Below are 139,040 nucleotides of genomic sequence, written 5' to 3'. Positions count from 1 at the left end.
GCTCCTGGGGCTCCCCTCCCCGGGCCAGGGGGCTGGGGGCGCGCTGAGAGCGCGGGTCTAGCCTCGGCCCGGGGTCCGCTGGAAGGAGGAGGCTCGGCGCCGCTGTCCCCCCGGCCCAGGTTCTGTGATACACTCCGACTCGGGCTCTGGAGCAGTCAGTGCATGACAGAACTTGGGCCCGGACGGACCTTCTGCACCCAATGGGCACAGCGCCCACCCGGGGCCTGCAGTGGAACATCCGCCCGGGAGTGGAGCAGGCACTGGAGTTGGCCTGTGTAGCCCAGGGTTGGGCCAGACCCGGCTGTGGACCTTTCGGGTCGCTGGACCTTGAGGATGGACTCCTGAGGCCAGCAGATGCCATAGAGCCAAGGGCAGGTGTCTGCCTTGGGTCAGGAGCCAACGGAGCTCTCCCCTGGTGTCAGTTGCAGGAACCTTCCCTCTACACCATCAAGGCTGTTTTCATCCTAGATAATGATGGACACCGCCTCCTGGCCAAGGTAACCTCCCACCCTCCCTGGAAGGCCCCTGAGGACACTGTGCCACAGCCCCAGGAACAGGAGTCCCCACCCAGCTGAACCTTCCATCCCAGGAGAGACCCTACTGTGGGCTCTGTGACTCAGAGCAACTCAGACCCTTCCAAAGGTCCTTCTGTCCATCCTCCTGCCTTGTGAGACAGCTGGCCTCTGGAGTGGGGAGTGTGGCTCCTCTGTTTCTACTCACATTCCCTGAAATGGCTTCTCATCATTCTTTCCACTGGCCAGCTGGACCTTGAGCATGGAAGGGGCCCCCTGAGAGGTCAAGGGAGTGTTGAGCCTGGAACCCAGGAGTCCTGGCCCTCACATGCTATATGAGCAATGTTCACTTTTCTTCTGCAGTTTGGGAAACACTAAGGATTAATCTGAGGAGCCTGAGAATTTAGAACCAGACACGGTCTTAGAGACTATACAATCTGACTCTCTCATTTCACAAATGAAGAAAAATGTGGCCTAGAGAAGCCAAATGAGTTGTCCGAGGTCACAGGTATTACTAGCAGAACGCAGATCTAAACTCAGGTATTTTGACTTGAAGCTCAGGAGGCTGATTTTCACTGCACCAACTTTTCAGTTCTCTGGTGTCTGTGCCACATAGCCTGGGTAAACCAAACTAAAATAATCCAAAAATAAATGTCTATCATCAACATAGTTAACTACAGTAGGGCTATGGCACTTAAACTAGCTATGAAATGCATTATAGACTTGTTTGTTCGTTTGGGACTGAAACTTTTTGTTTTCCTGATACTCAAGTGAGCTCGTTCACCACAGCAGCAGTCAGCAGGGAGGCTACTCATTTGCCTGCAGATGGGGTACTAAGTGGCAAAATCCACATCCAGAAAATTGAAAGCTGAGCCAGTCACACTTTGCTCCTACAGATGATCAGAGGTGGATAGCCATGCCAAAGGCTCTGGGGCCTTCTCCTCGCAGGACCCATCCATGTTCAGTTTAAGAAACTGAGTCAGAGAAAGAGGTTCACCAAACCCAAACGAAAAAACATCAATCTAGTTATGCAGTGAGTGCTAGACACTTTCCCTTAGATATTTGGTCTTCACCACAACCCTGTCTAAAGTTAGACCATCCTTGGCTCTGCACCTTACAAATGTGAGACCTCGGGGAAGTTACCTGACTTCTTCCCACCTCTGTGCCCCCATCAACAGAATGGGGATAATGGAGTAGCTGCTATGATTGTCATTGCTGTGATAAGGGGCCCTCGGCTCTGCCATCTTTCCTGGGGACTCGGGTTTCTGTAGCAATAGGGTGACCCACTGACCACCCCCATCCTCAGCACACCAAACATCAGCCAAATGTACAAAAGCTTCCGGGAAATCAGGAGGGGACTCCAAATACAGAGCTTAAAATTCCTCTATATTTTATGACTTTCTTTGCTTAAAATGTGTGTCTGCAGTGAAAACAGTGAGCACAGAGGCCTAGAAGGCAACAGACAGGAGATGGGGCTCTGTTTGGCCAGCACCGACCATGCTCTGCCTCCCACCCATGGAGGAGCCAGGCTCAGTGGAAAAGCTATCACCCCTTCTCCTTCCCTTTCTCATAGTATTATGATGATACATTCCCCTCCTTGAAAGAGCAGATGGCCTTCGAGAAAAATGTCTTCAACAAGACCAGCCGGACTGACAGTAAGTGTCCGCCTCTTCCTTGCCCAGAACTCTCAGATGCACATCGCCATCCCCTCCATCTGGACACATCTGTCCCTGTCGGCCATACATACCCACAGGCCATCCCCTTTCCTTATAGGTTCTTTTTCCTCTCCCTCTCAGCTGTTCTCCTCTCCCTCCCTTTGGGGAGCCTTCACTCCCCATCCCTCTCCAACCCCCACCACACTCCACCCCCAACATACCCAGACCTCTCTTTCCGCAGAAGGTGCCAACTACCTGTATGTCCCCCACCAGCCTGGAGCTGGAACAAGGTGTTGTACGTGGTGGGAGGGGGAACCGAAGGTTGCCCCTGCACTGGATTTGTGGACTACTCAGAATGAGACAATCACCAGAAGTAGAGTAGGGGTTGGGGGAAAGGACACCAAGTAGCCTAATGGTGGTATCCTTAGTGCTAGTCTTTTCAAAGTTTCCTTGGAAAGTGAAGAAGGAGAAAGGGGGAGAGAAGCAGGGCTGGAGATCAGGAAGAGGGGTCCGGCAGAGGTGGCCCGACCTGAAAGCCCCCTCCACTTCTAGGTGAGATTGCATTTTTCGGAGGCATGACCATCGTCTACAAGAGCAGCATTGACCTCTTCCTGTATGTGGTGGGCTCCTCCAACGAGAATGAGGTAAATTCAGGAGGTTGGGGTGACAGAGAGGGTCTGTCCAGAGCTTGGATTTGGGGGTAGAAGCTGGGTTCTGAAGGCTTATCATTAGGTACCCCTCCTTCTGGGGGCTGGGGAGCAGCTGGAATGATTCTTTCTAGAATGGTACATTTCCATGTTGCCTCTTAGGTTCCTTGGGAGCCAGAAATGAAGTCCTGGGCAGGGAGCCTTTGTCTCTTCTTTAAATATCACTAGGGAGGGATACACTCAGTGTCCCACAGTGGGGCACTCCAGGGTGTCTCAGCCCATGTACGGGAGGGCACCCCTGAGGTCAAGCTGCAGTTGCCAGCTCCATCCTCTCTGAAAAGGGACAACTAGCTAAACAGGTAGGCTCTGAATTCTCCTTTTGGCCTTCTCAACCACAAGCTCTCTTGTTCTCCTCCTCCCATATGCACCCATCCTCAGCTGATGCTCATGTCTGTTCTCACCTGTCTGTTTGAGTCCCTGAGCCACGTGTTAAGGTAAGTGAGGTCCTCTGCCCTCCAAGGCCCTCACCCCCCCTTGCTACATCACAGAGGCAGGACTCTTCCTCTGCTTTCCTCCTGAAGTCCTCAAAAGACTAAGACTGGAGCCAGAGCATCTTCCTCCAAGGCCCCCTGCCCTTTAGTGGACTACCTTGATGTCCCCAGAGCAGAGCTATGTGAGGGTATGGCCAGAAAATGAGGTCCAGAGAAGTGAGGTGATCTGCCTGGGGTTACAGTCTGTTTATATCAGAACAGAGATTCAAGCTCAGGTTTTTTGACTTGAAGCTCAGGATGGTTTTCACTGCACTCCCATTCAGATACCTGGTATCTGTCTGTCCCAGTGAACATGGCCTAGGTAAACTGAGCCAACATAATGCAAAAATAAATGTCTACAGTCGAAACAATTAACTATCGTACAGCTATAGCATCTGACCTAGCCATGAAATGCATTAGGGGTAACTTGGTGGTGCAGTGTCAGTGCCCCGCATGTGAGAGTTTGGGCAAAGGAGGGCTAAGGAATCCCTTGCATAGGTATCACCCTCACTGTCCTGTACATTCTCCTTCCCCGTGCTCCTCAGGGATAAGGGTGGGGGAAGGGGTGGAGAGAGAGGGTCTGCCTCACTTAGGCAGAAACCCAGGTCCTCCTGGCCATGGAGAGGTCCAGGAACTGTGTCTGCCTCCAGGAAGAATGTGGAAAAGCGCTGGTTGCTGGAGAACATGGACGGAGCCTTCTTGGTGCTGGACGAGATTGTGGATGGCGGGTGAGGAGAGGTCTCAGAGAAGAGGGCCTGCTCAGGGACACTCACCGTGGGAAGTGCCTTTGGGGGTCATCTGCTCTAGATTGTACCAAGCACATTGTTGGCTCTCTGGCCAAGTCCTCCCTCCCTTCCCCCACCCCGCTCATGAGGATGGAAGCTGATCTCAGTGTTAGCCAAAGCCAAGCAAACAAGAAAGCAACCTCATGTCCAACTATGGCCAACTGTTGAATAGGCGGGGTCTGGGGAAATGGTTTGCTCTCTGGTGCCCAGGAAAAAAGGGGTAGCACAGGCCTCTGCGCCTCCCTGGGAGATCTCCATTCAGCCCCCTGCTGCCTCCACACCTCCCCTCTTAGAGCTCCATCCCAGCCTCAGCTAGACCATGACCGGACTGGTTGCTTTTACTCCCTCAGCCTTCCTTTCCCCATCTTTCCAGTGTGGATAAGATAACTACCCAGAGGATATGGGGATTACTTGAGGTGAGGCAGGTGGAGCTCACGGCTCTCTTCCCAGGAACATCACCTCCTACTGCTCTGCTGTGATATTCCTGGGAAGCCAGGAGCCCTTTTGAGAAGGGCCGGTTAGTCTATTTCCATCGCGGGTGATGTGGGGCAGAAAAAGAAGTTCTGGCTCTGGGGGAAGGATAAGAGAAACCAATCACCGTAAATACGTGCCGCTTTCATAACATCCAGTTTATAGATGAGGAAGCTGAGGCTCAGAGATTCAAGCGACCTGCCCAGCATCCCATGGCAAGGGAGCAGCAGGGCCAAGATCAGACACCATGTGCATAATTCCAGAGACTGTGCTCTTTCTACGAGGACACTGTACACTCAGGGAGGTGGGGTACTGTGCAGCCCTCTCTCCTTCCCTCCTCCTTCCCTCTCCATCCACTGCCTGTTGCGGCAAGGCCTCGTGCTAATTGGCAGAAACCCAAAATGAGTGGGACCAGAAGTATATACAATTTTGTGGAACCTCTTTAAGGAACACACACACACACACACACACACACATTTTATATTTATAAATACAAAATGAGGGCCTTGGAAGAGCCTGTGTGAGGGAGGATATAAGCTTTATATGCCTCTAGGCCTGTGCCCCAGAAGGCCTAGTCTCTGCCCCCCACCCAGGAGCTCAGTTTCCCTCTAAGGAAAACCAGGGACGTGAGACAGTGCCTGAACTGGAGCCTTGGCTGGGGAGGTCTCTGTCTTTATGGATGAAAGGATCTCTGGTGAAGGGGTGCCCGGTGTCCCAGTGATGAGGCCTGAAAGAGGCTCTCAAGATATATCTGTTCACTTCCTTGGGATTGATGTGAAAGAAAAACTCAGCTTCTGCCCTAGAGGAGCCTCACTGGGTGAAGAGGAACATTCAGTCAACCCCCCCTCCATCCCACCCATGGTGACCAGCCCTCCCACGGGCACCCTTGCCCATACCCACAAAGCTCCCCTATGCCCCCACTGCATGGTGAAAGACTGCTTGCTGGCCAAGAAAAGCCTTGATACTTGGATCTATCAAAAGGGAAGATAGATTCTGGTTTTAAAGGTTTTACTCGGGCAACCTGGGTGGCTCAGCGGTTTGGCGCCGCCTTCAGCCCAGGGCGTAATCCTGGAGACCCGGGATTGAGTCTCACGTCAGGCTCCCTGCATGGAGCCTGCTCCTCCCTCTGCCCGTGTCTCTGCCTCTCTCTCTCTCTCTCAAGAATAAATAAATAAAATCTTAAAAAAATATAAAGGTTTTACTCATTTATTCATGAGAGAGAGAGAGAGAGGCAGAGACACGGGCAGAGGGAGAATCAGGTTCTCTGTGGGGAACTTGATGCGGGACTCAATCCCCAGACTCCGGGAACAAGACCTGAGCCAAAGACAGATGCTTAACCATTAAGCCACCCAGGTGCCCAGATCCTGGTTTTAAGTGTTCTATTTCTTGTATGGCATGACCCCATGGCACAGAATCCTAGTGAAACAGGTGGGGTCCCCAGGCACCCTCCCTTCCTTCACAACATCTGAATCCATCTCCCTAGATCCAGAACGTGAAGTGAACTTTCAAGAGCTCAAAGTTTGTTGGTCTCTTGCTTTTGACTCTGTGATCATTCTAGACTGGACTGCCCTCACCCTATTCCAGAGCTTGTAACCATGACCACCAAGTGTGTGACCACCAGGTTTGAAGTGTAGAGGAATCAAAGCTGAGGGCTGTCCATAGGGAGGGAGAGCTCTGGCTGAGGAGTATCAGTGGGAAGGTGCCTTGGAGGGGATGCCTGCAGCATATGGTAAGGGAGGGAAGGGGCTCAGCCGGGAAAGGCCACAGAGGGCAGAGTCATAGCACTGATTTTCTCCTCTTGGTTCCTCTCTCATCTTGTAGCGTGATTCTGGAGAGTGATGCTCAGCAAGTGATCCAGAAAGTGAATTTTAGGGTAAGAGTCTTCCTGCATGTCCCTCACTCCCACCCCATCCTCACCCCTGCCCGGGCTGCCCTTCCCACACTTCCAGCCTCCGGTCCTCCCCCTACAAGCATTGTCAGAGCCAGGATGCTAGGGACCCACATTCCTCTAGCAGAAGCAGCTCCTGGATTGATGCATATGTGGGGGTGGCAGTGAATAAGAGAGATCTCTTGCCCTCTCCCTCTGTAGAATCACCAAGTACCTCACTCTCCATCCTCCCAGTGGGAAGCACAGAGTGGGGAAAGGAAGAAATTCTCAAAGGGCTACCAGGTGGCTGCCTTGGCCTTGAGTGTGGAGAATTGGGGTGCAGACAGACCCTCTCCCTGCCTAGTTTGGCATTTATTGTCTGGATGAAGTCTTTTCTCCCATCTTTATTTGCCTTCATGCCCTTGCTGTCCATGCCTCACAGGCCCCAGGGGCCTGGCTCCCCAGGTGGCAGGCTCCAGGGCTTCCACTCACTGGTGATACCAGTGTGGTTCTGGGTCCCCTAACCACTGCCTCACCTCACCACCACCCCCAAAGACTCTTTCTTCACTCTGTCCCCTCCCCTGGCCTGACCACCCTCTGACACTGCTTCCCTGCAGGCCGATGACAGCAGCCTGACTGAACAGAGTGTGGCCCAGGTAGGCCCCCTGCGTCTGCCATGGCCAGAAATAGGCTAGAGGGAGGAGAGCAGAGCCTCCCAGGGGGACCGGGGCAGGAGCTATTGAGGCTGAGAAGTCAGGGGTGCAGGAGGGAAAGGATGGGGCTGTCTCTTGGAGAGCCACTGGAGGCTTCCGGGAACACCAAGATGGGACAGAGCTGGGGATTCATAAACAACGCATACCTCACCAGTGGTCTGCCTCACTTCCTGGCTTGGCAGCTTTGCATGGAAACCCCAGGCTGAGCTACCACTCTGGAGATGACAGGGTCACTTGTCCCCCAAAGCATTCTGGGAACTGAGGCCCCTGGTGCTCCCCCAAACCCAGAAAGGATACCAAATGGGAGTTTTTCCTTTAACCCCCCCTCACCCCATGCAGTTTAGGGTTCCTGCTGGAGTTGTTAAGAAACCGACCACTCACCAGTTGCCCCCTTGGCCCCCCGAATGACCTGGCCATGGAAAAGTCCATCCCCGCCCGACTTCTGCATGGTCCTGTCTGGGGTGCAAGTATGGCAGGGGGCAGACTCCTGGATCTGTGGCATGACTGGTTCCACAGCTGTGCAAACTTCCTGCTTGTCAGGCCCACTGCTTGACCTCCATTCTGTCTGCCCACAGGTCTCTCTGCCCAGACTAATCCTGCTTTTCTGGAACTTCCTGCCCAGGGCACTAACTACCTCCTGCTGTGACAGCTAAGGCAGGGATGGAGCCAAGCCATCCTGCATGGAGCCCCAGGTGTCATGCCCCCATCCTTTACTGCCCCTGCCGCTTGCTCTGCCTCTCCCTCCTCCCAATTTCCTATGTGTCCTCACACCTTGCTGGAATGAAGGCAGCCACATGGCAGTTTTCAGGTCAGAAAGAGGTTGGAGAGCACTGAGCAGAGCCGTTAAGAACACAGGTGCAGGTGTGAGTCATCCCAGGATGGATGTTCCAGCCTCCCACCTGCAAGCTGGGTGACCTCCAGCAAGTTACTCAACCTCTCTGGGCCTCACACAATCATGGGACACTCCTGAGAGAGTTGTTACGAGAATTAGAAGAGCTAATGCAGGGAAAGCTTTTAGCTCAGCTCCTATTTTTTCCAAAGTGGGAGAGAATGAAGACACAGCACTTTAATGGAATTCTTGAGTAAGAACCACGGAAGATGTAGGTAGTGACTGGGAGAGGACATGAGGGGACAGTTCGTTTCTGGCTAGGAGAAGCAGGAGAAACCCAGGGCCAGGCTGCCCCTGAGAGAGGAGGGACACTGTGCAGGAGGAAGAGATGTACAGCGTGGCATGGGACTTCTTCAGAGGGGAATGAGGCTTGATGGCTGCAAAGATGATCTGAGGGACAAACCTGGGGTCCCCACCATGTTGGCATTGTGTTCGTGTACACTTGAATGGGTTTGTCTAAGTCCCTGACCAGGCTGTTTCCTCCCCAGGATGTGAGAATGAACGCATCTGAATGCAGGTGTCCCGTGGCAGCACTAGGCCAGCCCCCCTTTGCCAGCTGTGCCACATCAGCAGGGAGTTGGGGTGGGGTGTTGAGGATACACTGCCAGCCCAGGCCAGAGCTAGGGGGTTGCCTAGCTGTCTGGGCACAGGAAGTATCTGGTCTGGGCCTAGTCTCTGCCGAGACGTGGCACTGTGGGCGGGCGCTGGAATGACACGGCCTGGGGGAGACCAGGCCTGCTGCCACACCCCTGGCTGCAGACTTGGGGACTGTGCAAGGCCAGGCAGGCTCAGGCCTGAGCCGGGAGCCGGCTGCAGCCAGTTTGGACTGCTCTGTTTTGCTGGCCTGGTCTCACTAAAGCGGGCACAGATGACGTGCTGCCACCTAGTGACAGAGGATTGCAGGGACACTTAGAGCAGGCTTGTAGACCACCCCCCCCCCGCCCCCCAGCGTTAAGGCACTTGATATTCCCCACCCAATTCTTTCTCTCAGCTGTATTCCCTATCCCCCAGGTTCTTCAGTCTGCCAAGGAACAAATTAAATGGTCGTTACTGAAGTGAAGGCTGTGCATTCAGGGCTCCCTGCCCCCAGAGCATTTCCCCGATCCTGGCAAAATCTCAAAGATCCAGGGAACAGGAGAGACCCATCTGTATCCCTAGGCCCTCCCAGAACTGACTCCTGAGGTCTCTGGCCAGGGACTCTGAGATGCAAAGATTTGGCTTCAGTACTGACTCACCCCTTCTCACTGCCCTGGCCTGCCCCTCCAGCCACGAGAACCAGCTGAGCTGCCTTAACTCAGACCTTAGGCATTCCTCGCCCCAGAGCCCTAATAAACCTGCTTTGTCTCCTGCCAATGGTCTCCTCTCTTGGCCTGAGAAATGTGCATAAGTTCTTATAAGAGCTCCTGCACTGCCTGCGACTCATCTTTAGGACGCCCAGTACCAGGGTGTCCAGGATTTATCCCCGTGGCCATGTGTTGGGGAGGGGGCCAAGAGAAAGGGATGATTTATCATAGTGGGGTGTGTGATACTGATACCAAGGGTCCCCATATGCGATGGGAAGGTCTAGGTACGATTGTGTAGCAGAATAAAAAAAAAAAAGTAATAATGGTGCAATAGGGCACATTTGGGGAAAAGGAGACAAAAGATGATACTCCTAAATGTATACTCCCCAAACCTCCGGGAAAAAGGGAGCAAAAGATGGTAAACACATGGTGATCCTGTTGGGGGTTCTTTGAGTCACTTTATCCATTCTCAGCTTCCAAAAAGGAAGGGCGTCAGGCTTCCTCTAGACAAACTGAGGAACAGCACGCCCGTTTTTCTTGGCATGCCGGGGGCCGCGGAATGCCTACACCAGCAGACGTCCTGGGCACTAGAGCCCTGCGAGCTTGCCATGGCTGGGCCCGGTGCTGGCCGCGAGGAAGCGCCCGCCAGCCCCCACTGTGCATGTGTGTCCAGAGCACCCAGGGCGTCCCAGGGGGTGGCTGAAGACTGGAGGCCCGGAGGGTGAGGAGACAGGGCAGGGGATGATGCGGGGGGGCCAACCGGAAGGATGGAGCGACTTCCTAGGCGACATAACTCCACTTCTTTCTCCCTGTCCCAGAACCTCCCGTTTCTCTCTCTTTTTTTTTAAGTTTTTATTTATCCATGAGAGACACCGAGAGAGGCAGAGACATAGGCAGAGGGTTAAGCAGGCTCCCCGCGGGGAGCCCGTGCGGGGGACTCAGTCGGGACCCGCATCACGACCTGAGCCAAAGGCAGACGCTCAACCACTGAGCCACCCAGATGCCCCTCATTTCGCCCTTTCTTTCTCTGACGCGTACACTTTCTGCGTCCCTGTACATAAGTCCCCTAGAAAGTCTAACGGTCCCACCCGGGACAGCTCATCTCCCTCCGCACGTTCCTAACAGCGGCGGCAGGTTCACGCCCCACCCTGGCCCCGCCCCTCGTTGGCACGATTCGCCGCGGGGAGCCCCGCCCCAGGGCCGCATCCGCGATCCTACAGCGCCACCTGGAGGGAAAAGTGGGAAACGCGCTCCCTCCAGGTCCTGCTCCCCTGATTAACTCCGCCTCCAGGGCGGGACCAAACCCGGCTCCCGGGGTCCTCCCGGCCTCCCACGCTGACAACAGGGCGTTGCCCTAGCAACCAGCATGCTTGACCCGCAGTGCGAGTTCCGCGCCAGCGTGGGCACACGAATTTCTGCCGGCAGCTACAGTAAGAAAGCAGCGAACCTTGGAGGTTAATAGAGGCTGTCCCTGCGGGTTATCACGTTTACATTATAAAACTCTTAAGATTGGATATTTATAATGGGCACGACTACTTCTGTAATTAGAGAAAATGATAAGGATATAGCTATGTACACAAATAGATTGTAAGCACTGTGTACATAACCCGTCCCAGTAAATAACGCAAAAAGGCAACTCCGAAAGGGGGGGAAAAAGAGTATGTAATTAAATGCTGTAGAGTTCGAGGGCCAGTGTAGAGACGGGAAATGAGAGGTTCTCCAGGAATACTTCGGCAAATATGCGGCCTCATCTGGTGCCCGGCTCCATCCACTGCCTCTAAACGACCACAAGGTCGGAAGGGGCAACTTCGCTTCCTTAGCAACCCGGTGGTGCCTGGCGAGCCCCTGCAATTCCAGTGATGCAGGGACTGGAATGGGAAGGCCCATCGCTTCGCACAAACCGGTTCGCCGAATTCCTGCGGACTATGCGATGCTCTCCTCGCTTTACCGAGGTTGCACACCGAGGCTCTGAAAGTTAAACTGTTTGCAGCAGTTTCTGCTAAGCCGGCGGGGGAAGGAGAACTGCTGGAGAGAGGTGGCCTTCCCGCGCCCCCTGACCTAGGGCCACACAGGGCCTGTACGGGGTTAAGAGGAATGAGCGGAGGGGGCATAGTAACGCAGAGAGGCGACAAGAAGGGTGTCCTCGTCCGCTGTGGCTAAAGGACTACGGGGAAAGGCTTTACAGAAACGCAGCCGCCCCCACCCCCACCCCCAGGGGGAGGACAGCGCAGAGAGGACAGTGGACGCCGGGCGGGCGTCTTCCCGGGGATCCCAGGCTTGCTGGCCCGGCTCTGTGGGCGCCGAGGCGGAGGCTCTGCTGCGTCCCCGGGCCTCTGGCAGTCTGCCTGGAGCCCTGGCCGCTGGCTCCTTCCCCGCAGACTGCCTCATTAGCGTGGCCCCAGGCGGGAGCCCGCGGGCGCAGAGCGGAGCGCGCAGCACCCGGCAGGCGGGGGCGCAGTCGGCCCGGGACTGGGTTTCGGGAAGAGCAGCCGGCGGTTTAGGGAGTGGGGGGCGGCGGCCGAGGCCTCGCCTTCCAGTCTGTGCTCGTCCCCTGGGCCCCTCCCCGTCTTTCTAACATCCCCCCTCCCCTCGCCCTCGTGGGCGACCCAGCGGGTCTCGGGTAGGTGTAGACAAGGGGACTTCAGGGCGCCTCCTTCTCCCCTGTAGAATGGGCACCAGGGCAGGTCAGAAGCCGAGAGCCCACGGGCTTGCGTCCAGGCGGAGGGGGCACACTGAAGCACTGGCCCCGGGTCTCCACGAGCAGGAGGGCCACTGGCTTCGGCTAGGCCGGGCTGGGGACACAGTCGCACGACCAGGCCCTCGGACCCCCTTTATAGCACTCGGAGCAGGTCGTTCCCACTCGCGCCCCGCGCCCCCTGCGTCCTGGCCGTTGGCTGGCGGGAAGGCTGAGCTGGTCGGATTGCCTGGCCTCCGGACAGGGATGGATGGCTCCCCGCTGGCAGGATGTCCTAGCTGCGAGGCACAGTTTGGCCAAGGCAGAGCCAGCAGGCCTGGGGAGCGGCAGGGGATGCGCGGGAGACCCGCCTAAACTCAAATTTTCTGTGCCCTAAGTCTACCTTTGAAACTCTATAGATGGGGCAGTCCCGGTGGCGCAGCGGTTTAGCGCCGCCTGCAGCCCAGGGCGTGATCCTGGAGACCTTGGATCGAGTCCCACGTCAGGCTCTGTATGCAGAGGTAAAAAAAAAATCTTACCTCTGAATTTCCAGTAAATACCCTTTAATTCCAGAACCTGATATAGGCAAAATTGAAGCATTTGCCCAAAGCAGGTTTGGCACAACCCTACAAGCCTCCCTTTCCTTCCAAACTGGGTCTCTTCATTTAACAATATTTGTACATTATATTCATTCATTCAATCATTCAAGTATTTGAGTGTTTGCCATGAGCCAGAACTAAGGTAGACTTATTTGCAAGTGACTGACTTTAGACTTGCAGTGGGGTAGGTTTGGGGGATATTTAAAGGTAGAAATACATTCATTGTAAAATCAAATCTTCTTCTTCTTCTTCTTCTTCTTCTTCTTCTTCTTCTTCTTCTTCTTCTTCTTCTTCTCCTCCTCCTCCTCCTCCTCCTCCTCCTCTTCTTCCTTCTCCTTCTCCTTCTCCTTCTCCTTCTCCTTCTCCTTCTCCTTCTTCTTTTTCTTGTAGGCTCCACACCCAGTGTGGAGCTGAACTCACCATCCTGAGATCAAGACCTGAGCTGGGGATCCCTGGGTGGCGCAGCAGTTTAGCGCCTGCCTTTGGCCCAGGGCGCGATCCTGGAGACCCGGGATCGAATCCCACATCGGGCTCCCGGTGCATGGAGCCTGCTTCTCCCTCTGCCTGGGTCTCTGCCTCTCTCTCTCTCTCTGTGTGACTATCATAAATAAATAAAAATTAAAAAAAAAAAAAAAAGACCTGAGCTGAAATCAAAAGTCAGGGGCTTAACTGACTCAGCCACCCGGATGCCCCTAAAATGAAAAGATGTTCTATATCTTGATCTGAGTGGTGGCAAAAAAGCAAAGATTACACTTAAGATTTGTCTCAAATTAAAAAAAAAAAAGATGTGTGTCATACTTCACTGAAAAAGAAAAAGAAATTAATCGAATGGCTGCCAAATTTTACTCTATCATCAACATTTGTATGGTCCGCCCCTGTTTCCTAAGCTCTTCCTCATCTCTGCCAACTAAAACTGGAAAACATCTTAGATGAGGATCCAAAGAACTGAGAGCCATTGTGAAGCACACATGAACTTTATCCTGCACATTTAGATGAATGCTTTCCCCCGAAGTGGATCCTTTGGTAAGAAAAGCAGTATTGATAAAATAATAATAATAGTAATGCCAGTAAAATTCACTTTCATTTGGAGTGAATTTTTAAAAATATTTTTTTTATTTATTAATTTAATTTAAGAGAGAGCATGAGAGAGAAAGACAGAGCAGGAGCAGGGGGACCGGCAGAGAGACAGGAAGAAAGCAGGCTCTCCTCTGAGCAGGGAGCCCAATGTGGGGCTCCATCCCAGGATCCTCGGACCATGACTTGAGCCAAAGACAGATGCCTAACCGACTGAACCGTCCAGGTGCCCCTGGAGTGAATTCTTTTAGCAGATTTTACTGTCTGTTCTGAGCCAGTCACCTTGCTGAGAGTGGTGGGAGCATCTAAGATGACCTGGAAGACACAGTTCCTGATTTGACTGGGAACAAAGTAGCATATGCAGAAATTATAAATATTGACAGAGGAGATGGTGTGTTACACAGTGTGTGCAAGAATGGAGCAGCAGTATCAGCATAGCAAAAGGAGGAGAATCTCTGTTTAAAGAACTGCAGGTGGGCAAAGATAGCTGGAATGGGGAATGCGTGTCTCTGTGGGGCAGGCTGGGCTACGTTGAGACAGGAGGCTTCTCCCTAAACAGGTGGCTCTTGGATGGGGGTGAATGTTGAATGGCATGCCAAGGAATAACAGCCATGTACTGAGTTTACTACTCTTAGACCTTAGAAACATGATTGTTCTCAAAACAACCTCACAAGGTAGATGTTGTTAGCCTTGTTTGTACAGCTGAGGGACTCCGCGGGTTTGGATAATTTGCCTCAAGGCACAGAGGTAAGACTTAAGCCCTTGCTGGTCTGACTCCATGGACCGTTGCTGTTTGCCCCAGCCACAGAGCTGAGGAGCTTGGCTTACATTCTGTAGGCTATAGGGAGCCACTGAAGATTTTTGAGCAGTTAAGTGATATCAACTCTGTATTTTGAGCAAGGAACTCTGGCAGCAATGTGGAACGTGGATTGAAGAGGAGAAGGAGAACCTAGGGTCAGTGTATGACCCACAGAAGGCAATCGCTTTCATTATACTTCTCATCCTCTCTCTAAAACAATGCCACCCAGCCTGACTGAGGATTGTGTCACCAAATAGCCTACAAAACTCAAGCTCCATTCAGAGTTTGAATTGCTGCTTTTGAATCCCTTCAGGTAATTCCAGGCAATCATTCCAAAGAGGGCTTCCAAAGGGACCACTTTGTTAGGGACAATGACTTGGATATATAGGTCCTTAAAAAAAAAGTATGTTAAAGAGTAATAAGTTCACATTGTATCTTATATATTTATTACCCTCTTATCACCCTCACCTACCCCCAGCCTGAAAACACACACACACACACACACACACACACACACACACACACACACTCACAACCAAAGAAAAAGAAGTAGTCAGACAATCTGATCCCATTTGACCAGACCCACAACTTCTCTTTATCCAGACACCTGATTTTTAAGACATTGAAAAAATATATCTTGGGGTGCCTGGTTGGCTTAGTTGGTTAAGTGTCTGCCTTCAGTTCAGGATATGATCCCAGGATCCTGAGTCTGCTTCTCCCTCTGTTGCTTCCCCTGCTTATAGTCTCTGTGAGCCAAATAACTAAATAAAACTTTTAAAAAAGAAGGAGAAAGTGTATCTTATTCTCCTGGCTACAATGAGTCCTCATCCAGGAAAACTTGAGGATAGAAGAAAACTCTGAAAATCATGGAGGCCATGCTCCTACCTCTAGATCCAGTGGATGAGGGACCATCCCTACCACTCTGAAGGGTCCAGTCCTGTGTTCCAAAGGTTGGAGGTCTCCTGGAACATTCTCTCCTAAGACACAGCTAGGAAAGTCCAGAATTCAGAGTGTGCTTATGGGGAAGCAGATGAGATTTTCAAAACTTCTGAGACCAAAAATTTTCTCCACCTTTTCTGAATGGCTGCAAGTATCGCCTCTCACAGGTCTGCCCAGAAGATGGTGCTGTAAGACAAGCCCCACATCCATCCTTCCTTGCCTGGCTGGGATCAGGATGGGGCAGTGGAAAGCCTGCAGGAACCGGCAGCAGTTATCCCACAGTGCTGAGCACTGGAGTCCCTTCCTAGAGATCCCTAGATGACTGAACAGAACCTTGGGGGTGGGGGCATCCCCTGAGAGAGGCCTGAGCATCTTGATGGAAAGGATGAGATGAGGGACCTAGGAACCAGGAACAATTATGCTAAGGAAAGAGGGCCCCTGATAAATACACTGTCAAGAAAACCAGATATCCCTTTCAACACTTGAGACTTGATCCCATTCCCCAGGATAGCTGAAGACCGGGGATGAGGGCTGAGAGGCCCAGGGCCCTGAACACAGTTTATATTCTGAGGTAGAAAAAGGACATTGGTGGTTGTGGGAGAGCAAGCCAGAGACCCTCAGATGAGGAAAGTGAACCTCCAGGGATGACTTTGTCAATGTCACAGAGCTAACAAATGACAGCTGGGCTAGGAATGAGGGTTTCTTGAAACCCCACTCACCTTCCTCTGACCCCATTGTCCCCTGCATTCTGCAGAACGTCAGAACCTAACATTCATAAACAGAATTTCCACAAGGACTGCCTTCCTGGGCAATTGAAAAAGATAGGGCTCTTGACTCAGAATACCAATTCACATTTTTCTTTGACGTTTCCAATCAGATTTATTGAGGTATGATTTACACACATTACAATTCATCCATTTTAAGACTACATTTTAAAAAAACTTTTTTTAAGTGGGCTCCATGCTGGGGGTGGAGCCCACTGTGGGGCTTGAACTCATGACCCTGAGATCAAGACCTGAGCTGAGATCAAAACTCAGGGGCTTGTGGTACCTGGCTGGTTCAGTTGGTAGAGCATGTGACTCTTGATCTCAGTGCTTCGAGTTCGAGCCCATGTTGGGTGTGGAGATTGCTTAAAAATAAAATCCTTAAGGGACGCCTGGGTGGCTCAGTTGGTTAAGCATCTGCCTTTAGCTCAGGTCATGATTCCCCACATCCTGGGATTGAGTCCCACACGGGGCTCCTTGCTCAGCAAAGGGCCTGCTTCTCTCTCTGCTTGCTGTTCCCGCAGCTTATGTTCTCACTCTTTCACATAAATAAAATCTTAAAAATAAATAAATAAATAAAGGGAATCCCTGGGTGGCTCAGTGGTTTAGCGCCTGCCTTTGCCCTACAGTGTGGTCCTAGAGACCTGGGATCCCCCATCGGGCTCCCTGCATGAAGCCTGCTTCTCCCTCTGCCTGTGTCTCTGTCTCTTTCTCTCTGTGTGTGTGTCTCTCATGAATAAATAAAATCTTTAAAATAAATAAATAAATAAATAAATAAATAAATAAAATTTTTAAGACAAAAATCGAGGGCTTAATCAAGTGAGCCGCTGAGGCGCCCCTTAAGAATACATTTTAATTGACAACATATATAGGTAGTTTGTACGGTTTCCAGGTACACCAGCTCCAATAGTGATTTTCAAATAATGAAATTAAGAAATGAGTACCGGGGATCCCTGGGTGGCGCAGCGATTTGGCGCCTGCCTTTGGCCCAGGGCGCCATCCTGGAGACCCGGGATCGAATCGCATGTCGGGCTCCCGGTATATGGAGCCTGCTTCTCCATCTGCCTATGTCTCTGCCTCTCTCTCTTTCCCTCTGTGACTATCATAAATTAAAAAAAAAAAAAAAGAAATTAGTACCATCAGCTGCATTTATACAGAGGAAGGAGAATATATCTACACAGGACAAAACAGTTTCTTGCGTAGCTTTCTTTAACAAGACTTAAATAACTCACATTTGCCATGTTCCGTAACAGAATTCTGTTTCCTCCACATACATAATTTTCTTTGCACTCCCTGAGCTGTGAGGTAAACAGGGACTGTCATCCCCACTTGACAGCTGGGGAAATGGAAGCTACTCTCGTCCTGGGAAGCATAGGCAGTGAGGTCTGAACCCAGGTGTGGGCTTCACGTTGAAGAAAGATCTCTCTTCCTGGAAGCAGTGGGCCTGCCCTTCCTACCTGTTCCCCATGAAACCAGAACGTTTGCTGGAGCCAGCGAGATGGAGCATCATGATTAACAAAATGACTGGGGTTGGCTAGTGGGTCAATAGGTGGGTAGGTGGGTATGTGAGCGGAGGAGGGAGATGGAGAATCAGACACACTCCCCTGGGGTCCACTAGAAACTTTTGGGGCAATCTTGAAATGAATCAGAGGAGAACCCTGGAACACTGCACCCCACCCCATCCCCCAACAAGGATTAGGATGCAGGAAGACTGCTTTTGTGCAGCAAGGATGAAACAAGTGTTTACAAAGGCTGGAGAAGCATGCCAGGATGCCAGTCCAGGCACAGAATGAATTTGCAGGATGTGAGATTAATACCACTCCCTCCTGAAAAACTAAAAGAAAAAAAAGTGTGGGTCTCTAGCTCTGTACCTCTTTTGTTCTGAAGGAGCACATTGGGGGGCTCCTTTAAGCTCTACCTGGATACAATGAGGGGAGCTAAGGTGCAGCAGGTAGGAAGGAAACCAAAGGGAGCTGGGAAGGTAGGGAGTGAAAGCAGGGGAGAGACCAGGAGGCTGGGCTGAGAGAAAGCCCAGGGCTTGGGAGGGCTCCTGCCTGCCCCACCGTGTGTGCATGTTCACAAGCACCCCCTCCAAGATGGGGCCCTCCAGGGGGTGCTCCACTTAGAGCTCAGAGGCTGGGCAGCAACAGGAAGGAGGGAATTGGGGTATCCCTGGGCAGATGGGCTCAAGGGATCTATTTGTAGAGTCAGAGGCCCAGAGGCTGCCGTGTGCAAGCTGCTTTGGGCTCTCTAGGTCACCAGAGAAATAAGGAGCTTCTCTGCTGGCAGCCTTTTTCCTTCTCCTCTTCCTGACTCACCTCTTCCTTCCACTCTCCTTAAACCTGCTGAATCCCTTAGGCAGCTGGGATCAACATAAGCTAGAGGCTGATCCGTGTACAAGGGAAATAGGGGAGCCTGGAAACAGCAGAACCTGGGAGAGGTATCCGTGTACAGGCCAAATGAGGGGAGCCTGAAAACAGCTGAATCTGGGGAGATGGAACTGCCTAGTGAGAGAGCAAGGGGGTTCTGGAAACTGCCGAACCCAGGGAGGCCAATTTGTATACTGGGGAAACATGGGGGAACCTGGAAACAGCAGGATCTGGGGAGACAGTTCGTGTACAGGGGGGCAGAGAGTGAGAAGCCTGAAAACTGTTGAGGCTGGGGAGGTGGATTCGTGTGCAGGGGGAGCAAGAGGAGCCTGGAAACCGCATAATCTGGGGAGATGTGCAGTATACAGTAGAAGCTGGGGCAGCCTGAAAACAGGGACTCTCAGGGGATGGATTTTGTAGGGTTGCAGCAGGGGGACAGGGGAGCCTGGGGAATCTGATGAGACGGGCGAGGCAGGGAGACAGACAAACACAGGCATGGAGACAGAGAGGTGGCTAAGTGGAATGGGGGTACAATGAACCCCCTTCCTAAGAGATTTGAGCTGGCCTTCCCAACGCCTTCTTCCAGACAGAGCAGGGTAAGCAAGTAGATACCCAATGGCGATGCAAGATTTAATGGGGAGCCCAATGGAACCCCGTTCCTAAGAGATTTGAGTTAGACTCCTTTGCAGGAGTCTTACCCTTCTTCGAGACAGCACAGGGTAAAGGAGTAGATCTCCACTGGCCACCCAAGACTTCACATGGCAAGAAGAGAAGGGTCTTTGTGGACAGTTGCTACCCAGATCCTAAAATGCGCAAAGGCTGGAATTCCCTAGGGGAGCTGAGGAGTTGGGAGGGGGGGGGGGTGAAGAGGTTGAAGAAGCGGCACCCTCCCCCTGCCTTCTTCCCCACCCCCTCAGTGCAGGGACAGGCCTCTTTCTCTTTTTCCACCAACCAGCCTGACCTCTCCCCCCTAGCGGTTCACTTCTGAGTGACAGACGGACAAAGACAGAGCTGCAGACAATCGAAGGAGGGAGGCCCCACAAAAGCTCCTTCCCCACCCCGCCACCCCTCCCCTAGAGAGGCCTTAGGCCGGCCAGGGCCAACGGGAGCTGTCACTCCAGTGGCGCTGCCTTCAGGTGACAGGTCTTCTGGAGACAGAGTGACGACCGGCTTAAAAAGGCCTGAAATTTTTGGGACTCTGTCTGTGCCTCTTGGAAACCAGTCTCCCCACCAGTCAGTTGCCTTCAAGAGGGGAGAGGGAGGGGCACCAGCGGCCACCGTGGCAGAGGGCAAAAGCAAGGTCCCACTATTCCCTAGGTGTGGGATCTTGAGCCAGTTACGGTCCATCTCCGAGTCTCCGATGGCTTCTTTTGCCCACCTTCTGGAAAATGAGGGATTGGCTTCCATTTCGAGAGGCCCTTGCAGCTCCAACATGAGAATTCCTAGCAGACTCGGGAGAAGGGGCCCGGAGTGTGTAGCATTTCTTCTCATTGGCTGGCACAGCTCGGGACTTTGCAGGCAAATATTGGAGGAGGCTGGCATTTTGGATGTCCTGGGAGTTCAGTTTAAGCGTTCCCTGGTTGCTGAGGAGAACTTCTCCACTTCTTATCACTCCGAGGGGATCCCTCCCTTTAAACAAAATTATTTTTTTGCTCCAACCACCTTGGACTTCCTGGCTTGTGAATCAGCCTGGAATGCGGGTCCGCACCCAGTCTCATATCCCTCGCCCACGTGTTTTGCTCTGCTTCCAGGCTGGCCTCACCCCCAGCCCCTCTGTCCTCTTTTGCTGGTGGCTCTGTTATTACTCTGTTTCTCCTGAAGCCAGAGATGTTTGGAAAGGAATGTCTGGGTCTTGTAATGAAGCTTCAGAGTCTAAAGGGAAAGATTCTCCTCTTTCAGCAGAAAGACCTCAGGTTACCCCAAGGCCCTGAGGCCTTACAACTGTGTCTTGGCCACTACCAAGCCCGGAGAGGGGACACAGTACAATCACTTGCAAGACTGCCTGCTGGGAGTGCAGGGGAGATCACCTATAAACAAGACCTCTCAGCCCCAGAGCACGAGAAAGCTTACTGTGTGTGTTGGCCAAGGGGGTGAACCTATTCTTGGGCCAAACTCAGGCCAGGCCGCCTCATTTGAGTATCAGACCTGTGTCTCTCCCCTCCTCTCTTAGTCTGAGAAAACACTGGGTTCAGCCCCAGGAGCATAGCTTGGAGGAAGGTGCTAATGGCTCCAGGGGCCCACCTCCCCTCCAGGCCATGCAGAAGCAATTTCTAGCATTTTCAGAATCAGAAGGGAAGAATCCTGCCCAGGTGGAAGGGGAACTAGAGTTGCCTGCCTTCCTTCTCTTGCGGACCTCAGGTGACCTGCCTCAACATGACCAAGAAGGGGGAGGAAGAGTCTCCAGGGGACCCTACTGGGAACTGGACTGCCCGCTGGGGGGATGAGGGTGGGAGAAATGGCGGGGGGCGGGGGGGGGGGGGACGTCCAGGGCCACCAATGATGGCTTCAGGTGCACGGAACCCCATTCCAACCCGGCCGCGTCATTCCCAAAGACGCGGGCGCGGGGCATCTCTGCCGCTCGGCCGTCCTCGGGGGCCGTGGGAGCCGGAGGGGCGGCGCGCGGGGCGGCGGAGGGCGGGCTGCGGGGCCTCCGGGAGCGGGGGAGGGGAGGGGATCTGATTAGGAGCCCGGCCGTATGGCGAACGCCGCCGAGATGGAGGTAATCACTGAGCGGGCGAGACAGCGTGCTCGGCGACAGCAGGCGGCCCGGCCGTCGCCATGGCAACCGCGGCCTCCGGGGCGCGCGGCTCGGCGCAGCTCCGCGTCCGCGGCGGAACATCTGCTTTGCACGGGGCTGCTGGGAGCCGGGGGGCGCGGGCGCGGCTGCTCCCCCCACCCCGCAAAAAAGAAACAAATTAGGCCAACTGTCCAATGAGGGGCCGCAAATGTATTTATTAATGCGAGGGAAAGGTTGTTCCGGAGCGCAGTTTGATTAATGTTTGAGTCTTCAGCTTGTCAGTCTGGTTTTGTCTCCCGCGAAAGGGGGAAGGGGAGGGGGTGGGTGGGGGCTGGAAGGGGAGTGGGGAGGAGAGAGACAACAAAGCGGGAGGGGATGTTAATAGCCAAATAGGCTCTTTTTCATGTTTCCCTCAGCCTGCCACCCTTGATGGATGGCTCAGACAGAGACCGGAGCGCATCGGGGAGACGCGAGCCCCTCCAGAGAGCTGGGGGTGGGGGGCGGATGGAGGAGAGGGGGTGGCTGGAGCCTGGCTGGGGTCTGCGGGGAGGGAGCTCCCCGAGGGCGGCGGGGAAAGGAATGGCCCCCGGGAGGCCGGCGGCTCCCCGGGAAAGCGGAGGAGAATTGCACAAACTGTTCGCAAGCCTCCCCTGTCTGCGACCTCTGGGCCCGGAGACAGCACCGGCAGTCGGAGGGTGAGGGTCTGTGTCCCCTCTGGATGACAGGGAGGGGCAAGAGGCCCTCCCCCCTGGGGTTAGGGATGAGGGAAGGGAGGTGGGCATAGGACGATGGCTTCCAATTGTCCCTCTTTCTGTCCTCCACTATTCCCTTTGCTCTCACCCCTCTGCCCTATTCCCCATCTTCACTCTTTGCTCCTCTTCCCTCCCTTCTCTTTGTCTTTTCTTCCATTGTTTCTTTCCTCCATCTTCCTCTCCTCTCTTGGTGACATCAGCTGGCTGTGCTAGGGTCTGCCTTGCTGAGATGTCTTCTGTGAACACAGGCTGAACACATGTAATGCTTCCTATTTTCGGTGTCTTCTTTTCTGGACTCATGGGAAATTGAGGGCTCCACTGGAACCCCAAACTTGACCTCCATGAGGAGAAAACACAACCTTACCCCTTTTCCACCATCCTCACCAAATTCGCCTAAGCCTCGAATAATGAGGAATTGGGAGAGGTGGTTGGTGGAGGCTGAAAATGATAGATTTCTGGCCAGGCCTGGGATTCAGGAACACAGGAGAGGGTCTGTAAACTTAAACTGTTCGGAGGTTAGAGTCTTTCTCATTACTATCCCCTGTCAAAACACAAAGTAAAAAAGAAGAAAGTAGCCCTTTAAAGACCAGGCAAAATTCTAATGTTACTTTGCAGCTCATTTTATCTTCTCAAACAAAAAAAGATCGAATTTATAATTCCAAAGAGCTTTGTGAGAGCGAAGTCATTAAACACTGGATAAGCCACTTGAACAAATCAGAGCCCTACTTTCCTCGGAAAAATTTTATTTATTATCATCAGCATCACAATTATTATTATTTAAACTCCTGGGGGTGGGAGGATTGTCCTCTCCATTGGCATTTGGTTAAGAGTAGGGGCTCTGGAATCAGACCATTTGGGTGGAATCCTGGTTTTTCGCCTCACTAGCTGGCTGATCATGGGCAAATTCCTTAGCCTTCCTGAGCCTCAGTTTCCTCATCAGTAAAATGGGGATTAAAATTATCCCTAGATCACTGGGTTGTGGGAGGAGCAAATGATATAGTCCACATAAAGTGTATGGCATTGTGTCTAATGACGTGTTATGTGCTCAATACATGTTGTCTGTTATTGTTTTTCAGTTATAAACCCTTTTCAAAGAAATCCCATGGTCAGCAGCACTGGATGTGCATTGTGCTCCAACTCTATAAATGGCATTACATTAATATAAGATGGGAAGAGATACGAACATGATATCTGCTCTTGAAGGATTTATAGTCTTTCTTACAAGAAAGACTAGATACATTAACATTACAAATTATCTAAGGAATCATGCGCCAAGTGCCAAATAAGTAGTAGAGATGTCAAATGCTTTCAACATTTGGGCTGCAGGACTTGGAGCTACGAGTCCCCCCAGAAGGAGCCCTGGGAACCAGATCTCTAAGGTAGTGAGAGATGGAGTGGGGTGGACAGGGGAAGGGTTAGGGCAAGAGCAAAGGCCCAGAAGGTGCCTTGCTTATGGATGAGTGAGTGTGGCTGGATCTAAAATGGAAACTTAAGGAGAATATCAAACACAGACATGGAGAGAGTAGATAGCTAGATATAGATATTTTTATTTTATTTTATTTTTTTATTTTTTATTTATTTATGATAGTCACAGAGAGAGAGAGAGAGGCAGAGACACAGGCAGAGGGAGAAGCAGGCTCCATGCACCGGGAGCCCGACGTGGGATTCGATCCCGGGTCTCCAGGATCGCGCCCTGGGCCAAAGACAGGCGCTAAACCGCTGCGCCACCCAGGGATCCCGATATAGATATTTTTAAAGGGAAACTTAATCTAGTGGTAGTACATAGAATGACTTGATAGAAGAGAGACCAGAGACCAGGGAGACAGTAAAGTAGGACGTGGACCAGAAAGGCAAGGAAAGAATAAGGGTGAGAAACATGAAAAGGTTTGGTGACTCACGGATGTCAGGAAGAGGGAGAAAGGAGAGCAGTTAAGTACTGAGCACTAATCTAAGGCTTGGAACCTGGGGAGAGGAACGAGATCTACAGAAACATTGTTTGGTCATCACTTACTTGAGTTCTGGCTGGAGCCTGCATTGAGCAGATCGCTGCACAGCCTGCTGCCATGTGCTTGCTGATGTGTTTTCGTGTTTTTTGTGTGTCCATAATGGAGTGAGTATGGTGGGAAGTCAATGTTATCCATCTTCCATCAGCCTGACGTGTGCTGTGAGTTGTGGGAAACTTCTTGCCTTGTACATCTTCTCTTGCCCACCTCCCTCCCTCATGACTGATCTTAGAGGGGAAGGGTTCATTCTCTGGCAAGTAAGAATAGCCCTTGTGGGGGGCTAACCCTGGGGCTTAGTTCCAGCAGCCCAATACCTCAACAAACGAACTGAGAGTGATGCACCCGTCATACGGGCCCTGTTTTCCAGAAGCTGAAACTCTAAGATGGTGTGCAGTTTGATCATGATGAAATGAGGCAAATTTATAAGCTAATGCCCTAGGAGTCCTAGTTCTCTTTGAAGATATTCCCTCCACAGTGATCTCATCAGGCGGCAGCACTTGTTCTAGATGTTTCCATGGCTCAAAACATTGGCAAAAAGCTTCACAGAAAGTACCAACAGAGTCTGCACCACATTTTGTTTTATTGTTCTCAGAGGTACTGGATCTTCATCCTTGGAAGGTGCAATGGTTTCACCATTTTTCATAGGTTGGTGTTCTTCAAAAAAGTTTCCAAACTACTTTTAAGCCAAGTGTTGAAATAAAGCCATAACCTCCTACTAAAGAGCTTGACTACTGAATGCCGTGCATGATTCTGGATCAGAGCCCGGATCAGGGGCAGTGGGGAGTGGAGGGAGATGAGGATGGGAACAGCTATAAAGGACTTTCCTGGGAAAGTTGATGGAATTTGAACATGGACCATGAGGTACATAGTGATCTTACAGCAACATTAATTTGCTGGATTTTGATCATCATGCTGAGATTGTTTGTGTAAAAGAATGCCTTTGTTGTTTTTAGGAACTAAATACTAAAGGGACATTAGGTCTCCAACTTTCAGAAAGTTCAGGGAAAAAAATACATATGTAAACATGTGGACAGAGAAGAATAAAGCAAATGGAGCTAACTGTAAACAGTGGATAAATTTGGGTAAAAGGCACATGGGAGTTCGTTGTACTGTTTTTGATATTCTTCTGTTAGAAATTTACCAAAATCAAAAGTTATTTAAAAACCCAACTATGGCCTCCATTTGAAGGAGAGAGACTCATTTAGACCTCAATTCTTACAAAATAGTCCTCTCAGGAGTACACAGTACCCTTCAACACCTTATGAGTGGTTGGATGAGGGCATCAGACCTGGGGATGGAACAGAGCTGGTTCATATTTGGGTGACGGGCTCAGGATCTAAGACCTTGGTAGGATGGGCACATTGGCCCAAATCAGACACGGCAAAACATACTGACGCTATATCAGTGTTAGTTAACTTGAGTTGAGCGAGATGAAATTGAAAAGAGTTAAATTATATGTTTGATATTTAGCATTAAAAGCATTAACTCAGAAACACAGGACCTAAAGGTGGCATATTCCCAAATAAGTTTGGTTGACTGTAACCTCAATGTGCCAATATATATAGAAGCTACTGTGATCTATGGTTGCCATAGAACAATGATAGATTCTGAGCTGCATTAATACAGATACAGTCTCTAGAACAGGGGAGGTGATAGTCTTTCTCTGTCCTCTACCCATCAGACTTAATCTAAAGCATTCATTTTAGGCCTGGGCAGTATTAACAAAGAAAGACATTGCTAATGAAAAGAGGCACAAAAAAGAGAATAGTGAGATTTTGAAATGAGAGCATTTGAGGAATGGCCGAAGGAACTAGGGATGGTTCAACTCTCCGGGATTCCTATTGGCCACCGTCTAGACACTGGATTCACCTCTAAAACTAGAGAAAAGGTTTATACATTCTTCATCACTTCACAAGGTGAAAATAGGACAGAAGGATGGGAATTACAGGGAGATGATACGAGAAATAATTTTCTAATTATTAAACCAGTCTTAAAATAAAAAGGGGATACCTAGTGAGTTCCCTGTCACTGGAAGAATTCAAAGAAGGATATTTTCAAGGCTACTGTAATAAGAATTCTTGCGTAAGAAAGACCCTGGGTTGAATAGACCTCGCTGGTCCCTTGAACTCTGAAGTTCTAGGCAATCATGTGTCTGCTCGGAAAAAAACAACCCGCCAGCCTCATTACTCTGTGGTCCTTATTATGTCATGTTTACAGAAACTTTCCACAAACCCGCTGCTTTCATAAGGCTTGGGAAGCCTGAACCAGGAACCTCCTTTTGAGTATCCCCTGCTTCTCTGCCTTGCCCCTATTCCAATCTCCCATCTGGCTCTTGGTTGCCTCTGCTCAGAACTTTCTGCATATACCTGCAGGGTGGGATTCCTCTTGAGAGATTTCTGAGGATGAAAATTCTAGGTGATGTACTAGTCTTTCTATCCAGGCTGACTCGAGCCCGTATTTGGAATTTCTTAAAAAAAAAAAAACACACATTTTAAAAAAAGATTTTATTTATTTATTCATGAGAAACAGAGAGGCAGAGAGACAGAGACACAGGCAGAGGGAGAAGCAGGCTCCATGCAGGGAGCTGGACGTGGGACTCTACCCTGAGCCTCCAGGATCACGCTAAACCGCTCAGCCACCCAGGCTGCCCCGTATTTGGAATTTCTTTCGGAGCACTACCTGCATTGGAGGAATTTAGCTGGGATCCCGGCATTCCAGCTGAAGCTGGCAGAAAGCAGGGTGGAGGTGGAGGGTGGGTGCTACCCCAAGTGAAACAAACCTCTGAGGAAGGACCACAAATCTTAAGTGCAAAGGAAGATAGAAAACAGAGATAAGAAATGGGCTCCCCTTCTTTGCTATAGTCTTCCCCCCAATTCTTTTCTGTTTTAATCACAGAAGAATGATTAGTCAGCCGAGGACGGACGGGGGAAGAAAGCAGATGAGTTTTATCTGGCTGGGGTCCGCCTGAACCGCAGCCATGTGACTACCTGGCTGACCTGGGGTCTCCATCATGTTCCTGCCTGTCCACAAGACGGATCAGGCTGCCCTTCTCCCCGCCCTCCCCCTCTCATTCCAGGGGAGGGTTGCTGGGATAATTATAGCCTACTTGTTTCTCTCCTTCTCTCCTACTCCTTGGGGTCCTATTTTTTTGTCCTTTTTTTTAACTGACTCAGTGGACAGAGGAACTTCTTCAACACTCTTGCAAAGTAGAATCTGGAAGTTTCCCTCCAGCAGAAATAGGGAGGTTAGATTCTCAAAAATCATCCTGGATTTCCATCCCCTGTTAACTGGGGACCTATTGCTTTGCGCTGCATCTCAGCAATGCAGGGCCTTTCCCCAAACACTCAGGCCCTCTCTAGTATCTGCAGAGCTGCTCCCATCCTGTGATCTCACGCACGGTGCGGAATCTCTCAAAGTGTCAGTTATTCCACTTGGAAGATGGGGAGAATTATACCTACATCCCAGAATTTTGGTAAAGATTCAACAAAATAAAATGCGTGAAGTTCTTGGCCAGTGGCTGGCAAAGACAGGCTCAAAACGTGGCAGCTGTTATTTCCTTGGGCTCCCATTTGTCTGTATCTTGTGGATGAAACTAAAGGAGATGATGAAAGTTAGGGAGAGACAGCAGAGACTCAGAGGGCAGCCCCGGTGGCCCAGCGGTTTAGCGCCGCCTTCAGCCCAGGGTGTGATCCTGGGGACCAGGTTTCGAGTCCTGCGTCAGGCTCCCTGCATGGAGCCCGCTTCTCCCTCTGCCTGTGTCTCTGCCTCTCTGTGTGTGTGTCTCTCATGAATGGATAAATAAAAAATCTTTTAAAAAAGAAAAAAAGAGGAGACTCAGAGAAGACGGTTGAAGGGGTATGTTTGGTTAAATGCAGAAGGGATGCATAGGGGTGCCTGGGGTGGGGGCTCAGTCGGTGGAGCATCCAACTCTTGGTTTTGGCTCAGGTCCTGATCTCAGGGTCAGGAAATTGAGCCTCATGTTGGGGCTCTGAGCTAGGTATGGAGGCTGCTTAGGATTCTCCCTCTCTCCTTCTCTAAAAGAAAGAAAGAAAGAAGGGCAGGAGGGATGCAGAGCAAGAGAAAGAAGACTGGAGGAAGAAGGGGAACAGGTGCACTCCTTGGAGACCAGCCTGCAAAAAGGACAGAGGCTGAAATGGACGGACGGAGCCAGAGCCAGGGCAAAGGGACAGACAGACAGCAGATGGGAAAGGAAGGTGGGATGGCAGAGCCAGGGGCAACCCCAGCTGGTGTGAGACAGACAAGAGGTGCTGGAGAAGACAGGCAGGAGGGAAAGAACAAAGTGATGGGGCGGGGTGGGGTGGTCAAAACCGGAGGGGGGGGCAGGGTGGGACGGACAGACTGACAGGGAGCGGAGAAAGCATAGACGGACAGACAGATGGCAGGGACAAGAGGGTGCCCTGGGTTGCCTGCATTCTGCTGTGTTTACCAGCTAATTGAGTTAAATTGTTGTCAGAGATGTAATTAAAGGGTAGAGAGAGCTCTCTGGCAGGCCCGAAACAGATGGAGGGGGCTTTAATTGGTAATTAAATTCTTCCCTGGCAGCTGAGGAAGGAGCTCGTGCTTCAGCCTCACAAGGCCACGGGTGGCCTTCCCCCCTCTCTTGGCCCCTCTCAGGGGCTCTTTGGGGAGGGGGCTGGGCTCTGCGCACCAGCAGCCTGGCAGGCGGGGAGGCCTGGTAACTGCAGGAGAATGCCAAAGCAACCCTTCCTCCCGCCTGGCTGGCTCAGCTCCCATGGGCTGATCCGAGCAAACCCACCCCCACCCCCGTGCCTGCCCCTTCCTGACCTCCCCGCTCCCACCCACCCCGCTAGCATTGACCAGTGAATTCCTTCGTGGACCTTATTACGTCACTTGGGATCCCAGGGAAGAATAATGGTTCCTGCCCCCCACCCCCACCCCACGGGTTGGCTGGGGAAGGGTTAGCTGGTTTAGTCAGGGACCCAGGCAGACCCATCTGTTGGCATGGCTCCCATGGGCCCCTCAGCATCTGCACCCTCCCCGCCGCCCTCCCCTCCAGGAGCCACTGTGCGCAGATTCCATTCTGCCTGGCCCATCACTGTCTGGCGCTGACTCTGCACTCGTCCTCGCCGCCCCCCGCCCCCCAGCAGCGAATAAGACAGGATGGGATCAGCAGCCTTGATGGGCAGATTAGTTAGACTCCTCTAAGATGTGAGCATTTACACTCATCAGCTTTCAACTCCAAATCTCGGTTTGACCTGCATTTCATTGCAGAAGGACCCCGGGGACAGCAGATTTCCCCGAAACCCGCACATTCTCCACTTGTTCCACTTCAGAAGGAGATAAGCACAAAGACAGCAAAGAGGCAAGGCTTTTAAAAAGAAAGCTGAAAGGGAAGTTAGGCAGAAATAAAATCCAAGACAGACGTTGTGGAATTATTGTCAAATGCACGGCCGCCTGTGAGCCAGTAATCCGGTGCTGCCCTCACAACAGCAAACTCCACGCTGGATGCATGAATAAGAGTCCCGGGGATCATTCTCTCATTATAGCTCAGCTGATCAGACAAAAGTTCTTTGTCTTGCTGTGGGCTCCATGGGGCCCAGAGAGTCATGGAGGCGCTTAGAGGGGTTTCTGGGAAGGGCCATAGGGATGATAGAAAGGTTCAGGAGGGACAATGGTCGGCTGTATGGATTTTTCTTCCTCTTGGTTCTTGGAGGTCCGCTCTGCTGTTTCACTTCAGCCCCACATATGCTGTTCTCTCTCCCAGAGACTGAGATCCCTGCCCTCCCATCCTCCTTCCCCAGACTGTCCTGAGGCCACAGGCATGTCCTTCCTCCTCTCTTCAGGACGCTAACCCTCCCCCCACAGCCCCTGTCCCAGCATGCCCGGGTTGCTAGGTGAATTCTGACCCCCTCTCCTTCAGAGGCCAAGGACGTGTGCACTTCACTCACCACTGTCTCCCCAACACCTAATGTAGGACCTGGCAATTCGTAGGTCCCGAGTTCATATTTGTGACTGAAGTAATAAAACCCAAAACACTCAGCATGGAGGCCAACTCTGAAAGCCATCAATAAAGTTATGCAGATGAGACGGTTAGAAATGCAGCAGGGATTGGGGTTAGCTGCAGGGAAGAACTTCAAAAAATTTTTCTATATTTGCTAAGGGAGAAGGAGAAAATCTCTTTTAGAAATAGAAGACAGGGTAGCCTGGGTGGCTCAGCACTTTAGCGCCGCCTTCAGCCCGGGGTGTGATCCTGGAGACCTGGGATCGAGTCCCATGTCAGGCTCCCTGCATGGAGCCTGCTTCTTACTCTGCCTGTGTCTCTGCCTCTCTCTCTCTCTCTCCCTCTCTGTATCTCTCATGAATAAATAAAATCTTAAAAAAAAAAAAATAGAAGACAAAGTCAGTGCAACTCTTGATCTTGGGGTTGTGAATTTGAGCCCTCTGCTGGGCATGGAGATGACTTAAAAAAAGAGAAAAATAATTTAAAAAAATTTTTTGAAAGGAAGAAGACAAAGTCGAATTAATGGCCCCCATGTCCACTGCGGGCAGCCCGGAGAGTGAATTTCATGGCTCCCAAACACCAGAACCCCTCCCCCACTGGAGATTTTTAAATACGTAAATGTAGGGGCAGGGGCAAGAAATTGTATTTTTAAAATCCTCCTAGTGATCCTAAGGATTGGCAGATTTAGAAACCACTAGATTAAATGTCAGGATTCTCTCAGCTACAAACGTTTGTTTTTCTTTTCTTTTGCTTGGTGCACCACCTCCTCTCCACCCCTGCAAGAATGAATCAGTCTGGCTGATTCTAATAAACCTGAAAGCAAGCAAGCTTCGGGAATATTGACTTCTGTATTCTTCAGAGAACCTGGGCAAATGTAGGCGTGAAACATGCTTTGCTGAGTGGGTTTTTTCAACCCAAGCTGAAGAGGTTATGATCCCTGGTGACCATACTCTACTTTCCCTGTTAAAAAGACCAAATTGAAAATGAATATCATTTTGGGACGCCTGGGTGGCTCAGTGGTTGAGTGTCTGCCTTTGGCCCAGGGCATGATGCCGGGGTCCCAGGATCAAGTCCCACATCAGGCTCCCTGCACTGAGCCTGCTTCTCTCTCTGCCTGTGTCTCTACCTCTCTCTCTCTGTGTGTCTCTCATGAATAAATAAGTAAAATCTTAAAAAAAAAAGAAAGAAAAGAAAAGAAAATGAATACGATTTTAACCCTGGTTTAGCAGCCCCATCCCACAAAACATTACTGAAATACAAAAATTGTCAAGGTCAGAGGGCACCTGGATGGCTCAGTCAGAGCAACACACAACTCTTGATCTTGATGTTGTGAGTTGGAGCCTCATATTGACTATAGAGCTTACTTAACTAACTAACTAACTAACTAACTAAATAAATAAATAAATAAATAAACAAAATTGTCCAGACGCCTGGGTAGCTCAGTCGGTGGGGTGTCCAAAACTCTTGATCTCAGCTTGGGTCATGATCTCGGGGTCATAGGATCAAGCCCTGCATTGGGCTCTGAGCTCTGCGAGGTGTCTGCTTGACGATTCTTTCTCTCTCTCTCCTGCTGCCCCTCAACCTTTCTAAAATAAATAAATAAATCTTAAAAAAAATAAAATTAAAACAAAACAAAACAGAAATTGTCAAGGTCATGGAGTACTGAAGCTGAAGGCTGAGTCCTGCATTTGATTTCTGGTATCTGCTTCTCCTATTTGGTATCTGCCCCACTACAGATGGATGAAGTCCACTGGGCTTCCCCCAGATGGCTCCAGCTCTCTCTCTGCCCAAGTCACATCCTTCACCCAGGAGGTCGGGGGACAGTTGTGGGTGGGGAGGCCAGGAGAGGAGATGAGTAGCATTCCTCTCCCCCAGCCCCCCACCCAGCAGCCCTGAGCAAGCTCATCCTCCTCCTGCCTCTCAGTGGAGAGCCCTCCTGATGTGAGCCTGCTCGAGGACTCTGCCTTCAGAGGCCACCGCAAGGCCCTGGGGCCTGCAGGGTTAAGCAACTGTCCTGGCTCATCAGAGCTGACTTGCTGCAAGACTAGGCTGAAAACAGTGGTAAAACCCAAGCCTCTTCACTGCTCTGTTTCCTTTCTTGTGGCCTGTGATTGAGACTCGCAGAATTTAGAGCTGGAACAAATCTCAGCCTTCTTCTGCTATGACAGTTTCCAAGTCCTGGATTTGGACAAAGCTTGGTGGTGTGGTGGGGGCACTCCTGCTTCAACCAAAGCAGTTCTGCTTTTTTCTGTGTGTGTGTGTGTGTGTTTTTAGGATTTATTTATTTATTTGAGAGAGGGGGTGGGGGAGGGGCAGAGAGAGGGAGAGTCTTATTTTTTTTTTTTTTTTATTTTATTCATGAGAGACACAGAGAGAGAGAATGAGAGAGACAGAGAGAGAGAAAGGCAGAGACACAGGCAGAGGGAGAAGCAGGCTCCACGCAGGGAGCCTGATGTGGGACTCAATCCCAGGACTCCAGGATCATGCCCTGGGCTGAAGGCAGCGCTAAAGGGCTGAGCCACCCAGGGATCCCCAAGGGAGAGAGAGTCCTTTTTTTTTTTTTTTTTTTTAAGGCAGAGAGAGTCTTAAGCAGACTCCACTGAGCGCAGAGCCCCACAAGGGGTTGGATCTCACAACCCATGAGATCATGACCTGAGCTGAAACCAAGAGTCAGATGCTTAAAAAAAAGTATGAAGAAGGGTGCCTGGCTGGCTCAGTCAGTAGAACATGCAACTCTTGATCTTGGTGTCATGTGTTTGAGCCCCATGTTGGGCATAAAGTTTACTTTAGATAAAAGAAGTGTGAAGACCATCGTTGAGCACTGCTTTTAAATATAAGGCAATTGGGGCACCTGGGTGGCTCAGATGGGGAAGCATCTGCCTTCGGCTCAGGTTATGATCCCAGGGTCCTGGGAGGGATTGAGCCCCATATTGGGCTCCATTCTCCATGGGGAACCTGCTTCTCCCTCTCCCCCCTGCTTATTCTCTTTCTCTTTCTCTCAAATTAAAAAAAAATGTATATTTTTAATAAAACAAACAAATAAATAGATAAATATAAGGCAACTGTGAGCCACCTGGGTGGCTCAGTCGGTTGAGCTGCTGACTCTTGATTTTGGCTTGGGTCAGGATCTCAGGGTCGTGGGATCGAGCCCCATGTTGAGCCCCTGGGGGCCCAGCGTGGAGTCTGTCTCCCTCTTCCTCTGCCTCTGCAAGCACATTCTCTCTCTTAAACAAACAAACAAACTTAAATATAAGGTAACTGAGGCCCTGAAAGTTTAAAAGAATGGCTGAGGGTCACATAGCTAACCAGGACCAGAATCCTTCTGACCCCCCAACCTCTAGACACCACACTATGAATCCTCCTCAGCCTGCCCCAGGCAGCTGGGGGAGAAGGGAAACCAGAAATCATCACTGGGAGAGAGCCAAGGCCACAGCTCTGGGGATGGACTGGCAGTGGATAATGTCCAAATAAAGCATCACAGGGTCTTGCACCCAACCTTTGCTGGGCACCCACTTGGTGCTTATCCTTACTCTTCATGGAAGAAAAAGAAAAAACAAATCATAAAACTTCAAACTCAAACTCAAAGAGCCCTGTTTTCAACCAACCTCATTCACATGGTCAGGAGAGTGATGGTTCCTCAGTCCTAGCCCTATAGCTAGGATCTCATGAGCCCCCTCTCCTGCCCTCCCCTAGTCTGTCTCCCAGACCTGGTGGAAGCCCTGGCAAATGCACTCTTCCGTGGAGGGAGGCAGGAAGGAGGTGGGGAAGAAGAGCCCTTTCCGATGGAGTCCAAGAACAATGATTTCAGCAGTTGTTATATTTTCTTCCTGGATAAGAAGCAAGAAGAGCCAAGTAAATGAGCTTGATCTTCTAGGACCCTGGATCCTGGCTCTGGCTCTGCCACTAATTGGGTGGGCCTCTTCCCCTCCCCAGGCATCAGTTTCTCCATCTGGACAATGAAAGATTAGAATTGATGCTTTCCAGCATCTCTTCCTTTTAAAAGTCCACGGATCACCAAGACAGAACGTGTAGGTGACCATCCAATAACGTTTTTCCCTCACTCCTGCATCTCACTCTTTTTCCTGCTTCAAACGGACCCTTCCCTTGCTCTTCTGAAGATGCTCCCCACTCTACGGACCACACCCCACAACCCCCTCCCCTGATTTCTCTGCACATGGAGAGGAGATGCGAAGTCTCCCGGGACTACCTTGAGGCTGCCCCTGGCCAGACAGTGGTTCCCTCCTTCCTAGTGATTCTTTGTGTCTATATTTCTTCCCAAGGAGCTGGGGTCACAGTGCCAAGGAGAAGGAATGAAAGGTGGTGGTGGGGGTCATCTTTTTTCCCCTCGCCTCTGCCCATCTCTCCCTGCTCCAGTCTGGTTTGTCAGTAAAGGGGAGGGAGGATGGATGGAGGTGGTCCCCGAGCCTGTCCCACAGCTCCCCACTCCACTGTCTGCCCCTCCACAGAAGCAAAATGGGTCACGCTCAACAAGGGCCGTTATTGCCAACCTGGCCCTGCTGCTGCCTGGGAGAGCCCAGCCCTCCCCCGCCAGATCTCATTAAGGGGTCGCCACTTATGCTTCCCAGCCGCCCCCCATCCATCTTTGGCCACGGATGACAGACTGGGCCCGGGGGCTGATGTCCGGCAGGTGACAGGGTTAATGGCAGAAGAGGGCAGAGGGCAGAGGCCAGCCAACTCACAGTGGCGGGAGGGCAGCCTGGGGAGGCCCCGGGTCCATTCCAGCTGGGCAGCGCCTCAAATTATAGCACCTGGGGGAGGGATGAGTCCTGGACCCATCCATCCCCAGGGAAGTAAGGTGGGCAATATCGGTCATCTTGGGAGCAGATGGTAGGATGTTAGCCTGGGAAGAAGAGGAGAGAAGACGCTCCGGGGGGTGGGGAGGAGTGGTGCACAGGCTGAAAAGAGAAGAGAAAAAAAATCCCTAGAGTATAAAGTATAAAGTATATAGTATATAAAAAGCCACTATGTATGTGGGCTCAGGGAAAACAATTACCTCTGGGATCCCCGGATGCTCTTTGGCAAGAAACACATATCTTGCTGATGTGTAGGAAGCCAGGTGAGTGTGTGCCCGTCAGTCACTCCTTTTGTTTTCCCTTCCAGCTGCCTGTTAACTGTGGCCTCGCACTGTGGTTAGGAGTAAGGGTCTAGAGTCAAACAGTGTGGGTCCAGATCCTGTTCAGATCCTCCCTGTGTGAGCCCAGGGAACTTACTTAACCTCTCTGAGCCTGATTTTCTCCCTCTGTGCAATAGAACTCTAGAAGCACTGGCTCCCAGGAGGTTGCAATTACACGATGCGTGGACACAGGTCTGCTGTGTGCATGCAGTAAAAGCTAGGAGCTCCTGGGAGGAGCAGCATTGTTGCACTATTGCATCACCTTTGCTGCTTCCCAACTAGCCCCAGGCTTTTCCCAGGCTTTCTGCCTCAGGACCTCCCCTCGTTTGACCTCCTACATGCTTATGATCACCTCCAGCCTGCTCTGCTCACTCCCAGGAAGCTGCTGAATGCTGCTTTGGGGGCAGCTGCCCCTCTCACTGCTCCAGAGAGGAGGCCCCACAGTGGCAAGGGTTAGTCCCTCTGGGCCTTTGAAGCCTGGAAAGGGGAGGGGCTGCCCTGTGCTCCTGACCTGGGGGGACCAGGCTCAGCCCCCCACCTCCCACCGTGGGAGGAGAGCCAGGAACAATGGGCAGTGGAGGGCTGGCTCTACCGCTGGCCAGCTGGCAGTCAGGCGAGGGGGTGGGGTGGAGGTGGGAGCATGTCTTCTCTGAAGCCAGTAGGAAGTCCTTGTGAGAGCGGATAGTGGCTGGGGTCTGACCATGGGGGCCCCAGATATTGAGGGTATCCTATGGAGAGGAAGAGAGAGAACCTTACGAAGTCGCCCAGAGGCCTCCCAGAGGGGTTGCAGGGAGCCACCTCTTTGGTCCCAAGGACCCCCCCTCAAAGTGCACCCTGATCTCAGGATAGGTAAAGGAGGCAACTAGCACTACCCTGCCCTCCCTCCCTGCCTGGTTGGAGTGGTTCCCCCGGGTGCTGATCACCTCCATTAGGTCCTCAATCTTGCGAGGATAATGCATGGCCCAGGCTGGGCTAAGGGAGGAGGCCCCATCGGCAGGGAGCCGGGAGGCAGGACACAGGGGCCTGAGCAGAATACCAAGCAGCCGGCCTGGGCCTGAGGCTGCCCCTTGTGCCCAGCAAATCTGGGCCAGGCCAGAAAAGACATGGGGAGCCTGTCCCCACCATCCACAACTCCTGCCCACCTCTGTGCCCTCTTGCCAACTCTACCACTCCCTACTGTGGCTGAGCTTGGAAGGTCTCCCCTCCCCAAGGGCATCAGCCCAGTGTGGTGCCAGGGTTCTGGGTAGCAGGAAAAAGCAGTATCTGATCTACCCAATTGGACCAAAGAGCCTCTGAGGATGACCCAGCAAGACCAAAAAAACAAAAACAAAAAAAAAAAAAAACAAAAAAAACCTTTGGTGGGGGTGGAAAGACCCAGAACATAAGAATGTTCTCCCTTTCATTGTCTGTCCACAAATGTCAAATGAAATCAACTATAATGCGTTCTTCCAAAGTGAGTATTGCTATGATGTAGCCATGCTCATCGCTAAATCCAGTCCCCTTGGGGAGGTTGCTGTCTTTGGCAGCTCTGATCTCAGTTCACCCCAGCCCAACCTCTTCTTTTGCCTTCTGCTGGGAAAGCCTTTTTACACCATGTGTGTGAGCGCCCTGCGTGGTTGACAGAGCCCCTGCACTCCTGTGGGCACATCTGACTGCCCCCACCCTGCCAGGTAGGAAGACAGGTGTTACTGCCCCTGGAAGGCAGTGTAGCCTAACAGCTGTGGGCTTGGACCCTGGAGTCAGACAAATCCAACATCCCTGCCTACCAGCTGTGTGACCTTGGGCAAGCTTCTAAATTTCTGGCCTGAGTTTCCTTATCTATTAAGTGGAAATTAAACTAGTAGTATCATATACATTACTTAGGAGACTTTGTTAAATGAGAAAAGCATTTAGCACAATGCCTGGCACTTCATAAATACAAAAATGGCAGAGGGGAAAAGAATTCTTAAAAATTTCTATTTTGGGGATCGCTGGGTGGGCAGCAGTTTGGCGCCTGCCTTTGGCCCAGGACGCAATCCTGGAGACCCGGGATCGAATCCCACGTCGGGCTCCCGGTGCATGGAGCCTGCTTCTCCCTCTGCCTGTGTCTCTGCCTCTCTCTCTGTGTGTGTGTGACTATCATAAAAAAAAAAAAAAATTTCTATTTCGTAAGAGAAAAAAATGAGCTCCTGGAAGGTAAGAGGTTGGGCTGGGTTATGGAACTAGAGGCATGATCTAGCTCTTTCTCCACCAACACACCTGACGGGCAACCCCCTGCCCCACCTTCACTGGTTCTTTCTCACTCTCCTGCCTCATCTGCCAGCCTTGCCCCCCAGAGCTGGGGTAGCTGCCGGGGCTCCAGTCTCTGAGTTCCCCTGGAATGTGAAAGGCTGGTTCTCTCTTCCTGTCAGGACCGGGCAGAGATGTTTTCAGTAATGGGAGCAGCAATCAGAATTCAAAGTTCATAACTCACCAGTGATCAGATAGATGTAGGGGAGGTGCTGGGACAGTAATATTAATAACTGTACCATTAAAAACTAGTAAGTGGGGACACCTGGGTGGCTCAGGGGTTGAGTATCTGCCTTTGGTCCAGGGCATGATCCTGGAGCCCCGGGATCAAGTACCGCATCGGGCTCCCTGCACGGAGCCTGCTTCTCCGTCTGCCTATGTCTCTGCCCCTCTCTCTGTGTCTCTCATGAATAAATAGATAATATCTTTAAACAAAACTAGTAAGTGATGTCTTCATAAAGCATGTGTTGTTTGGGGTGCTTGGGTTTGTTTATTTATTTTTCCCTTCAGGAGCACATAGGGCCACAGAGGGAGAACATTAAATTATCTCTTGAAATGATTCCTGTAATAAGTTGGGCAGGTTAGGAGAGCTGTTGGCAGCTCCTGCCAGACCTCCCTCGACCTTTCTGAACTCCTATCTTTCACTTGGCCCTGTTTTAGAAGAGGGCAATTACTCCCTTCTGGGTTAGCTGTGTCCCTTGTTTAGAGCTGCTGTCTATATGGACAAAATGTGCGGTTTTTCATCAGCCAACCAAGTAAGAGTGATCATATATTATTCCTTGCCAGAAATCAGAATGTGCTGCATGACGTGGAAGAGAGGGGGCCTGTAGGAACAAAGCCTTTGAATATTTGAAATATGCCCTATTCTGGAAACCAGGCCCACAGAGCCCCAACCACCATGACATCGATAATAATCACAACTGTTTATGTCATGTGGACAACAAGCCAGGTTCCCTTCTGAGCACTTCACATGTGTTAACATACGAGATCTTCATAAGAACCTTTGCAGTGGATACTATCATCGTTCCCATTGTAGGTGGGAGGAAAGGGAGGTGTCATAGCCGGTAGGTGGTGAAGCTGGGATTGAGTCCCAGCCATTCTGACTTTCCAGTCTGGGTTCCCACCAGCTACCCTGCCTTGAATATTCTTCACTGGGGGTGGTGCCTTCCCCGTCTTTAACTCTGAGATAGGGATGACCTGGCCTGAGCTAAGGAGCTGATTCCTGATGCCTGGGAATTCCCTCCTGCTAAAATGGTCACAGTTATGCTATCCTGAGTACTTTCCAGGAGCCAGGCGCTATGCGAAGAAACACGTTGCGTGCATGATCTCACTTGCTATGTTCCCCACCCGTGAGTTGGGTGCTATTATCATTCCCACTCTGCGGATGAGCATAGCAAGGCCCGGAGGTGTCTAGAAGCCGACTGCAGCAAGCAAGTTACTGGAGTCTCAAAACCAGGGCTGACTCTGCCTGCCCTGCTGCCCTACAACAGCTTCTCCCACTTCCCACGCCAGGATTTTTTGTGATTCTAATACTCTGGGATCAGGTTTGAGTGAGCCCCATTGCCAATTTAACCCATTTCTAAGACGCCCAGATTTCCAAGGGGGTCCGAGGCCAGGCGACCCTGCGGGGAGACTCGCACAGACAGGAAGGCACAGGGAGTCTTTCAATTTTACATTAAAAGAGAAAGTCCCCTCCTCCGCCCCCCTCCCCCCTCCCCCTGCTGCAGCAACCTTCCAATCGCATCAGAGACCCGAGAAGGGGCTTGACCTCTGTCCCTGGGGGAGGTCAGCCGGGGTGACCCTGCCTGTGCGCAGGATCCCGTGAGAGAGGCCCAGCTGCAGGCCCCGGAGGGCTGGAAGCGCACCCGGAAGCGGGCCCGGGGTCACGGAGGGCGGCCGGGCGGAGGGAGGGGCTTCCCTGGCCTTTTGTGAGCTGATGGGCAGAGGGAGATTAGTTCCACAGGCAGCCCCTGTGTCTCCAGAGAAAGGGGCTATTGTGGAGCGACTCAAAATACGGGGCACAGCCCACCCCACCTCCCCTTTTATCGCCATGGTGATGGGAGGGGGCGGTTGAGGGAGCAAAGGAGGGAGGGAAAATGCGGGGCAGGTGAAGGGTGGGGGGAGTGGGCAGGAGGGGGTGGCAGTGGAAGCCAGCCAGAGCAAGAGGGGGAGAGGAGAGCTCTGCGCCTTTCTCACCCAGAGGGGCTCTCGGCTTCATCTCTCTCCTCCTCTCTGCGTCCTGCCCGCCCGAGGGCTCCCAGAGCGAAGAAGGGCTGGCCCACTCCCCTGCAGCTGGCCCTGTGACCTCGGAGGGTGAGGGGTCTGACCATCTGGGAATAAACTGCAAGATGGCCACATGGAAGGCAGCTGGTGAACAGCTGCTAGGCCTTGTCCTGCTTCTGGATATACCAAGTGCCCCAAACCATTGAATCTCAGGGTCACGGACCCAATCTCCCAACCTCGGCAGCGGCCCCCCTAGATACTGATCCAGTGTCAGCCCGAGGTCCTCAGTGATGGTGACTTTCTCACCTGGGCCCTCTGGGGACCTCTAGTTGTCAGAAAGGGCTTCCTTATACTAGGTAGAAACCTGTCTTCCTCTTACCTCCACACACAGGCCTATTAGTTCTGCTCTCTGGGGCTGTACCACGAAATAAGGTAGGCTTTTAATAAATAGTGGGGCGGCGGGTGGAATAACAATCTGACACTTCTTGACTTGAGATATTTGGAGAAAGCTGTCAAGAAGGTAATTCTGTTGGAAAGAACACAGTCCATAGTTCAAAAGGTACTCAAAGCTAAGTGGAAGAACTGGATGGGAAGCAATTCTGGCCATTGCACGCTGTCTGGGAGACAGGACATCTCAAGATGCAAAGGTCCTGGGCGCCACCTTGATGCCAACAGAGGAGGTCACAGACAAGGCCTTCGGCGTGTTTCAGCAAACTACCCAGCCCAGCAGACAGAGGCCAGAGTCAGAATTTGCCAGGGGAATGTGCCTGGTCCTGGTGTGTATGGCTCTGCTGCAAGCTAGAGAAACTCCCATCATCAAACAGGATTCTCTTGAGGGGAAGGGTCCAGTCATGTGTTCTTATCAAATATAGAGAGAGGAAGAGGGGGCTAGCCCCCATAGTTTGGGGAGACTCAAGGGTTCAGGGCTGACTGGGCTCCTCCAATTAGCAAGGTTACAAGTTCCAGCCTACATTCTGGGAAGGCCACCAGGAAGGCCTCAGGGCTGCTTCTGGCCTCCCAGCATAGCTCTTCTTACCAAGGTGGGTCAGCCCCAAGGTTTCATAGGACAGGAAAGGTAAGAGAGGGGTGGGAAGCAAACTCTACCATGGAGGAAGGAGGTTGAATTTAGGGCTCCCTTGCTACGCTGTTGTTCCTCCCACCACCACCCCGCCTGGGGAGGCCCAGGGGGCAGGCTGCTTGGGCAGGCACTTCGAACAGGTGCGGTTTAAGCACACCAGGCCCCAGAGATAAGCGGAGGCTTGCGGTCATGCTAATGAAGGCCACATCCTACGCTCAAGAGCAGTTGTTTCAAAATGCTGGGGCCCTGGCGAGTGTTGAAGAGGGCCTTGCTTCTTGTGTGGGAGAGAAAAGGGAGATTAGTCCAAGGCTCCCTGTTTGAACGGTGCCAAAGCCTCAGCTGTCAGGGAAGGCAGGCATACCTGCTGTTGTCTCTTCCCATTCAGCACCAGGGCTCCTGCCCAAATGCTCATGTCCAGATTGTATTTATGACTGTTTTAAGAAGGAGTGACAGAGCCTTTTAATATCCCTGACAGCCTAGGATGTTTTAATAGATGGTGGAGCTGGGCTACAGGAGGTAAGGAAAAGGAGCCGAGTCACTGAGCGAGCTGTCAGGCCTGGTTTCTATGACAGACCCGCTGATCCACTCTCCGACAAAATAAAATACGGGGCTGCGTCTCTCCTCGGCCCCGTCAAGTTGACAGACAGTCTGTCACTATTGTATGTCATCTTTCACCTTCTAATCACTTGGGCTTAGGGGACCTGCATTTAACGGGGAGTCCCTACAGGATTTCCAACCCACCCTGCCTCTGGAGCATCAAGGCCTCTGCTTCAACTGCCCCAGAGTTCCAGCTGGGGTTCTCCAATATTTTTCAATATCGAGCACTACTTCCCTATCTTCAGAGTTCCGCTTCACTTGTTGCTGGTTGTTAGAGGTGATTATAGGTCTTACAGAAAGGCTCAATCACCTGTAAAAACAGATGGGGTAGGTGGTAGGGATGATTGCACAACAATGTGGAAGTATTTAATGCCGATGAATTGTATGCTCAGAAAGGGTTAAAGTGGTCAACTGTGTGTTATGAGCTGGGTCACATTATCTTTTTTTTTTTTTTTTAAGAATTTATTTATTCATAGACAGAAAGAGAGAGAGAGGCAGAGACACAGGCAGAGGGAGAAGCAGGCCCAACGCAGAGAGCCCGATGTGGAACTCGATCCTGGGACTTCAGGATCACTCCCTGGGCCACAGGCAGGAGCCAAACCCCTGAGCCACCCAGGGATCCCCACATTATCTTAACCACACACAGAGTAAGAAACAGATACTTTGGGGGCGCCTAGGTGGTTCAGTGGTTGAGTGTCTGACTTTGGTTCAGGGTGTGATTCCAGGATCCTGGGGTCAAGTCCTGCATCAAGCTCCCCGCCAGGGAGCCTGCTTCTCCCTCTGCCTGTGTGTCTGCCTGTGTGTCTCTCATGAATAAATAAATAAAATCTTAAAAAAAAAAAAAAACAGATACTGTCAATCTCTGATGCCTTCTAATGTGGGTGTCCCACAGTGTATGCCTATAACCTGTATAACCTGTTGTCTGACTATTCCCAAGTTTCTATTCCCATGAAAATGCTCTGCCCCCACCTCCTGCTTCTTTACCTCTTCCCCCATTCTCTAGGGCTAATCAGCCTCAAGGTCAGTTTTGGAGTTGAACATCTGGAGGCTCCTTTTACATGCTTTTCTGGGACTAGGTTTGTGGCTAAAGCCTCTTTGGTCCTAAGAGTATATCCTGACAGGTGAGGCCTAAGGGATTCTCACGCCTTTTTTTTTTTTTTTGGTGGTGGTGGTGGGGAAAGGACAGCAAATCTCAGTGTCACCACCTGTTCTTTCTGGAGTGGCTGAAAAAAAAACCCCAGAGGGACCACGAAGTCCTCCTTCCTCACATATCATCTGCTCCCCCTCATCAGGGCTTCATCCTTCCGACCCCACCGACAAATGCCCACTGTGCGGAATGTTAAGGGGCAGCATTCCTGCTCCACTGTCCCAGTCCTGAGGGCTGCAGCTACAGAGCAGAGCCTCCCTCCAGCCTTGCCAGTCCCCGGCTCTGCGTTCGAGTCCTCTGCCAGGAGAGAGTTAAGGGCTTGGGTTTAATTTGCCCGTTAATCACAGTTAAAAGAAGTAATGAGCGTCTCCCCAAAGCCTGGGTGTTTCTCTGCAGATTAAGCAGCAATTTGCATAGCCCCTTTATTCATTCCCACCTTCCCCTGTGGGGCGGCTTGTCCTTTCAGACACAGCCAAGCGCAGCCCGCGGCGGGAGCGCTGTGACAAATGGCTTTGCTGCACGTGGTTTGGGCGAGAGGGAGGGAGGGGCAGGCTGGGAGGAGAGGGCAGCTCCCGACAGTAATGGATAGCTGGGCCGTTAAATAGTGCAGAACTTTTTATTAGACACACAGGAGAAGTTTAAATATTCAAACCGGTTTTCTTTGAAGCCTGGGGAATGAGGGGAGGGTGGCAGGCAGGATAAGTAAGAGTTTACTCAGGGCCAATTTACCCAGGGAGGCCGGGCTCATCAGCGCAGAGGAAGGGCACCTGGAGGACAGGCGTGGGTCTGCGGTCAGCTGGCACCCAGCCTCCGTGGCCCCGGAGTGGCCCTGACCCCCTCCCGATAGGCTGCGGGATCCTCCAGGCTGGACGGCAACCTGGGGCCTGACCCCACAGCACGCAGAGCAGTCTGCTTGGAGCCCAGCATCGGAGTGGCATTCCATCGTGGGGACTGACCTCAGCTTCAGAGCAGAAGCAACGGTGTCTCCCAAAGGATGGGACAACAGCCCTACTCCTCTGCTCTCCAGGAGAGCCCTTCACTAAACAGGGAGAGAGGACGGAGGGAGCCCGGGACACGTACAGGGCAGGTGCTCCCACTGGAAAGCACGTAGAAAGGATTTCAGGTTGACCACCGGTCCATCGTAAAAGCCTAGTTAAACCCAATTTCCTTCCCAACTTCCCATGTTTGCGGGATTCTTCAATTTTGCTAACTCATGGGCCCCACGACAGTAATATTTTAGAGGTCAAAGTCACTTTAGAGATCATTAAGACAACTGAAGTTTGGAGAAGTTAATTTTGAGATTCCAAAGGGCACACAAAAGTGAGCGAGAGCCAGTTCCTATCCTCAGGCAGCTCAGGGTGGAGCACAGGTGCCAGGATTGCACTGTGACGCCGTGACAGAGAGGTGAAGGGCATCTCCACATGGCTTCGGGATGCTGCTGAGGAAGAGGGGCTCATCCTGTCGGGGCCTGGAAATGTCCACAGAGATGTATTTGGGCCTTGTCTGAGGTGGGGCAGGAAGGCTAGGAGGGGGCCAAGAAGTGGGTTGGGGCTTGAGGACACATGTGGGTTTGGTGTCGTGGGTGGATGCCCAGGCTGGAAAGGAGATAGAGATCCAATTACCAAGGCTGGCCTGATACTCTAGGAGCTTAGGGAGCTAAGGGGGCGTCAGAGTGTCTAAGCAGGGGAATGATGAAGGTGAGAAAGCAGGGGCCGGGAGCCTGCTGCTTGACCTATAGAAAATATCAGATAGGGATGAAGAGTGGAATGGAGAAAGCTATGGGTTTGGTTCAGAATATTTAGGGATACCTGGGACATACAGAGCTGACACCCAAACACAAGTTTCTGACTTTAAGTCCAGGTTCTTTTGGGTCCATCCCCTCTCACAACAGCTGACTGTGGAGTCTAACTGGGCCAGTGGCCATCTAGGCACTGTACGCTCTTGCCATGGCTCCCTACCCTGAGGCCAGCAGTATCATTTTATACGGGAAGGAAAGAAGGCCCAGAGAGGTCCAGGGACTTGCCCAAGATCACATGGTGGCAAGAACAGAGCCAGGATTTGACCCAGGCGGTCCAGATCTAGAGAATGTGCTAATTATCATGATGCTTTGCCTGTTTCCTTCCTAACCTACTACAATTATCAGGTTTCATATGAGCGTGTACAGGAATGTGGAGAGAATGGGTGGCAATTAAATGAAATAAAAATTAGTGACAAGACAAGCAGATGCAGATGAGGAGTCAGGGAAGAGCCACAGGACCTGTGTTTCTAGGGGGGAGACTGAAGCAACATCTGGGAATTAAGGAGAGAGACAGAAAGGGGAGCAGGGAGGTACATGTGAGGGAACAAGCAGGACTGCAGCCCCCACCCCGGCATGGTGGGGGTGCTTTGCTTTGGTCCTTGGCTCTAGGCCATTCTCTCAGTGAGAATTCCCTTCTGCATGACAGAGAGAATCCCTGCCCACACTGGCCATGGGGAGCTAGTTCTAGATGGGTAGGACCCGATCTCCTCGGCAAGCCCTTAGTGGGCAGCCAGAAGCCAGATGAACAGCTGTCAGCACTCCGCTTAGCTCCTGGTCGTGGCCACCATCACAAGCTGCGGTGCAAAGGAATCCTACTTCTGTGGACTCTGACTAGAGCAGCACTTGGAGAAGATGTGGGAAGAAAGGCTTCACGTGAGCAGAGAGACGGTAATGGGGCTTGGGCAGCTGGATTTAGCAGGGAGAGAGGATCTAGGAAAACTGACTCTGCCCCATTGTCTGAAGGAAGGTGACAAGTGAGCTGAGTGGTGAGAGAGACTGAAATCTTCCCTGGAAAAAGGTGGCATAAAAGTGAACAGGAGGGCAGGTAGCTCAGCGATTTAGCACCACCTTTGGCCCAGGGCGTGATCCTAGGGACCCGGGATTGGGTCCCATGTCGGGCTCCCTGCCTGGAGTCTGCTTCTCCCTCTGCCTGTGTCTCTGCCTCTGTGTGTGTGTGTGTGTGTGTGTGTGTGTGTCTTTCATGAATAAATACATAAAATCTTAAAAAAAAAAAAAGTGAACGTGAAGGTAGGGTGTGCACTTGGCAATACGATTCACACCAAACTAAGGATAAATCTTGGTCCACCTCCTCCTCCTCTCCCAGAACATTTTCTCGAAGCCCCAGAATCTGACTGCTCAGAACTTGGTCTTCAAGCTCCACAAAGAACCTCCCACCATTCCCTTCCTGGAAGGCAAGTTAGACCGGGATGAAGAGTCCCTAACCACTGTTTCACAAACCAAAACTAAGAGCTCACATTTGTCCAGGAGTGCTTTCTCTGTGCCAGACAGCATTCTGAGAACTCTGTGTGTGTTAACTCGTTTAATCCTCACAATGAATTGTCAGGCAATTCAGAGAAAAGCAAGCGGGGACCCAACTGCAATCAGAGCAATGCTAAGGGGAATCTGGGAGCAGATCTGCAAGACACAGTGCTGTTCTCCCATGGGGTAAAGGAGCCGGGTGGGATCTCCAATGTCTCAGCGTGGCTGGGAAAGTGGGTTCCAGGAAGTGAAGCCCAGGCCAAAAGGCTAGGAGCTAAAGGTTCTGGACAAGACTAATGTTATAGGGTTAGAGACTTTTAAGAGACAATTGACATTGGGGTGCCTGGGTGCCTCAGTCGGTTGGGCACGTACCTTCAGCTCATGTCATGATCTTGGGGTCCTGGGATCGAGCCCCGTGTCGGGGCTCCCTGTTTGCTTCTCCCCCCACCCCGCCCTGCTCATGCATTCTCTTTTTCAGATGAATAAATATAATCTTTAAAAAACAAAACAAAACAAACCCAATTGACATCAGTGTAGGGTAGGCCTTCATTTTACCAGCTAAGCAGTGGATGAGGTCTGATCCCTGTGAGAACAGTCCCCTAACCACACCACTTAACAAGGTGCCCCAAATCTGCTGAGAGAAGCCTATCTAAACCCACTTCCCCTCCTGTGAAGATGGCCACACCTCAGCCTGTATGACTTCCTGCCATCAACCTCAGGCAGAGCAGAGCAGGCAGGCAGGCAAGGTGCTCCTCCGGCAGGGCAGGAGCAGGAAATTTTAAGGCCTGAAACTGGTCCACCGTTGTCACATGGTTCACAGGGCTTCTCCCTGCAGCTAGGTTCCTGGAAGCGACAGCATCCATCCATGTAGCAGCTGGTGATTGGACGAGGGACACTGACCAGGCGAGGGTAGCAATGCCTTGGTGAGTGGATGGCTGCTGCAAGAGGCAGGCCAGAAGGCCGGTGGAACCAGCAGCCGAACAGGTGGGGCAGGAGGTAGCAGCCACCCTCTCAGAGGGAAAGGGCCTAAGAGACTCAGCTTCCTAGGCCGCACATGTCCACAAAGACGGAGGGCAGGGTACAGCCCACCCGGTCCCTGTTACATCCTTCGATTCTAAGGACAGCTTTACCTCGACATTCCGCACGGGTTGTTTTTCCTTTTCCAATTCCTAGAGTAATTTCAGCCCCCGATACCTCCAAAAGGAGGTGAACACGCAAAGATTGGGGGGAAGCGATGGGCTGACATTAATTGATAGGAGCGGCTCTGAGCAGTTCATGCTGCCTTATCTCTCTCTCCTTTGGATAGCGTGTGTCCGCCGGAGTCCGCGGGGTCGGTGATTAATAGGGGCCATCACTCACTGTCCAGGACGGCTGAAAGGCAGCAGGGAGGGGGCGGCCCTCCCCAGAACTGAGATAACAAGCAGCAGGAATAATGAGTGGTGTCACTCCACTTTTCATTTTGATGGAAAGTCATTACGGGAGTCAACGCCAGCGACAAAGAGCCATGAATCAACTGCTCTGCTATGAAATTAAAATCGAATTGCTGGCCACCCCCAACCCCTACCCTTCCTGGGAAATGGGGATGGGTAGGTGGCTGGGGAGAGGGGTGCTATCCTGGGGTGGCCTCTACCCAATCACGGTGCTGGCAGTTATGGGGAGGAAGTGAACAGGCAGCTAGCTAGCAAAGGTGACAACTCCTGTCTCCACCTTGTTTATCAGACCCTTCCTCCCAAACCACATCTTCCCTCTGCCTGGAGGTAAGCTGTGATTAAAAGGAAAATACAGCTTTGCTTGGCTCCAACAAGGCTGCCACTTGACTACTACCCTTGGGCTTCTGGCCTGAGCAGGGCAGTCTAGCCTGGCCATGGACAGGAAAAGGGGCCCAGCCAATGGAGATCCCCAAGAGCCCCCTGCGGAACCACTTGTAGATACTAATCTAGGGCCCTGCCTGTCACAAGAAAGGGGGGGAAGTCCCTCCCCCCTTGGGGCTCTGTAGGAACAGCTGGTGGCCTTGGCAGCCCACTGGATCAAGAGCCCAAACAGGTGCAAAGCCTTGATTCAAGGGCCAGAGAAGCACAAACTCTCAGTAGTGAAGCAAGAGCCTCTTCCTTTTTTATTAAGTCCAACTAGATGATGAGAAGCCCCAGAAACTGTGGTCTCAGACTGAGGGTCGTAGGGCCAATCAAGATAGCTTCTTGCCAGAGAGTATAGCAAGTGTCAAAGGTCACCATCGAGGAGATGGCTCCTTCACGTGGCTTTCCATCCTCCAATCCCCTGGTCTCTGGCTAGGAAGGGCCCTGCCACTTCAGCCCAGGCTGTCTTCCCCTCCTGCCAGAAGGCTGGGAAGACGGGCAGGTGGACCTGTGGAGGCTGTCACAGAGAAGTTCCCATCAGGTTCACGGGGCGCCCACCGTACCTCTTGGAAATGTCAGCTTCGATCTGAAAGACAGTGATACCAAGTGGGTAGAAGCAGAGAGGCAAAGGTGCCTCGTTCTGTATAATCTGGGGGTCCTCCCCCTGGGCAGGTTTGCCTTTCCTGTCTTACCAGCTTCTGAAGCTCCTTGGTCTTCTCTAGCAGTAGATCTAGCTTGGGCTCCAGGGCTGCCTGCTCCTGAAGTGCTTCCTGCTGCTTCTGCACCATCAGCTCTTTCTTCAAAGCCAGCAGCTGGGACTGCTTCAGCTTTTGCTGGAGAAACCCCGTCACTCGATCCACATACCTGTGCGGGGCACTCGGGTTAAGCGTCTGAGGCAGCTGAGTAGCCTGAGTATCCCCATTCATCTGCTGGGAAAGGCAAAGGCAACCAAATCCCTGCCCAGCGACTTGGCCTCCACCCCCTTCATTCCCTTCCTGCAAGGTTTATGGCTCCCACTTCTCCTGTCTTACTTGGGAAGCAGAGCCTGCCTGCATGTCAAACCACCCCATCCTGCCCCAAGAGAACCCTGGATCCCAGCTGTGACAGAGCTGCCATGGGAGGCAGAGAAGAGCTCTGAGGAGTCATGGAGAAGGGGAACGCAAAGAGTCAGGGCTGCTCAAGATGGCGGCACGCCACATCACGCTCCGGAAGAGCCCAGTGTCAATAGGAAAGCCAGACCTTGGGGAGGCCAGGATCATAAACAGGTGTTGCATTCGAAGACTGGTGAGCCGGCCAATCAGGTCCTGTAGTGTCGACACCATGGTAACCATCTTCTCCTTGGTCTGGCCCTGCAGGATGGCTGGAGCTAGTTGGAACTGGCTCACAGACAAAATGTCTGCCTCCTCACTCATCTCCACGGCTCTCTGGGACAAGAAGATCTCGAGCTGAGGGCAGAAGAGGATCTGGTTGACATCAAGAAGAGAATTCAGAGGCTAAGCCCTCAGACTGCTCATAATGCAAGAATGAGATGTGAGGGCTAGACTCCTGGTGAGGAGGGATTATTTCTTCTGAACACTTTAATTGCTAGAAACTTACCAACTATGACGTGAGAGCCTGAAGCAGCCTCCACCGCTAATCTCCCGCCCCTCCTGCTATCTCACTCCCCACCACCCCCAGCCCTGGACACCTCTCCTTCTTCCCAACATGTGGCTCAGATAACTATAAACACAGAGATTTGACGGGTTCTCTCTGTCCCAGTGAAGGTATTTTCTCTCTGTGAGAGGAATGAGATTCAGGGAACTGGAATCCATATTTGAGAAGCCTGGACTAAGAAAGGGCTGGGAAGAATCTGAGAACCAGCCACATATCTTATCACTCTTATTCTAACCAGAGAAACTCCATCCTTTTGTCCTCCTTTGCCCTGGAGTCTAAGAGGAGCCTCTCTGAGCAAAAAGAAAAGGGAACAGGTGAGGACTATGAACGCAGATGAGGCCCTCACCAGCCACCAGGCCACTGGGAGGGGAACAGATGGAGATGAACACAAGCGGGAAGGGTCCATCCACAGAGGATGAAGGTACCTCCATGAGCTCATCGATGAACTGATTCCGGGTCTCGGGGTATTCGAGAAGTGTCAGGGCGTCTGGGCCCCTAGCAACACCTTCTGGAGCTGCCAGGAAGAGAGTCAGACAAATGATAAAGTCGCTGGGGACCAGAGAAAAAGACCCTCAACTTTGAGAAGTTCTGGTGGGCTAATATGGACAAAAACTCATTGCAGAAGCTACTTGATGTCTCACCCCAGGGTGAGGGGAAGGATTACCTTTTCCCATTGTCTTAACTCGAATCACACACTACTTCCAACTGCCAATCTGGGAGGAGGACCACAGAGCTGGCTTTAGGGCCTGGAAAGGGCCCCTCAGCTCTGTCGGCCACGAAGTTTCATCCTGCACCGCCCTCTAGTGGCTTCATCAGGGAGCCTGCTTCTCCTTCTGTCTGTCTGTCTCTCTCGGTCTCTCATGAATAAATAAATAAAATCTTTAAAATACTTTTTTTAGAACTTCCGTTACTCTACTCTCACATCATCATCATGATTTTGAGAAAACAGTTAGATGTGTGAGCAGCCCAATCTTGGCAGTGCATTTTTTTTGTTTCCAGAGACACAGGGACCTTTGAGCATCCACTCCTGCCAAAGCTACAGGGAGGAGGGCACTTACCCTGGGTTCCGGCTTCCAGCACTGTGATCTGCAAAGCGGCGTCGTCTCCCCAGTCAATCCCATCACCTCCAGCTTCCTGGGTGGAAAGCAAAGAAGCTCAGCAGGGTTGCAAGAATCTTCCCCAGCAAAGGGAGACAGAATAAACCAAAACCAAACCCTTGATAAGCTCAGTATGCCTGCACATTTCAACTGTATGAAGGACTTGCAGCCACATATGTTGCTACCCTCATCCCTGCTTAGAGTTACCACCTGCCAAGACCCCCACATACCAGGAGAAAAGGGGTCAAATGCCCCCCCTTGGACTATACCTCGCCTGAGGTCTACGGGCAACATCTTTTTGTTTTTTAAGTTTTTTTTGTTTAACTTGAGAGGCGGGGGGTTGGGCGGGGGGCGCAGCGGAGGGAGAAGTAGGCTTCCTTCAGGGAGCCTAACATGGGACTCGATCCCGGGTCTCCAGGATCACACCCTGGGCTGAAGGCGGAACTAAACTGCTAAGCCACCGGGGCTGCACACTTCAGGTAACATCTTTAAAGACAGACAACACTTCTCTCGACACCAAAGCAGAGATCACACAGCAAGTCCTCAGAGAGATGGGCTAAGAGGGCTTCCTAACCTTTGAGTCTGATTCCAGGGAGATGCCCCAGTCAATTCCAGCAGCCTGGGCAGAGATGCCAGAATCGGTCCCTTCGGCAGTCACTTCCACTCCAAAGTCGCCCCAGTCAATCTAGCAGGGGAAAAAAGTGTTAGCTTAGAGAAAGTGGGTGAAAAGAAAGGGGTGTGCCTCCCCAGAGGTCTCAGCTGCCCCTCTAGGGGGCGCCAGCACACTGTTGAAGGGCAATGGCTTGGGGGCTCCCTGAAGGACAGCACATCTTCAGAGAGTTCACAGGACAGGATTCCTAGTTCAAGGTCAACCAGCTTGCTGAGTCTCTACAACACTCATCTCTGCTCTGGCCTCAAGAAGCCTGTAAAAATAAAGGAGGGCCTTCTGGGCCCTTCCAGCTAGGGTCTCTCGCACCCAAATCCTACTTTCTTCCTTCTGGGACTCTGCACTCAGGTAGAGGTGGAGCTGTGGGGCATGAGGACATGGCTCTCGCCAGGTTTGTCTTACCATGTCTTCTTCCACCTGCTCAGGCAGCTCCTCGAGGTGGGGCCGCTCCACCACAGAGGGTTCTGTCCCCATTCTCCATTCGTACACCGTGGAGTTCCCCCGCCTCTGCACGAACCGCAGCATTGGCAGCACCTGCTCTGTAGGACTGCAACAGAGCACTGCCTGACGCTCCTGCTGCACACACGTGAAGCCCACGCGGGGCTCCGGCCTGCGCCCCCAGGCCAGGTGGGGGAGCTCCCACAGGCTCACGTGTGTAAACCAAAACTCAAAACGTGAGGTGGGAAAAGCACAAGTAGAGGAGACAGAACAGCCAAGGAAAATAGGTCAGGTCAACTGTCCCCCCGCGCTGGAGAGAAACTAAGGTCCTTTACCTTTCACACACAAACCCCACACAGGCCTGGTACAGATCGATGGCTTCACCCAGGGCCTGAGCCCCTGCCCCAATCTCAGCCAGCTGACTCGGCAGGTCTTTCACCAGGGCCAGCAGTTCTCTTCGGACGTTGTCTCCCTAGAGAGGATGGGAGAAGAGGGCTAAGACAGGAGCAGTGGGAAGCACAGTGCAGCGAGCTAAAAAGAACACCCAAAGATTGCAGATGGGTGAGACACTGGCTAAGAAGGGCACAACTGGCCGAGAAGGGAGCCTCTCCCAAAAGCGAAGGGGCTGGGTTCAGGCCAACAGAGGCGCCAGGTGCCCTCCAGCTCACCGTGATGCCATACTGCTTGCACGAGTGGTAGAACTGCTCCCGCATCTCCGCAGCCCCCGCCTGGCCCTCCTCCTCCTTGCGACTATATTCTTGCTGCAGCTGCTGGCACTTGGCGATCCGCTTCTTCAGTGAGGGGATCTCATAGTTGACATTCCGAACCAGGAGGCTGGAGAGTTCCACTGAAAGGAGCCCAGGAAATTTACCCCAGATGCCCACACCCCGAGGCAAACATGCCCCTGTGACATGTGCAAATACACCCCATGGCAGCAGAGAGCGTGGCTTGGCCTCCCAGCTCCCCCCTCCCAGCCATGGAACCTCACACATTCAACCTCACCAATCCAATCCTGTTCTGTAACATAGGGACAATCATATTTACCATGAGGATTAAGAGAGAGAATCCACATAAAACATGAGTATAATTCCTTGCATTTAGTAGGTGCTTGGTAAGTATGAGCTATTATTATTAAGACTTTGAGGAAACATACCCCAAAGTACCATAAGCCCTGTAATTATGCTCTCAGGCACCCAATGTGGCCCCTCTTCTTCCCAGTGGAGACTAGGGGTGCAGAGGAGGTGGGTCAGTCACCAAGAGGTCAGTAATGAGGACCTACACATACCTGCCAGGCCCGGCCTGGCCAATACCTACTACCTGCCTGGTCTTCCTCCTCCTCCCAATACTCTTTGGGGAACTTCTTTGCCCACCTGGTAAACATCTATACCCCAGCTTCTTCCCCCACAAGGACTGTGCCTCCTAGAAGCCTAGAGTCTCAGAACTCTTGGGAGTGGGCCGCCCCATGGACACCAGGTTTCCCAGGCTAGGCTACTTTACCTAGGTAGGTGTTGTCCTTCTCATACAGGGCTACAATCTCCTGCCAGTCCTGGGTGAGGATAGAAATAGGAAGTGAGCTGGAATGGCGCTCAGCAGCCACATACCAGCTCAAGCCCCAGGGGGGACGCTCCCCAGCCCTCATATCACATCAGACACAGACCTCTTCTTCATAACACTGGCTGGACACCCCCACACACTTCCTTTTAAGAATGTGGCATCAACAAGTGCTCCCCAAAGCAGTAGGACTGAAAACGTAAACCCAGGCATAGGATCTACTTTGGAATAAACTTTGGGGGCAAAGAGAAAGCTCAGGAAACAGTCTACATAGGCATCTCCACTGGACCCTTAGCGAGACCAGAGACTCTGACCCTGCAGCTTTGCCCACACTTGCCTTCATTCGCTGTGAAGAGTACCGGCCAAAAATATTTTTTGTGGAGGCTTCAGTGCCTTTGAGAAGGTCCACAATCCTTAGGCAGTGGAAGTAGTGAATGTCTAAAAAGCAACGAAAAACAAAGACTTTGGGAATTATAGTATTTTCCCCACCTACTCTGAGCACATGGCTAACTGATGAATATGCTGAGAACTTTAGCATGTATAGCTCTCCCTCTCAGCATTCTGTGTTGGAAGAAACTGGCATCTGTACCCCAAAAATAAATCTCTCTCTAGGGGTCAGCCCTACAGCTAAACAACAAGGGGGCGGCTCAGCTGATATCCAGTGCTCCAGGAAAGAGGGGCTCTGGTAATGTAGCCCAGAAGCACTCACAGGATCCAGAGAGCAGCTGGGCGATCTCCTCGCTCTCTGGCATGTCCTGGATGGCAGCATTGATCTTCTCTCGGATGGTCAACACCAGACTCTGCCATTTCAGACTGCAGTGCCTTCTGTCCACCAGCCAGTCTGTGTGAGAAGCACCCACATCACAGCATTCCCACTGACACAGCCAGAAGCCCACCACTAATTCAGGTGAAATATGCTAAGACACTGGCTAAAAGTTATATGTATATTGGTTAAGGTGCAAGCATCATGGGAATAAAGAGAGGCTCTGGAACGCCTGGGTGGCTCAGTGGTTGAGAGTCTGCCTTCGGCTCAGGATGTGATCCCGAGGTCCTGGGATTGAGTCCAGCATCAGGCTCCCGGCAGGGAGCCTACTTCTCCCTCTACCTGTGTCTCTGCCTCTTTCTTGGTCTCATAAATGAATAAATAAAAAAAAAAAAAAAAAGAGAGAGAGAGGCTCAAAGGGACCCCTGGGGTTAAACAGACCCCACCGCAGCATGACCCCAAGATCATGACCCGAGCCGAAGACAGATATGAGCCACCCAGGCGCCCCATTGTATGACTTTTATAGAGCAACTGCCTCCACGCAGGGATAAAGAAAAACTTTAAATTGGTCCTGACATCAAAGTGCCACTTTTGACCACTCTAAATTCTCCATAATATTTTTGCTTCCATGGGTAATTATATCTTTCTTACTGACAGAGGATGCTTTCAACTTCCACTTCCTCAGGGCTGGGATTAACCATGACAATGGAAAATACAAGATGATTATGCCAAGTACCGGATGAATGAACAACTGTAAAGCCCCTAATACCTGCAGCGCCCTAAGGACTAGGTAACACTGGTACTCTCAACAGTGAAGAACTGCCTGGCACCACAAGAACACCAACGTGACTGACCTCCTGGACTCTGGGCCCAGATCTGTTTTTAGGAGAGGGTGTGGGTGGATGAGAGCCATGCATGTTTCCTCAGTAGGAGACAGCTAAGAGCTAGTCAGATGGTCCTGGCTTCTAATTATTAACCCCCCCCCCCTTTTTAAGATTGATTTATTTATTTGAGAGAAAGAGAGAGCATGTGAGCGTGGGGGGGGGGTAGAAGGAGAGAGAACCTTAGGCAGACTCCCCACTGAGCACAGAGCCCAACATGGGGCTTAATCCCACAACCCAGAGACCATGACCTGAGCCGAAATCAAGACCCTTAACTGAGCCACCGAGGTGCCCCTAATTATCAACTTTAAGTCTCTCAACCATTCTGTGCGTCAAGTTTCCCCACATATAAAATGTAGATAAGATATTGAACACAAGAGAGAATGGAATACTGTGCCTGGCATATGACAAGGACTCAATAAATCCAAGTAAAATATGCTCATTTTTACAATGTCAAGTGCCTAAAACAGCACCTGGTAGAGCAAAGACTCAACGAATGGTTGTTGTTTTCCTGGTCCTTCCATAGCCAATGACAAGTTCATGCACCAAGAGTGCACAAGTGCTGAAGAACTGGGACAAATCTGAATTTGTCTCCGTTATGGGGACACCTGGGTGGCTCAGTGGTTGAGCATCTGCCTTTGGCTCAGGGCCTGATCCCGGGGTCCTGGGATTGCCTGCATCAGGCTTCCCATGAGGAGACTGCCTCTCTCTCTCTCTTGAATACATACATAAATAAAAATATATTTTAAAAAAGAAGCTCCAGGGCAGCCTGGGTGGCTCAGCGGTTTAGCTCCTGCCTTTGGCTCAGGGCATGATCCTGGAATCCCGGGATTGAGTCCGAAGTCGGGCTCCCTGCATGGAGCTTACTTCTCCCTCTGCCTGTGTCTTTGCCTCTCTCTCTCTCTCTCTCTGTGTGTCTCTCATGAATAAGTAAATCTTTTTAAAAAATTAAAAAAAAAGAAGCTCTATTACGTGGCCACTGCATAGAACTCACTAAATAGTCCACAGTAGTGAACTGAGAACCCTGCCCTTATTAACATACCTGCCAACTGATCGAACACTGTGCTCTCACACTAGTTTTCAGCTATATCCCCTCTGCTGTATTCCTCTGAAACCTTCAGAAAGAAAAACTCTGTAGATACAATAGAACTAGAAGGGGATGAGGTAGTCAGACGTCATTTTTTTTTTAAGGATTTTATTTATTCATGAGAGACAGAGAGGCAGAGACACAGGCAGAGGGAGAAGTAGGCTCCATGCAGGGATCGCGACATGGGACTCGACGTGGGACTCGACCCCGGGGTCTCCAGGATCAGGCCCTGGGCTGAAGGCGGCGCTAAACCTCCGAGCCACCCGGGCTGTCCTAGTCAGATGTCATCTTAATGACAAAACTGACATCAAATCCATTAATGCAATTAGCATTTTACAATCCAGGAGTAGTGCACTTGCCTGGAAGGGTCATATATGAGGAGGTCCTTCCCTGGCTCTGAACTGAGGAGGTATGTATGTATGTATGTATTTATTTATTTATTCTTTTTAAAGATTTTATTTATTCACGAGAGACAAGAGAGAGGCAGAGAACCTCTCTCTTGTCTCCCGTGAATAATGAGGAGGTATTTAGATCAGATATAGACAGCAGGAAGGTGGCCTGGCCACTAAAAGGTCTTTGTTCCCAATTGGGTCTATGTCCCTCTTCCTCCTAAAATCAGAGGAAGATGGAAGCTTTTCTCTTAAAAAAAAAGGGGGGGGGGGATGCCTGAGTGGCTCAGTGGTTGAGCATCTGTCTTCAGCTCAGGACATGATCCTGGGGTCCTGGGATCGAGTCCCACATCCGGCTCCCTACAGGGAGCCTGCCTCTCCCTCTGCCTATGTCTCCACGGCTCTCTGTGTCTCCCATGAATAAATAATTTCTTTTAAAAGGAGGGAAGTTTTTTCTACACAAAAAGCATAGACATTGGAGTCTGACAGACTCGAACTCTAACTTCCTATCTGCCACTTAGTAGCTGACCATCTTTACAGTAAGCCACTAATCTGGGCCTGATGATTGACCGCACGTGTCATGCATGATGTTATACGGTGGAAGCTGAAGGTTCAAGTACAGACTATGGACGGTTCCTTCCCGCTCCTCCGAGCGCGGCAGGCAGACGCGGCTGGGAGCAGATCACCGCGAGGGGTCAGCGCCCCAGCAGGGGCCTTGGGGCATCGGGGCTCCCAGCTGTTGGCGACAGGCAGCAAAGGGCAGGGCCTCCCCCTGGCAGCCGGTTGCGCGGGGCGTCCCCTCCTACCGAGCAGCTTGCTGGTCTGGATGTCGATGGGCATGTGCTGATGGTCCTGGTGGGAAACACGCCGGGGAACGGGACGTGAGCGCGCCGAGGGGGCGTGCCACCTGCACGCTCGGTTCAGGGGCCCAACCGCCGCCCTGCAGGGCCAGAATGACGGGCCCGGGGTGGGGGGCGCGCCCGGGAGAGAGGCCGGCGACGCGGGCCAGGAACTGACGGGCCGAATTCAGCCCGGGTCCCCGGAGCAGCCCCCCACAGCCCCCAGCTCCAGGCCCCACACCTGCATCTTTCCTCCACTTCCGCTTCCGGCTGGCGACCCACGCCAGCCCCACCTACAACCAATCCCGCGCGGGGCTAGCGGAGCCTCTGTTTAGGCCCGAACGCGCCTCCTCCGGCCACGTAGCCACCTTCCTCCGAGCCAATCGGGACGCGCGCTCCTCCCCTGGCCACAAGCCCCACCCACCTCGGGGTTCCGAATGGCTGAGCCCGGAGAGGCGGGAGGACGGGAGTCAGCCAATGGGAGACGCGAGGCGGGCTCAGGGCTGGAGAGGGGCGGGGCGCCGAGAAAAGGCTGCAGGGGCGGCGAGCTCGCGGCAGGGGGCGCCCGAGAGCTGATACCCGCCGCTCCCGGCTAGGTGGCCGCCGAGCCTCGGGTGCTAGGATTACCTGGCTCGGGAGAGGGTCCTAGCGCTGACCCTGGACACCCGGAGGCCGTTAGAAATGCCTCCTTCCCGCCTTGCCTGGCTTTACCGTCCGTCGTCGTTTGTGGGTGGCGCTTGTCACATTTTGCCTTCCCGTTGAGTTTCTCTGATAGACATGTGTTGAGTACCTGCTACGTGCTGGGTAGATTAGGGCGGGGAAGGGGAGGCATCCCAAAGATAACACCTACATTGAGTCTTTAAAAGAAGAGCTGGGGCAGCCCTGGTGGCTCAGCAGTTTAGTGCCGCCTTCGGCCCAGGGCCTGATCCTGCAGTCCCAGGATCGAGTCCCCAGGATCGAGTCCCATGTTGGGCTCCCTGCAGGGAGCCTGCTTCTCCCTCTGCCTATGTCTCTGCCTCTCTCTCTGTGTCTCTCATGAATAAATAATAAATAAAACCTTTAAATAAATAAATAAATAAATTTTTATGATGGAAGAATTTCAAGAGGGCACCCCGACGGGTCTCACACTGATGATGCTGGTGGTGGCAGTGGCAGTGAAGGCAGGCCAGCATTTGTGCAGTAAAAGTTTGGGGCAAGGAGTGGCCAGCCAGGAGACTGTAAAGGTGGAAAGGTCCTATCATAGGGAGGAGCCTCATGAAGGAACTTGGACTTCACCCCTGCAGACAGGGAGGAACCACTAGAGGAGGGTTTGAAGGGTTTGAAGAGGGGAAGGACCTGTGACCGCAGAGGATAGATTTGCGAGAGATAAGACTGGAGACAGGTAGACTGTCAGGAGGTTATTATTGCAGAGATTAGGGCCTGATGGAGGACAAGACAGGAGGAGGAGGAGAAGGGCTGGATTTGAGAGATGTTTTGGAGGGAATGGGACAGAACTTGGCCATCAAATGGCCATGTGGGTGGGGGAGATAGACAGCAAGAATGACACCTAGGTGGTTGGATGAGGAGTGCCATCATCTGAGACGGGGAATGCAGGATGCTGAACTGGTACTGGGGAGGGTGGGGATCTTGGGGATCTTGAACTTACCCAGTGAATGATGCTGGGAGGCCCCCATGTCAAAAGTGTGCAGGAGGCACTTGGGTCTACAGCTCTGGAGTTCAGGGGAGCCCTGGGACTGGGGATATAGCTTTTGGAGAGCCACAGGCTGACTGATCCATAATCAATCCATGCAGTGGCTGAAGCTGAGGGAAGGCATGAGACTGGGAAAGCAATGGCTGGTGTGGAGAGACAGGGTGGTGAGACAGGTGATCACACAGGGCTGAGTATTGGGGCCATTTGGGGTCCCTCCCCTTCCAGGATGTTAGCTCCTCCCAAGGCTCTGCCGGGTTCTTTCTAACGGACCCCCCACCTCTGTGCCACCACAGCACTTGGGACCCAGTAAATTTGTTACTGAACTGCATGGTGTGATAGAGCAGTGAGATGACCTAGATTTCTGCCCAGTGAGACCTTGGACTATTTCCATAACCCCCCTGCCAGCCAGTTTCCTCAATGTGGAGATAGCACCTATCCTGATTGTCTTGGTATTTCTGTTTATAGGCTTAAATAAATAAACATACTAGATGTACAACTCTGCAGTTTACAACATGCTTTAATATATCTCTCATGCTTTGTAGACTCTGCGTGTCTGTGTGTGCATGAAACATTAATCGCCATTATTATAAAGTGGGTTGAAAGATTTCCCTTGAAATGGCTCTTAGGGCAGAACTAAAGGCCTCTTCAGGGTTCTCTCGTGGGAATTTGGCTCCCATCTCAGAGTCCTGACTCAGGCTGTAAGAATTGCTGGGGCTCCCCTGTGATTAAACAAACACTTACTGGGCTCCAACTATGTGTTCCTGGCTCCCCAGGACATCCCAAGAAGCAAGGCCCTGCCCCACCCTCGAGGCGCATCCCTCCTCCTTGAACCAACAGGTGGGGCAGAGCAGGGCAGGGTGAGTTGGTGGAGGCAGAGACCACCAGCACTTCACTCCACCCACAGCTCCCGGGGGTGACTCATGTGTAGCAGAAAGATGTTTGAGACTAGTTCTGTCGACCTGCTGGCCTCGGCTCAGGGTGACTGCCCCAGACAGCAGAGGAGTGTGGGCTTCCAGCAGCCATCTGAAGGTGGCAGGTGGGGTGCTTCTGACTGTGATTCTCACAATTCTTTGCTGATTTAGCAGACAGGAAACTGGGCAAAGGGCAGCATGTGGAGGGAAGTAGAGAAGGACATAGCAGGCCTGTGCCAGCTTTGGATAGGAAAGCACAGAGCCCCAGGGGGCTATGCAGGCAGGCGGCTTGACTATCCTGTGCTGTTGTTGTTAGCTTCCTTATTAAGTGATAACCATGTGCCACGTGCCAGTGTAGACCTAAATGTTTTACAAGCCTTATCTAATTTGATCCTTCCAACAACCTTATTATGTGGGCACTATTATTAGCCAGATTTTAAAAGGTAAGGGAGCCAAAGCTAAGTTAAGTAACGCGGCCAAAATCACACAGCTGGTAGTTGGTGGGGCTGAGATTCAAACCCAGGCCTGTCTGGCTCTCCAGCCTGCATTCTTTGTTCTCTGTTGGATGTGGCTTCTCCCATAACCCTGCCTACCATTCACTCAGCCCCAGCCACCTTAGCCTGGTGGCTTCAGCCTGATTCCCACTTTCTCCCCAGTTGCTGCACCAGATATCTGGAACCCCTACTTTTGCAGTCCCTGTCCTGTTCCAAAGTTCTTTCTTACTACCCCTCATTCTGGGCAAGAACACCCATTACTTATCTTTCTACAATAGCCATAAAAAAAAAAAAGACTTACCCTTGACATTCAAATAATCCATTACTTTTATCTTCCATATGTTTATTACTTTATGGTCTGTGTTTTCTGTGTACTTGCTCACAGCCATACAGATTGTTGGGATATATGTGTGTGTGCGTGTGCACGTGTGTATGCATGTGCATGTGTGTGTGTGGTGTACTTGCCAACTGGGCTGAAGCCCTGGAAACTGGGGTATCTTGGTGTTTATAGTGTAGTTTCTATGTAGCTTTTCCCCAGTCTGTCTCCGTACCTAGTCTGTGAGCATCTTGTTGGCAGGGAGTACCAGCTTGTCCATCTCTGTGACCCCAGTGCCTGGATGACACCTGATGTTGAATGTCAGGCACTTAATGGATGCTCCTAAAGGAAGGAATAAGGGGGCACCTGGGTGGCTCAGTGGTTGAGCGTCTGCCTTTGGCTCAGGTCGTGATCCTGGGGTTCTCGGATCAAGTCCCACATCAGGCTCCCTGCAGGGAGCCTGCTTCTCCCGCTGCTTATGTCTCTCTCTGTGTCTCTCATGAATAAATAAAAAATAATAATAATAAAAAAGGAAGGAATAAAAAGTCTAGCATGTACAAGCGGGCATTTAGGAATGAGTGGGGACCAGGATCACTTGGTCTGAGAGGAGGGCTGCACATTCCCCAGCTCTTTTTTGCATCCCTCCTTCCTTAGCCCAGGACTTAGAACCAGCGCCCCTGAACTGCTTGAAACTGTAATCCAATAGGATGCTGGGTCTTCCTGCCACAATAGAGCACTGAGACCCTTGGGGCTCCCTGGGTGTATTTTACTTGCCTCAGATAACAAAGATAAATTTCTGAGGATAGGCATGTTGTATGTTTGTCTGTGGAATATCATTTTTTAAAGATTATTTATTTATTTATTTATTTATTCATGAGAGATGCAGAGAAGGGCAGAGACATAGGCAGAGGGAGAAGCAGGCTCCCAGTGGGGAGCCTGACACAGGGAGCCCAATCTCGGTGGGGATCACAACCTGAACCAAAGGCAGACGCTCAACTACTGAGCTACCCAGGCGTCTCTGGAATATCATTCTTGAACCTAGTTTTAGGGAGGTGCGTTTATTTAATTTATTTATTTTAAAGATTTTATCTATTTATTAGAGAGAGAGCAAGTGCAAATGGGGGAAGGGGAGGGCCTTGGGAGAGGGAGAGAGAAAGAATCTCAAGCTGACCCCAAGTAGAGCCTTGAGCCAGACACAGGGGCCCAATCCCACGATCTCTCCCCTTGCTTGCACTTGCTGTCTCTCTCTTTTTCAAATAGGTAAAATTTATTTAGATGTCTACCTAAGCCAAAATCTAAAGTGGCTGGTTCAACTGACTGAGCCACCTGGGCACCCCCTAATGAGGTGCATTTAAAAGTTAAAAAAAATTATAAAGCAATAAAACGGCCTGTTTAAAAGATATTCATAGTTTATAGCCTTATCTCAAACTCCCCTCCCAATACTGCTCTTCCCAGAAATGAATCTCCTGAAGGCCAAGGATTTGGCCTACTTCCCAGGCTGGTCCCTCTCAGAAAGATGGGCCAGAGCCTCCAAAGCCCGCACCTGATTCTGGTAACATTCTCCAGTGGCAGGCCACAGGTGGTTTTCAGCAAATCCTGCCCACTACAATTCTCCCTGGGGCTCCTTCTCCAGTGTGCGGGTCAGAGAACAGCCTTATGCCCGCTCCCCCTAGGTCCCAGGCATCAGAAAGGCTTAGATTTTGGAGTCAAGGAGTGGGGGGATGAGTGTCTCCAGTAGGAGCCCTTCCAGTACAGATGGGATTGGTGCCATCGACCCTTGGTCACTGTACCCCAGGTTAGGGCCCATCCCACCATCCCTCCAGTTTCTTCCCAATACCTAGGCTGAGATGAGTGTTTAGTCTCTTCTGGTGTCTTCTAGACTGGTTGTCCACTCTAAGAGGACACTTTGGCTTTCAGACAAAGTGACAGATCTAGAAAGCTGTGGGCACCTTCCTGGGACAACCATGTATACTTCTTTATTTTTCTTTAAGATTTTATTTTTAAATAATCTTTACACCCAGTGTGGGACTCAAATCCACAACCCAGTGATCAAGGGTTGTATGTTCCACCAACTGAGCCAGCCAGATACTCCAACTATGCACACTTCTTGCAGAGGCAGGAGGGCCTTGCAAAATAATTGGTTCATATAAACCCCTGGGAAGATGATAATTAAGAGGAGGCCTGCTATAGCTGAAATCACAACAGGTAAAATAGATGGGTTTTCTCTTACATTTACCTGACCCATTGAGAGTGGGACAAAGGCAATAGGAAAGATTAAGAATTTCTTAGGGTAAGCCTGGTGGATGCTGCGCCTCTCCGAGTGGAACATGAAGGTTCTCTTCACCGCTACCCTCGTCGTGGGCTCCGTCTTCTTCTTGCTGTTGCCAGGTCCCTCCACGGCCGGCCAGCGAGAAGAAGAAGGGGCCCAAAGTCACCGTCAAGGTGTACTTCGACCTTTGCATTGGAAATGAAGGGCAGCCCCAGTGGCTCAGCGGTTTAGTGCCTACCTTCAGCCCAGGGTGTGATCCTGGAGACCTGGGATTGAGTCCCACATCGGGCTCCCCGCATGGAGCCTGCTTCTCCTTCTGCCTGTGTTTCTGCTTCTCTCTCAATCTCTCTCTCTCTCTCTCTCTGTGTGTCTCTAATAAATAAATAAAATATTTAAAAAAAAATGAATTGGAGATGAAGATATAGGCCAGGTGGTCATTGGTCTCTTTGGAAAGACTGTTCCAAAAACAGTGGATAATTTTGTGGCCTTAGCCATGCGGGAGAAAGGATTTGGCTACAAAGACAGCAAATTCCATCGTGTGATCAAGGACTTCATGATCTAGACTTTACCCGGGGAGATGGCGCTAGAGGAAAGAGCATCTATGGTGAATGCTTCCCTGATGAGAGCTTCAAGCTGAAACACTATGGGCCTGGCTGGGTGAGCATGGCCAATGCAGGCAAAGACACCAACGGCTCCCAGTTCTTTATCACACGGTTAAGACCGCCTGGCTAGATGGCAAGCACGTGGTGTTGGCAAAGTTTTGGAAGGCATGGAGGTAGTACGGAAGGTGGAGAGCACGAAAACAGTCAGGACAAGCCCCTGAAGGATGTGACGATCGCAGATGGTGGCAAGATTGAGGTGGAGAAGCCTTTTGCCATCGCCAAGGAATAGGGCCCCAGGGACCGCTTCCCTTTGAGCTACCATCTGTGCGGCCCTGTCGCCTTCCCACAGGTGAGGACGGCCCGCCACAGGGCACCATGCTGCGGGGTCCTGGTGCTGGCATCTGACGGAGTGGACCCCTCCCCTCACATTCCATAGGCCAGTGGCCTGGTTTTGTAACAAACTCAAACTCCTACCAATGCTGACCAATTAAAAAAACAACAACAGTGGTTTAAAAAAAAAAAAAAAAAGAATCTCTTAGGGTAAAGACAGGACTTCTTAACTCTCATTTGTTTTTTTGTTTTTTTAAAGATTTTATTTATTTATTCATGAGAGAAACAGAGAAAGAAAAGGAGACAGAGACACAGGCAGAAGGAGAAGCAGGCTCCATGCAGGGAGCCCGACGTGGGACTCGATTCCGGGTCTCCAGGATCAGGCCCTGGGCTGAAGGCAGCGCTAAACCGCTGAGCCAAAGACAGGACTTCTTAACTCTCATTTGTGTTATAAAGCTTGCATTAGGTCTCTAGTATGTCAGGTCTGTATCAGTGGTAAATAATTTACAACTCAAGGAGCTAAAATTCTCTAAGGGAGCCAAATATATGAATAGATCATTATGATACTATATATGTGTGTACATACATGTATATAATCAATTGTGGTATATATCATGTTAAATAGAAGCATGTGAGCAAACTCTGTAGGAACAACACAGTTTCCGGTGGCATGGGAGGTATAATAAATAATTTGGGTCTTGAGGGATGAATAGGAGTTTGTCTTGGTTCACCCAGGAGGCTGTTCCTGACCAAGAGTACAGCATGCACTCCTAATCTCACCTTCCTAGACAGCTTCTGCACCCAGGGAAGTAGGCAGAGAAAGGGATTAGTGAGAGTATTCATGAAGGGTTGGGAGAGGCCTATCCTTAGAAGGCCAGGCCCAGTGGGTTCCACTGCAGGCCTTGGGGGACTTTTGAAGGACCGTGGGCCTAGGGGCAGGGGTGCTGTTTAGGATGGAGGGCAATATGAACCCACAAGGCCGTGAGAGGCTGAACCGAGTAGAAGCAGGGTTGGAAATGGTAGGACAGGTTTGAGAGTTGGTTTTTTGGGAGTTGGCTGAGGGGAGTAGGAGAGCAAAGGAAGACATGACATTGTCTCAGAGCCTGGCTTGTATGCACTCAGTCCTCAGAAGAAGGTGGCTGGGTGGGTGGATGGAGCATCAAAGCTGGGCAGCACTGGGACAGGCAGCTACAGGGACAGTGGACCTGCAGCAAACATTTCTCACTCTCTGGGGGTGCCTGTCCTAGGGGAGAGAATGCCAACAGGAACAGGCCACCCAAGGGTGGCTGCAGAATAACCTTCTCTGATGGATGATCGTGAGGGCACCATCCCCTGTGTGTACACACTGTCTCCATGCCTTTCCCTCTCTTCCCACTTCACCACAGCCCCCTCACCCTTCCTTCCCTGAGAGCTGGCCCCAGGTTTTGCCCCCTTTGTAATATCAAATAAGTTGGGTGCAGTGGACCTTCAGGTCTCGAGGGAACCTCAGCCCCCCAGCCCAGTGCCAGCCTGAGCTGAGGAGTATTGAGCTTTGGGGTGGAGCGAACCGGTCTGCCAACCAGTTTAACCAGGGACTGGTTTCGACTTGGAGTTCAAAGGAGCTGGGGTGCACCCCGTCCCACATGGCCAACGGGAGCAGTGCTTAACCCTTTCCCGGCTGTGCCAGGGGCAAAGTCCAGGCAGGGTCTGTGCTGGAGAGGGTCTGAGCCTCTTCTGAGCATGAAATGGGTGAGGGTGACCTTGGCTACAGCTGGGGGGTGCAACCAGGCCCATGAGAGTGGGGAAACAGGAGAGAGGCTCCCTTGTTTCTCCTGCCCCAGACTTCCCTTGGGGTTTCCTCTTCCTGCTGAGGCAATCCCTGGAGGACCCTGGCTTCTGGGTGGGTGCAGGGGCACTGGGATTGGATTTCTGGGGTAATGAATATTCATCAGCCCGATCCGGCCTCTGCTTCTGTTTACTTAGCCGGGAGGGGCTGGGTTTCAGGTTCACCTTGACTCCAGGAGCCGCAGTGGAGCAGGTACCCGCTCCTGCACCTGTTTCTCTTGCACCTGCTGTGCAGCTGCTCTCACCCAGCTCTCCTGGCCTGAGCCTTGCCTGGCGTGGCACCCTGGGGGCACCCCTACCTCTCCCAGTCTCCTGCCTGGGCAGCTGCTTACACTCAGCTCCTTCTCTAAGGAAGGTCTCGCCTCCAGCCGGGAACAGTCAGGATTACAGGTACAGGCAGAGGGTGAGGGGGTGGGGAAACCAAGGCACAGAGCCCAGTCAAGGCACCTGGTTCTGCCTCCATGGCTGGCAAGCCTAACTGGGAAGGGGAACCCAGGCAGGCCGGTTCCCATCTCTCCTTGGTTGCGCAGGGAGAAGTCGGACTCATCCCACTGGCTCTTGGAGTCAATCCAGGCCTCCAGCAGAGCTCTTTCTGGGAAAGTTTCACTCCGAGCAGTTCTCTATTAACGCTTGCTAAGCTGGAGCCGACCCCCCAACATGGAGGATGTTTCTGGCTATCTGGTGGGAACATCTCCCTGTTCCTATTCAGGGCACCCCAGTCTTATTCAGAATGGAGAAGTGCCATCAGGGGCCTGGCAGAGGGACTTGGGCTGGCGGGGTGGGGGAGTCCTGGATATTGTCTTAAAGCCTAGAATCTGACTTGCTTCTACTCCCCTCTATCCCTCCATTTCCAACGCAATCGATGGTTAACTTGTCCCAGCTCAGAAGGGGCTCAGTGGGGGCGGTGGGACCTGTCCTGGGGTGACCATATAGGTGCCATAGAGCTGGCTGTCATAGGCAAGGGGTGGCAGGCTGTCCCATGAGGTCCTTTTGTGGATTCTAAAGCTGTGCAAACAGCAGAGGTGTAGCTAGCATCCTCAGGGCTGATTTCTATCATCCCATGGATTGCAGGGCCCCAGGGCAAGGGCCCAGCCCTCGGCGTGGCCAGCTAAGGGCCCTGCACAAACAGCCTGCATGGCCTGCCACCTGTCACTAAATGCTGGGTCTGCTTGCAGTCCCAATTACACCTCCTGCCTGCAGTTCCCTCCTGCCTTCTATGATCAGGTATGGGCATGTGGCTGAAGGTATATTGCTCTTCCCAACTTTTGATGTCACATCGCTTTATTTATTTATTTATTTATTTATTTATTTATGATTTTATTTATTTATTCATGAGAGACACAGAGAGAGGCAGAGAGAGGCAGAGACACAGGCAGAGGGAGAAGCAGGCTCCATGCAGGGAGCCCGACGTGGGACTCGATCTAAGGTCTCCAGGATCACGCCCTGGGCCGAAGGCAGGTGCTAAACCACTGAGCTACCCAGGCTACCCCACTTTTTTGATTTAAAGCAAATCAGTTTTATACTATCTTGGGGTGGCTCACTACTTCAAAGAATCTTATAGTTTGGTTATTTTGTAAAACAAAGAACAGTCCTCTAATTTATCTGTTCTGTTCTGACTTCCATATGTCAGTTGTGATGAAAGAGGCAAACGCCTCTTCCTGGTGCTTGTATGTCCTCTCAGACAGAAAGGATGGAAAAGGTATCTTAGACCAGAGTTCAAGGCCGACAGACAAGGGCGCCGATGCTTTCGTGCCATGGTGGAGGCCCCAGGGCAGGGTCCGAGGGCTATTCCCACTTCCCTATGGTGTTAAGATAAGTTCCTTATGATCTATCACTTCCTTCATTCCAAGGGGAGTAAACCCCTGCAGATGCCAATTTGCGGCACCCTCTAAGGCAGGTGTGTTTTAGCTGGCGCAGACAGAAGCACTGCCTCTCAAGGAGGTGGGCAGTCAGGTGGTTACTGTCAGCTCAGGAGCTGTTTCGTCCACTCCCTGAGTTCCTTGGCAACCCCGGATGGGCGTTGGTGGGGTCACGGGCCCTGCCCCAGACCAGGCGGCGACTGGGGCACCCACAGGCCAACCAAGTGCCCTCCCCACAACTTCCAGAAAACCCATTCTGGAACACCAAGTTCTGTGCAAGGTTGTGCTAAGCCCAGGTGGGGCAAGCTGCCAATGCAAACCTCTCAGGCTGTCCCCTTGTGCACTCACCTCTCCAGGGTGCCCTGGAAGTATTTATCTGGCCACTCTCACCCCCTCCTTCACTTTCTAAGTGGGAGCTGCACAAGATCTCCCCTGGGCTTCTCCTGCTACTTGAACTCAGCTAAAGGGACAGAGCTGCCAGTGTGGGAGCTGCTTCCCAGACAAAGAGGTAGGAAGGAATCCATCAGGAATGCACTCTGGGCATGGGGCTGGGTAGATGGAGGGACAGGGGAAACAGCAACCAGGAGCCCATGGAGGCAGGCACTCAATCCTCCCCAAGCCTAGGTCAGCATCCTGCTTGCATCTTTCCCCAAATTTGATATGCTCCCTGTCAAAAAAAAAAAAAAAAAAAAAAAATCCATGCTCATTATGGAATATCCAGAAATCAGAAATACCGGGAGAAAACATCCCCTCTTCCTTCTCCATTAAGAAAACCACTGTTGGGAAAAAAAAAAGAAAAAAGAAAACCACTGTTGGAATACTCACCATTTGCTTCAATGTGGATAGAACTGGAGGGTATTATCCTGAGTGAAGTAAGTCAAACAGAGAAGGACAAACATTATATGGTCTCATTCATTTGGGGAATATGAAAAATAGTGAAAGGGAATAAAGGGGAAAGGAGAGAGAAAATGAGTGGGAAATATCAGAGAGGACGGAACAGGAGAGACTCCTAACTCTGGGAAACGAACAAGAGGTAGTAGAAGGGGAGGTGAGTTGGGGGGTGGGGGTGACTGGGTGACGGGCACTGAGGGATGCACTTGGCAGGATGCACACTGAGTGATATGCTATGTGTTTGCAAATTGAACTCCAATTTAAAAAAAGAAAAAGAGGGCAGCCCCGGTGGCGCAGCGGTTTAGCGCCGCCTGCAGCCCAAGGTGTGATCCTGGAGACTGAGGATCGAGTCCCACATCAGGCTCCTTGCATGGAGCCTGCTTCTCCCTCTGCCTGTGTCTCTGCATCTCTCTCTCTCTCTCTCTCTCTCTCTCTGTCTCTCATGAATAAATAAATAAAATATTTAAACAAGAAAAAGAAAAAGAAAACCACTATTAGGCAGCCCTGCTGGCTCAGCAGTTTAGCGCCACCTTCAGTCCAGGGGCCTGATCCTGGAGACCTGGGAGTGAATGGAGCCTGCTTCTCCCTCTGCCTGTGTCTCTGCCTCTCTCTCCCTCTCTCCCTCTCTCTGTGTTTCTCATGAATAAATAGATAAAATCTTAAAAAAAAAAAAAAATTCTTACTGCTTTCTCAAAAAAAAAGAAAAAAAGAAAACCACTGTTTTTTTTTTTTTTTTTAAGATTTTATTTATTTATTCATGAGAGACACACACACACAGAGAGAGAGGCAGAGACACAGGCAGAGGGAGAAGCAGGCTCCATGCAGGGAGCCTGACGTGGGACTCGATCCTGGGTCTCCAGGATCACGCCCTGGACTGAAGGTGGCACTAGACCACTGAGCCACCTGGGCTGCCCAAGACAACCACTGTTAATCATTTGTCGTATTTCTTTCTGGTCTTTTAAGAAAATGTAGTTAAGGACATTAGTTTTTAAAGGAAGTGATCTATTAGCCTGTACTGGGGTGGCCTGACCACCTAGGTTTCTGGTGCATGATGGCTACTACCCGTTTGGCAGGACCCTTCCCAGCCACAGACAGAGTCCTGAGAACCAGACCACCACCCTCTCCAGGCCCAGAGATGCCTGGATTTCTCATCCCTTGTCCTGCCCTTCTGTTGCTCAGAATCTGCCAGCCTGCTGTGTCCATCCATCTTACACATCCTACCTGGCAACGATGTCCTGGCAACCTCATTTGCCAGAACTCCCACTAGCTCAGAGAGCACCTTTGTGGAAATGAGTTAAAGATGAAGCCACATCTGTGTCAGGACACATCACAGCAGGGCACATGGCTTGTCAGTGGAAAAGCCTGGATTTTGGCTCCCAAGCCCGTGATAACCATTTCTCATGTGGACCTTGTGGCCCCACCAAACCTCCTTCCAAATGTTCAGTTCTCGGGATGCCTGGGTGGCTCAGCAGTTGAGTGTCTGCCTTTGGCTCAGGGCATGATCCTGGGATCCGAGATCGAGTCCCACATTGGGCTCCTTGCAGGAAGCCTGCTTCTCCCTCTATCTCTCTCTCTCGAATAAGTAAATAAAATTAAAAAACAATGTTCAATTCCCCTGCAAACTCCTGTCCTCATGGAAGCTAGATGGGGAAAGGAGCCATCCCTCAATAATTATTACTGTTACCATGTTTTACTTTGCAAAGGATGCCTCCCTCTGAAGGCAGGGGATGAGCATTAGAGCTAAATGTTAGGCTGGCAGGGACAGGTGAGGACACTGAGATCCAGAGAAGTAACTTCCTAGAGGTCGAGGCTGGTACAGTCCCCAGGATTTCCCACTCCTAGCCTGCAGTTCCTCCCATAGGAAAAAAACCCCTCATCTCCTTCACTCCTGCTGGTACCACCTGGGAAGCCCAAATTACTCTCAAAATCCTAAATCCTACTTATTTTGTAATGAATTCTAAGCAAAATGCACAGGGTGTTTCTGTGCATCTGATACCAGCCAACTGTCTCCCAGCTCCTGGTGGTAGGGTCTGGCGCCCCAGTGGGAAGAGCTTGGGAAGGATGTTGGTGGTCTGGGTGCTGGGCCACCTGGGCAAGCCAGTCACCTCCCTGCAGCCCTGAGGGGCCTGGAATCTCAAAGCTCCCCACCACCTGCATGGTAAGAGTGTGTGGTTGTCCCGCTGCCCCTCGGCCTGGGCTCAGTGGCTCTCCTGTTGGTGTCCATACAGCTGCCCATTCCCCAGACTCCCTCTCTTCTCATATTGTAGAGTTTTATCCGAATCCTCAGTTCATTTGGCCCCACCTGCAATTCTTTCAGGCCCCGACTATTAAAATAGCCCATGATCAGGAGTTTAGAGAGGGCTGCTCCAGGCAACCCCCCATTATGCCTCACTTCTCCCCACTGACCTCTTTCTCTGTCCCACCCAGCTCCTGCAGAAAGTGCCACCCTCAGCTCCAGGGAACATCATGACCGAAGTGGGCTGGTGGAAGCTGACCTTCCTCCGGAAAAAGAAATCCACTCCCAAGGTGCTGTACGAGATCCCTGATACCTATGCTCAAACAGAGGGCAACGCGGAGTCCCCTCGGCCCGAGGGCGGGAACTCCCACGGCGATTTTAACACCCGCCTGGAGAAGATCGTGGACAAGAACACAAAGGGCAAGCACGTCAAAGTCTCCAATTCGGGTCGCTTCAAGGAGAAGAAGAAAGTCCGAGCCACACTGGCAGAGAACCCCAACCTCTTTGCTGATAAGGAGGGCAAAGGACAGTGAAGGGGGCCAAGGAGGATGCTCTTGCCTCCCTACTCCTGCCATCAGCTGGATCTGAGACAGGGGCCTGCCACGCTGGCCTCCTTGGCCACAGCTGACACCAGGGGTGGGGGGTGGGGGGGGTGGCATTGACGCCTGCTGGCAGGAAACGTGTGGATTTAGCTTTTTATTTATGTGCCCCAGCTTTCTGGAAGGTCTGGGTTATTCCCGGGTCCTCCCACGTTCCCCAACACATACAGAGGCTGCAAAGTCCCACAGGAAGGACAGCCCTCCTGGAAGCAAGTGGCAGCCCAGCAGGGAAGTGGGCACGGCAAGGGATAGAGGGAGCAGACTTCACCTCCTCCAGGGGCACAGGCTCAAGGGTGAGTTTCAATTGCTGCTCCTTCTACTTGCTCTCCCTGGAACTGTTCCCTGGACCGATTCTGAGAGTGAATTTTCCAGAAGCCACCTGATGGGGTGGTTTTCTGGAGCTGGAGGAGTCAGAGACCCCAAACCTGAGCTCACCTCCTGCCAAAGAGGGAACCCTTCTGGAACTTTGCAGGGGAGAGGAGACCCGCTGGCACTCTGACACTCTCTGGGGGGGTGGGGTACTGCAGAAGGACCTGGCGAGAGACCCCACAGGTCCCTGCACACAACCTCAAAGGGACACTGCACTGGCTCATGGGTCCAAATTCTTCTCCCCTCCTGGTATTTAAGAAGAACAAGCCCCAGGGATGAGTCCTGGAGCCTTGAATTTTGCTTAAAAAAAAAAAAAAAAAAAAAAAGTAGGTTTCTCTCTTTGTAATAAACAGTGCTGCAAAAGCAGAGAACCTTTTTATGCTTTCGTCTTCTATGTACTGAAGACTGTTTCTTCTGTCTTTACTCCCTGCATGGGAATAAAGTGGAACTCTGAGTGCTCAGGTGTTTCTTTTGAACATCAGGAAGGGTCCCCAGGGGCGGGAGCAGGGTGGGGGTGGGGAGGGCCTGGCTGGCTCAGTCAGTAGAGCACATGACTCTTGATCTAGGAGGCCTGGGGTCAAGTTCGAGCCCCATGTTGGGTCTATAGATTACTTAAAAATAAGGTCTTTTTTATTAAAAAAAAAAAGAAGAAGAAGAAAGAAAGAAAAGAAAGGAAAGAATCCTGAGTATGCAAATCTAGCAAAGGAAGGGGCTGGTTTCAGTTCAGTGGTCAGTTCCTTTTGGTCAATGGAGAGACCCTCAGGAACTCTAAGAGAGTGGAGGGGACATTTGGTGACTAACCCCAAAGTCACAGGGGTTTGGTTTAGAATCAGGATTCAAATTCTCTTTCTACCGCTTCATAGCTGAGTGATTTGGGGAATATATATTATTAAACGTTCTCTGAACCTCGAGTGTCTCTTTGGTAAAAAGGGCTGTAATAAGGTCTATTTTGTGGGAATGGTCAGCATGAAGTGCCCCACACGTGGTCCTATGGTAGGTGCTCGGTTAGTATGGTCTTCCTCCTCTTGCTCTTATTAAGGAACTCCACTGTAGCCCACAACTTTTACTCTTAAGGAAGAGCAAAGAGTGTGCTCCCTGTGTTGTTAGGTCCAGATTTTTCTCAAGCCAGGAGCTGGGAGCTAGGAAAAACTGGACAGATCTCTGGAGCTCTTGGTGCGAACAGGGAGAAAGCAAGGTGACAACTAAACAATGTGGTCCTGTAGCTTCCAGGTCAGTTCTTTGTGGCTGTTGGGCCACTCCACCCCAGGGAGTGTTGCTCGGCAAATTTATTACCAAAACAAACAAACCCATACAAGGGGGCCTTTGTTGGGTGGCCTCACCCAGGCAAGCGGGAACTCTGAAGATGAGTGAGGGACACAAGGAGCTGGAGGGAGGGAAGGAAGGCTGGTTCAGGTGTGCTACCTTCTCCGAGGCCTCTGCCCCTATCCCTCCCACCCCATGGGACTTTCTAGAGTCTGTCTGATTACCCAATCCATCAAGTGTCCCGTGAAGGAGCTGACTTCCCCCATACTCTAGCCCTGTCCACTGTGAATAGCCAATGTTTATAGGGAGCTTACAATGGACCAGGCCCTGTGGCAAGTACTCCAGGAGATTCCTTGCTCAATCCCCTCATCACCCGAGACAGGTGTGGTCATTGTCCCTGTTTTCCTGCCGAGTTAGCTGAGGCTGAGAGAAGTGAAGCCACTTGCTTGCCATGGTGGAGCTGGGACTGAAGCCAGAGCTGGCTTGTGCACATGACTGCTGCACACAGCCCCCTGCACTCTTGATTTTCATCTGCCTGGGGGATGGGAGCAAAGAGAGGAGTACAGTCACCTTCCGCAGAAGGCGAGGTAGGGTGGTAGAGGGTAATGCCTGCAGCTTAGGATTCTGATTCTGGCACCAGCTGGGGGAGAGCTAATCAGCCGTGAGGCAGAATACTCCGAGGCACCAGACCATAGGGACCTGCCACTTCTGCGCATCCTGAGGTCCCTTGAGGGAGGCCAGGGCTGGGGCTGGGCCACCAAGGCCTCCTTCTGCCCAATACTGGCACCACATTGCCACCATTACCCCTCTTAGGCGAGAGGATCTAAGGTCCTTCTGCCTTGTAAGGGAGAGCCTGCTCCAACCTCAAAGTGATGTCTGCAGGAATTTTCCAGGGAATCCCCACAAATATCCTGAAGCTGGGGAAAGGTGGTGGGTGCGTGCTAAAAGCCAAAGGGAAATCTGGCCAGGGAGTCGGAGAGAGGCAGCTGCACGCTTTCATGAGGCCAGAGGAGGAGGAACTGAGAGTGCAAATATACGCAGGAACTGTGAGAGGCTACGGGTTATCAACCACAGTTTCACTGGGCCAGGACCCAACCAGGTGGGGGAGGCAGGAGGGGCCAGCTGGAACCGGCTTGCACTGCCCAGGAGGGGCCTACCCTGGGCGGAGGGCTCCCCCTGCTGGCCACCCAACCTCTAGTGAGAGGAGGAGGGAGGTTGCAGGGGTCGTTTAAATCCCCCAACCCCTCTCCTTCCTGGGCGGGAGAGGGGGTGGGTGGGGGGATGCGACCAGGCCAGGTTGAACATTAATCTTACACACGGCTGACGAGGTTTTATTACAGACTTGGCACAGTGATTGTCAAAAACAGGAAAGGAACAGCTGAAACCAGGCTCAGAGCTGGGGGTGATGGGGGATACATAGCTCCCAATAACAAGACAAAGTAGAGAGGGGCACCCCAGCACCCTGCCTATGGTGGCCACAGGGTTAGTTAGCATCGTACCTTCCTACCCTCAGGCTTAAAGGGGGGCGATCATCACCTACAGGGCCACCCTTGCAGGAGCCAGTTAATAACAGACACTGAAGTACAGCACACACCCACGCAGTGGAATGGAACAGTTTACAGAGTTGGTGAGTTCCATGCCAGCGTACACAAGTAAGAGTTCCTTGATTCTGGCTTAGTCACAGCAAACATTTACCCAGCCTGGCTCCCCTCCAGGGAGGCTGGAGGCCATTCATTCAAGTTGTCCTTTTTTTTTTTTTTTTTTTTTTAAAGATTTTATTTATTCATGAGACACACACACAGAGAGAGAGAGAGAGAGGCAGAGACACAGGCAGAGGGAGAAGCAGGCTCCATGCAGGGAGCCCGACGTGGGACTCGATCCCGGGTCTCCAAGATCACGCCCTGAGCTGAAGGTGGCACTAAACCGCTGAGCCACCTGGGCTGCCCTCAAGTTGTCCTTGGTCACCAGACTTGCACTCAAGAAAAGCAAATACAGTTCAGCACAAGCATCAGCTTCATAAAGAATCCAATGGTGAGGGTGAATGGTCATATGTTTATGGAAGCTGGTGACACGGTTTGGGACATGGCATCTGGTCACCAGGGGGAGTCTTGTTAAATGCAGAACAGGATGCGTGGGTCTGAGGTGGGCTTTTAAGTGGTGTTGCTGCTGGTCTGTGGACTGCACTGAGTAGCAAGGATCTTAAACGGTGGGCGGTGGGGAGGGGGTTCTTTTGACTGCACAGAATTCCCTGGGAAGCCTTAAGTTTCCCCAAGCTCAGACCTCACTCAGCCCAGTTAAATCACGTATGATTAAAGCTCCCTGGGTAATTCCAGCATGGATGAAAACCAGGGTCTAGGAGTCATCAGTAGAGGTGGGGAGTAGGTGAAGGATGTATGAGTGGTCAGAATGATGTAATCCCTATAACAATATATGTGTGTACACACACACACACACAGTTCTCAGAAACAAACATGGAAAAGTAAAGCTTGATTGACGGTATCAGCACATGAATCCCTTCTACAAAACTCCTAGGGGCACCTGGGTGGCTCAGTTGGTTAAGCATCTGCCTCCAGCTCGGGTCATGATCCCGGGATCCTAGGATCAAGCCCTGCATCAGGCTCCCTGCTCAGTGGGGAGCCTGCTTCTTTCTCTCTCACTCCCCCTGCTTGGGTTCACTCTCAAGTAAACAAAATCTTAAAAATATACATATATATGTAAAACTCCTGATTACTTGAGATTGAATATTTCTAGAGACTCACTACCTAACAGGTAGCCCACTCCCTCATAGGTAGTCCTGGTTGTTACAAGTCTCTCTTCATACCAAGAGGAAATCTACTTTCATGCAACTTCCACCTATGGGTCCTTTGGAGCTCCAGAGAATAAATTTAATCTCTTTTCCACATTGTTGTGCTTCAGATAACAGGAGGCAATTATCAGTAAGGTATAATGCTATAAAAATATCCTATTAGTAAATACGTTTCCTTTAGTTGCAAGCAACAGAAAATTGATCCTGGCTAGTTTAAGCCAAAACTTTTTTTTTTTTTTTTAACAGGGATAATGGGTGTTTTGAGGCAGGAGGAGGTGTTATACACAGCCCAGACGTGGGAAAGAAGGATCCAAGGTCACTAAGGGAATTACAAGAGCAGCAGCTGGAGGCTGTTGCTTCTTGGCTGCCATTAATGACTTGGCTACAGTGCCTCTCATACTCTGGGTCTCTCCATTTCAAATTTCAAATTGTTGATAAGAAAAAACAGATTGGCTAGATTGGCTCAGGTCCTTATGTTGGAACCAGTCAGCTTTGGGTAGTATGACTCAGTGACAGGGTGGTAACAGAGCAGCCCCCGGCCCACCTAGTGTCACCAGAAGAGGGAATCACACCAACTATTACCTCTAGAGGGAGCTAGTCCAATAAATCATATTCAAGGTCAAGAAAATAATTATGGGTTTGTTTTTTTTCCGTTTGTGATTCTCTATGCCACTGCTTATGCTTCACAAGACTACTTAACTGAGAATCAAGTGAAAATACAGAATTTGGAGTTTGAACTCTGAAGAGCCTTAAATGTAAGGGGTGAGGAGGGAAATAGGTTGAGTTTAGAAGGGCCCAGCTCCCAATCCCACACCCTCTCTTAGCACCTGGCCCCAGATCCAGTTGGCGCCAGCAGGTTAGTCAGGGTGCAAGTCTCTCATACAGCCAGTCTTCCTCCCCACGGTGGGTCATGGGCCCCAAAGGGGAGTCTCCTGTTGGCAGGCCCCTCCGAAAGATGATCCGGTCATGCAGACGGTTGGTTTGGCCTTGCCAGAACTCCATCACTTGTGGGTACAGGATGTAGCCACCCCTTCAAGAGAAACAGTGGGTTTGGTGCTCTGTGCATTTTTTCAACAGGTTACCCCCCACCCTGTCTCCATCTCAGGACCCCTTGAGGGAAGTTGCTAATATGAATCTGATGAGGATTACCAGGGGGAGCAGATCTATAATTCCAGGGGGAGTGGTTTCAAGTTCTGGTGCCCCTTTCTGGACAACCACCAAGCATCACTCACCAGTACTTTGGCTTTGGCACCTCTTGTTCTTGGTAGAGCTGTTCCAATTCCTCATTCTTCTTTCTCAGATACTATCCAGGGGAAGGAAATTGAGGAAGGCCCAGACTGAGTCAGTGATTCACCTAATAACCATTTACTAAGCATGTGCTGTTTGCCAGCCACTGGAACACAGGTGAACAAGGGAGGCTGGCCTCTCTCCTCCAGAAGCACAGTCCAACCAGAGAGTCAGATAAAGGAAGCCCATTTCCCCATCTTTACTTCCCCAGGGAGACTATCCTTTCATTTTGCTGGAGAGAGGGCCTTGGCATCCCCCAGGGACAGCTGCTGGGGATGAGCTAAGCCCCTGCCACCCAGAGAACTAAGAAGAAACCCGACTTACCTCCCGATTGGGGATTACAGAACTCTGGTGGCTGACCACAGCCCCAATTTGGCTGCTCTTGGGGCGGGAGTGGAAGTAACACTCAGCCTCCTCTTCAGGCAGCTTCTTCACAGAGCCCTCCACGCGGACCTGCTCAAGGATGGCCCTGGCTAGACGGTCTGCAATGCCTCCTGCCCTCCCTACCAACACAGGCCCCCTTCCTCTCTTCCTACCCCTCTCCACTGCCCCACCACTGCTGGCTCCAACTAGACCAGTTAATTAAGAGCTATCTGAGAGGCAGGTCGTTTTCCCAGCCTGAGGACCTCCACTGGGCTCATCGATAATGAGCCCCTGGTTGTCCTGGCACTGCTCACTCACCTGGCGGTTGAGGGGCTCCCAGTAGAAGACAAGGGAGGCAAAGGGATTGGAGTCCTAGAAATAAAAGAGGATTCGCCGTCGGCCATCAAAACAGCAGGGAGAACACCTCCACCGTGCAGAAAGGAGGTAGGAAGTCTGCAGCATGCAGGCGTACAGGGGATAACAAAACATCTCATTTAAACCCTCAAAGGTATGCCTACTTTTACGGGTGTAGGAGACAGACTCAGAGAGGTTAAGGAACCTGCCTAAGTTCACACAGTAAGTGCTAGAGCCATGCTGAAAACCTAAGCCAGATGGATTCCAAAGTGAGGCTTGCCATTTCTCTCATCCATAGATTTGCAAGTCCTCAGAAATGCACCTGTGGCCAGTATGGATTCCGGGAGTCCTTTGGGTTCATGACTGAATGCACACAAAGTATCAACTCTGGGCTTGACCCCAGGAGAGGTGCTGGGGGAATGGGAGAGGTACAACGGATGCAGCCTCTGCCTCCACAGAATCTACTGGGTGTTTAGCAAGGGAGACAAGTATCAATCACATAAACACACCAACAAATGCAGTCACAAACTGAAAAGAAGGTAGAAAGTAAAGTGACATGTTAAGATGATGGTGAATGGCAGCTGAGGTAGCATAGGGATCAGGGACGACTTTCCCTAGAAGGTAGCACAGGGGCTGAAAGCCAAAGGGTTGGGAGTTACTTAGGTAAGTGGATGGCAGAGGCGGGGTGGTCAGAGCGAGCACTCATTCATGGCAAAGAAAAGGAAGAGTGCCAAGGCCCACAGGCAGGACGGTGCCCAAACACAGCCAGCAAGTGGGCAGGGGTGGGGCTGGCACCAGAGGGAAGGAAGGACAGGCCCCTGCAGGCCCCTCACCAGCTCTCTTCCCTTCCGACTCTCGAAGTTAGTGAAGAAGCGGAAGCCATCCTTGCCAAAGCCCTTCAGCAGTACCATGCGGGCAGAAGGTTTTCCATCTCTGGGGCAAAGACCAGAGCAAGTGGTCAGAGCCCATGTCACTGTCCTTGCTGCCACCCCTCACCTGGGTGCTCCCCTGAGCTCCTGGCACCTGCACCCCCTTATTCTGTATTGTCCGGGCATGCAGGCTCCCCATTCCCACCTCCCCCTGGGGGCTTGTCCTAGAGGTGCAACTATGACATCACTGCCTGGTGCCTGTTATAGCCTGGCGCCTGTTATAGACTGAACTGTGTCTCCCTAAAATTCTTTTTTTTTTTTTTTTTAAAGATTTTATTTAAGAGACACAGAGAGAGAGAGGCAGAGACATAGGCAGAGGGAGAAGCAGGCTTCCCGCAGGGAGCCCAATTCAGGACTCGATCCCAGGACCCTGGGATCACAACCTGAGCTAAAGGCAGATGCTCAATCACTGAGTCACCCAGGTGCCCTGTCTCCCTAAAATTCAGTGTTGAAGCCCTAACTGCCAATGTGGCTGTGTATGGAGATAGGGCTTTTAGGGAAGTAATTAAGGTTAAATGAGGTCATAAAAGTGAGACTCTAATCCAATAGGCCTGGTGTCCAGAAAGATCTCTCTCTCTCTCCTTCTTCCCACTCTCTGCATGCACCATGGAACACAGTTTTAAGGGTGGTGACCAATTATAATGCAATCAGCCAATGCTTAGCCATCACAGAAAGGGTGTTTCCTTCAGGTCCTCCACTCAGAGTTCTGGGGGATATCCAGGGGCACAGTACCAGAGCCCTGCCTTCAAGGCCTTACATTTTATTTATTGATTTTATTTATTTATTTATTTATTTATTTATTTATTTATTTACTTACTTACTTACTTACTTACTTACTTATTTATTCATGAGAGACAGAGAGAAAGAGAGAGGCAGAGACACAGGCAGAGGGAGAAGCAGGCTCCATGCAGGGAGCCCGATGTGGGACTCCATCCCAGGACTCCAGGATCACACCTGGGCCGAAGGCAGGCGCTAAACTGTTGAGCCACCCAGGTACCCCCAAGGCCTTACACTTTAATGAGCAGGGACAAGAGTGGAATAACAGGCTAATGTCAGAGGTGTCTCAAGGAATATACGATTGATTGTCAAATAAATAATACAAGGAAGCACTGGGCTAGATTTCAGGAGAGGTTCCAGGAAATGTAGCTCTTAAGGAGCAGATGGGAATTGGGTAGATGGGGAGATGAGGAGATAAGGGTGGTGTGGGTGGGCGCTTTAGGAACAGACATGAAGGAGGCACTACACTGTTATTACTGAAATGGAATTAAGTAGAGTGTGATCTTTGGTTTACAGGTAAGGACACCGAAGCCCAAAGAGGACAAGTTACTTGCCAGAAGCCACAAAGCATGTTAATAACAGAGCTATCCTCATAAATTTGCATTCCGCCAAGTTGAGAGCTTCCTAAGTTTCTTACTTCACCTGTACCCACCCGCACTATGCCCACCTGGTGCAGGTAGCCAGACACATGGCATTGGCTTCCCCTATGTCAGGACACTGAACAGCCTCCTCAAACCAGGTAGCAAACTGCTTCATGGGGTCCAGGGAGGTCAGTTGAGTCTCCTCAAACGCCTGGGGAAGGAGAGTTTTATTTAACAAATACATACAATTCTGCACACATGGTATTGTTCCAGGAACTTTTCCTAACAAAAAACAGTACCCAGGAAGTAGGTTCTGCTAGCTGTATTTTACAGGTGAGGACAGAGGCATAAAATACATACAATTCTGCACACATGGTATTGTTCCAGGAACTTTTCCTAACAAAAAACAGTACCCAGGAAGTAGGTTCTGCTAGCTGTATTTTACAGGTGAGGACAGAGGCATAAAAACGTGGCATAACTCGCCAAGTCCCACAGTAGCGATGGATGAATCAGGGTTTCATCTCATGCGTGTCAAACCTATCACTTGGAGAGCATTTAAAAATAAAAAATAAATAAATAAGTAAACAAACAAATAAAAGCCATATTTGTGGGTTCAACACCCACAAATTCTCAGTAGGTGTGAGGTTTAATGGAAAACTGCATGTTTAGCAAGTACTTCTGGAAATGCTCACACACAACAAGATCTAGAAACTGGGGCTCCGTTCTGTTGGTTCCTCCTCGGAGCAGGGAAAAGGGAAAGAACTCCTCCAAAGGCGAAGGGAAGGGGCTGAAGGCAGTGAGACCTAGGAGCTTTCTCCTCCCCGCCCTCTGTGAGTCATACCCCTCCCCCATGGGTTACTTATCAAATATTTAGAAGCTGATGGTCACTGCTGCAAGCGCTCTCCAAATATCAAAGTCCAAACGGCCCTGAGAGTTAGGCACTTACTCCCCAGGTGAGGAAACTGAGGCCCAGGGAGGCTCAGTGATTGCCCGAAGTGATGCGCCCGCCCCGCGGGTGGCAGGGTCACGGCCCAGCGCTCGCGCTCTCGCCCACCGCGACCCGCTGCCTCTCCGCATCCTCGTTTCCCCAGAGCCCCGCTTACCCCCGCTGCTTGTCTGTGACCCTCCTCGTCCTATGGGGGTGACCCTCAAACCCACCCCGTGGGGTTCCTCCCCTCCCTGCGGCGGGGGCTGCCCCCGCGGCCGCCGCACCTCTCGGTCCCCGCGGTAGCTCTTCCGCATCGGGCCCAGGTCCATGACGGCACCGCCACCGCACAGGTGGTGGAGGTAGCGGGGCCACCCGGCAGGTCGCCCAAACGTCACGGTGACGCCTCGCAGCCCGCACGTCATGAGGCCGCCAGTCACGTGACCCGGCGTCGCCCAGCGCTGGGTTCCGTTGGGTTCGGAACCAATTTCTCAGCTCGGGAGTTTACCCGGGGGACTGAAGAATTCGCCCGTCGCCAGGCCCTGCTAACAGGTCCTAAGTCCTCGGAGCCAATGGGAGCTCAGGGCCGGAGGAGGGAGACAGGCGCGGAGAGGCCATTGGTTGGCGCTGTCCGGGAGCGTGGCCAATAAGAGCGAGAACAGAGGAACCCAGCGGCCAATGGGCGGCGCCTCCGGGGGCGGGAGCAGAGAGACAAGGAAATGCTGTCACCGCCGTTAGCACGCACGTGGAGGTTTGTTAAAGGTATAGGGCCCGCGGCCGCCCGGGGTGGGGGCGGGGAATGAGTCCCCGGGAGCTGGCGGGGAGCGGTCGGTGGGGAGTGGCTGGCCCCCAGCAGGTGCCTAGAGGCGAGGCTAGTGCAGGAAGGACCCCCCCCCCTCGGGGGAAGCTGGGGGCGGGCGCGGGGGGGGGGTGCCTGGGAAAGGACAAATGGAAAACCAGAATTAGGGGCCAGACTCAGACGAGGTGATGGGGAGACACAGAGGAGGGGCGGTTTCTGGTTGAGGGAAGAAATCGGGGCTGGAGAGTGGGAGAGGTTGAGGCGAGTTGTGGATCACACAGGATAGGTCCTGTGGAGGGTGCATGAGGGTGCGGGTGGAGGAGGATGTGGGGTCCTCTGGAGTGCGGGGAGAACGCGGTGGAGTGAGGAAGAGACTGTGGGATGGGAAGGAAGACTGCTGAATGGAAAGCGGGGGAAGGGAAATTTGGGATCAAGCCATCCCAGACCAGAGCCATCTTCCTTCCAGCTCTGAACTCTCTCTCTGCCTCATTTCTTTAACCCCAGGTCAGAGCATGCTGCTCCCTTTGCTCATGATTTCTCCTTTACTGGAGCAGTGGGAGTTCACACCAGGCAGTGTTCTAGTAGATGGAAACGTTGCTGCTGCCCCTACTGCTCCTGGGCCTTCCTCATCTTTGCAGGGTTTTCCACTTCTTCACATTTTGTCTTTCCTAGGTAGTTGGAGTCTAGTTCCTAGGGAATGCCAGCCATAGCTGGGGCACGGGGGAGCAGGTGGCTGTGCAAAGCCATTTCCAGGCTGTGGACCAAAAGGGCTGAGACATGGAAAACCTACCAGGGCCCATTCCGGCTTTGACCTGGCTGGGGCAGCCTTGGGTCAAGTCCTCTCTGTAGTCCAGGTTTCCACCAACCTCAGGAAGGGGAGCTGCAGGAGCCATCTAGGCAGGCACCCCAGGACTGTACCAGGTAAGGGGAACTTCCTGCCCTATCCAGGTGTCTGCATTACCAGGTGTTAAGCTTCATAAAGCCCTACATTAAATAACCTATCATCTTTTATTATATGGATGTGGCTTGAGCCAAATAGAATCTGGAAGACCCAATTTGCTGCAATGAAATAATACATATCTCAAGGCTTAATGATGTTGATCTGTGGATTCTCCACTGGTTGGACTTTTTTTTTTTTTTTTTTTTTTTTTGCTACATGGTTTTCTTCCATCAACATGACTGAGAGTTGACTGAACTATACTTTCCTGTTGAGGTTGTCTTTCCACATGTGAACACTGCTGTTCTCAGCTCCTCCCAGGCCCCTGCACTTGAACCTGTGTACGCGTAATTAATGCCCTTTAACACAGATGATTTTGTTCATGGGGCCACACTGTTGGCACTCCTGGGCTGTGCTGCTCTGGACCTGGGATACTAGGGCATCAAGACTGGATCATTTGAATGGTTTGCTTAAAAGCCAAGAGCTCAGGATAGATATTTATTCATTCCATAGACATTTGTTAAAGACTTCTTTTGGACCAGGCGCTGAGCTAGGTCTGAGAATACTAAGATGAAGAGAGTGAGATGCTTCCTGCCCACAAGGGGTTTGTAGTCTCCCCAATAGGAGAAACAGCTCTGAGGGCTGATGAGTTACAGGTCCTTTAGCAGATACTTCGTGAGGAAAAGCAGAGCAGAAAAGAGAGTTGTCTGCAGGGGTCAGACAGTCCGAAAGTCTTCGTAAAGGGCAGGCATTTGATTTGTCTTGTTGACTAAGTGTTCTCCAGACAGACAATGGACCGGGCATGCCAGGAAGAGGGGACAGTGTGTGGAAAGGCAGAGTGTGTTAGGGAAATTGGGGAAAACAGTGTGATTCTCCCAGAGCAAGACGGTGAGGAGCAGGCCAGACTAGTAGGGAGGGCTGATGATCGGACAGGTGGAAAGGGCCGGGCTTTTATTTATTTATTTTTAAAATCTTTTAAAAAGATTTTATTTATTTATTCATGAGAGACACACACACACAGAGAGAGAGAGGGAGGCAGAGACACAGGCAGAGGGAGAAGCAGGCTCCATGTAGGGAGCCTGATGTGGGACTCGATCCTAGAACTCCAGGATCACACCCTGGGCCGAAGGCAGGCACCAAACCGCTGAGCCACCCAAGGGATCCTTTTTTTTTTTTTTAAGGGCCAGGCTTTTAGACAACATTTTCTTTTCCTTTTTTTTTTTTTTTTTTTTTTTTTTTTAATCCTTGCTGTTATCAAACCAGAGTATCTAATTTCTGTTCTTTAAGACTGGATGAAGAGAAAAGGCACTAGATTCCAACAGCCTCTCGCATCCTCGGTGATTAGCAAGGAAGTTTGCAATTCGTTGCCCTTTAAGATTTTCCCTTCTGCTTTGAAAATAATAAGTAGGCTTGTGTTGTGCTTTTCTGCCTAGTGGGATTCTGTGTCTGGATCACAAAGCAGCCCTGCAGCGCAAAGGAGAGAGGGGCCGGCCTTGCTGCTACTGCTAAAATCCCAGCAGGGGTTTTGTCTGCGTGGGAGAAATGAATGTTTTATTGTTACTGCTTTTTTTTAAACACTTTGCCACCTTCCTCCCATCCCCAACTTTGTAAAATTATTAATCTTCTTGAAAGAAAGAGAGCCTTAAGTGAATAGAAAATATGTTGTAATACTTTACTGTACAGAAGAGGCATACCGGTTTCTCAATATGAAGCGAAAGAGCTGCATGTGGGTTTAGGGACTGTGCCTTGCCTGTCTTCTTCCCATGTTTTTGCATTTATGTTCTTAAGTCACCTTTTCGTCTGTTTGGTTGCGTTCTATATTTCACTTGAATCTTAATGACTGTATTTGGGGACTTAGATCTGGTGACCGAGTGGCTGGTGGATAAGGGAGGGCAAGGCAGGGCCAGGGAGACGTTGGGAGTCAGTGCAGAAGTTGGGAGCCAGGAGCCTGGAGCCGGAGTCTAGGATGGGGCTGGAGGTGAAGGGAGCCACTCACTGGGATAACTTTGGGTGATGTGGGTGGCACTGTTTGTTGAAGAGGGGCATGGTGAAGGAGGAGGTTTGGGGGGAAGATGAGGCCGATCAGACCTGTTGAGTATGAGGGTTTATAGGACACACGTGTTTGGCCAGGTTTGATAATCACATCTGGGGCTTAGGGGAGAGGTCTAGGCTGTTGAGACTGGGCTAAGGGTCACGAGCCCCCGAGGCCATGGGGGAGGATGAGAATGAGAAGAGGGCCTGGGAGAATTAAGGAGGATGGGGGAGAGGGGAGAGACCCAGGAAGATGGTAAGGATGCTAGTGAAATGCAGCCTCCCAGGAGGCCGGTGGCAGGCCAGAGGAGGTGTGCTGGGGACCTGAAGCTCAGGCACTCTTGAGCCCAGCCTGGGGTACACCCAGGACACACAGAGGAGTGGGTACTTGGTGCTCTGCCAGTAGCTACCTGAGCCCTGAGAGTATGGTTATTGGGAGGCCCAGATGGGAGCCGGTCCTCAAAGGCTTGCAGTGGGATACGGAGGAGGCTGACCCTTCCCTGGGTGGCCTGCCTGTGGTTTTGTTGTTGGCCCTTCTCATGACCCTTGTGTGTGCTCACAGATCATTTCCCAAATGTGTCCTTTTGTTTTCATCCCCAGCCTTCATTAGAAGTGCCTTCCACGGAGGGGGCACATCCCTTACTGTCTCTGGCTCCTTCTCAAAATCCCAGCCAGGGAATGCTCTTCTGTAATGTTTATGCATAAACTGCCTTCATTAAGCTTCTTTGTACCTGGGTGCCAGCCATGGTGAGTAGGACTTGGGGCCTGGTGGGGGCAGGGCCGAGTGTTTCTGCAACCTGGAGGGATGTTAAGCTTTCCAGGGTGAGTGAGGTAATAGGGCATCCGTCTCAGTCCCAGCCCTGGCTGCCTTGGTAATTGGGGCCACAGGCAGAGGGAGGGGGCCTGATGGTGGGTTCCCAGGCAGGACCCTAGGAATATGACCTTGTGGCTTCTTAGTTTCCTTTGAGAAATCCTGGTTGGTCCTTGGTTTTGGCCTGTTCCATGGTCACTTCTCATTTCCTCTCACCCGGGACTGCGATAAGCAAGTGTTAGACTCTTCCTTAAGCCTTGATACTCTGCCCTAACCCGCCCTGGTTTGCTTTCTTTCCCCCCACCCCGTCCTATAGTCCATCTTTTCAGGCTCACTTCTTGCCTGTTCCTCTTTCTCTTCCACTCTTTGACTAGGCAATCCAGCTAGCTGCCACCAGTCCCAATAAGACTGCAATTCCTTTAGTGACTTTTTCCCAACGCTAAAGACCTTGGCCAGATGACTAGAGGTCTCCCAAAACAGTGAATCACCAAGTGAGGGTCCCTGGAATCCATCACCATGTAGAGCTCAGCCAATTTCCATCAGCCATGAGCCCTTGATGGGTCCAGGGAGCTGAGAGGCTGTGAGTGCCTCTCGGTCAGACTTAAGTGTGGGGCCTCACAGGGCCCTCAGAGGGAATTGTAAAGATGGACCAAGGAATTTGAAGGAAGTCTGACCTCTATCGGCTGGCTTAGTTTTTGTTTGTTTTTTTTTAAAGGCATTTTGCCTGGACTTGCCTTCAGGAGGGAGGATCTCAGAAACGATGGACCCAGGCCCCTTTCCTTCTGGGTTGTAATCCTAGTGTCTGGGGCCAAAGATCTACAGTGTTGAGTATCACTAAGCAGACAGGAGGGCGCAGTGAGGGGATGTGCTGCTCCCAGATTTTCAACCAGGGCCTACCAGGTACCCCAGGAGGCCTGTGGCCTTAGGTGATCTGGGGCCACATGACACCATCAATAGCCTCCACCCCCAGCAACTCTCCAGTGAACGAGGGCTGGATTAAGGCAGATGAGGGCCTAGCTTGCCACCAAGCCTCTGTATTCTTTGCCCATGCCATCACCCACAGCGGGCAGAATGTCCTGTCCCGCTGCCTGACTCAGGCACCCCATGGGAGGCAGAGCTAGTCAGGCCTGGCTTTTGAGCCTGCTTGCTGGGGGCTGACACCCTCATTACCAAAGGTTGGGTCAGTTCCCACACCTGAAGCATAAAACACATGACTTGGAATCCGCTCTCAGGAAAGGATCATTCTTTGTGCCGCAGAGCAAAGCTAAGGGGGGGAGGGGGCGGTGTGTGTGTGTGTGGCAGAAATTGGTCAATGTGTTGACATTCTCCTTCTCTCCACCAATCTCCATTCAGAACACAGCGAAGACATTTTTCCAGTCTTGTAACCTACACTGGAGGAAGGGAGGAGGAACACGCCTCTCATCTCCCCCCTGCTAGGGCAGCGATGAGATAGAGGATTGATGGAAGCTGGTCGAGAGGCTTCTGTGCCAGGGTAGATGCAGCTGTTGGTCTGGTTTCACTCAAAGGGCTTATGTGTAGAGATCAGGGACAGAGGACCTGTGATCTATCTGAGATCATATCCTTTTTATTTCTTTAGATGCAAGGGTGTGGGCTGGCTCTGAGGAAAAGCTGTTTGCTTGCAGATGCAGGCTGCCAGTTACAAAGGAAACAGAGGGAGCATAGAGTGCAAAACCAGGCCTCGCCACTCCTGCACAGATGAACAACCCTGGCGGTGGCCCCTTGAGGTGAAGAGGCACATACTGTTCTGTGTGTGACTCACCTCTCCCTTCAGCAGATGTTCTTCTGGCCCCCAGCTGGGTTTGAACACATGCACTGACATCCTCCTCATAGCTCTGCCTGCCGCTCCAAGATACCCACCAGAGTTTCAGAGCTTGTGCTACCCTCTCTGGAGTGTTGGGATGGGGGACAAAAGGAAAACAGAAATCTGTGACTGGGATCCCAGCCCTCTACCCTGGGAAAGTATATTGGCCTTAGGGAACTACTTTTTCTCCAGACTCTCTAGCCTCTGGGAGGTGACTAAGCCAAGGTCCCTCTGGCTCTCTTCCCTATAGTTCTTACAAACAGGTTCTCAGGCCAAAGCCTTCCTCCAGGGACTGGGGAGTTGAGCAGAGGGACTCACTCGCTTGGAAGGAAGGCATCGCTGTGACCTGAGTCTGCAGGCAGAGTGTGTGCCAGCAAAACTGGCTCAGAGAAGCAGGAACACCCATGCTAGGCCCTGCCTGGAGGTCCCATCCTGGTGCTCTGGGGGCTTGTGCCAACACCAGGAGGTCTGTGTGGCTGCTGCCCTTTTTGGGCTGAGGCCAGGAGGGCAAGGTCCTGCCTTGGTCCCCATGTGGATTGCTGGGAGAGGCCAGGGCTCCCTCTTCCGGAGTCCTCCTCTCCAAGTTCTCCCAGGTAAAAGATAAAAGAAGCTGCACTGCCGGTTGCAGATTTGCCTCAGGCAACTAAATTTATTAGCAAGAAAAAATTTTTGTCAGCCCACTGCTGACCAACAAAGTACATCGTTAATAAAGGATAACAAATCTGTCACTTAATTCATAAAACATACCTCAAGCAGTTACAACTAAAAATAAAGTTGGATTTTTGTTTAATTTAAAAGCCTCAAAAATAACAAGCAATATGTTTTTAAACATGTAGTAGACACAATCGTCTATTATACAATATACACTGTACACAAGTAGGGCTGGGGCCAGCTGGGGTGGGATGAGGGGGAGAGGGAAGAGGATCAAGAGGTGAAGGCGTTTTTATCTGAATCCAGATTCGAGTGAAATGCTGTGTCATTGAGAAAAGAGAATTGCTAGAGTGAGAAAAAAAAATCCATATGCTCATCACTGCCCCCCAAACCCTAAACTGAAGCAGGTGTGGGGGAGGTGAGTAACGAGGACAGGAAGGGAGCAATTAAATAAAACCGTAAAGCACACACAATACACAGTGTTCATCATCTGAAGTAGAATATAAGGCAACGTTCTCCATAGAAAAAGAGGGCATCAGTGGGGAGCTTAACTTTTTAAATAGAAAGTTGGAATGTGCTGGAGGAGAGCTGTGGCAGGGCTGGGCATGTGGAGTGGAGGCAGCCCCGTGAGCCTCTCCAGAAGTGGATGCCATGGCACCCTGGGCACAGGGGCCCAGGGTGGCCAAGGTGGCTGGCGGGGCCTGGGAGGGGCAGGGGAGAGAAAGACATGGCACGATGCAACTCCGGCAGTGTTGGGGGGGAGAAGACTGAGGGGGGCTCACTTTGCTCCTCGACGGAGTGAAATTCATGTTTTTCCTTTGGAAATAAGGGTTCCCACTCGTCCTGGTTTAGAACGTCTCATTGGGCGCGGCCAACGTCCATGGTCTGGGCAGGCCGGGAGCTCGAGGTGAGAGGGAAGGGCCAGGGTGGAGCCAAGGGGCTGGAGGAAGAGGCCAGTGTGGGGCAGCAGAGCCCCTTCCTGTGGGGACAGTCGCAGAACAGAAGGGAGGGGCGGAGGGTGGCCCAGGGCAGCCCGGGCAGGGGAAGGAGAGGGGGCTCCTTTCCACCAGGGGCCCAGGCAGGACGCAGATGGGGGACTGTATCTTCGGGGCCGCCCGCCTCAGTTGGCCTTACAAGTTCTTTGTGACCAGGTGGGTCTTGTAATGCTTGGTGAGATGGTCACTCCTCATGAAGCGCTTCTGACACTGGGCACATTCGAAACGTTTGTCCCCTGAGAAGACAAGATGCACATCATTGTCATCCTGTCCTGCCCATCTGATCAGGCATTTGCTCCCTGTGGTCTCACCTAGAGCCTCCGGCGGTTCTCCTTTCTCCACACCCCCATGTGGTGTCACTTCCCAGTCTACCCTGTCCCTTGCCTGAAAAGCCCTACTTGTGCCCAGTACCTGCACCCAGGGCTCTTCCCATGTAGGGCTGTCAACTGCTTCCTTCCTATCTCTGTCCCTATTACTAACCCTGGCTCCACGTCTTCCCCGTCCTAGGAAAGCCCCTTCCTGGCAGACCTGCCAGCTGCCCGTTCTGAGTATTTACTCTTTAGCCCCTGAGGGGGAGGTTGCGATCTGGCCCCCACCAGCCCTATCCTTGTCCCAGGATAAGGGTCTGCTCACAGAGGCCCTCTTGCTCTAGCAGCAGTTCTCAAAGCGTGTGCTGTGGCCCGAGGGAGAAACCTGCAGCAGTGTTAGATGGTAGATGGACAAACATTTTTCTATCTAGAGTTCTGTATTTATTTGCCAGTGCATTAAAACCTGTAACTCTGATATCATGCCTGCGGGATCAAACACATGGCACTGGACACAAATGAGTGAAAAGAGTGAAATGATGTGAGGAAAGTCAGTTGGTAAACACTAGGAGGGAAGGCGATGTGGGAAAGTGTGATTAAGAGCGTGGACCTGGGAACCAGAGGACCCAGGGTTGAACCTAGCTCCACCAGTCACCAGCTGGGTGACCCGGCCCCCTCTCCATGCCTTGGTAAAATGGGCACCACCAAGAGCCCTCCCCACAGTGTCATTCCGGGGATTAAATTAGCTCATGGCTAGAACACATGGTGCAGTGCCCGGCACTCTACGTCAGGGCTTCTTGGAGAGAAAACCATGCGGCTAGGGCAGAAGTCATGAAGGCTGTAGCAGGTAAATGCCATCCCTTCAGAAAGCACTGCACTAAAGGGCTGGCTTGAAAGAATTTGCTGGGTAGTCCTGGACCCCCTCAGAATGGTGTGTAGCTCCCGCTCAGTGTGGTAGCTCCTCCATGGCAGGGCCGGGGAGGCGGATGCTGCGGGGGAAGGCCAACAGACCTGTGTGGGTGCGGGCGTGCCGCTGGAGCTCGTCGCTCCGGGTGAACCTCTTTCCACAGAAGAACCAGTTGCAGACAAAGGGCCGCTCGCCGGTGTGCAGGCGCACATGGGCCCGCAGCAAGGATGTCTTCCGGAAAGTCTTGCCACAGTCAGGGATGTGGCACACGTGTTTCTTCTTGCCCTGCTCTCCTGACCTGGGAATGGGAAGCCGAGATAGGGAGGAGGTAGAAAACGCGAGGCAGGGCAGGATGGAGAGAGGACTCGAGGACAGGTCAGAGGGCACAGGAAAAAGTGAAGAGGACAGGTGGTAGGGAGCTGCTACCTCATCCCCTTCCTGTCTGTGTTCCAGAGAAGGGCTGGGGCAACAGGGCACGTGCCAGGCTGGTGGGCTGGGCCCTCCCCCTCACCCCCCATTACCTCTTGTCCCCATCCTTGCAGTTGGGACATGTGCAGGCCATGCGGCGCCGCTTCTCCCCAGGCTGGGCCTCTCCAGCCAGGGCCTGCTCCATCTGCAGCTGGATCTGGGTGGGGCTCAGCCCACTGATGGTCAGGTTGTTTCCCGAGACATTCTGCACTGTCAGCTGCTGCTGCCCTGTGGGCCAGAGGAGGGCACAGTTGAGGGTGTGGGAGCCGGATACCCTTTCTGAGGCTTCAGATGTCTTAACTTGCTTAGCCTTCATAACTCCGTGAATCAGATACTATTTTCCCACTTTTACACTTGAGGAACCTGAGGCCCAACAACGTATGTCAAGGTCACAGCTAATCGATGGTAGGACCTGGATTTGAACCCAGGCAGTCAATGTCACACTCAGTGTCCTGAGTCAGGACACTGCCCATGTGACCTCAGTGGGGAAGGCTCCTGTCTTGTCTTGGAGTATTTCTTTGGAAACTCTTCCAACCTGAGACCCTCGTGAGATACCAACTCTGCTATCAGGAAGGTCTCCAGGGATTTTTGGTACTAAGAATGAGAAAACAGGACAAAACCAAGTCCTCTATGACTTACATAAAGCTATTCCAAAGCAGGGGCAGTGTCACTGACCCAACACTGTGTCTATCTGAATGGATTCATCCCATGCCCTTAAACCAAATGCATGATGCATAAGTGCCATAAACTCATTTAAGGATGAAGAGAGGAGATTCAGAGGGCTCCCACTACCTTGAAAAGTGCTCTTCACCCAGTTAAAGAACACCCAGCTGAAATGCAAGGAACCATTTTTGCTAGGTGGCTACAATATTCCTTTGATTTGGTGCAAGGCACTTTCGTGCACTGAATACTACCAAATATTAGCGCTGAACTGAGTGCAGGACCAACCATTCCTTCTGCCACAGGCTCCCTCCTCTCCTTCCCACCTTAACTAAAGGCTGTCTCCTTCTAAAAGCCTTATTTTCAAGTCCCTTTACTGGAACCTCCCTTGAACAGCTCTTTGGTCTGTCCCAGACTAATTTGCATGTGTATATTAGTTGGAGAGTTTTCCTGAGTACATCTTACTTCTCCATCTTACTCAAGATCTTTGGCTGTCAGGTGGGGCCAACATAGGTCTTAAACGATCTCGTAGGGCGACTGTAAGGACTAAGTGGACATACTCTTAAGCTAGAAGGGATCAGGCAAATGATGAGCAGTTATCCTCGCTGTGGTTACTGGAAATCCCAGGCTGGCCCATAGTTCCCTTGGGTAGGGCAAACAGGCTTGCTGCCCATACCCTGGCCGAGGGGCCCTCCCTCACCGCCGGTGTTGGTGATGGTGACAGGCACACCCTGGACCTGAACACCGTTGATGTTGATGGTCTGCATGGCCTGGGCCGCTGCCGCCAGCTGGGCAGCATTCAGACTGATGATGCTTCCAGCGGGGGCGATCTTTGGCAGGGGGCGCTCTTTCCGGAGAATTGCGGCCGAGTGTTTTTTGCTGGTCCCACTCAGATGGGGAACACGGGACGCAGGGCTGCTACAGGTGGTGGTAGAGGTGGCCGCAGCTGTTGTTGGGGGGCTGTCCTGGACGAGGACCGTCTGCACCTCACCTGAAGGCGTACGGATGTAGACCTGGGAAGGGCCAGAGAGAAAAGGTCAGTGTCCCAGGAGAGACTGGGATACTCACCCCTACCCCCCACCCCTGCACATGTTTGAATGCAGTGTCACCACCCTCACTGCCCAAGTGAGAAGTTTTTGGGGGGATGCCTTCTGATCCATCCACGTCTTCTCCAACTGGCCCAGACCTATATTCACACACTGCCAATGGCATTCCTGTACTAAGGTGGCAAATGCTGATTGTTGACTGGAAACCAAACACTGGATTTACTTAATGCAGAAAAATATAACACCAACCCTCAGAATTAGAAGGCAACTAAATGGTGACGTCACAGAAGATGCACCATGAATGACCATCAAACAAATGAAAACAGCTCTTAGGAGGCACGATCAAGGAGTCCTCTGCCTCAGATTGACAAAGATGGAAAAATAAAATATAATGCTCACTGCTGGTAAGACACAGGGAAACAGGCACTCACATTAAGAGGAGTGTAGGTGGTCTGGGCTTGCTGGAGGGAAATTTGGGAATGTGTCTCAAAAGTCTTAAAGATTAAAAAAAAAAAAGTCTTAAAGATATGCATGCTGGAGCCTGAGTGGGATGAGGAGGGCATCTGTGGAGCAGTGAGGGCAGTGGCCAGGCACGGCTGTCCCCACCCCAGCAGGCTGAGGAGTGTGTCCACATAGGATAACTGAGATCCAGAAAGGAAAATGTTAAGGCTAAAGGAAATGAGGATTCCCACAAGAGAGTTACAAATACAGAGAGGGAGAAGCTAGAATGAAGTGCGTGGCACTGGACAGGAATCAGACATTGGTGGAAACTCTGGGGTTTCGCTATAAAGAGAGGAACATAGATATAAATGTGTATATATATGTAGGTGTATGTGTGTGTCTATATCCATTTCTATCTATTCAGCCATTATGTATGTGTACATACGTATGTGTGTGTATATATATATATAGTTCTTGGCTGTGTCTACTGAGAAGCGCTGGGAGCAACACTCCCAGGCCACCGAGCTTACCTAGCACCCTGGTCTTTGCTTCTAAATATCATGCTCAACTAAAAGGAACCAGAGCTCCTTAGAGAAAAAGAGCTGATTCCAAGTTTGGGGGCAGGGAAAGTACAAGTAGAGTGTGGAACATCTGTGGTACCAGAAAGTAAGAAGGTACGCAAGGAACGCGGATAATGTAGGAAAAGGGCACAGGAGCCTGTTTGTGTGTGTGTGTGTGGGGGGCAGCTCCCCCTGTCCAAAGGGGGATAACCTGAACATAAAAAACATTAATACTAATGGATTATAACCCACTGAAGAAAATGGGAACCTAATAGTCCTTATTGACAAAAATAAACAAATGGAGAAAAGAATGGCAGAACTAAACACCTGTTACACACTCTCCAATGAGAAGAATGGTCGATCCCAGGGCTGCAGCTAAGAAATACACAGAAAAAAAGCATTGATATCTGCTACAACATGGATGAACTTTGAAACCGTTATTACTAAGTGAAAGAAGTCAGCTGCAGGGGGCGGGAGGGCCACCTGGCCGCCGCAGGGCCGCGGCGTGGACCACCTACACTCCACGCAGCCGCTTCGCAAAGCGCGGCCTCCCGGAAACGTGCATCTGCGGGACCTTCGCAAAGCAGAGCGAGAAAACCACATCTAGTCCTGATCTCTGGGCTACGTGGACCTCAGGCCAGCCTCCAACCAACCATCTCCATCTCCAGGCTAAAACACGGTAAAAGTGAAAACCCTTGTCCAAACAAAATTCTGCACATAGATGTTCACAGGAGCTTTATCCATAATTGTCAAAACCTGGAAGCAGCCAAGATGTCTTTTAGTAGGTGAACGGATACACTGTGGTATATCCAGATAGTGGACTATTATTTAGCACCAAAAAAAAAGTGTTACCAAGCCATGAAAAGACATGGAGAAAATTTCAGTGCATTTTACTAAGTGAAAGAAGCCGATCTGAAGAGGCTACATACATATTGTATGATTCCAACTATGTGACAACTAGAAAAGACTAAACTATGAAGACTAAAAAAAAAAACATCAGTGGTTGCAGGGGTAGGGGTGGGGATGGAAGAGGAAGGGCTGAATAGAGCACACAGGATTTTTAAGGAAATGGGAAGATTCTGTATGATACTATAATGATGGAATCATGTTATTATACTTTGTCCAAACCCCCAGAATGTGCAGCCCCAAGAGTGAGCGCTAATGTAAACCATGGACTCTGGGTGATGATGATGTGTCAGTGTAGGTTCATTCTGTGTTACAAGGGTTCTGGTCTGAGACACCTAGGTGGCTCAGCGGTTGAGCGTCTGCCTTCGACTCCGGTCCTGGGATCAAGTCCCACGTGGAGCTCAATGCATGAAGCTTGCTTCTCCCTCTGCCTGTGTCTCTGCCTCTCTCTCTCTCTCTCTCATGAATAAATAAGTAAAATCTTAAAAAAAAAAAAAGAGGTCAGCTGCAAAAGATCACCTGTTGTAAGATTACATTTAAATTAAATGTCCAGAACAGGCAAATCCACAGAAACAAAATGGATTTGTGGCTGCCATGGCAGGTTGGGGGAAAGGGGACATGAAGAGTGACTACTAAAGGTCTCTTTTGGGGTGATGGAAATGTTCTCAAATTAGACCATAGGGATGGGTGTACAGCTCTGTGAATATAATAAAACTCACTGAGTTGTACACTTTAAGAGAGTAAATTTCACAGTATATGAATATCTCAAAGTTGGGGGGTGGGGGAGGTGGGATTATGCCAGGAGGTATATACTCAAGGAAGTATGTATCCTTGAACTCATGGAGCTTCAAATGGCCAAAGCTGGAACAATGTGAGCAACAAAATAAGTAACATGATCCTGGATTATAACCCAAAGTATAAGATAAATATACATCAGCCCTTATTGGGATAAATGATAGAATAAGTGAACTGAACAAAGAAGAAAAAGGTTTTCCTTCTAGAAGAATTCCAAATAATATTACGTAGATACTTTCTCATCCAAGATGTAGACCGTAATTTCCACCCCTGAAGATGAGAAATATAGCAGCTCCCTTCCAAAGAACAGAGAAAGGTAAGAGTAGCAACTTAAAATGAAGAGACATGGCAAACACGGTCTTAACCAGAGATATAGGTTAACATCATGACCGTCAAAATGTCCTATGGACATCACGTATTCCTCATATAACACGAGAGGGCCATTTTGACCTCTGTATTCTTTCCAAAAGCCCATAACCCCAGAGTTGGGGACATCCTGTAGGATACTTGACCAATATACCTTATGACTGCCAAGATCGTGGAAAACAAGGACCAAGAAGCTGTCCCCTGCCAGGCCTGGGGAGACATGCCCACTAAGTGCAACATAGTATGTGGACTGGATCTTGGAACAGAAAAAGGGCACAAATGGAAAACCTGGTGACTTCCAAATGTGCCAATTTCAGTTTCTTTGTTTTGACAAACTTAGCCGGTAATGTACAATGTTTCACAAAGGGGAAAATCAAGGGAGAGGATGGAGGGAAACAGACACCATCTGTACTACCTTTGCAACCTTTCTGTGAATATAAAGTTCTTTTAAAATGAAACATTAGGAACGCCTGGGTGGCTCCGCGGTTGGGCATCTGCCTTCGGTTTAGGCTGTGATCTTGGGATCTGGGACTGAGTCCCACTTTGGGCTCCTTATGGAGAACCTGCTTCTGTCTGTGCCTATGTCTCTGCCTCTCTCTCTGTGTATCTCTCATGAATAAATAAAATCTATAAATGAATGAACGAATGAATGAAACATTAGCTTTAAGAAAATCTCTTTAGTAAAAAAAGTGGAGGGAAAAGTCTGATGAGGAATGGGATATTTACATAATCTCAAAGTATCTCCCTACAAAATACTAACTTGTTACACAGAAAACAAGGTGCAGAAATCTGGTGAACATCACTTTAATCACCATCAATACTGAGACAAATTGAAATGACACACCCTTTTAGGATACAGTGAGGATGAACCCAGCATCACACCTGTGATATTTCTACGAAAAAAGAAAAGCACAATCTGCATATTATGAGGAAACATCACACAAACCTAAAGTGAGGAACATTCTCCAAATAATTGGCCTGAAGCCTTCGAAAGTGTCAAGGTCATGAACATCAAGTAAAGATTGGGGAATGAAAGATATAAGCATGTTTCATTGCCAATTTCCTAGGCTTGATGGTTATATTATTATGCAGAATGTCCTTGCAGGTAATGAGACACTTTCTATAAAACATTTGGAAGCAGGGACTATGGTGGCAGCTTACACTCAAATGATCCAGGAGCAAAAAGTTATTTGTTTAAAAAAAAAAAAATCCTGCTGTGACTTTGATTAGGTTTATTTTTAATTCCTGGGCTATTTGGGGCCGTGTTTCTCAGTTAAAAGCAAAGAAATAAGCCTCCTGTCATCTCTTAATGAAGAAACAAATCTCACCGTGCTCCTTTTGCATATTACTGCTATTTCCTGTGTACCTGAAATTTCTGTTACTGGAACATTTTGTGTTCCTAATATAGAGCAGGGGTCAGCAAACTTCTTCTGTAAGGGCAGATAGTAAATGTTTTAAACTGTGCAGGTCACTGATGAGGTCTCTGCCTTGTAGTGCAAATGTAGCAAACGTGAGCATTCCAATGTCTGTATTCTAATTCAGCTTTATTTACAAAAACAGAAGGGTGGGCCAGATTTGACCTCAGGCTGTGGACTGCCCATCTCTGACAGTGAATAGAATACCTTTGTGGGGAGGGGAGGGATGTGCATATCTTTTGCCCCACTTTTAGGAATTTATTTAGCTATAAGATTGTAAACTGCCTACATCTACAGTTAATAAGGAGTATTAGTTGTGTAATATACAACACCTCAGGATATTGGAAAACTATGTCACCTTTAAAAAATAATGTTGTAGCTAAAACTTTCTGCATATGTATGATTATTTCCTTAGGAAGATCTGGGTTTAAGCCCTGCCTCCATCAATCTCAAGATATGGGACCTCAGGGAAAGGAGGGGAGGCTTCTGCCAAGGACGTGTGCACCTGAGCAGCTATCACCCCAGTTCCTCATCTATAAGGTAAGTCTGGTAATGGAACCTGATAGGTATTCTAGTAAGTAAATTAAACAACTTAAAGAAAATCACTTGGCAATACATGATATGCCAAGGAGGGAGGATTCCAGGGCAGGCTTCAGATTTCCTTCTGTGTGACTTCCATGTCCATAACTCAATCTCAAGGGCACTCCTTGTCCACCTGGAAAGAACACAACTCCCTACTGTCACTCACTGTGATGCCTCAGTTCTCTCTCCCCAGACAACTGGATTATAAATTCCTCAATGGCAGGAACTACTTTCTTATATTAAAAAAGATCCTTAAAAACAACAACCATCTTGTCCTCAATTTTAATTGTAGCACCTGCCATACCAAGACGTAGCAAGTCGGGATCCCTGGGTGGCGCAGCGGTTTGGCGCCTGCCTTTGGCCCAGGGCGCGATCCTGGAGACCCGGGATCGAATCCCACATCAGGCTCCCGGTGCATGGAGCCTGCTTCTCCCTCTGCCTGTGTCTCTGCTTCTCTCTCTCTCTCTGTGACTATCATAAATAAATAAAAATTAAAAAAAAAAAAAAAAAAAAAAAAGACGTAGCAAGTCAAGGTGAAAAGCAGAAAAGAGCATGGGGTTTGAAGTCAGAAATTTGGGTTGAATCCTGCCTCTTGTCACCTGTGCCCCATGAGCTCTTGGAAACTTCTTAACTCCTCTGAGTTCCAGGCTCTCCATCTGCAACATGGGCATAATCTCTGGCATTTACTAGGCATACACGAAGAATAAAACCACCTCACAGAGTCAAATAGATTCCAAAGTAGTATGGCACGTTAATATAAGCCCCAAATAACATTCTTATTGAATTATTAACATCCCAGACGGATCTAGCCTAAGTGTTCCTGCCATCAAGCTGGGCTGTGTCTTCCTACTTTTTTTCTTGCCATTAACAATGAACAGAATTTTCTCATTAATTTTCTTACTTTACATCAAATTCTATGGTTCTGAGATTTCATTCTTGCTGCTGTATGTGATTCTATAGTAAAAAATAAACTTTATTATTAAAAAGTACGTATCTGTCCTCTAACCACCCTCCAAAAAACTCTCCAAAAAGAAAAAGTGGACCACAATATAGGTATATAGGGATGTCTTATCTGATTTCTAAGGATGAGCAGTACATAACCACCTGAACCAAAGAGAGCCCACATGTCAGCAGAAATGGCCACTTACTACTGACCCCAGATGATGCTGACTCCTAGCACTCAGGTCAAATCAGCAGCTGCCTCAGTATCATCTTCTAAAGCAAGCCAAGGGGAACAGAGTGTCAGCCATTCAGTGCGAAGGAGAGGGAGGCGGGTGTAGAGAGTGAGTGTGGTACCTGAGTAGGCGTCGGCTCAGCAGCCTGGATCTGAAAGTTCTGGGAGGGCTTCTGGGGGACGGTGGGGAGGGTAGCAGATGCCGCCTGCACCACCCGCAGAGCCTGCTGGGGGATCTGTACCACCTGCTGCTGCTCGGCCTTGGGGGGCACCACCTGGACCTGCTGGACCACAGCTGGCTGGCCCCCACCAGGGCTCTGAACAATGAGCAGGTTGTTTCCTGCCTGGATGATGTTGTCCGCGGTGGTCTCAATCAGCACCGTCTCCACTTGCTCCGCCACAGCCACAGGGGGCTGGGAGGCAGGGAGACTCTTCTTCCTGGCTTTCTTGTTAGTCTTAGACAGAGGGGTGGGGGGGCTCTCCGTGAGGAGCTGTGTGGTGGCCCCAGAGTCGCTGGTGTTCACAAGGTTGTTGACGGGCAGAGTGAGTGTCACATTGCCGCCCCCACCCGTCAGCTTCACCACATTGGCCCCACTCTGCACAGGGGTGGTAGTCGTACTTGACTTCTGGACCGGGGCTGGCTTGATGGGGACAGGCTTGTGACTGGATGGTGAGGGGGTGATGATGGCTTGGCTGGTGCCAGGGATAATCTGGATCTGGTTGGTAAGACTGGGCTGTACCTGGATGGTCTGGGAACTGCTCGCCTGTATCTGAGGGACCGCCTGGTACTGGATATTGGCATTTGATCGGGTCCCTTTGTTGATCACAGTGGGATTCTGAATAGCGAACACGAGCTGCCCACCAGGATAGGATGCACTCAGTTGTGACCCCTGAATCTGAAGGATGTTTCCTTTGGAGGACAGGATTCCGAAGCTATTCTTGCCAGGACTGAGAGGGAGAGGGGCAGGTTTGATGGGGACGAGTTTCCGTGGTGTGGGCTGGGGGGGAGCAGGCGGCGTCACCGCAGCTTCAACAGCTGGAGGGCCAATTTTGCTACATGTTGCGGCAAGCAGGGCTAGAGGAGATGGCTGGGAATCCTGCGAGAGAACGAGCGGAGGAAAAGTGAGACATGAACCTGCTGCTCAGCCACCCTCTGCCCTTCGTGGTCTCCTCCTCTTGGCAGGCTCTTTGGCACCTCTGTGGTAGGCAGGGTGCTAGCATCTTCCCTCTCCCTGCTGTCTTCTCTTTCTCTGAGGGAGAAAGGGTAGGCAGTGCCTTTCTCGGGGGGAACTCTCTAGAAGCCCCCATAACAAGGTGAACAAACACCTTTCCCACTACCCGTGTTTCTCAGGGGGTCACAGAATCATCCTCAGCTTTTAGGCAGAAGTCCATTGGCCCATCACAAGGGCTGAGCGGCCCCTGATTCCTCAGCTGAGGAAGGAAGGGAGGGAGGAAGAATAAACACTCAGGTAAAGTGGGGAGGGTGCTCTTTCGAGGCTATAAGGACAGAGCCTCTGGACTGTAGGGACACAGCCTCTATTTCCCTTTTATGGTCAGTGGGTCTGGTGGAAGGGACCTGGAGTTTAATCCTGCTTTTCCCCCAACTCAACTGTGCCACCTCAGGTAAGTGGCCCTGGCTTCTTCATTGAGAGAAAATGAACCACCGAATCTTCCCAAAGGTCATGTCCCAGGGTGTTTACAGAGAAGCCGGTACAGAGTTTTCAGCTGTGGTTTAATGTCAGTTTCAGAGAATGCCTCCAGGCTGATGCAGCACTGCCCCCCCCCCCCAACCCACTGCCCACTCACCTGGGTGCTGGGGGCGGCGGGCTGCAGGTAGTCGCTGGGGCTGACAGCGGCAGTGGCAGCCATGCTGGTCTGTGGATCTGCTGGAAGAAAAGAGACTGAATAAGTCACAAGAGGCCCAAACAGAACCCAAGCCCATTGGCCTCAGGTACTCCTTTTGTCTCTCTTTGCTTCTCCAAGAGGTTAACCTTTCCTCATGCCTCCCCACTCAAGGTTAGCAACCCTACATCTTGTTTGGTGGGTGGCCTTCTCTCCTCTCCTCCAATCTGTCCATCCTGGGCTGGGAGGGCAGCTGGTTTTGCCTCCAGGCATCATAAAGCCTGGGACAACAGGAAGACACAAGACTTTGCTGAGACCAGCTTCAGTCATCCAATGGAGGAATCTCTACAGGGTACTGCTAACTCTAACTAGGTTGATGGAATCCCTATTTGGTGGGCAGGAGAGCCGCCCTCATCCCAGCCCTGCACCTCTGGTTAATCCTCTAGATCTAACCCAAGCTCCTTGCTCACTCCTTCTATAGCCAAATGCCAGGCTGACAGTCGCTTCTCTCCTAGGATCCCTGACAAAGACACACCTGCTCCATGAGAAAGGAGATCTAAGGTGCTTTATGCTCAGCCTTCACCACAAAGGTACCAGAGCCCAGGTAATGATCTTGAGCATGTGGATAACCACTTTCAGTGACTTTACATAGGCTAACAGGTATGGCCCCAAAGGCATCACCAAGACTAGAACTAATGACTGAATATGAGAAGAATGAAAACAGTAAATTCTGTTTTTGTTAAATGTGTACATATTTCTATATGTGAACATAGCAGGAAATGTCTTTGAAAATGCTGAAACAGTTAAGACCCATTATTATCTACTGGCAGTAGAACTTTGCTTGACTTCAAGAATTTTTCTTGTTTTTCTGGATTTTCTCATTTTCCCACAATGAATATACCCTATTGTGCCCTCCCCCTTTTTAAGAAAGAACAATAAGGAACGTTGAGGAAGTAATGAAGGGAATCTCTACTCTGAACTTAAATCAGATTTAAAGAATTAAAGTAAAATGGAAATCATGAGAATTTGGGGGTCGGGTGGGGAAGAATCTATGCCATCTTGTAGTTCATAAATCACTAAGGAAAAGGACACTAGGCAGTGAGACTCGCATCCTTAACCTTTGGAAAGTAGCTCTTGGGAAGTACAGAAACAAGGTTATTATTTCAGAGAAATAAACTGTGTGAGAAGCCAAAAGCACAGCTCTAGACAAAATCGTATAGGGAGATCTTGAAATATTACAGACACTGATCCTTGGCAAAATCCTAGAAACAAGACTGAATGGCACGTTATAATTACTGAAGACAACAATGACCCTAAGGAAGAAGGCACAGGGTTGCAAAAACTGAATCATGCTGTTTTCATGAGGTTTTGCATGGATACATCAAGGAAAGGGTATACACTCTGTATTTTATTTCAACAAGGCATCTGACCGAAATTTTCATAATATTCTTATGAATAAGAAGGGGAAAAAAACTGCAGGCAGGAGAGTATGGTTTAGAGGCCAAGCCAAATGTGCCTCCTCCTAAAAGTGCGGAGATCCACACATCCTGAGTGGTTTGCTGCTGCAGGGTCAATCAGGGTTGTCTCAAACTAGGAGTGGCTCCCAAGGCGAGGGTCTGCAGCTTCTCCTAAGGAGGCTCATGCTTTTTCTGCCCAGCATGTTTTATTCTTGTGTACGTTGTGATGGTTATCCTTTCAAAATGAACATACACTGACTGGGTGACCGTTGCTTTGCCAAGCTTTGCCTGTTTCAGGGCCTGTGTGTATGTTTACAGCTGTACTGTTGCCAAGTGGCACCACTCTAACTGCGTGGGCTAATTAAGACAACTTAATTCTGTACATTTAATTCATGATACATCTGTGCAAAGTGAAGGAGAACAGCTCTTCAGAAGCGTGGGAGGACTGTGTTGCTTGGCACTAGACACTGCAGGGTAGAGGCATGGGAAACTCAAGGAGCCTGAGGTGTCAAGTCTGCCATGCCTCATGCTGACAGTAGTGACACGGGTTCGATCAAATGTCAATCTCCCAGAATGAGGTTGCTGATGTGACTTTTACTGGCTTTTTGGTAGTTAATTAATTTTATAGGAGCTAGATCAGTGAGTTGATAAACAGATTTATGTGCGTAATTAAGTTGCAGCATTATAATGAAAACAATCTAAGATGACTCAAAAACATTTTTCCTTTAGAGCAGTAGTGTTCAAACTATTTAGACCATGAACCACAGTTATAAAAACAATTTACATCAAGACCCAGTATGCGTGCACCCACACACTTCTTTGTTCTATGCTCATGCAGTGAGTTTCCTGAAATAAAATCTGCTCTTACTACGTGTGATGGACTTGGGTATTTTTCTACTCTATTTCATTTTTTTCAATGCTGGTTGTGACTCACTAAAATTGGTTCTGTGCCCTAGAGGCTGGAAAATGTCCCTATAGAGTACTCGATCCACCACCGAAGTTTGGAAAACCATGCAAAGACCAAGCAGGCAGTTTCAACTTACAGCTGTCACAAACCGAGAAGGATTATAAATAAAATGGGTGTTGGTATTAGGGTTCAAAGAGATCTTTAAAAACTAGCATGTGCTGTGCTTGAGAGCATAAGGCTCCAGACTTAAATGAGGGTTGGAGTCATGCCATCATCAGTGGGGTGGCTGGAGCTTCCCTCTCAGGCTCACTGTGCCATCGGGAAGACAGAGGGAACAGCATCCTCCTGGGGTTCTGGGAAGCGTCAATAATTACTATGGAGAGCCGTGAGCACAGTGGATCATCAATAAATAGTGGTTTAAACTTTGAAGTTGAGTACATCCTGCACTTGGGTTAAAAAAAAAACAAAACATGTGCATACAGGACGGAACAATAGAACTTAATAGCAGTCCTCCCGTGAAAAAGCCCCAGTGGGTTTGACTAAAGCTAAATGAGAGGTAATAGAATCTAGATGTGGTTGCCAAAAATCTACTGCAATCTAGGACTGAATTTTCAAAAGTTCAATCATAGAGGAATAAAAATAATCATCCTGGTGTGTTCTGCACATTTGAGCCACATCTGGAGTGTCAGGTTTTGTTCTGAGGGATATTTTGCAAGGGGCATTTTCAATTGGAGCTTGTTCAGAGGACAGCAGTGATGGTGTGGCCAGGATGCTGGACTGGTGATATCCACCAGGACATTTATCCCATATGTGGTTCAAAGACTTCGGGGTGGAAACGTCAAGAAAGCAGACTTTGAGGTGCCTGGCTGGCTCAGTAGGCAGAGCCTGTGAACTCTTGATCTCAGGGCTGTGAATCTGAGCCCTATGTTGGGTATAGAGTTTACTTAAAAAAAAAAAAAAAAAAAAAGGCAGATTTCAGATTAATAGAAGGGAGAACTTTAAAAAAATGGGATCAGTTGCCATTTGAGGTAATGTTCTCCCTTTTCTGGAATCATTTAGACAGAGGCAGGATGTGTGTCTCTGTTGGAAATGAGATGTCTAGATGGTGTAGGAAGCTGGACTGAATCTTTAAGATTTTTTTAAATCCTCAGGCCACGCTGCCATTAAGAACACAAACTGGGGATCCCTGGGTGGCGCAGCAGTTTGGCGCCTGCCTTTGGCCCAGGGCGCGATCCTGGAGACCCGGGATCGAATCCCACGTCAGGCTCCTGGTGCATGGAGCCTGCTTCTCCCTCTACCTATGTCTCTGCCTCTCTCTCTCTCTCTCTCTGTATGACTCTCATAAATAAATAATTAAAAAATTAAAAAAAAAAAAAAAAGAACACAAGCTGAGTTACTTACAGCCACTGCTGGGAAGGGAAGGCAGGGGTTCTCCCAGGAGGCTCCCCTTTGAGCTCAAGTTCACTTAGCTAAAATTGGTGACTAACTCTCCTGCAGATATCTTCTGCTAAGGAAATGGAAGGACCCTAGAACAGGACAGAGTGTAAACGAAATGAAAACGGGTCTTGTGTTCCTTACTCATCTCCCTTTCCTATCTTCCTCTCTCCCTTTGCAGGCGTTGTTACCCGGGACTCAAACGGTATGGAGATCGGACTAGGTTCAGAGCGATTCTTCAGTGAGGAAGTTAAGAGTACGATTTACTGAAGCAAGCTGCACAACTGCTGGTGCCTGACATTGTACCATTTCAGTTGGTTTCATTTTCCTACCTAGCTGGCTCTTGAAATAACCCTCTGGGTTTCAAATCAACGTAAGTATCTCCCATCCTAGTGTCGTAGCTCAGAGCTTTTTGTGGCCTGGGGCTGCAGGCCTGGGCAACCAGAAAAGGGACTGATCTCCCTGCCATTGCAGCATTATATTCTGGGATTAACCATGAAAGGGAAAAGAGAAGCATTGCCAGTTGGGTGTTTGGAAATGAAAAGTGGTTCAGACGTAATGTAGATACATAGCTGCAAGACTCTGATCAAAGGTACTTTGAACCTCATTAATTTGGAACCTTATATTTAAAAACGTGTAATTTGGACATAAATTGTGCTTAAATTTGTCTTCATGGTACTCAAAGTGAGGCTAACTAGTGTAAGAAGACTCAAAGGGACTCTTGGGCATAATCATGTAATTGTTTTATACCACTTCTACCATTTTAATCGTACCATTTGCTTTTAACAGTTTACATCCGGTCACTGAAACCGACATTTAGCAACACTGGTAAGTGGGATTTACTGAGTATTTTCAGTAAAGAAAGAAAAGCTGCATTCCTTTCAGAGTTCAGTCATTCAGACTTTTCATTAATTCAGATTGGCTAAAACTTTCCCAGCAGTCCCCTGGCTCATGAAGTTTTATGGTGATTTATTACACAAGCAACAGTAGCTCTCTTAGGCTCCTCGGAAAACTTCAAATTGCATCAAGCAAGGCTTTCAGACTGGGGGGTTGGGGGTGGGGTCTAGGGCCTGATGGCACCACCTGGACTTTCCTTTCCCCATACCGGAAGCCAGTTTAGTTCCAACACCCGCAGAAAGGGCATCCTCTGAGTCTCTGGCTTTTTACAAACAGATCATCTATCTCCACCGCCATCCCCTCCAGCTACAGTCTTCCTTTCTTGTCTTCCTTCCCTGGCCAAACTTGGTGGAAAAGCTGCCAGCACTTTACTGCTCCCCTCTTTTCTCATTTGCTTATTTCCCTGAGCAGCAGCTCTCTGCTGACACTGCTCCTGCCAGAGTCACCAAGGACCTCCTCGTTGCTATATCCAACAGACCCTCTTCAGCAGATCTTCACCCTTTGACTATTCCCTCCTCTTCAAAATTCCCACAGATCTTCTCCTACTTCTCTGCCTCTTCTTCCTTTTGCCACCCTTCAATCCTACTGTTCCTTAACGCCCTCCTTCTCACCCAACACCCGTTCCACCAGTGACCATGCCCACCCACGTAGCTTCAGGTAATCTCCACAGACTGACAATTCCTGGTCTCCTGGGTGGCAGAAGGGTCCATCCAGGCCTTCCACTTGGGGAGCCACAGGACTGCCCACACTGAGTTGTCACCTTTGCCCATTCTTCCCCCAGCTTTCTCACTCCCAGCCTCGCCTCTACAGGGCCTCTTCCAGATCCTTGAAGTTTTCATTTCTGCTATTGCCCTTTCCTTGATCAGAGCTCTTTCTTCCCTCATCACTAGCTAACACTTACCCTTCAGGTCTCAGCCCAGTTTTTTTCCCAGCAAAACTTACTGAGAGCCCACTATGGATCCGGCCCGTTAGTTACTCAGACCCCTGAAAGGAGGTTAACCCCTCTGGTAATGCTCACCACCCAATAAATAATCATGGGCTTAATGTCTGTGGATATTCACAGGAGGATTCCCAGGGTGGGTCGGGTCAGTCTGTACTGCACTGCACTGCCATGCCCAGCACATAACCCAGGGGCCCTTCAGTGCCTGCAGGTTGGATGGGTAATGAGTCTTGGGTTCAACCAGCCTCTCTGGTATTTCTAATCACAAGGAAACCTGAACGTCATCCTCATCGCCAATAACTCATCGAGTCCTCATGATTCTACCACCTGAATATAAACCTCTTTCCAATCCACTCACCGCTCTCCATTCCCTTCGCCATTCACTACCCTGGCACTGATCACCTTCAGCTCAGCCTGGAATATGGCCCAAAGCCTTCAAAATGGCTCTCCAGGCCTCTGGCCTTGCCAGCTCTTCTCCAGCCTCCACTATCAGGGTCAAAAGAATCTTTAAAATGCAAATCCCATCCAGCCACTCCTCTGATTATACCCTTCAAGAGCTTCCAGATGATCTTATGATAAACTTGTAAAAGCCAAAACGTTTTGCCCCTCCCCTCTCTACCTCTCCTTTATCTCTCTTCCAACTTTTCCTACAAGCAGGTCAGTGTTTTCCATTTCAGTGTTTTCCACTTCTGGAACGTTGACTTGCTCTCTCTCACTGGGAGCCTAAGTTTACACACTCGTGCATGCACATGTGCCTGCTCTCTCTCTCATTTATCTAACTGAGGTTCTTAAGCTCGGTTTATGACTTACTCAGGGCAAACCCTTCCTGACCTCTTTTCTCCCAGCTCCCCAAGTCTGGGGCAAGTGTCCCTACTATGTGCCAGTGCATAGGCCCCACACTCCTTTCCTAGCACTTAGCCCTGTCACAGAGCAAGGAGGGGTGTCTGTCCTAGGGTTCCTTCCATCAGCTGGCTCAGGGAGGACCGGTAACAGGAAGAGGCCTCAACAGGCCCCAAAGCCCTAGCCGTCAGACTGAGGGCCATTCCACTGGTCTTTTGCTTGAGAACACTGCCTTTGAGACACAAGGAATGAGAGAAGAGGTCCTAAGAAATACCACAATAGGCTTTAAGAAGCTCTTTTCACTCTGGAGAGAACTTGGGTCAAACTTCTTAGCCAGACCTTGAGGGTACTTGGCTTTTTTTTTTCTTTTTTTTGCCTCCTGGGTTCCTACCATGGCTTTCTTGGCAATACACTATGGTATTTCCCCTGGAGGAATTTCACTCTGCACAAACAGTCTTGCTGGCTATTTTGGTCAGCTCAGCTGGGCCGGAAGCCAACAAAACAGTTTCCAAGCCCAGTCTCTCCCAGTTGCCTGGCCTGGAAGAATTTAGAGCTGGTAAGGGAAAAGCAAGCCATGGCTGGTTTAAGAGAACAAAGTTGGACCTCAAAGGAGTTCGTGAATGAGCTAAGAGAATTGGCTTGCTTAGAGGGAGCAGCAGCAACACTGGTAGTTAGAAGACTCCAAACCGCTGAGAAGCAGGTCTCCAGCACCATAATAACCATACAGAAGAGAAGGGTGCAAAGAACTTTACCAATTTCTAATACAGGAAGACAGCTGTGGGTGGTGGCTTGCTAATGCCTCAGGCCAAAGGAGGGGGGTGCACAAGATCTTGTCTCTACCCAGACACCTCAGGAGCCATCCTATCTTCCCTGTGCCCAACTCTGACCCCAACCTCAGCCCAGGACTCTTACGTGGGCCCACGATTCCATCAGGAAGTTAAAATTCCGTTCATCAGCTAAGATCTTCTTTTCAAGCAAAATCCCTAGCAAGAGTGACCCATAATTGCTACCTCTGATTCCTCTCTTGCCACCCCTTCTTGAACTGCTCCAGGGTTTTGCCCATGCCACAAAAACTGCTCGTGCTTCGCGTTGCTGAGTCTCACAGTTGACTCTTCGGCCTCGGTCTATGTGTGGATTTGACAGCAGACCCCTCTTTCTCCTTGAAACAGTTTCCGTCACTTGGCTTCTCAGACACACTTGCTAGGCTCGCCTACCTCTCTAGCTCCTTCTTCGAAGATTCATTTGCTGGGTCCTCCTCTCCTCTCAAATTCTAATTAGTTGGTAGGCCCCAGGGTGCCGGCTCAGCATTTACCTTTCCTCTGTCTACACTTGTTTCCTGGGTGATTTCATCTTGCCTCACAGCTTTAAAAACCAACAATATATAGGTTCTACATAATGATGACTTCCAAATTTCTATCTGCGGACTTGTATATCCAGCTGCCTACTGACGTCTCCACTTGGGTATGTTAACGAGCGTCTCAAGTCTAACTCACCCCTGATATTGTCCTAATTCCATGTCCCCTTCAAGCTTCCCCGCACAATGAGGCATTGGGCAAAGGCATTGGAATTCTGTCCTTCTAGTGGCTTGGTGCTAAAAATTCTGCAAGTCATCCTTGCCCCTTCTTTTTTTCGTACTCTACATCTGACAGTCAGCAAACACTTTGGTTCTACTTTCCAAATATACTCAGAACCTGATTGCTTTCACCACCACCTCTTATTATCAGACAGATTCAGATCTGCATCATCTCTCCCCTGGTTAAGTGCAAAAACCTCCTAGCTGGGCTTCTGACCTTGTTCCCCATCAAGTCTATTCTTGACATGCATCCAGAATGAGACCCATCACACTTAAGTGAGATCATGGTATTCCTCTGCTCAGAGCCCTACAGCAGCATCCCCTCTCCCATCAAAGTTAGAACCAAAGTCCCCCGCAAGACACATAAGGGCTCTATGTGACCTGTCTTTTGTGACCCCTCTGACCTATCTTGTTACTCCCCTTCACTGCTTCAGCCACAATCACCTCCCTGCTGTTTTCCAACATGCCAGGTTTGGCCCCTTCTCAGGGCCTCTGCACTTGCTGTTGTCCTTGCTTGAGTTTTCACCCTCTGCCTCCCACCCTAGACTGAGTGGCTGACTCTTTCCCCTCCAGCTGGTTTCACTCACCTTCTCAATGAAACCTTCCCTGACCACCCGATATATTGCACCCTTTCACATTCTTCTATCTTCTATTTTGTTTTTCTCCTTAGCATTTCCCATTATCTAATACTGAGTAGTTACTTATTTATCATCACCCACTAAGCCATAGGCTTCCTAAAGCAGGGACTTCCCCTTGCCTTACCTACAACTATATCCTTCCTACCTGGCACATAGTAGGTGGTTAGTATATATATATTTTTTGAATGGATGAATCAATGAATCCTGGAGACTGTAGAGCAGAATAGCCTAAATGGAATTTAAGAAAACCCACAGATGTGCATGTCCTGGCATGAGGCTGGGATCCGCTTGTCAGGTCAGCTCAGCTGATGCAGTCCCAGATGGAACTCTCAAGCCTACCCATCACCTCATGAGGGGACAAGTGCCTGTGTGCGGACCAGCACAGTCCAGTCCTGCTCCTGGGCGAGTATTTCCAAGCCCATACCTCATAACCACATGCCAGGCACCACATTTCAATGCTTCTTTCAATTAATATATATTGGGATGGGGGAGGACTTCTTTTCTGAATGAGTTCAGATAAAGAGGGCACCTGCTATGTGAATACCTCTCCTCAAAATGTTACTGTCATTTGCTAGTTTCATCTTGCCTGGGTCACACCTAATAGTCCCAGAAAGGACTCAGGAGAAGTGAGTGGCAACCCAGGGCAGCAGTGGTGGTGGTGAAAGCTGTACGTTGACAGAGCAGTCCCAGGAAATGGTACAAAGAATACCTGGCCTCAGAGCTGTCTTGGAGAACAGAAGAAAATAAGAAAGCAAGATATACTTTTCCCCCCCTAGAAAGGCATTCTGTACAAACAAATGTTTTCTCTGCTTTGGCACAGTTATTTGAGTCACCCCAGCTGTGGACTGGTTCTGAAATGAGTGCTGACTTCATTTCCCCGGGGGAAGAGAGGACAGCCTTACCATTTACTGTTCTGAAAGCTGGGAAATGTTTTGGTCGTTTTTAGGCTAATCTGAGAAGACTTCAGTTAGACACTGACCAGGGGCAGAAATATTCCACTTCCAATCACATGGCCCTTCCTGCTGGTCACACTCTCTGAGAAGCTGCTTTGTGATTCCACTGAGCCCCACAGGAGAAGTAACAAATACCCCAAAGAGGAAGCTCTAGAAAGAGGACATTTGGCAGTGTGCAGGCCAGTGCCTGCTGCTGGCTCCCGGGCCATTTCCACCCCATGGCTGAGATGGAAGAAGCCATCTAACAGCCGAAGTCATGGCATAAGGACAAACTGGCATCTCAGAGCCCTTAGCAGCAAAAACAAGTCACCCAAGCTAAACCTCAGCACTGTGACGTGGTGAGGCTTCTGGCCAGGTACAGCATGCCATTTTGAAGCTGAAATAAACTGTAGCTAAGGGAACGAGGTGTCCAAGGGAAGCATTCAAACAGCTGGGCCTGCACACGTGCTCTTCCTGTGACAAAAGCAGCCTTGACATCTCAACACTGCTCAGAGCAGCTCATAGGGACAGACTGAGCAGCACCCCAACTGGACACTCAGCCTTTTCACACTCCCTTGGTCCTGAGCAGAGCTCATCTCGCCAAAGCACACCAGCCCAGAGCCACCTGATGAGAAGCATGGTAACCCACTCAGAAAGAGCACTTCCTAGACACAAAGTGGAAGCCATGGCTTCCCCCAAGCACTGAGGGCTGACTGAGCTTTACTCCTGGGTTCTCTTTTCCAGCAGCCCGTGAGGCAGCAGAAAAATCCATTTTCCATTTTGGAATCCTGTCAACTAGAACAAATCTACCAGTGCCACCTGAGAGCATCTCTTCCTGGGTGATCTCTAATTCCTTCTCTCTCTCTCTTTTTTTTAATATTTTATTTATTTATTCATGAGAGACAGAGAAAGAGAGAGGCAGAGGCACAGGCAGAGGGAGAAGCAGGCTCCACGCAGGAAGCCTGATGCGGGACTTGATCCCAGGTCTCCAGGATCACGCCCTGGGCTGGAGACAGCACTAAACTGCTGCGCCACCAGGGCTACCCCTCTAATTCCTTCTCTACTTAGGCTGACAATGCCCTTGAGTTGGTAATGTCCCATGTTATTACCCTCTGAATTACAGCAAAAAGCAAATAAGCAAAAACGTCAGCAAATGCACTCTGTAATGATGTCCTAGTCTGGTTTGTACTGACTTGGTCCAGCATGTAGGCCAAGTTTTCCTAGTTTATGAACTCACTAGAAGTCCCTTAATCCAGTTAAGCTACCCAAAGGATAGCTTCATCCAGATGCATCACCCAATAAACTCCTAAGAAAGTACTGGAGCTTCTCCAAATAGATTTTACTTCAAGTCTTCAGCCCACAAGGTTTCAACTGGACCACAAAATCAATTAAACTCAGAAGTGTTCGCATCTCTACACCTTCTTATACTACATACGTACTTTAAAGCAGTGTTCCTCTGCATATTTCATTCTGTGGTCATTGCCCACCCCCGCTCCAAAAGAATCACTCTGTTTTTCAATCCTTGGAGGCAAAGCTTCCAGTTTGTGTGTAAACAGAATGAAGGAGGTGAAGACAAGTCATAAAAGAATGTGCTACACTCACATCATAGAAATGAGGTGACAAAGGTTTAGAGATTGAACTCGAGCCAATACCAGGGTCTACTAGATGACAGCACCAAGTTTAAAATGTCTTCATAAGGGCCCTGGTTGGGCAATAGTTGCTTAAAGCAGACTCAGAAATTATCACATGCCTATGGCAAAGGACTGTCAGGCTACAGGGACCCTGCAAATTCTCCAGAGGGCTGCTATTAATCAACAGAAGAATGAGGAAGCTCAAGGCCAAATATCCAAATGAACTACCCTGTCTGCTGTTACGCCCTAAAGCTCCTTTACCCAGATATTTGCCAAAATCTTACAGCTTGTTCTCAGGTCTCCAGAGGCCCAAACTTTAATATAAGAAAAACAAAACAAAACAACCCCCCCCCCAAAAAAAAAAAAAAAAAAAACTGGCCAGTCTATGTGCTGTCAACACTAATGCTAAACTCTTCCTCCTAGAGTCAGGTCTCCTTGCACAGCAGTCAGGTGAGGATCTGATTATGAACTGACTCCACTTGGGTCTCCTTGGCAAGACACTATGTCTTCAGCTCAGGGGGGGTCACAATCAAGTCAGACCAGCTTTTTTTTCTTCTTGTTGCTGCTGCTTTCAAATGAAGAGGTTAAGCCTCTACACAACCAAGTGGAAGAACCAGAATTAGAAAACTTACCAATGGCCCCAGCCAATGAGAATCCATTTCCAACAGGTATTAATGCCTGTTAGAAGCCACTAGAATAATGACATCACCAGCCCAACGCTAGGTTGTCTGACAGATTCACCCCCTTCATTGCACACAAGAATTTAAGACAAAACAAGACACTGCAATTACACTCATTATTGCAGACAACAGGTTTGTTATTAATCAAAATGACTTCTATGGTGTGGACTCCACCATTGTTCCTTTAACAGCCTCTCTGTGAACTAACTGGTCAACACTCTAAACGTTCTAGCCCTAAAAAATCTTATCCAAAATACCAACTCAACACCTAGTCCTCCATTATGATACTTAATGCCTTCTGGGTTAGAGCATATCAGTTTTAGATAATGCAGTCTAGTGTGCCTTGAAACAATCCATAAAGCATCCCTTAAAATCAGTGTCATGGGGGACCATGAACCAATTCATTGCTTAAAGCAGATCTACTAGCTCCTCCCTCCCTTTCTCTAAGAAACAAGTGAGCAAGAAGTAACCTCAAGAAAAACTATGGGAGAATGTGCCTTGAGAAATGCCAGAGGAAGTCCCACTGAATCAAGTTAATTAAGAATCAAAACCAAGGAATGCAGTGAAGACAGGTTTTTCAATTGCCCAGAGAAGACACAGTTCCATTTCAACTAAAATTAGAAAGCCACTGGGAACATAAGCCAAGAAGCACGGGTAGGAGGCTGAAAACCCTAAGTCAGCAATGGGAATGGAAGTGGGGCGGAGGAAGAAAGTAAGTATCCGTTTTGTTTTATTTCCTCTGTCACTCCTTAGGTTTGCGCCTGGCTTTTAGGATTCAGCAGTCCCCCCCCCCCCCCCCCCCCCCCCCCCCCCCGAGCAAGAGCATCAGCAAACAGTTTGGGAATTCTTGTCAACAAGTTCTTAAATGGCTCACAATTCTGGTAAGAACTTGCATGTACCTAGCTGGTGCTCAAGGACCCAAGTGAAAACATTAAACGGAGGTTTTTGCCCACTTTGCAATCTAAGGCGAGAAGTCACCTGCCCTACGAGGTGCCCTCGTGTCCTGACACCATCTCTCCACTGGGATATATCGGGAACCAGGTTGGGTTCTCTGCCCAGCAGTGCCCATGTGGTTGGCGCCGCCTGCACTTCAAGCATTCCCTTGCCCCTCTCTGCACTCGGGAGGGCCCTGAATCGCCGGGGGGCACCTAGAGTCAGAGTGCAGGAGGGTCCACCAACACTGGGCAAGCGCGAGGGGCGTCGGCCGCCTCCTCGGAGCAGACCCAGGCTACGTCCACGGGCCGGACAGCACTGGGGCGGGTCGGCAACCGGGCAGAGGGGGTGCCAGGCCCGCCCGGGTGCCCGCACCTCTCGCCAGCCCCCGGAAGCGCCACCCTCCCGCCCAGCGGGCTCCGAGGGGGCGGGGAGTCGAACGCCCCCTTCCGGGTGCCTCCGCCCGGCTGGCCAGCCCCGCTCCTCCTCCGGGCGGGAATCCTCCCTCCCCCGCCCCTCCCGGAGCCGGGCCCCGGCGCCAGGCCCGGCCCCAGGGGGGAACCCCCGGCCCCGGCTCCCCGTCCCTGCGGCCTCTGCCTGTCTTCCCGACCCTTGGGGGCCGGGAAGACCCCGCCGGCAGCGGCCAGGACCCACCGCTCATTACGACATCTTCCTCCCTGGCCTCCGCCGCCTCCGCCGCCACCGAGAGCCTGACACCGCCCGCCCAGCACCCGCCAATCCCGGAGCCCGCCACCGCCCGAGCGACGGCAGCGTTCACCAATAAGAGCCCAGAACATTGGGGACCGACAGCACTAACAACCAATCAAGGAGAGGCATCTAGAGCGACGTTGGTTTGGCCAATAGGCCTGTGAAATGTCACTGATGGACGGTAGAGGGCACCAACCGGAAACCTACTGAAGAGTGATCGACGTGTTCGCCAGCCAGTTGGCGGGAGGCAAAGTCCCGCCCACGAGGTGGTTGATGGACAGCAACAGGAAGCTAGATAAGGAGGGGCTTAGCTGAGGAGTGGTTTTGTATTGGTTGTGGTTGACCTTCCACCCACCTCGAACCCAAAAGATGAGTGATAGATCTACCCTAAAGCCAATCAGAAGTCCTTAGGGTGAGGCCCAGAAATGCCCTATAAATAGTACATACATTACACCTCAACCCGGTGTCGCCCTGGTGCGGTAGGGGCCTTCTGCTCTGCGGCCACGCGAGCCCCGTGCCCGGTGAGTGGAAAGCCACCCGCCTCATGGAGTCCCGCGCCCTGCAGCGCCTCCGGGGTGGGAAGTGAGCCCCCGGGCGACTTTGTGCCGCCAGGCACCGGAGCCCCCGCACAATAGCGGCGAGCTGCGGCGACGCGACACTCCTGCGAGAAGGCATCGGGCCTCGCCTGGTTGTTGCGGCGACGCCCCCATCCCCGGGCGGTCCCCCCCCCCCCCATCACCCGAAGCGCTCTAGAGGGAGGTTCCCGGGACCGCCGCTCGTCCTCGGATGCTGTGCGTCTGGAGGGCACCCCTGGCTTACGCGCTCGGACCAGCGCCTCGGGTGGACGGAATCGGCCCTGCCCCACCTCCCTCGGTGGGTGGCGTGCGTGGGAGTCCGCACGGCCCTCGGCGGGAAGGAGGCGGCTCCGGTTCCGCAGTCCACGCCTTCCGCTTACCGACCGCCAGGCGACTCTGCTCCAGGGCAGCGGCTTCTCTTTCTTTTTTTTGTTAAAAAAAATTTTTTTTTTTAATTCATTCATGAGAGACACAGAGAGAGAAGCAGGCTCCATGCAGGGAGCCCGACGTGGGACTTGAACCCGGGACTCCAGGATCACGCCCTGGGCCCAAGGCGGCGCTAAACCGCTGAGCCACCAGGGCTGCCCTCTTTCTTTCTTTTTTTTTTTCTTTTTTTAAACCATAAATCACAATGAGAAGTACATTTGAATCCTGATACAGTACACTTACCCTCCCACGAGAATGTCTAACAAAGTTTCCGCAAACAATACTAAACCTTCCTACCCGTGACACGGTGGTATTTTTCTATCCTGTTCTCCTTCCTCCCTCCACCTCCCCTCCCCCCCACCTTCCTTTCTGCCTTCCTTCCTTTTCTTGATCATGACTGGCAGTTTGAAAAACGCTATCATAAAGGGTTGGAGGCATAAAATACAATACAGAGCCAATGCCCCGTACATAGGAATTGATGAGTAAATGCTAATATTCTCTTGCTGTCTACCCTCCTGGCCTTAGCCTTTGAAAAACAAGACTTTATTTTATTTTATTTTATTTTTTTGAATTTTATTTTATTTTTAAACAAGACTTTAGAAGCTGTCACTCCTCTCGTTAAGATCCTTCATTGGCTCACTATGCTGGCTATAAAGCCCCAAACTCCTTTCTAGGAGGAGAACAATATCCTTCACAGCCACTTGTGTCATCTTTCCTCCCCCCACCCTATTCTCTTCCTACAAATACTACCCTTTTGCCTCAAGTTTTCACATTTCTTAAAAACTTATTCTTCTATTAACTGTCCTACTTTATCCTGGTAAACTCCTATACATCCTTCAAGACCCTGCTCAAAGCCTGAACATGTAACTCCGCCTGAGCCATAGCTTTTTCCTCCTCTAGACTGCAGAGCGCTTCATTCGCTACCACTGCATTTTTATAGGCCCGTCTGACTCCCCAGCTACGTGCTCTTAGCTGCGGTGGAAGGTTGGCGGGGCACGTGCTCTTAGCTGCGGTGGAAGGTTGGCGGGGCAGTACCCGGCAGTACGAGAGGACTGGCAGGAAATGTATGCTGAGTTAAAGAATGAATATTTGCATACAATTATTATCTATATAGGACTTGTTTATGTAGACCATACATTCTGTTCCAATGCCATTTTTCAAGTTAAGATTGCTTCACTGTCAAGCTAAGGACTCCACCCGGGTTCAGTGACTCAGCTATATTAGGGTGCAGGGAGGTTTTTTTGGGGGGGAGGTGAGGTTGAATATCCTGCTGGGCCATTGCCAAATCTTTTGTGGGCCGAAAGCTGGGGCAGCTGTGCTTCTCTCACCCCAGAGGCCCCATCATGAAGGCAGCAGAAGTTGGGGGGAGGGAGTGTGCATGTGTGTGGGTGGGGGAACAGGGTGCAGAGAACTTGGCAACAGTTTTGAGTTACTTGAATTGTTCTTCCCTTTTAAAGACCTCCACAGCCTCGTTTTTTTTTTCTTTCTTTCTAGGCTCTCTTGCTCCTGTCTTAGCAGAGGCACAGCGGAGGAAGGGGGCACTTTTTTTTTAAAGATATTATTTATTTATTCATGAGAGATGCAACGAGAGAGAGAGAGAGAGAGGCAAAGACACAGGCAGAGGGAGAAGCAGGCTCCACGCAGGGAGCCCCACGCAGGACTCCATCCCGGGTCCCCAGGATCACACCCTGGGCTGAAGGTGGCGCTAAGCCACCGAGCCATCAGGGCTGCCCAAGGGGGCACTTTCTAAGGATAGAAATCCCTTAGACTTTTGTCAGGACTTTGGAGGCTTTGAGCCTCATTTACAACCCCCTAAGACCACCATACAACTTCTCTTCCCATGTGTTGCTGCTTTCAAAATGGCCCTCTATTGTCACCAGAGTGGAAGGAGACCAGGCAGACAGCCTCTAATGTCTGCTTCCTCCCTGGCTGCACTTTAGACTCACTAGAGAGCTAATAGTAAATTCGGAAGTCCACGTCCCATCCCAGGTAGAGAACATTAGAATCTCAGGGGATGGGACCCCCGTGATGGGACGGAGGAGTTCCTCAGGTGACTCCAATAGGCAGCCAAATGTCGACAACCACTCAGCAGCCCAAAGACATTTTCCCACTGCGGGTGCCCAAGTGGAAAACTGTGAACAATCTCCCCCTCCTTCCTCCGCCTCCCCCACTCCTGTCCCTCTCCTTCCTGAATTTCTCCCCTGAACACCCCCCCTCCCCCTGCCCTGCCTCTGTCTCTGTCCTCTGTCTTCAGGGAGCCAGGGCTGACAGGTGGTTCCGGCTGTGTCTCACCCGCAGGTGGGCCTGGGGGCAGGTTCTCTCCTTCTCATTTCCAACTACTCTCACCCTCTTCTTGTTCTAAGTGGTCCATTTCTCCCCATTTCTCATTTGTGCCACCTCTGAAAGCCCTGTGTTTGTCTTGTTCACCCCTGCACCTTCCCCTCATAGCACACTGCTTGCTATATGGTAGGTGCACAGTTGATGTTTGTTGACTGACTAAATGACTGCATCCTTTTAGCACTTTTCTTGGGCTTCCCTTCCATGCCAGGCTTCCTCCACCTCCATTTCACCTCTTCTCCCTGTCACCCTCTTCATCTTCTTCCTTCTTGATTCTCCCCTGCTTTTCCTGCTTCCTAACATCCTTGTTGGCCTTCTCTTTTGCATGTAGCTACCCCCATCTAATTCATTAGTACCTCTGTCCCCAGAGATGGACAAGAACACCAGAGGGAGGGAGGGAGGCAGAATTGCAGTTTTTTCTGTCCTCAGTTTTTTCTGTCCTTGGGAAGCTCCAGATTCCTTCTATGAAAGAGATGGGTGTAGGCTGTCCAGAAGCTAGAAGACCGTCAGTGTCCTGCCCATAACTATCTGTTGCTCCTCACTCATTACTACAACCCAAGTTTTGTTGTTTATTTTAAATTTTAAGAGTTACAACCAACTGAGCCTCTGAAAGCCTGCTCATTCTCCCTTAAGGATCTTCCCAGTAGCTCTGCTTCTCCCATTTCCCTCCTCTGGTTTTCCACATTCTCATCCCTTTTCTTTCCACCTACAGAGAAATCAAAGTTGAAGACTTGTTGAATCGCCCCCAACACCCTTACATCCCTAGAGAAATGTGGGACAAACACCTAGTTTAAATGATCTTGATTCCTTTTTTTTCTCCCTGGCCCATCTATGATTTCAATGATCTAAGTTTCCTTAGTCTTTTATGAGCACAAAACATTGACAGAGGCTATGAAGTGTATCCCCCCTATTATGCTTTGGCAACTACCCCACCCTGCCTCCCCCCAGGTGCACACGCTTGGTCACCCCCCTTTTTCCACTGCCCAGGGATGCCACTCCTGACCCATGCCCTGACTTGTCAACTCCCTCTGTCCCCTACTAGTTCCCCTGCAAGACCTATGGCTGTCACCAACTGCCATGGAATCTTCCAGCAAGAACATTCCATCCATCCTTCCCCACAGGGTTCTTCCTTTTTTTTTTTTTTTTTTTTTTAAAGATTTTATTTATTCATGAGAGACAGAGACACAGGCAGAGGGAGAAGCAGGCTCCATGCAGGGAGCCTGATGTGGGACTCGATCCCCGGTGTCCAGGATCACACCCCAGGCTGCAGGCGGCGCTAAACCGCTGTGTCACCAGGGCTGCCCGGGTTCTTCCTTCTTACCTGGTTTCTTCTACCCCCTTGTCCTCTTGGGATGAGGTCTGTGGAGCCTCAGGGAGAAAGGGCAGTCCCCTCCCTTCTCCCTTCCCAGGGAGAAGCCCTTTAGGGTAGAAGGCACCTGTGCCCTCTCAGCCTTTGTCGCCACTAGGGGGCATCCAAGGCATTTCGAAAAGTAAATGGGCTTTTAACCTTATTGGAAGGGAAAGGCAAGCATAGAAATTGAGTTGAGCAAGCATGCATTGAGTGACTACCGTTTGCCAGGCCCATGCCCTGCTTCACCTGGAAACAGGGTATGTCCTAGCTGCTACAAAGACTCCTTGAAGAACCGTTTGCCTACCAACCAGCTCATCTCATGTCTGGTAGCATTCTCTCTGCTTCAGCCTCACACGTGCACTCAGCCTCTCTCCATCCGACCTCGAGGCTTCCCATGGCAGGCTGGAAATGTTCCTAGGGACAAAGTGGATTTCCCCGGGTGGGCATTGTCTCCCTCTTTCTTCTGGGTCCCTGGACCTCTCCTGTCATTGCCCCATCTTGGGGACCATCACTACCTTCCTGCAGGTTCCCCAGATACCCTGAGTGAGGAGGATGTGGATTCGGTGAGGCCATTGGCTGGGTTACTGGGCTCAGGAGCATCACTTCTTCACCTGACAGTGCCAACCCAGCTGGCAGAGACTCAGGAAGTGGATGATGGTGGCAATGACAGTAACAATGATAATGGTAATAATACATTGGAGCCCACAAAATGGCTGCGAAATACCCTCTAATGATCACTTGTATTTATAGATCTTCTTCCCTTCCTAGACACTTCAGAGCCATTGCCCAATTAACCCTCCTAGCTTCCCTGGGAGGGACAATTAACCCCATATTTTATGGCCAGGGGAAACCAAGGCTCTAAGAAGGTGATGGAGTTGGGTGAGGTCACACGGTGCATCAGCGGGAGCAGAATTTGTAGAGTGGCACTCTCTCCTTGTTTCTGCTCTATATTCAGGCCCATCTAGGTGTGTGTGCCCCTGTATGCACTCGTGCACACACCCACACGTGCACACACACTGTCCATCCTTCCGCCTTGTCACGGACCTCAACATCTGGGAGCAACTGGAACTGGGGCAAAGGATTGTTGCCTGGGGTGACAAGGAGGGCATCCATGTAACCTTGGAGGGCTTCTCAGGGCCAGCCAAGGCTCCGGGGAAATGTCTGTCTGTTCTGTTGGATACACCTTGGGTGCCAGTCAGGACCAAGACTCTTCAGATTCAGGACTCAGGAGGGAAGAGATGACGGGGTGTCCGGGTGCCCACACAACATGTCCCCAGTGATGGTGCCAGACACACATTCACCCTGAGAACCAGTTTGAGTGAGGAATCCTACTCACCCCTTCCAGCTAGGATAAGGGGGATGGCACTGTGATTTCAGAAAGAAGAGAGGAGGAAGGCCTCCCTGAACCAGAATGGCAATTTGACCTGCACGAAGAAGACACTGCAGACAGGAGCAAGGGGACGCAGAGAGAGACAGTGCTGGGCACACGGGACTGAAAGAGTTTCAGAGTTTCAAGTTCTCACCAAGAAAGTATAAAAGAAATAAGAAGATGATTTTCTTCTTGTCTCAAGTCAGGCATGGAAAGGGGGAATGTGCTTTTTTTTTTTTTTTTTTTTTTTTCAGCAGGAGGGAACATGGTTATCTAATCTCAAAGCTTCCTGACTACACAAAATAATGCCCCGGAGCAGGTGATGGAAAAGGGCAGTGAAGTAAAAGTGGGATGACATTTGGCTAATCTGAACACTGTTCCAGTTGGCTTGGACGCTGGGATTGGGAGCTATACGGACGTGGGTGGGTCCCCGGTTGGAGAGAGTGGCCGTGGAAACCAAGCTGACCGCAGCCACAGCCTCGGCGGGGTTCTTCAAGTCACTGGTCCTTGACAGGCTTCGACCTCCCAGCTCCACTCCTGACTCCTGTCTCGCCCCTGCCCCCTGCCGCCAGGGCCTGGGCCCGTCCCTCCCACAGCTCCTGGTTCCCTAGGCTGAAACTCTGAAGGCTCCACATTGCTGAGATTTTACTAGGGCTCCCAGCTGGGTCCCACCTTTGATCTGGCTTCAAAAAATAAAAAGCAGTACCAGGAGAGTAATTTCCCCCGACCTGCTGGGGAGGAAGGCAGGCTGGAGGCAGGTCCTGACCAGCCCGGCCCACTCCTCCTTGAGCCTGTAGTCTGAAGCTGGTGGCCAGGGGAGTGGGGGTGGCGGTGGGGGGTTGAGGACCGAGGGAGCAAAGCCACTTTTCTCTGACTGCCTCTCAGCCCCTGGAAGGCTGACCTCAAGTTGATCTTCCTTCCCTTCCCTGCTTGCCAATCAGTGGGAGAAAGGACAGAAGGAGAGGCTAGTAGCTACTCTTCCTACCCACCTTCTACCCCAACCACTTTCCCGTTGGGCTGCCCCCTCCCCGCTGGTGCCCCGGGCCTGTTCCTGGGGAGCACTGGCAGGCCGACCACTCAGGGTGGGGCCTGGCACTGGGCAAGTCTGTGCCCACCTGGCTGGGCACCAGAGACATTACTCAGTTGGCTGTCTCAGCGCCAGCTCTAGTCTTGGGAGGCTGGACTTAGGAGTAGGGAGGGGAAGGCCAGACTCCAGAGAGGGTGGGTCAGCCTTCCCCGGAGCTGCCTCCCCATTCTGCCTATGGTACCGCAGGCCCCAGGCCCAGGGCTTCCAGCTTCCGGCAGCCCCCACCCTCCCGCCCAGCTCAGACTCTAGCTCCTCACCTGTCCCAGGATGCTTACCCGGGGCCCTTTTAAGTGGTTAGCAGGGCACTCCTCCTCCACCCAGCTGAGTTTCAGGGCTTCTCCATGAAGGTGCAGGGGATGTGGGGGGTGGCTAGGGTGATGGGGTGTCGGGTCCAGAGCCTGTAAGGAAGCAGAAACACACCCTTAAACCAGCTGAGCTGCCCCCCAGTGATGTCAAGCCCTAGACACAGGGCCATTGATTATGAGACAATTCTCTCCTGGGTCGGGAAAGGAGCCCCGGTGTCAGGCCTGAGGGAAAATTGGCAGCTGAGTCTGGTGGGCAAGAACTGAGGGTAGGGTTGGCCTGGGCACCTTCTGCTCATGAGAGCCCCCACTCAGCCTCTGGTTCATTGGCTTAAAGGAAAGATGGCCACCAAGCACAGGGGCACTGAGATTTCTGTGTTTTTGTGTCCTTATTGTGCCATTCTTTTTCTGCCTTCAGGGAAGGCTGCTACCCCTCAAACATACTCTGAAAGTGTTCCTTAAATCTTGGGGCTCTTCCAGAATGGGCTGGAACCTGCCATCCCCTCCTGCCCCCACTTCCTGGGACAAGGGGCCATGGGAACACTAGCGAACCTACCTGCAGGAGGAGGCGCCTTCTGGAAGTCACCCCCCTCGCTCCCCCCACCTGGCCCCAGGCACCTCTCCCTGACCTGGGGGCAGAAAGGAGAGTCGGGGTGGGGGAGGAAGTTGGGAGTCACCTAGTCTCCAGGTGGGGCGGGGTCCCCACAGCGATAACCATCGTTCTGGCAGCTCCAACCTGTTCTATTGGTGAGTAATTTTTTTTCCTAGAGGAGAAAGGTGAAGGCCTTGGTGGGGAATTATTCTGGCTCTGAAGTGTCCTAGCAGCTCCCCAGGCCCCCTCCAGGCCTTGTGCAAGAGCTGTAAATCTCTCACCACCCACAGGCCTGGGGGTGCCTGCTGCTCAGCTTTCAAGTCGGGAGGTTTTTATTCGTTTGCTCCTCTGTTGGGCTCCACAGCTCCTGCCTGGGGCCTCTCCCCAGCCTGTAAAAATCCAGTCCCATAAATCTCAGCTGCCCCCCTAGGGGCCAAGCAGCGCTCCTCCCCCCACCCCCCACCCATAAGCAACTCACACACACACACACACTTAAGGGATGGCAGACAGCAGAACGGGGGCAGGAAAGAGGCTAAAGGAGTTCCGAGGGCAGCAGTTGGGTGAGGGGTTTTCTGGAGTGTCCCACTTTGCTCCTCAGCATCAGCCACTGCCTGGCTGGGTTTGGACCTGGTAACCAAATGGTCTGTTCTGACAGCATCCAGCCCTGGAGGGGTTTCTATGGGTCTCTGGTGGGGAGGCCTCTTGGCCTCCACTGCCTGCTGGCATTCACCTGAGCCTCCTAAGACAGGTGGCTGTCTGTCTGCCAAGCCCCCGGGTACAGTCAGAGTGGCAGGCAGCCCAGTGACTGTGCCACTTTCCTGGATCGAAATGGGGAGCCGGAGGAATGGGCAAGGGAGTAATAGTGCCTGAGACGTGGAGGGCCACACATGACTTGCATGATCCAGTAGATTCAGTGGTAAAACACAGTTCTTAACTTCCCAGTCTAATGGGGGACCCTGGACACTCAGCTAGACGGGGCAACCCTCAGGTTGCAGGGTTCTAGGGTGTCCCAGGGCTGGGGCAACTAGAGGAAGGATGGGCTGGAGCCTGGGGATTGGTGGCTGGGGAAAGAGGGCAAGGTGAGAGCTACAGAGGAAGTAGGGTGGCTGGTTCCAGCGGAAGGGACAATCTGGTGGAAGGCTCCCTAGGGAAAAGGATGCAGGGGACAGAGCAGGTTGGCCAGGAAGGTGAGACCCTGTGGTTGGCTCTGCCCTTCCTAGACTCAGAGCTGGAAAGGGAAGAGTAGCTCTCCCTCCTGCTGAAGATCGGGAGAGGCAAGGTGGGAGGTAGAGAGAGGGCTCTGCTAGGGGCAGAGAACTTTCCACTCGAGGGTCTCACGGGCCCTCCTGGCTGGCTTGCAGGGATTCTCACTGCCAGAAGAGAAGATATCAGGAGACCAGATTCTTGGCCCCGGAAGTCATCTCACCACCCTCTTCCCCGATTCCCACCATGTCCAGATTCAGTCTGACTTGTCTACCATCTCCCCACGTCCATCGCCAGGCCAAGATCGAGCTCCTGGCTGCCCTTTTCATTGAGCACTCACTACACGCCAGGCACTTCTCTAAGCACTCCCTGTGTACTTAGCCCCACTTTACAGATGAGAAAGCTGAGGCATAGCCAGTTTAAGGAATTTGCCCAGGATCATCCGGCTGGATAATGGGCCCAGTCAGGATCCCAACCTAAGTCGTCTGGCTCCAGAGCCAGTGCTCTGCATCTAATGCCCTCTCATGCAGAAGTAGAGTAGAGCACAGAGGGCATCCTCCGCACCTCCTCCAGACTCCCACGGAGGCCCATAGGAGTGTGTCCACTTTGTTCAGGGCAAGAGCAGCCCTGGTCCTCTCTGGGGGCCCTCTGCCTCCTGGGGCACACCCACCTGGAAGCAGCATCAGGGACTAGCTACTGGCAACCACTGGGTGCCCTGCTTCCGCTAGCACCCAGCAACCATCAGGAAGCTGGGCACTAGCAAAAGTGAAACTGACTCGGCCGGTTTCCCGCCCCCGCGGAGCAGCCTCGGCTGGACAACAACCAATTAGGCACTTTTTATTGCCCACACTGCCATAATCCTCGGAGCTTGGCCGGGATAAAGAGGAAATGGGATAGCAAGGAATTCCAAGATGCTGTCAGAGTTCATGCCAGCCATCCCCCTACTTCTGGCTGGGGGAGCCCCAATGCCATCAGGAGAATTTCCCTCCCAGGGAGGTCCTCAGCCCTGGAAGTCAGCAGGCCTTTAGGTTCAACAAGAGTCCTTCAGCCTCAGAAAGGGGTCTTCTTTTTTTTTTTTTTTTTTCTTTTTTAAAGATTTTATTTATTTATTTGCGAGAGAGAGAGATCACAAGCAGGGGGAGCAGCAGGCAGAGGGACAAGCAGGGAGCCTGACACAAGGCTTGATCCCAGGACCCCGGGATGGAGACCTGAGCCAAAGGCAGATGCTTAACCGACTGATCCACCAGGTGTCCTGGCAAGGGGTTTTTCTCTTGTCCTTTGCTCCAGCAACTCAGAGAAGAGGAATCCCATCCCTGTTTCTTCCCAGGACAGGGTCAGCAGGAGCTAGGCTTCTATTTAGGATACAGATTTGGTTGTGGAGACCTCTGGTGGTGCCACCCAGGATGTTGGCATGGAGGGTCAGGGGAATTGCTGATTTTTACTTAGTACCAATCAGACACCTCTCTCAGCCTGGCAGGCAGCTCCAGAGGTGGGGACAGTGGTCTTGCCTCTTCCATCAGACTGAAAACTCCTCCAGAAGCTGTCTTTTCAAGAGAAAGACACACCTTATTTGTGCTCTGGCCCTTTCCCTCAGTTGCCCAGAGCAGAGCTTTATCCACAGTAGGTCACTGCGGCTGTCCAGACAACAGAGACTGTGGCTCTAGGCCAAAGTAGGCTGCCTTCTGGGCAGGAAGCACAGCACTCTGTCATGGCCTTCATTTTCCCATCTGTAAAGTGGGGGTAATAATAGGACCCACCTCAGCGGTTATTGTGAAGATTATAAAGAAAATGGGGGCACCTGGGTGGCCCAGTCAGTTAAGCATCTGTCTTTGGCTCAGGTCATGATCTCAGGGTCCCTAGGATTGAGCCCCACATCGGGGTCTCTGCTCAGTGGGGAGTCTGCTTTGCTTCTCCTCCCTCTGCCTTCTGCTCCACCTGCTTGTGCTCTCTCTTTTTCTCTGTCAGGTAAATAAATAAAACCTTAAAGAAAGAAGAAAGGAAGGAAGGGAGGGAGGGAGGGAGGAAGAAAGGAAGAAAAGAAGAAAGGAAGGAAGGAGAGCTCTTCTTAGCTTTGGGGGCAGCTGGCACGAGGGAAGACAGCAGCTTTCCACCCATCAGAAATCAGGATGGAATTCCAGCATCTCTCCCAGACCCTGGGTCCCCAAATCACCTGAGGGAGGGGATAGGACAGGAGAAGGTGAAAACATACCCAGGCTGAGCACACATTCATCTTTCCTGTCACGGGTAGAGACACACTCCTGAATTCAGAGTGGTCCACAAACCACTTTGCATATCGACACCACCTGTCCTCAGGGAGAAGGGGGTCTTGGGTTTGGCAGCTGCTTTGAGGAAGAGGAGGCACTGCCTCCTCAGCTGGCTCTGCCCCGAGTAAGGACCCTGGGTGGGGCTGAGCAGGCTGACATTTGACAGGTAACCAGGGCCCTCAGCCAGGCCAGTGGGAGGAGGAGGGAGCGCCATGCAATTACGGAAGCGATGGGACAGACCCTACTGTCCTCTGTCTTGGGCCTCAAGGCAGGAAGCAAGTGGACTAGGGGGGTGAGGCTGGAGGAAGGCTCTGAAGCTCTTGGGAGAACCTTGGGGAAAAACACTCTCTTCTTCCTCTCTTCTTTTCAGTTTCAACTTACAAGTTGCCAAAGTAGGAAGATTTCCCCTGTTGCTCCCTTTGCTCCCTGGGCTCACCTTTGCAGTGACCTGTTTAAGGAGTGGAGAACTGAATGTGCCTTCCTTCCCCTCCACCACGACCCCCACCAGCAGGCAGGGGCCTGTGCCCTGTTGCTGGAAGTAGATCCAGAAGGCGACCCCTTCAAGGAGCTGTTGGTCAGATAGGGGAGACACGGTTCTTGAGCACAAAGATCTCCCAGACCAACAGGGGAGAAAGAGCAGGTCCCTGGTTCATCAAGAGTCCAGAAACAAGAGCAGACAACAGCAAATGGATGGAATGCTTGAGGTGGGGCTCAGAGACTGGGAGGGCCCTCTAGGGTGCAGGCTGAGTGCAGTCAGTGGGGAGAAGCTCCCAGAAGAGAACATGAAGTAGATTTAGGGGGAAGAGTCCAGTGAATGCCATTTATCCTTAAGCCATACCTATTTATCCAAAAAAGAAACTGCCTGGGACTTCACAGTAAATAAGTACCTCTGAGGTAGGATCCCAAGTCGCCCTTTTTCCCCAGGGGGAGGAGGATGCTAGCAGGACGTGGGGAGGGCTGGAAGACAGGCAGGAAACCAGGGAACCAGCTGAAATGGAAGGGGGAGGGGAAACGTGTCATTTTGGTGAAATTCCTCCCTGGCCCACGGATGAACCAAAGTCACTTAAATGAAAAAGAGAGAGAGGCAAGTTGAACAAGTCCCTGTCTGGCCTCTGTGAGTCAGGGAGCCAGCCCTCTGATGCTATGAGCCAAATCCCTGAACTTCTGGGGCTTTAAAGTCTCCTTGTGTCCAACCTCAAAGCCATCGCCAGGTAGGGATTTGACCCCTCCCTGACCTCCCTCTTTTCCTGCCCTTTCGCTGCTCTCTGACCTCTGACCTGGGAGCCTCCCTGGAAGGCTGGGTTACTTCTCCCCCCTACCCAGATTTGGGGTAGACCTAGATAAAAGGGACAGAATGAAGGGGCTGTGTAGCTGGGCACAGGGCAGGGAGTTGGAGAAATCCAGGTTTCTCAGCTGATGGGGGAGGCCTGGCCACTGCTGGATCCCACTCCACAGTGGAATGAACTCTTCGTAAGAGGATGCCAGGGTGTGTGCGTCAGGGTGGGTGGGGAGAAGGCAAAAGTGGCGAGAAGGAGGAATTAACATGGGTCCCCAGAGCCCCCTCTGTGTGGGTGCTAACTGCCATGAGCGGGAATTCCTTAGAGGGAAGCACTGCAGGGGTAAGGAGCCTTCAGCTCTGGGTCTGACCCTACAGGGACCTCAGGGAACACCCAACAGCCCCTGCTCTGGATAGGCCCACGTGGAGCCAGCCCAGAGGTTCTCCTCAGGCACTTCCCAAGTCAAGACACTTGAACTGTCCAACCTCTTGGTGGGAAGGACCCTCTGAGGTGGCACCTAGCCCATCCTTCTGTCCCCAGGCACCTTCATGGGGGTGGGTCTCCTTGCAGAGCCAAGGGCTCCTGATGGCCCGTGTAGACACAGTGGGACGTGGTGGGGAGGGCAAGGAGTGGGATGTGTGTTCTCTGTATTGTTGAGGGCAAGCCCCTGGATACCCTCTCCCAGCCCCCAGGAGCTGGCACACAGGCCTGTGCCTGACTGGCGGGGGAAGGCTTGGAGCCTGGCTGAGCCCCAGTCTCAGGAGGGAGGGAAGAGGGTAGTGAGGGGGTGGGATGCCTCTTCCGCCCGGTAGATTAGGGACTCTGAGACAGGAGAGGGCCTGTCACCAGGCCCATAAATAAAGCAGCTGAGTCTCTCCCTCCATCTGTGTTTATCTGTCTGGCCTCGGTTTCCGGGAGAGGAGATGTCTCAGCACCCCCAGCATCAAACACAGGCGCTGGGGGGGAGGGGGTGGGACAGCCTCCTTCCCTTCGCCTTGCTCTCACCCTGTGTTTCCTTCCTCCAATCCCTACCTCTTGGCCCCTCGCTCTGTAGCCTGGACACTGAGTCCAGGAGCCCCTCTGAGACCAGGCAGGCAGCGTGGGGAGCGTGGCCGAAGGGGTCTCTGCCTCCCCTCCCCACCGGTGCTCACCCTTTATGGACTGGGAGGTGAGGGGTAGGAATCAAGGAGGTGCTGGGGGGCCTGAGTATGTGGACTCCTAGTCTGTGAGAGGAGGCATCAGAAGAGGGAGGCAGGCCTGCTCCACAGTGATGAGGGGAGACCCTGCCTCTCTCCTGCTATCACAGCTCACTCTCCTCCCATCCTCCTCCCCGATCCTCCCCAGGGCTCTGTGAGAGCTCCAGACTGTTCTTACAATGCAGGACAAGCCACCAGCGCTTTTAAAAGTGTGGTTCCCCAGACCACCTGCATCAACATCACAGGTAAAGAGAAGGAGAAATGCTCATCTAAACGCACGTTCCTGGGCCCCACAGACTTACTGAATGAAGAGGGACCTCTCATTACCATGAGTATCCCAGGTGATGCTGGTACAGTCCATGCTTGAGAACTGCCCCCTTGCGCTGTCTGAGGGCAGGCTCTCTCGTTCTCTTCCCCGACCCCAGCACCCAGTTAGTGCCTGGAACATAGTAAGTGTTCCATAAACATCCATTGGGCAGCCCCAGTGGCTCAGCGGTTTAGCGCCGCCTGCAGCCCAGGGTGTGATCCTGGAGACTCTGGATCAAGTCCCATGTCAGGCTCCCTGCATGGAGCCTGCTTCTCCCTCTGCCTGTGTATCTGCCTCTCTCTCTCTCTCTGTCTCTATGAATAAATAAATAAAATCTTAAAAAAAAAATCCTTTGATTGAATGTATTTCTAGATGGTTGACTACCCCTCCTTTTGTACCAGGCCTTCTTCCCTAGCCTCTCCAGCAACCCCAAATCTACCTACTGGAGTGGGGGAGGGGTCCCAAGTTCCTGCTCTCAGAGGAGGTGGTAATGCCAGAATCTGTCAGCCAGACCCCCCAGTGTCACAGGTCTTTAAGCTGAACACATCTGTCTTATCACTGGCACTCCCGCAAATTCTGGAATGCTAGGGACTTTAAGTTGGTGAGGAGCTCTCACTAGGGCAGGTGAGGGCTCTCAGCTCTCCTCAGAGGCCACAGGGGCCACAACCTCTATCACCCACACTCGGGGAGCAAGGGAGTAAGGATAAGAAGTGGCAGGGGGCAGGGAGCGTGAAAAGCATCGAGGAGGAAAGTACTGGAACTGTGGAAGAAGAGCCACAGGTACATGAGATCTGGGGGAAGAAGAGAGCACACCTGTTGCACAACTTAGGTCAGTGGCTCCTAGGGTTTCCCAAAGGACTAGGCATCCCAGACAGGAATGCATGAATAAGTCATTTCTTCTCTCTCAGCCTCAGTTTCCCTGAGCATCAAATTAGCATCTCTGGAAAGAAAGGAGAATCTCTTCCAGATGAGGAGTCCTCTCCTTGTGTCGGGGCCCCTCCAGTGCTGCTGCCTCTTTGCAGCTGGCCTGCATCGCATTTGCATTTGCTGGGGCTGGACCAATCCATGTAGAACGCAAATCCATATAAACCCTTAGCGTTCCCAAGTGAGGGAACGCTCCCAGGGGTGACAGAGGTGTGGGGGAGGGACACACAGGAAACTGCCTGTGGCTCCAAGGGGATGCTCAGGCTTATTCTGATAGCCTTTCCAGCTCTAGAGTGGAGAGAGCAGTCTAGAACTCCCAGAGCCCCAGCATTGCAGATTCCAGGGTCCCTGGGAAAGGAGAGAGGGAGGGACCCAGGCATTCCAGGGGTAGTGAGGCAGCCCTGGTGGTGATGGGCAGCTGAGCAGGGCTCCCAGGCCTCCCCCAGAGCCTGGAGCCAGCCCCAGGAATGCGCCAGTATGGCAGATGGCAAATACTTAATACTTGCCCTGGGGCCTGGAGAGGGATGGAGAGGGATGAGGGAGGCAGGAGGCCGACTGGAAACAGAGTTTCCTGAGGAAGAAAGAGGCAGAACCACTCCTAGCAGGAGGGTGATGACAAATGCAGCTACCCTGGCTGTGGTCCGGGGCTGAAGGGGAAGCTAAGAAATGAGAGACCAGCCAGGGAAGACCTGGGGAAGGTGGCCTGTCAGGTCCCCAGTGGCCAGCCCACTGTCAGATGGCTCCTGCCAAATCCAGGGGTGGCAGATAGAGGAGACCAAGTCCTCAACCTGGGGAAAAGTCCTAATCTGATGGCAGAGACACAGTCCCACCCTAATCTGAGGCAGAGACTCGGTCCCACCCTGATGGGGGCTCTCTGTCCCAGTGATACAACCCAGGTGCTCGGGAAGCCCTCAGTCTTATGGAAGAGACACAATCCCCGTCTCCATCCTGGGGTTGGCTGGGGGCACAATGGGACACTATATATATTCTCAAAATTACTTAGAAGCTCTTTCAGCAACATCCCAGCAAGGGCAAACGTAAGAGACAGTTGTGAATGCTGAGCCTTTCATAGATGGAGGGGGCCCCAACAGAAAGGAGCAATTAGTTGAGCAGAATTAATCAGAGGAGGCTCCCTCAGGTGGATTTCAAGTGAGATTTTGAAAATGGAGAAAGACAGGAGTCAGGGGTTCATCCTGGGTTGGTCTGCAACAGCAAGGGTAGAGCTGGTAAGGACAAAGGAGACAGTTGGCTCAGAGGCCTCTGGGCAGCAACACTGGATGGCTGCGGAGCAAAAAGAGGACTCCACATCTGGAAGAACCTTCTTTTCCAGAGATGGCCACTTAACATTCAGGGACACTGAGGCTTGGAGAAGAGAAGTGACCAGGTTGAGGTGACCCAGCAAGTTAGGGGCAGAACTGAGACCAGAAAGCAGATTTTAGGGCTACTGGGCCAGCAGCTCTATTCTCCTCCCCCAGCTGGCATGCTGATAACCTAGGGCTGTTGTCAGAAGGTTCCAGGAGCCTTGCCATCCTCCAGGTGTTTTGTCAGAACAGGGGAAAGTACCTGAATCTCTTCAGGCCTCTTTTTCTCCATCTGTACCTTGGGCTCTTTCATCAAGGAGGGAAAGTCCTTTGCAGGAAGGTCCCACATGAATCCAACGTTTTGGGTAGGACTTGCTAGTAGTTTTCCTGAAGCAAACCTGGGTGGCTGGAGAGGGAGAGGGTGAGGGAGGCCAGCAGAGGCTTGGGGGGTCCCCTCCAGCTGATCAGGCTTGCTCTACTTCCACAGGGGCCCATCTGAAGATTTTGGGGTGGGTGGGCGGGAAAGAGGACAAAATTTGGGCTTATTTGCATATCAATTGTGTGAATTCCAGGACTGGCCACGTGCTCTGGAATCTCCCTGGCTCCTGCTCCCTCCTCTGTGGTTTCCCCACCTGCCTGAGCGTCCTGGTTGCCAGTTGTGTGGCCACAGCCAAGGAAAGGAGGCGGGAGGGGGTTCAGATGTTGGCCACTGGCTTCCCCAGGACCAACAAAGCGCCTTCCCCACTCCCCAGGTGCCCGGGGCCCTCCTGGCTTCGCTCCTGTGGGGTGTCCACGAGGCCTCCCTGAGGCCTGGTGGGAGGCTCCTGGCGGGCTGAGGGATGGCTCTAATCATGCCCCGGGCCTCCTACCGCTCTGCCTTCCTCAACCTGGACCCCCTCTGAGGGTGACCCAGCGGGAGTCCCCCGGGCCCTCCCCGGCTCAGGCTCACAGGGGGCTGGGGAGATCGGCCGTCACCCCCACCCCAGCGCCCTCAGCGGAGGCCGGGGGCTCAGCGGCAGTGGGCCGGCGAAGGGCTGTCCCCTCCCACTGGAGCCAAATAATTGCCTCCTGCTTTGTTGTGTGGTGTCTGGGGCCCGGGGCCTCTCATTTGTGGGGACGTGCTGTGGCGAGAGCCTCCCTGCATAATTACCCTCCTCCCCATCGCCGCCGCCGCCGCCACTGAGCCTCCTGCGTCCGCTGGGCCTTACTCACCCCGCCGGCCTGCAGCTCCCCCCCACGGCCCAGACGCAGGGAACTCCCCTCCCGGGTCCCAAACTGTCCTCTTCCGGCAAGCCACCACTTGGCCGTCCCCTACGGCCCCCCGCGAGCCAAGCCAAGCCGAGGTGGGCAGGAGCGGAGCCAGTGGCGGTGGGGGTGGGGGTGGGGGTGGGGGGATCTGTTTACCCGGACAGGCCGGGGACCTGAAAGAATATTTCTGATCTGAAGACCCCCCCACCCCTCCACCCCCCATCCTCAGCCCGCAACCAGACCCAGGATTGGGCTCCGGGCACGCGCCTCGCGTTGCGCAACATCTGGACAGGAGTTGCACCTGTCGGGACTTGTCCCCAATTAGGGTTGGAGCTACCTGCGACCCTGATACCTGGGAGAAAACACTCTCTTCTTCTTCTTCTTCTTCTTTTTTTTTCTTTTTCCCTATGCCTATTTCTCAGCCACCTGTTTACCTATTTGTTGTAAGGGAGATGGAGAAGAGAGAGCTAGCCTGGGAGCCTGAGACACACCCACGCACCAAGGAAGAAACAGAGAGACACTCCCAGAGATAAAGGTGGAGACTTTCAGCAAAGAAGCAGAGACCGGGGGCCATAGAGAAGGCTGCCCAGAGACCCAGAGGCACACAGAGACAAAGGGACAGAGGAATGGAGAGGTTTCCGTTCCTCTTAAATGGAGACGAAAAAAGAAATAGAATGGACAAACAGATCTAGCAAACCTTTTTTTTCTTGTTACAGTTTATTAAATCTTGGGTAACTTTTAGAGAATAGATCCACCGAAGTTGCATAAAGGCTGGAGGGGAGGCGGGAGGACAGACAGTGAGAAGCCAAGACAAATTATGAAGAGAGTCGCATATCACAAAGGTTTGTACACAGTAGGTGCTCAGTCATATTGATGGCAGGGGACCCCTCCAGGGACAGGACAATTGAAAATGTAAATGGCAGCAACTGGGGGAGGTGGGTGTTGGGGCACCTGGCTGACTCAGTTGGAAGAGCAAGCAATTCTTGATCTCCCCAGACAGGAGTCCAAGCCCCACTTTGGTGGAGATGACTCAAATAAATAAAGTTTTAAAAAAATAAATAAATAAGTGGAGGCGTTAGGGATGTAGGATGGACCTCTGGAGGGACTTCCCAAACATAAAAGACATTCATCAAACAATAAGTGTTTTTAGAGCTCCTACTATGTGCCAGACATTGTTCTGGGTGCTTCTGATGCAATTAGTAAACAAAACAAACACAGATCCTTGGGAATACTTGAGAAGGTTCTGGACTCTGCCCAGTAGAAGAAAGGTAGGAAGAGGACAAGCCTCTCTTCTCAGCATGTTGTAGGGGAGCTACTTAGAAAAGATGAGTTGGGAGTGCTGGAATCTGCCAGAAAGCTAGAGAAGGTGAGCTCTAAGGCTGGATTACGGAGACCCCCGGCAAACCGGTGGAGATCAGGTTGCCAGTGGAACAGCCACTGAGTTCAAAACAGGAAAGGGTGAATCCCTCCTGAGATCACATAACATAGGCAGAGTTTCAGTATCTGGTATGGCTGGGGGTTGTGGGGCACCAGCTAGGATACCCAGACATTTAGGATCCCTTCCAGCTGGAGATGCAATTCAAGAGCAAGCACTTTCGTTGTGTTCCTGCTTGGTTGAGGGGTTTGTTGCAGTGGACCATTCAGCAAGCCTAGGACCCTAGAAGGAGATCTCATCTCTAGGCAGGTCAGCATTCAAAGCAACCTTCATCTCTCTCCTGGTTCTATTCTCACTCTCTCCAAGGATTTCTTAACATCTCTGTTATCGGGAAGCAGTCCCAAAGGTCCAGCTCAAAGCCCTCTCCCGAAGTGGCAGTGGAGGAATGCCATATGCTTCTTGCCCTCCTCCAGGGTCTAAGAAGGACAAAGAAGCAAGGATGTCATTTGATGAGGTGGGGACCAAAGGCTCCTTCACAAACACCCCTCCACCTCTCCCCAGCTAACTCTTTTAGGCCCTGAAGCCAAGGAGGGAGATGAAAGGGACAGAGCTGACCATGGGTGGGGGGTGGAGAGGGTGGGACCTGACTGGGAACGGATTTCAGGAGCAGATAGAGGGGGTGGGGCAGAGGCCAGCAGGGATTCCGGCAATCTCATTGGCTCCTTTGGCATCAAAGCATCCATTGGCTTTCAGCAAAGTAGAGCTGATTAGCGTGTTTGCGTGAGTGTTGGGGAGGGGTAGTAGGGAATGGGGTGCAGGATCCTATGCCAATGTATTGACTCTGTACAGCTTTGCATGCCCCCCTTCTTACCTGCACACACGTAGTTAAGAAATTTTCCAGGAATCTGGCCTCCCCAGGTCTTCCTTCTGGAGTGACCCCTATGATCTTCCAGCTGAGGAAGGAGACAGTTGTGAAAGCCCCTTAAAGGAATCATGAAATAAAATTTTGGTTTGATGTGTAAAAAATTTAATGTGAACATTTACTGAACCGTGACATGCAAATAGAAAAGTGTCATAAGTACATGACCTACAAAAATAGTCTAACCCAGATATGGAGTGAACTTTCACTAAGTGAACACACCTGGGTAACCAGCACTCAGCTCAAGGAAGAGAGCATTACTGCTGTCCCAAAGCCCGGACTGTGCCCCCTTCTGAACTAAACCCCCCCCCCCCCCCAAAGGGTAATGGAATCTCTGACTTCAAAGAACATAGATCAGGTTTTTTTGGTTTGTTTTTTGCCTATTTTTGACCTTCATCTAAGTGGAGACATGTACTGCATAGTCTTGTGCCTGGCCTCTTTCACCCCGCATGGTTGTAGGGTTCACCCTTTGCTTGAGTTTGAACCCATCTATGAGGGGAAAAATGGGATGTAGCAGAGACTATCCCCTTTGGGTCTCAAACTTAGGCTCCCTTGTAATCCTCTGTCACCCCTCTTTCAGAATTTGGTATTAGCACCCCCATTTTGCCGGTCCTCTAGATTTCCAGGTCCCAAATAGGATGAGCATTCTGGAAGACCTTGTCCTCTTGGGGCTCCTATCCAAGCTGGGATCTGGGAACTGCCGGTCCCAGAGCCACACCCCTCCAAAGGGACTCCAGAGGAAGTCCCCGACCTGGGCGGGGTTAATTAGATGGCGCTTTGAGATCTCAGGATGAAAGGACTGCCTAGAGCCATTGTCCTTGGCCTCCTGTCCAGCTTGGCGGGGGAGGGGAGGGAGTACCCATCCCCTCGGGCCCCAGAGATGGGGCAGCAGCCGTCAGGATTGGCATCATCAGGCTCTGAAGGATTCTCTGTTCTGAGAGGCTCCTGCCCGAAGAGACAGGGTGCTCAGGGCTGAGATATTGGGGAGTGGGGAGTCCAGGGCCCACACCTCTGGTGTCCGCCTCTCCGCCTCCCGGGCAGCACCCAGACAGCCCGGCTCTGGTGCCGTGTGTGGTTTCAGGATAAGCTGCCGATGCCACCCAGAGCGCCCTGCTGACAGACAAGGATCTCACCCGCTTTCAAAGACGCCCTTTCATCTGCCAGGGCTAATTACACCTGCAGAGCAGAGGAGAGGGCACTGGAGCCAGCCCCTCCCTCTTCCCCCGTCCCAGCTCCCAAGCCCCCTGCCTCAGGAACCCTTCTCCTCCCTCCCTTCTGCTCGTTCTAAAAGTTCTAAAGCTCTGGCGGCAGCCTCAGCACCTGCCAATTATGGCTCCTCTGTGACAAGTGGCCCTGTCTTCTGGGAAGGAGGGTGCCTGAGAGCAGAGGCCAGAGGGTGGGCCTGCGTGTGTACCTGACCTAGGGATGGGAATTAGAGGGTCTGAGTAGCATTAGGAGGGATGCTGAGAGGCACCAGGGAGCAGGTGAGGGCCTCATGAGTGTGAAAGTTCCAATCTATGTCGGAGGTGGTTTAATGGTGGCCATGAGCACGTGGGCTCTGATTCAGGCAGCTCTGAGTTGGAATCTGTATTGCACTACTTTATTAGCTGCATGACTTTGCTGCTCACTTTTTAAAGCCTTAGTTTTCTCTCCTGTAAAATGGGGATATGCATACCTACCTCTAGGGGTGGTTGTGAAGAACAGATAAGACAATGTATATGCAACACTTAGCCTCTAGCAGTGGGTTATTTGAGGATGGGAAAGTTGTCACTTCATGAGGGAAGGTTCTTTGGACCCCCAAGAATCAATTGGTCTCCCCAGTCCTCTATGCTTATTCCTCTTCCAGCACTTCATGCGCTGCTTTGCAACCATCTGTTAAATTAGTCCCAGTCTCCCGGGGTGCCTGGGTGGCACAGTCGGTTGAATATCTGATTCTTGGTTTCAGCTCAGGTCATGATCTCCAGGCCATGAGATCCAGTCCCTAGATGGTCCCTGCTCAGCACAGTCTGCTTGGGACTCTCTCTCCCTCTCCCTCTTCCCCTCCTCCCCCTCACACTCTCTCTTTGTCTGTCTCTCTAAAATAAACAAATCTTAAAAAAAATTAGTCCCAGTCTCCCTTCACCATGCAAGTGAATCCCTTGAAGTGCCATATTGTAACTGTCTTCAGCCACATGCCTGGAACGTACGTAGCAGGTGCACACTACAAGGACCACAGTGTGGGAGTAGAGAGTGTGATAGAAACACATGAGCAAAAGGATCCTCTGGAATGAGGGAGGGTCTTGTGTCAGCATGCGAGTATGTGTGACCACCGTATGTCCCAGTAACATAAGGAGAGGGGGTATGTGCATGTGCCTGTGTGTGCATAAGTGGTTGCTGTGGTTGTATGAGTGGATGATTCTGCAGCACCTATCTGCACTGGGATCTGAATGAGCCCCTCAGTGAGTGATGACCAAGGAAGATATGTGGGTAAGCGGGGTGTGTGCACACATGCGTGTGTGTGTGTGTGTGTGTGTGTGTGTGTGTGATGGCAGAGGACTTACCTGTGTGATTCTGTGTGAAATTCTGTGCAGGAGGAGCCATATTCATCTGTGTCTACAAGTGTGAGGGGTGGAGGAGAGGAGCATGCAGGTGTGGCTGTACCTGAGGGTCTGATTCCGGCTTCCAGTGGTGATAAGCTCTTTAGAAGTAGATGAGGGCCCCAGTCAGAGGGCTTCTCTCTTCCCAGGCCCCTTGTATCAAGGCTGGGAGAGGAAAATGCGAAAAGCCCGTCCCCTCCCCAGATTGGGGTAAGTGGGAGGCAGCCACCACCCTAACATCACAGTCTTCCATATCCTCCTCGTCCAAGGGACCAGGTGAGGTGCTGGTGACAGGTTTCTCTGGGAAGCCTAGGAAGCTGTGTGGGCTTGGGGACCTGGGGGGAGTGGGGGGAGTCAGAGCTCCCTGACTGGCTATCTGGGCAAGTGGCCATCTGCCCTTGCACGAGATGCATGATGGTACACTTCCCGTGTTGTCTGTGGAGTCCTGCACTCAGGCTCTCGGGGGTCCTATCACCGTAAAGCAAGGAAGTTCTGAGTATCTAACCCAAATCCTCCATCTTCCAGGCTAACCTGGGCCCTGCCCTCTCATCGTCAGAATCCTTACCTAGACATGAACCTTTGATCATGGGTAGTCTGATCCTCAAGCCAAGGGGCCCTGCCATCACATGCCCCCCCATCTCCTTCTCAGCCCTGTCATTTCTCTTCACCTTCCTGCATCCCCTCCTCTAACCCTGTCCATTTCAGGAAAGGTCACTCCCCAAGCTTGTCCTGACAGCAGACCCACTTGCCTTAAGTTCTCAGGCCCTGTTAAGGGGCTGGGTGCAGAAGAACCCTGCTGGAATCCTGGAATGAGATGGGGTCTGACCAGCTGAGGTCACTGGCGCTGACGAACGTCAGCAGTGGGTGTGGGTGTCCCAGCTGGCCGCACAACCTCCCTTTCATCCTTTGTTCCTACCAGCCCGGCCCATTCCCACCGCGGATTCTCGGATTCCCAGCGTGGCGTGTCCGATGAGCCAGAGTCTTCGCCCTGACACGATCCTCTCCCAGCCCTGCCCTCTGCTCACCTCCTCCCTGTCTCTCTCCCGGCCAAGGGGAAACCACTGTGGGGGGGAGGGGGGGATCACATTGCTTGCAGTCTCCCTCCTGCCCCTCTCCTTGCCAAGCCCCCGCTGGCCACCAGGGGAATTGTGGTTAGACACAAGGAGAAATTCTAGGGGTGCTATCAAGAGGAGAAAACTCTTGGGCAGGTGGTAGGCCCCACTTTCCCTGGGAGCGACAGAGTGCTGGCCAACGGGTTGGGAGGGAAAGGAACGGTGTGCCCGGGGGCAGAGAGGCAGGCAGGGTGACTTCTCCAGTCTCCCTTCCGCCCTCAGACACCATCCCCAACGCTTTGCTCCCTACAGATGTCTGGCTGCTCCGGTCTGGCAGCCAGTCCCAAACATTTCTCCATCCACTCTGGCTTAAACTCTGGTTTCCACATCACTGGAAGTGGCTGCTGCTGTTGGACCCTCCCAGCTTCCTGCCTGACCCTGTGTCCTGGCTCCCGGTCCCTCCCCAGGCACCATGATGCCTCCCCAAGCTGGGCCCATCTTCCTCCTCATCTCCAAGAGCTCTGCGGCTTGGATGGTCTACTCCAGACACGTCCTCACATCCTGCTTCCATCCTGCTCCAGGAAGCCCTCCCCGGCCTTGCTTCCTCCTTCCTGCCCTGGCCCATCTCCCCAGTCCTGACGCCCCGCACTCTCTCAGCCAGAGTCTGCCAGCATCTCTCTGGGCGTGTGCGCTGGGTCTTGCTTAGGTAAGCCAGGAGTTCTCAGAGGATGGGGCTTGGCTCTCCTCCCACCCCAATTAGAACCTCCCCCACCAGAACAGTCTGTGACAGCAGGGCTTGAAGAGGTGAGGGAGGGGATGAGGGCGATTGTCAGGGGAGATGATGAGAAAGAATGGGCAAGCAGAAATAAGAAGTGTCTCTCCCCTGAGGTCTGGCCCATGCTGCAGGGCAGCAAAGAGAAAGGAAGAGTTATCAAAACTTTGTGGGGAGGGGTGGAGTGGGAAGAGAAAAAGTCTGATGGCTCCTCTGGGGTGTCTGAGCAGAGGTTCCCTGGAAGAGTTCACCAGGGCCTAGGCTTGCTTTGGAAGCCAGTTGCTGAGGGTGAAGGAACCTTGCCATCCATCTGTCCCCTCTTTCTTGAGCCCTACTTGTCTAACATTAGTATTCGGATGCCATGCCATGGGCTGGCTGGAGCAATCCAGAGTCATAAAAAGTGCTAACCAAGTCCCCAGGCATCCTGCAATCTTGGCCTGCAAGAGAACCTACTGGATTCTAATCCTGGATCTGCCATTAATTAATTTGCTGAGTGATCTCTGGCAAGTTCCTCAGCTTCTCTGGGCCCCCCTTTCCTGTTCCCGCTCCTCCACCCCACAGAACAGGTGCCTGAGGGAGGAGGTGGAGCCTCCTCCAGGCTGGCTCTGAGGCAGGAGGATGGATGGGATGATCTCCCCCACCCCTTTCGGTGCTGGTGGTGAGGGCCAGTGACATGGTCCTGGGCCCTTTCCCTGGTCCTTGGAGGAGGTTGATGAGGGGGATACAGGGCTGTCTCACTCCTGATGGGAACATTAATCTCGCCACACCTTCTTTCCTACCCCTCGTCAGAGTGCCTCCCACTGAATCCTCTCCTGCACTCTGGGCCCCCTCCCTGGACCTTC

At 51.4% G+C, this 139,040-nt stretch overlaps 5 protein-coding genes, 1 long non-coding RNA gene and 1 pseudogene across 13 annotated transcripts in view; 4 read left to right on the top strand and 3 right to left on the bottom strand.

Annotated features, from left to right (window-relative positions):
- COPZ2 (COPI coat complex subunit zeta 2) overlaps positions 1 to 9,422 on the top strand; it is a 9,886-nt gene extending 464 nt beyond the window's left edge. Inside the window, exons 2-10 of one of the 5 annotated variants that reach the window (XM_072747401.1) lie at positions 423 to 497; positions 2,086 to 2,167; positions 2,720 to 2,811; positions 3,253 to 3,308; positions 3,995 to 4,072; positions 6,422 to 6,473; positions 7,085 to 7,123; positions 7,756 to 7,872; positions 9,081 to 9,422. In XM_072747401.1, coding sequence (XP_072603502.1) covers positions 423 to 497; positions 2,086 to 2,167; positions 2,720 to 2,811; positions 3,253 to 3,308; positions 3,995 to 4,072; positions 6,422 to 6,473; positions 7,085 to 7,123; positions 7,756 to 7,833 — 552 coding nt within the window. In that variant the 3' untranslated portion in view covers positions 7,834 to 7,872; positions 9,081 to 9,422. Of the gene's footprint in view, positions 1 to 422; positions 498 to 2,085; positions 2,168 to 2,719; positions 2,812 to 3,252; positions 3,309 to 3,994; positions 4,073 to 6,421; positions 6,474 to 7,084; positions 7,124 to 7,519; positions 7,713 to 7,755 lie in introns of those variants that run through there. The other 4 variants (XM_072747403.1, XM_072747400.1, XM_072747402.1 and 1 more) reach the window with 4 other exon arrangements.
- A 38,437-nt stretch (positions 9,423 to 47,859) lies between these two features.
- Positions 47,860 to 57,398, bottom strand: CDK5RAP3 (CDK5 regulatory subunit associated protein 3). Its single transcript, XM_025995820.2, has 14 exons — positions 57,229 to 57,398; positions 56,955 to 57,000; positions 53,738 to 53,869; positions 53,366 to 53,466; positions 52,975 to 53,023; positions 52,146 to 52,324; positions 51,813 to 51,949; positions 51,442 to 51,586; positions 50,947 to 51,057; positions 50,334 to 50,409; positions 49,701 to 49,789; positions 48,862 to 49,067; positions 48,315 to 48,486; positions 47,860 to 48,208 (listed from the first exon to the last, which is right to left on the bottom strand). The coding sequence occupies exons 1-14, from the start codon at positions 57,232 to 57,234 to the stop codon at positions 48,143 to 48,145; spliced, it is 1,515 nt and encodes a 504-aa protein (XP_025851605.2). The 5' UTR covers positions 57,235 to 57,398; the 3' UTR covers positions 47,860 to 48,142.
- A 5,303-nt stretch (positions 57,399 to 62,701) lies between these two features.
- Positions 62,702 to 63,558, top strand: LOC112918054 (peptidyl-prolyl cis-trans isomerase B-like; annotated as a pseudogene).
- Positions 63,559 to 65,184: 1,626 nt separating this feature from the next.
- Positions 65,185 to 71,831, top strand: PRR15L (proline rich 15 like). Of its 2 annotated transcripts, none has more exons than XM_025995818.2 (2): positions 65,185 to 65,813; positions 70,601 to 71,831. In XM_025995818.2, exon 2 carries the CDS (start codon positions 70,640 to 70,642, stop codon positions 70,940 to 70,942), a length of 303 nt encoding a protein of 100 aa, XP_025851603.1. In that variant the 5' UTR covers positions 65,185 to 65,813; positions 70,601 to 70,639; the 3' UTR covers positions 70,943 to 71,831. The 2 variants fall into 2 exon arrangements, with proteins under 2 accessions (XP_025851603.1, XP_025851604.1); XM_025995819.2 differs by lacking the exon at positions 65,185 to 65,813 and adding an exon at positions 67,654 to 67,790 and having other exon boundaries at positions 70,601 to 71,064.
- Positions 71,832 to 73,950: 2,119 nt separating this feature from the next.
- PNPO (pyridoxamine 5'-phosphate oxidase) lies at positions 73,951 to 81,236 on the bottom strand. The gene is made up of 7 exons (XM_025995817.2): positions 80,950 to 81,236; positions 79,824 to 79,948; positions 78,284 to 78,383; positions 77,415 to 77,468; positions 77,058 to 77,186; positions 76,679 to 76,749; positions 73,951 to 76,476 (listed from the first exon to the last, which is right to left on the bottom strand). Exons 1-7 carry the CDS (start codon positions 81,085 to 81,087, stop codon positions 76,308 to 76,310), a joined length of 786 nt encoding a protein of 261 aa, XP_025851602.1. The 5' UTR covers positions 81,088 to 81,236; the 3' UTR covers positions 73,951 to 76,307.
- A 68-nt stretch (positions 81,237 to 81,304) lies between these two features.
- On the top strand, positions 81,305 to 111,110 carry LOC112917819 (uncharacterized). Of its 2 annotated transcripts, XR_011999697.1 has the most exons (8): positions 81,378 to 81,424; positions 82,134 to 82,382; positions 96,993 to 97,117; positions 100,076 to 100,284; positions 100,691 to 100,779; positions 104,155 to 104,346; positions 104,763 to 104,801; positions 109,808 to 111,110. It is a non-coding gene; the product is annotated as an uncharacterized lncRNA (long non-coding RNA). The 2 variants fall into 2 exon arrangements; XR_011999698.1 differs by lacking the exon at positions 82,134 to 82,382 and having other exon boundaries at positions 81,305 to 81,424; positions 109,682 to 111,110.
- On the bottom strand, positions 87,685 to 113,813 carry SP2 (Sp2 transcription factor). 2 transcript variants are annotated; one of them, XM_025995816.2, is made up of 7 exons: positions 113,692 to 113,813; positions 100,140 to 100,216; positions 98,456 to 99,430; positions 91,749 to 92,061; positions 90,442 to 90,616; positions 90,025 to 90,218; positions 87,685 to 88,944 (listed from the first exon to the last, which is right to left on the bottom strand). In XM_025995816.2, exons 1-7 carry the CDS (start codon positions 113,696 to 113,698, stop codon positions 88,844 to 88,846), a joined length of 1,842 nt encoding a protein of 613 aa, XP_025851601.1. In that variant the 5' UTR covers positions 113,699 to 113,813; the 3' UTR covers positions 87,685 to 88,843. The 2 variants fall into 2 exon arrangements, with proteins under 2 accessions (XP_025851601.1, XP_025851600.1); XM_025995815.2 differs by having other exon boundaries at positions 100,140 to 100,219; positions 113,692 to 113,794.
- Positions 113,814 to 139,040: the final 25,227 nt, after the last annotated feature.

The sequence above is a fragment of the Vulpes vulpes genome, chromosome 2 (assembly GCF_048418805.1).
Source record: "Vulpes vulpes isolate BD-2025 chromosome 2, VulVul3, whole genome shotgun sequence".
Taxonomy (NCBI): domain Eukaryota; kingdom Metazoa; phylum Chordata; class Mammalia; order Carnivora; family Canidae; genus Vulpes; species Vulpes vulpes.
This window is presented reverse-complemented; position numbering and strand designations above follow the sequence as displayed.

Bases quoted from the DNA above. Each gene is read 5' to 3' on its own strand.
- PRR15L (XM_025995818.2), top strand. From the start codon at position 70,640: ATGACCGAAGTGGGCTGGTGGAAGCTGACCTTCCTCCGGAAAAAGAAA.
- PNPO (XM_025995817.2), bottom strand. From the start codon at position 81,087: ATGACGTGCGGGCTGCGAGGCGTCACCGTGACGTTTGGGCGACCTGCC. The intron at 78,384-79,823 runs GTGGGCATAGTG...TCTTTGCCCCAG, and splicing joins TGTCTGGCTACCTGCACCAG to AGATGGAAAACCTTCTGCCC. The intron at 77,469-78,283 runs GTGAGGGGCCTG...TTTTATTTCTAG, and splicing joins GTCGGAAGGGAAGAGAGCTG to GACTCCAATCCCTTTGCCTC.
- CDK5RAP3 (XM_025995820.2), bottom strand. The intron at 50,410-50,946 runs GTTAGGAAGCCC...CTTTCCACCCAG, and splicing joins CCCTGGAATCAGACTCAAAG to GAAGCTGGAGGTGATGGGAT. The intron at 48,209-48,314 runs GTAAGACAGGAA...ACTGTCTTTCAG, and splicing joins CCAAGGAGCTTCAGAAGCTG to ATCGAAGCTGACATTTCCAA.
- SP2 (XM_025995815.2), bottom strand. The intron at 90,219-90,441 runs GTAATGGGGGGT...TCCCATTCCCAG, and splicing joins TGCAAGGATGGGGACAAGAG to GTCAGGAGAGCAGGGCAAGA. The intron at 88,945-90,024 runs GTCTGTTGGCCT...TTGTCTTCTCAG, and splicing joins GCACGCCCGCACCCACACAG to GGGACAAACGTTTCGAATGT.